Consider the following 108,095-nt stretch of genomic DNA (forward strand, 5'->3'; position numbering starts at 1 on the left):
ATCTCATAAAAATAGTGCGTGAAAGAAACCAGACACAAGGGTATACAATTTCAAAAAGTAAGCGAAACTGGCAGGTCTGGGTGGCTCAGTCAGTTAATTCAAGGGATTTCTGCTCAGGTCGTGAGTTCTAATTCCTCATGGGGGCTCTGCACTGAGGGGGCGAGCCTGGTTGGGATTCTCTATCTCAAAAATAAACTTAAAAAATTTTTTTTAATAAACAAAACTAAAACACAGGAATGCACCCCCAGGAATAGAACAAAAAGCAAAGCAAGTAAACAATGACCATAAATACCAGGCTAGTAGTTACCTCCCGGTAGAGAGGAGATTCTTGTGAAGGGGGAAGGGTTCGGGAATATGGGGAGTCAATTTCCAGCGGTGGTTACATGGCTGTTCACTTTCTGATAAATCATTCCGCTGTGTACTTTTGTATACTTTTCTGCATATAGGTTATGTCACACAAATAAGATTTAGAAGAACATAACCGTCCAAGAGTAGCTAAAGAAGTTTTAAAGATAACAAGGGGGTATTATTATAAAGCTTTAATTGTTAAGAGGATTGTTATGGGTGGGGGGCACCTGGGTGGCTCAGTCCCTTAAGTCTCTGACTTCACAGTTCCTGGGCCCCATGTCCAGCTCTGTGCTGACAGCTCAGAGCCTGGAGCCTGCTTGGGATTTTGTGTCTCCCTGTCTCTCTGCCCCTCCCCCACTCGTGCGTGCACGCGCGCGCGCGCGCTCTCTCTCCTTCAAAAATAAACATTAAAAATGTAAAAAAAAAAAAAAAAAAAAAAAAGAGAGGATTGCTATGGATAAATGGAAAATAAAGAACATCCTCCCCACCCACCCACCCCCAAAACAAACAAACAAAAAACCAAGAATCTAGAATATCTTGGTGTATAATACAGGCAGCGTTTCTGTTTTTCATTGCAAAAAGCTTTATTGTTTCCATTGGGTCGACAGTTTGGGAGAGGGCTCCGTCGTGGTTAATAAAGCTGCTCAGACAAGCCCAGGCAGAAGCCCTGGCACTAAGGGGATGCCAGAGGGGCCCCTCCAAGGTTGCTGGGCTCCAGAGGCTGCTAGTCGAGCTTGAAGGTGAGCCTTTCGAAGAGATACTCGCCCAGCGCGGCCTGAGGGCCGGCCAGCCTGCGGAGGTTAGTCAGGTGGCTGCCCATCTGCTTGATGAGTTTCACCTCCTCGCCCAGGAAGTGGTTCTCCAGGAAGTCACAGAGATGAGCGTCGGCACGGGCAGAACCCAGGGCATGCAGATCCAAAATTGCCTCGTTCAGGTTCTTCTCCAGGACTAGAGCCGTTTCCATGGCGTCCAGGGCTTTACCCCACTCGTCGTGCGACGGCTTCTGCACGTCCTGGAAGAGCGCGCTGCCGCTCCGCTGGTTTTGCAACTTCAAGAGCCGCTGGGCACCCTCGCGCTTCTTCAGGGCTAACTCGCGGAAGAAGTGGCCCAAGCCCTGCAGAGCCACATCGCTGCTGTCGAAATAGAAGCCCAGAGAGAGGTAGGTGTTGGAGGCCCGCAGATGCATGTTGACCAGGCAGTTGACGGAGGCCTCCACCTCGGGGGAATAATTCTGACGCCCCTGAGAGCTCATGATTGGTCGGCAACAAGGCGCTAAGCTCAAAAAACGGTGTTGGTTGGCCCCAGGGGCAGAGGGTGGCTGAGAAGGTGGTTCCGGGGGTTGAGACTGTAAAGGCGGCTGGAGGGTGGTCTGAGGCTGGAATAAGGGGTGCCCCTGGGTCTGGTCAGTCCAAGCTCTGTTGAAGCACGAGGCAGATCCAGCAGACCGCCGGGCGCACTGCAGATGTGGCATTATAATCACCGGAGAACAAGAAGCGTAGAGAGGAGCATGTTGGGTGGAACCTGGGGAAAGCCAACAAGAAGCAACCTTGTAAGACTCTCCTGGGGTAAACGTTAAACTGACTCAAACGGAAAATAGGGACGCGCCCTTCGACGTTCCGTTGCCCGCTCGGGGCCGTTTCGGCTGTGATGACGCTTCTGGCCGCGAGGTGGCGCCTGGCGGGGCACGGGCGCCGGGAATGACGCGTGCGCAGCGCTCCTAGGTGTATCCGTAGGATAAACGCCCGCGCCGCGTTCACCGGTGCGCCCAGCGCTCGCGCACACGCACTTACGCGCCCGCCCGTAGTCGCGACGTCCCGTTTTTCCAATTTTTCTGGGAGCGGCCGAGCTGACCCCGGGGTCCGAGATGTCCGAGCTGCCCCCCGACAGCGGTGTCCGGCAGACGGACGCGGCGAATGGCCACCGCGACGCCCCGCGGGCGGAGGTAGGCGGCGGGAGGCGGGAGCCGGCCCCGGCGGGGCCTGCGGAGCCCGGGGAAGGTCCGGTGGCGGCGCCCGGGGAGGCCCGCGACGCACAGGTAGCCCGAGTGTTGGCGGAGCCAGCGGAGGAAGAGGGTGCGCAGGCCAGACCCCGATCCCGGCCCGGGAACGGCCCGGGGCTGGCTGCGTTGCCGTACCTCCGCCTCCGCCACCCACTTAGCGTTTTAGGAATCAATTACCAGCAGTTCCTGCGCCACTACCTGGAACACTACCCGATCGCTCCGGGCAGAATTCAGGAGCTGGGAGAACGCCGCAGGAGGTTTGTGGAGGCCTGCAGAGCCCGGGAAGCAGCGTTTGATGCCGAGTACCAGCGGAATCCCCAGAGGATGGATTTTGACATTTTGACATTTACGGTAGCCCTCACTGCGTCCGAGGTCATCAATCCTCTGATAGAGGAACTTGGTTGTGACAAGTACATAAGTAGAGAATAGTCTGGTGGCGAAACTACTGCAGAGGGGAGCCTCTGTTTTCAAGTCTCGCGCCAGTCCTGTCCCTCGATTTTAGAAGGTCAAAGTGTATGAGATAAGGCGAGGCAGAGTTGCGGGGGGAAGGGTGTTTATCGCGACAAAGCCTCAGAAAAGAAATTCAAAGCCTTGTGACTCCTGTAACTGTTGAGTTTGGGGTTGATACAGAGCCTTCTCCCTGTGTTGTGGAAATGACTTTCAAAATTGCTTCACCGAAAAGTGAAGGATAGTTTTCAGGACATTGAGACCCGATGAAGTACTGTGGCCAGTATCGGAGCCCGTGATGACTAAAGAAACTCTCAAATCGTGATGGGGAGGAATAAGGAGCCACGGCGGAGTTATCCCGTGGAGAGACTGGAAGCCTATGGCGAGAACTTGACATTGTCCGAATATGTGCTCTGTTCACGTCAGGTTCAACAGAAGGTTTTAGCACAAGATCGACTTTGTGTTTTGTGAAGCATTTCAAACGGCAAGCAGTGTAACTTGTTGTATATATTACCTGATAAACCTTGTATTCGAGAATATCTGAAGATTCTGGAATTTTTTTTCTTACATTTTTAATGTGTTTAAGCTTTTTTTTTTTTTTTTTTTTTGGTAAACGTATTCAGAAAACCCCCAAAATGTGAAATATACACCGAAAGTTCTTCCATCCCTGTCCCCTCCATCCAGTCCCCGCCACAACCCACATCTGCAAGGTGCCTCTCCTGTCGTTGCCTTGTGTACACACAAGCAAATGCAAATTTGGGTTTTTTTTTTTCATTTCTTCACAAAAGTGGGCATACTTACTGATGTACACGTTGCTTATTCAGTAAGAACGTACCTTGAAGATCCTTCCAAACCACTGCATTGCCTCGTTCTTTGTTCTTTTTCAGAGCTGCGTTCTGTTTCATTCTGTGGTTGATTATGTTGTAATTTACTTACCCAGGAACATATCGATGGGCATTCACGTTCTCCATCTTTGTCTTTAGGTTTTTTTATGTCAGAAATTCATCATTTATTTTAGAAGATAATTCTTAGTAAAATCTCATTTTTGATCCGACAAATTTTCCTTTTTTTTTTTTTTAACCTTTTATCGCTTCACCCATTTTCTGTTGGCAAAAAAAAAAAAACAAAAAAAAAAAACAAATGGCTGTGAAAGGTAACCTTGTATGCATATCACAGGGCCTGTGTGCAAAAGCTTTGATGGAAATGCCCTGGTCGTGTTTTGCCATCTGTGCAATGGGGCATAGCGTAACCTTTGATGGTGTAATACGGCATTTTTCCTTGGGGCATCTTCTAATCAGCAGCTTCTTAGATTCTTTGTTACGTGTAACATCCAGAGTGTGAATTTCCAGAAGTGAGAATTCTGGGCCAGGGTACTCATTGGAAATTGTATGTATATTCCCTTTTCTGTGAACCCTGTGTTCGTATCTTTTATCCATTTCTCTCCTGAAGAATTGTTGTTCTTTGTTGATTCCAGTGGCTGGCGATGTAATATGTGAGATAGGATAATAGCTTGTAATGTGAGTTATGGACGTCTTTCCCCAGTTAGTCATTTGTGTCTGGTTTTCCTGAAAGCCTTTGGGCAGGCAGGTTTTTGCTTTTGTTTTTGTTTGCTGTTTTCTTTTAAACCAGTAAGGTATCGGATCTCCAGATTTTCTTGGGGGCTGTGTGTGCGTGTGTGTCGTTTCTTTGTGCATATTTGAGTCTCTGAACACTTGGAATTTATCCTGATGTACAGTAAGAATTCAAAATTTATTTTTCAGGGGCTGCTGGTTGCCCCAGCACCAGTTACCAACTAGTCCTTCTTTTCCCTGCTCACTTTGTTTAAAGATGCCTCTTCGTCATATACCAAGCTGTGTTTTCGATTTTCTGGCTATGTAGTTTTAAATCTGGTAGTTTTTGATGTTTATTTGTTTTTGACAGAGCGCGTGAGCAGGGGAGGGGCAGAAAGAGGGAGACCCAAAGGCTCTGAGCTGTCAGCCCAGAGCCCCATGCGAGGCTCGAGCTCACAAACTGTGAAATCATGACCTGAGCCGAAGTTAGAAGTCAGATGCTTAACCGACGGAGCCCCCCAGGCGCCTCTCAAGCAAAGCTTTTTTTTTTTTTTTTTTTTTTAAGAATCACATGACAGTTAATTTATCATTAAGATACTGAGTCTTCCTATCCCAATGGTCTATTTTCCCTTTAAGAAAAAATTTTTTTAAGTAATCTCTACACCCAACATGGGGCTCAAACTCACAACCCTGAGATCAAGAGTCACGTGCTCTGCAGACTGAGCCAGCCAGGCACCCCTATTTTCCCATTTTTTAAAAGACTTCCCCCCCCCCCAAAAAAAATGCAGCACCCAGGTGGCTCAGTTGAGCACCCGACTCTTGATTTAGGCTCAGGTGGTGATCCCAGGGTCCTGGGATGAAGCCTCACGAGCCTGCTTGAGATATTCTCTCTCTCTCTCTCTCTCTCTCTCTCTCTCACTCTCTCACTCTCTCACTCTCTCACTCTCTCACTCTCAATTAAAAGAACAAACAAACTTCCTTTGTGTCCTTCAGAAGAGTGTTAGGAGCGCCTGGGTGGCTCAGTCGGTTCAGCGTCCCAACTTCAGCTCAGGTTATAATCTCCCGGTTCGTGAGTTCAAGCCCACATCCGGCTGGTGGCTGTCAGCACGGAGCCTGCTTCAGATCTGTCCCTTTCTCTCTCTCTGCTCCTTCCCTGCTGGTTCTCTCTCTCTCTCTCAAAACAAATAAGTAAACTTTAAAAACATAACCCTAGGATCACTGAAGATTCCGCAAAGGCCTTTGACAAAATTCAGTAATCATTCTTGATCAAACACCCACCGAGCAACAGACACATATGTGAAGAACTTACACAAAATCAGGAACAAGGCAAGGGTGCTTGACTATCATTCACATTGCTTTACAGGAGACAGAAGGCACCGGCTCAGGAATTAATAAGGAGAAAGAAATTCAAGGTAGAAAAGTTGTAAAGAGGCATTACTTTCACTGTTTGGTATGACCTGTTCTTCAACCTAAGAACCACAGGAAAAACTATAAACAAGAGAATTCAGTGTGTTAACAGGCTATCAAATAAATATGGACACATTACATTTTTTTTGAAATCAATTATCCTCTTTCTATTTGAGAGAGAGAGAGAGAGAGTGCTAGCAGGGGAGAGGGGCAGCGGGAGAAAGAGAATCCCAAGCAGTCTCCACGCCCGGGGCTGAGCCCGATCCCGCAACCCTGGGATCACCACCTGAGCCGATGTCAAGAGTTGGGCGCTCAACCGACTGAGCTACCCGGGTGCCTGGAAATGCATTATTTTCAAACACACAGGCAAACTTTTAGAAAAAATGTAACAGAAAGAATCCTCATTTATGTAGAAAAAACAGGAAAGATAAAGTAGCTAGGAATAAATAGATCTGCCAGAGATCTACTTTGGGAACATTCATTTAGGGGCAAACAATATTCTTTTGGTTTAAATATTTATTTTTTTGAGGGCGAGCACGCGCGAGCCGGCGTGAGCAGGGGAGGGGCCGAAGAGGGGGGTGGAGGTTTTGAAGTGGGCTCTGTGCTGACGCGAGACCAGGACCTGAGCGGAAGTTGGACCTTAACCCACTGAGCCACCCGGACGCCCTCCTACGGTTATTTTTATAGTCCCCACCATGATGAAGTAGTTACTGGTAATGCACGATCTTCGTGTGCCTCGAGTGATCCTTATTTACAAATGAGGTATAAGCCTTTTGATGTGCTTCTGGATGTCTGTCTTTTTTGTTTTTTCTTTCAGTAGGCTTCCCGCCCAGCACAGAGCCCACCTGAGCTGAGGAGTGGCCGGGTGGCTCCATCAGGGTCCCAGCTGCTGATTTCAGATCAGGTCATGATCCCAGGGTTGTGGGATCGAGCCCCACATCGGGCTCTGAGCTGAGCAAGGAGTCTGCTTGGGATTTTCTCTCTCTCTTCCCGCCTCCACCCCCTCCTCAGCCTCTCACCCTCTTCAAAACAAATAAACAAACTTAAAAAAAAAAAAAAAAAAAAAGGCCTGAGCTGAGACGCAAGTCTGACACTTAACTGACTGAACCACTCAGGCGCCGCCCCACCGCCGGCTTTTATTTAAGGTTGTTCGTATAAGTGTTCCCTAAGTGTCATTTTCTTGTGCACTGTTTGTTAGTTTTAGAGTTTAATTTTTTTTTTCTTTATGTTTATTTTTGAGAGAGAGAGACAGAGCGTCAGCAGGGGAGGGGCAGAGAGAGGGAGACACAGAATCCGAAGCAGGCTCCAGGCTCTGAGCTGTCAGAGCCCAACTCGGGACTTGAACTCACGAACTGGGAGATCACAACCTGAGCCAAAGTCGGACGCTTAACCGACTGAGCCACCCAGGCGGCCCTGTTACTTTTAAATTTTAATGTTATTATAACATCATTTAAATAATTTGGAAGTTTTTCCTTTCCTAAGTTCTGGGACACCTTAAAATCCACTGGAATTGTCCTGGTAAGGTTTGATAGCATTTCCTTTGGGACTGTCCAGGCTGGCGATTGGGGACAGTGAGGGTGAGAGTCCTGATGTCCCTTTCCCTACTTTCCCCGGTGGTAAGAGCGGTAGATTTTGAGGTACTTAGAATTACAAAAGTGTCCACACTGAGTCAGAATGTAGCATTTTTCCTGACTTTATTTTAATGTAAGTTTTTTTTCTTTTTTTTTAATGATCATTTATTTATTTTGAGAGAGGGCTCGTGCCAGGGGAGGGGCAGAGAGAATCCCAAGCAGGCTCCACACCATCAGCGCAGAGCCCAACAAGGGGCTCGATCCCACGAGTGGTGAGATCATGACCTGAGCCGAAACCAAGAGTCGGATGCTTAACGGACTGAGCCACCCAGGGGCCCCTTTCCTGACCTTGATTAAATACACTCAGTGGTAACAGAGGGGAGTTGCTGAACTTGGAGAGTGGTGTGCAGTAAACAGAAGCACGTGACCTGTGAAACTGCAAACTAGTCTTCGAGAAGCATGGTTTTCACTTTCTCTGATGTGGTGGGATCGCAAGGTCGGAACCGTCGCTCTGGGTTCGGGAAGTCAGCCTGGAGTTTCTGCTTATCAGGTTACCCACAGAGGCTGCTTATTCTCCCGAGTTCTTCCAGGGTCTGGCCTGAGACAGAAATTGCAGGTTTCTGCCCCGCAGGGAAGCTGGACTGGGGCTTAGAGAAAAACGAGGTTTGTTGCCCACACGGTAAGCGTTGTGATAACGCAGGCTTCCACAGTTCTAAGCTGCTTCGTCAGACGTTGTGTCCCTTAGTTTGCCCAGAAAAGGACGCTGAGGCTTAGAAGGTCAGATTGTTTTCCCAGATCCATCTGACTCCAAATCGCACCAAGGGGCAGTGACCTAACCGGGCGTTAGCCTCTCAGGAGGGCAGGGAGTGGGACCGGGGGCAGGAGGGTGAACATGAAGAGCATCAGTCGTGGTGCCAGGTGTCTTGGGGTCAAATTCCGATTTTGACCTCCATCTGTGAGGCCCCAGGCTCATTACTCAATGCCCGGTTTCCCGTAAGTTTATGCCACCCTGTTCCTTCTACATCTTTCTGACTGATGGAATCTTATAATAGAGGTGAAATATATAAGCTTTCGGAATTTCTGAGGAGGGGAACACAAGAATCTAGAGTCTTAGACCAACGCACATCCTTAGAATATGTAAATATTGTCATGGAAACCAAATTAAGATTTTTTTTAATGAGAATCTGAATACATGGGGTGCCTGGCTGGGTCAGTCGGAACAGCATGGGACTCTTGATCTCAGGGTCATGAGTGCAAGCCCCATGTTGGGTGTAGAGATCACTAAAAAGAAATAAACCTAAAGAGGCGCCTGGGTGGCTCAGTCGGTTGAGCAACTGACTTCGGCTCAGGTCATGATCTCGCGGTCTGTGAGTTCAAGCCCCGCGTCGGGCTCTGTGCTGACAGCTCGGAGCCTGGAACCTGCTTCGGATTCTGTGTCCCCCTCTCTCTCTGCCCCTCCCCAGCACTCTCTCTCTCTCTCTCTCTCTCACTCACTCTCTCTTTCTCAAAGGTAAATAAACATTAAAAAAATTTGAATTAAAAAAAAAAAAAGCTTAGAACTTTCAGCCCCACCCCCAACCTCTGGGGAAGAGGGACGGGCTGGAGGGTGTTAATCACCCAAGGCAGGCGATTTGATCAGTCATGTCTACATAATGAAACCTCCATAAAACCCCTAAACAACAGTTTGGGGAGAGTCCAAGTTGGTGAGCACATTGAGTTACTGAGAGCGGTGCACCCAGCGAGAGCGGGGACGTGGCGCCCCCCTTCCCGGGCTGGGCCCTATGTCTCTCTCCCATGTGGCTGTTCTTGTGTCTTTAATAATAAACCAGTAATGGTAAAGTGCTTTCCTGGGTTCTGAGAGTCATTCTAATGAATTCGCAAACTCGAAGAGGGGGCTGCGAGAACCCCTGAGTTGATAGCTCCTTGGTCAGAAGCGCGGCGACAACCGGGGATTTTGAGTGGCATCTGAGGTGGAGGCAGGTCTCGCGGGGCTGAGCCCTTACTTGTGGGAGCTGACGCTAACTCCAGGGCAGAGTGGCAACACTGAATTGTAGGACAGCCACCCAGTGTCCGGGGAGTTGGTTACTGGTGTAGATAAAACCCACACATTTGTTGTCAGGCTCATTCAGGATTGTCTTCAGTTTGATTCATTGAAAGCCCGTGCAAAATCCTTTTTTGTCATTTAATGTGACGTAGCCATGGGAGTGCTACCCCATCACATTCACATGTCCCACCCACACTCAAGGGAAGGGGGATCATATGAACGTGTGGGTCATTGGGGGTCACCTTAGAATTCTACCTACCATAAAAAGTAAATAATTTTAAGTAGTTACTACCTTATTATGCTTTATCATATTATGACATAGTTAAAAAAAAAAAAACAAAAACGTTAAAGCCTCTGGGTCACTCACTGCTCTCACCCACTCACTCATCACATCCTCCCAATCCTGGGGTATTTGTTATGATTTGGGTTTGACGGCACATGACGGAGACCCAAGATAACAGCATCTTAAACAGGGAAGCTTGCTTTTCCCTCCTGTCCATTTCTGGCAGTTCTACCGAAGGACCCCAGCCCCCTTCCCTATTGTTGCCCCATCCTCCCTACTCAACCCGCACGGAATCATTCTGTCTCGTACCAAGATGGCGCACCATCAAATCCCACTTCCCGACACCAGGATGGACGGCACAACCCCCCAAACTGCAGGCGTCACTTTCGCTCACGTCCTATCGGCCATATCTAGCGGCCAAGGAGCCTGGGAAATGTAGTCTTCAGCTGGGGACTGTCATGAAGTAGTGCCTCTGCCCCAGCGGCCAAGCCTGTGTCTTCATTTTGCAGATGGAGACACCAAGCTCAGAGTGCCGACGTCACCAGAAGGCGATGGATAAATCAAGGGCGGAAAGAGGCGAGGAGAACCTCCTTGTATCATAGCCCAAGACCAGGGCTTTTACCAGCTCCCAAGAGCTGATATCTCATCACTGATGCGGTAAGAGGCATTTAATGAAGGTGGGGAGATGCATACATTTGACGGACCAGTGCTGGGGGGGATCTGGCGTCCGGGTGTGAGATTGTGGACGGCGTGAGAAAATACCGAAGCACCAATCCTGAACCCTGCCTTCCTCCCGTGCCCCTGCCCGGGCCCCGCGGTGTGGCGGGGAAACTGGGGCTCTGCAGACAGACCGCGCCTGGATTCTCTGGTTCAAAGTAGAAATAGCCTCGGCGACGTAATGAGATATTGGGTCCTTGCACGGCTTCCATTCCAGCGAGCAGATGTGCCCTAAGAGGTTTAACGTTCACGCAGCTCCTGGGCTATGAAAGCCCTCTCCCGAGACTCTCACAGATTTCACTTCTTTACTCTTTTCAGCAGCCCCGAGTGAAGTGCTATTACGTTCCGCATGTTACAGAGGGAGCAACTGAGGCACAGAGCGGTAGAGTGACTTGCCAGAGCTGGGAAGTGGCAAAACCGGGAGTGGAATCCCGGCAGGGATTTGGCTCCAGGCTCTGCGCTCTCAGTCGGTAGGTTCTAGGGTCTGCCCCGTTATCTGCACCTGCTCCTCGTCGTCAGGAACAGAAAGAGAGTCCAGGCTCTTGGCAAACGTGCAGAGCTTGGCTTTGGAAGCCCGGGCAGCGTGTCTGATCTCGCTCTCCAACGATCACGTAGCACCCACTGTGCCACCTGCACGATACCCATCACCTCTTCTTCCGCTGAGCCCAACACGAGCCCTCGTCCTCCCCACCTCGACCCCCGACATCCCCTCCCCAGGAGGAAGACAGATCCACCCAGGCTGCAGGGGAGTTTGAAGCGTTTGTGAATGGACAGCTGGTCCGTTTGAAGAAGGTGCTGGGACCCTGGGGGTGGGGTGGGGAGACCGACAGACAGACAGACAGACTGTGCCCAGAAAGGTGACGGCTTTGTGGGTGAGGCCAGGCTGCAGAAAACTGTGAGCATCATCGGCGAGGAGAGCAGGTAACAGGCAGCGGGCCGGCGAGCTGGAGGCGAGGTGAAGGGGGTGGGGGGGGGGGGGGGGGCAGGGGGCAGGGCGCAGGCTTGGCATCACAGCGGAAGACAGGGTAGAGGCTGCCAGGAAAATCTTGCCTCCCTAGCAAAAAGAGAGAGACCCAGCAGGCAGGTCCTTCCTCACGGAACCCTCTTCCGCCTGCAATAAGGACTCCAGGGGTGGAGGCGCAACAATGAAACGGCGTGTGTTAACCATGGCAGGAAAGCAATACGGGAAAAACTCGGGTCTCCCCCAGGTTACTGACACCCGCCTCCCGACACTGCGAGTCTAAATTTTGTTTTTAATGTTTCTTTTTGAGAGAGGGAGAGAGCAAGCGAGCAGGGGAGGGGCAGAGAGAGAGGGAGACACAATTCGAAGCAGGCTCCAGGCGCCGAGCTGTCAGCACGGAGCCCGTCGTGAGGCTGGAACCCACAAACCGTGAGATCATGACCTGAGCTGAGGTCGGACGCTCAACCGACTGAGCCACCCAGGCGCCCCCCCAACACTGGGATTCTAGGACCTGTGGGTTTAGAAAGTGGTGTAATGAAATTTGGGTTGTCAAGGGTTGGAGACTTGCCACAGTCCATATTTCCGTCCCACCCCCTAAAACTGCCAATAAAACGAGAAACTGTCAAAACGTATCCTGGGGCACCCGGGTGGCTCAGTTGGTTGAGCAACCAACTCTTGATTTCGGCTCAGGTCATGATCTCACTGTTATGAGATCAGGCCCTGCATTGGGTTCCATGCTGAGCCTGCTTGGGATTCTCTCTCTCTCTCTCTCTCTCTCTCTCTCTCTCTCTCGCTCTGCCCCCCTCCCTCACACTCTCTCTAAAAATTAAATTTTTAAATTGAAAAAAAAAAAAAAGTATCCCAAACCAGGGCATAGGAAATGAAGATGCCACAAAAGAAAGAAAGAAAGTGGGGCACCTGAGTGGCTCAGTCTGTTAAGCGTCCAACGTCAGCTCAGGTCATGACCTCGCAGTTTGTGGGTTCGAGCCCTGCGTTGGGCTCTGTGCTGACAGCTCAGAGTCTGGAGCCTGCTTTGGATTCTGTGTCTCCCTCTCTCTCTGCCCCTCCCCCACTCCTGCTCTGTCTCTCAGTCTCTAAAAAATAAACAAACATTAAAAAGAAAGTGACTCAACAGCACCAGGAATTGAGGCTAGCCAACCAGGAGCAAACCTGGGGAGCAACAGGAAAACAGGACTAGGCTTCTCTTCAAGAGTGTTCTTCTTTTTTTAATGTTTATTTTTGAGACAGGGAGCGAGACAGTGGGTGAGCAGGGGAGGGACAGAGAGAGAGGGAGACACAGAATTCGAAGCAGGCTCCAGGCTCCGAGCTGTCAGCACAGAGCCCCATGCGGGGCTCGAACCCACGGACCGCGAGATCAGGACCTGAGCCGAAGCTGGACACTTGAACTGACTGGGCCACCCTGGTGCCCAGGATTAGCCTTCTCTTCAAACCTGCCCTTCCTTCCCCTCCCCACCGCCTCCCCTCTCACCTCAGGAGACAGTGTGGCAACATTAGACGAGGTCAGGCCAGAACAGAGAGGCAGATTGTATTTATTTCCGTTTTCACCCCTCCCTGACTCGCCCCAGCCCCAGCTACCATCAGAAAAGGACCTGACTTGGCAACATTTCAGCCCTTCTCGGCATCCTGCTGAGGCTCCTGAAATGGAGAGGAGAGAGAAAATACTTTAAAACATCAAAAACGGTGACAACAACACTATAAAAATAATAGCATTTATACAGTGTTTACTATGTGTCAGGCACCATCCCAACGCTCCCCACTCTAGTCTCCTTGCCATTTCTCAAACACGCCAGACACATTCCTACCCCAGGGCCTTTGCACTTGCTGCTCCCTCTGCCGGCTATATTTTCCATAGATAACCCCAGATATCCGCACGACTCAACCCCTTCCTTCTTTCAACTGTTTACTTAGCATCTTCCCAATAAGGTCTTCTCCGACCACTCAAGTTAGGATTGCAAAAAACTCCCAGCACTACCCACCCCCACTCCTTTCCTGCTTTATTTTCTTCTCAGCACTTATTTCCACCTTCTATTTGCCTATGTGTCTTGTTCTTGTCCGTCCCCACCACTAGAATGTCAGCTTCACCAGGGCAGGAGTTCGCATCTGTTTTGTTCATGGCCATATCATCCCCAGGACCCAGAACAGTATCCAACACAGAGTAAGTACTCAGCAAATATTTGTTGGATAAAGTGAAATCCAAGGAGGTAACGGCGATCATGGTTTCTGCTTGACAGAAGAGAAGACCAAGGCAGAGAGAGGTGAAGGCATTTGCCTGAAGTCACACAGCCAGTAAAATAGGGATTTGAAGCCAGACAATACTGACGTAACTATTGTCTATCCTTCCGTTTTTTAATACAGTTGATTGTCGTTCTTGTCCACCCAAAGCTCTCTCCCCATCATCCCTCCCTATGGGCTTAAGGAGAACAACTCCATTCCAAGTTGGAATGGCCACATGACTCAAGACTGGCCAATGAGAGCTCTGTGTTCCCTTGGGCCTCAGTGATTGGTTCAGGGATGAACATGTGACCTAATCCAGGCCAATAGGAATTTATGCCACCAAGATAGGAAGCCTCTCTGAGAATAAAGTTAGCCCAGGGAAAAAGCAGAACACAGAGTAAGGGAGGGTCAGATTCTCAATGACAACATTTTGCTGCCTGGATCAAGCCATTCCTGAAGCTAATTAGCCCCTAGACTTTTATTCTCATGAGCCAACTTTTTTGTTGTTGTTAAGCCAATTTGAACTGGGTTCTCTGCTGCAATAAGAACATTCATGACTTATTCCAATAACAACTGCTGTTCACTTACTGAAGAAGGGTTTTGACAAGCTCTTAATTCACATCTAACATCACCAGCTTCAGCCTTGTGTGGCTGGCTGGTGGATCCAGGATTTGAACCGAAGTTCCCGTGACCCTGGAAGCTGCCTGCATAACTACTCTGGTATTCTGCGTATTGGCAGGTGTGGGAAACAGACGTCTCCTCTGCCTCCCCTGCCCCATTCCCCAGCATGGCTGCTTGAAAACAGACCTACTAAGTGCCTGGCACATAGCAGGCATTCCAAAAATACTGTCTGTAATTTTTTCAAAACAACTAATATAACGTGGACATTGTCTGGATCCTAATTCCCAACCTACCTCTAAAAAGATATTTTTGAGACACTTGAGTAGATCTTAGATGCCATTAAGACATTTTAAAATTTTTGTCGGGGGTGGGGGCGCCTGATGGCTCAGGTGATGCAGCATGCAACTCTTGGTCTCAGGATTGTGAATTCAAGCCCCACATTGGGTGTGAGCCTACTTAAAAAAAAAAAAAAATCAATAAAATAAAATTTTTGTTGGGGGTGAAAATGCTCTTGTACTTCTTTTAAAAACTTAATTTGTTGGGGCACCTGGGTGGCTCAGTCAGTTAAGCATCCAACTCTTGATTTCAGCTCAGGTCATGATGCCACTGTTTGTGAGTTCAAGCCCCATGTCAGGCTCTAGGCTGGCAGTGTGGAGGCTGCTTGGGATTCTCTCTCTCCCCCTCTCTCTCTGCCCCTCCCATGCTGTCTCTCTCAAAATAAACTTTAAAAATAAAATAAGAGATGCCTGTGTGGCTCAGGTCATGATCTCACAGTTTGTGAGTTCGAGCCCCGCATCGGGCTCTGTGCTGTCAGCTCGGAGCCTGGAGCCTGTTTCAGATTCTGTGTCTCCCTCTCTCTGCCCCTCCCCCGCTTACACTTTCTCCCTCTTTCTCTCAAAACTAAACATTAAAATTTTTTTTTAAATAAAATAAAAACTTATTTATTAGAGACGCATACTGAAGTATTTACAGGTGCAATAACGTGAGGTCTGGAATGTACCTTCAAACGCTCACATGCCAAAAAAAAAAAAAAAGTGGAGAGGAAAATAGATGGACTAGGAGAAAGTCGGTAATATTAGTTGACCTGGTTGACGAGCACATGGGGCTCACTGTACGGGCTCGCAACTAGTGTGCGTGTCTAAAGTTTTCCACCAAACAAGCGTGAAAAAAATCATAGCTTCCATTTATGTAAACGTCTAGAAAGTGCAAACTAATCTAGGAGGACAGAAAGCAGATGAGGGGTGGCCGGGGACAGGGCAGAGGGCAGGAGAAATTGCTGAAGGCGCCCTCTCAGTGGTCTTAAAAATCCAGGGGCACCTGGCGGGCTCAATCAGAAGAGCACGTGACTCTTGAGCTCGGGGTTGTAAGTTCGAGCCCCACGCTGGGTGTGGGGATGACATAAACACATTCACGAAATGAAAATGCAAACTAAGGGGCGCCTGGGTGGCTCAGTCTGTTAAACGGCCGATTCTTGGTTTCGGCTCAGGTTGTGATCTCGAGGTTCTCATGGGATCGGTCCCGAGTCACGCTCTGTGCTCCAAGCACGGTCCTCCCTGATCTTAACGAGGAGGACTCACTGAGCTAGGCAGGACTGGGAGTAGGATGTTTCTGACTCCAAGCACAGAGCCTGCTTGGGATTCTCTCTCTTTCTCTCTCTCTCTCCTCTCTCGGCCCTTCCCTCTCTCTCTCTCTCTCTCTCTCTCAAATTAAGTAAATATTTAAAAAATTAAAAATCCAGGGGCTCCTGGGCAGCTCAGTTAGTTGAGTGGTTGACTCTTGACTTCAGCTCAGGTCATGATCCCGTGGGACCGAGCATCCAGGCGGGCTCCGTGCTGAGCACGGAGTCTGCTTGAGATTCATTCTCTCTCTCCCTCTGCCCCTCTTCCCCACTCACCCTCTCTCTTCTCTCTAAAAAAATAAATAAAAAGAAAAGAAATAAAAAAACAAGAATCCAGTATCGGTGGCCAATAAATGGTTGTGCATATGCTTTAATACCTTAAGACAACGTTAGCAATGGAACTTTCTGCAGTAACGGGTTCTATGTCCTACATCTGCACTGCTCAACATGTGGCTATAGAGCTCTTGAAATGTGGCCAGTGTAGCTAACAAGTGAATTTTTATTCTATTTAATTTTAATGAACTTACCGTAGGTTGAAACCATAGGCTGTTATTGGGTGGCACAGCTTTACAACTGAAAGTGAAAGGAAGGAAGGGAGGGAGGGAGGAAGAAATTTAAAGCTCTTTTGAAAAAAATTTCATTGACATACACTGAGCCCTTCTTTGAGCCATGTACATTTACTACCTTAGATGAGGCATCTCCTGGAATCATCTCAACAACCCCATTTTACAGATGAGAAAACTGAGGTTCAGAAAAGGGTGTGGGTGACCTGTCCCGATCTTAACAGGGAGGACTGGCTGAGCTAGGTTGTGAGTAGGTTGTTTCTGACTCCTAGACAGAAACTCCCTTCGTGCTGCCCACCCTCAGCCCCGCCTCCGCCCCGCCCACCTCGCCTCCCTCACCTCACCTTCCGCCGGTCGCCTGCTACCTTTTCCTAATTTCCTCATCGATAATGCTCACAATCTTCTGCAGCCTGGCCTCATCCACAAAGCCATCGCCTTTCTGGGCACAGAGGGTAAAGAGCAGGGACATGTATGTCTCCCACGCCCCTCCATCACCGCCCCCCCAACCCAGCACCGCCCTCCCTCCCGGTCCCGGACACACAATCACAATCACCTTCTTTGAATGGACCAGTTTTCCATCCACAAACACTTCAAACTCCCCTGTAGCCTGGGCAGATCTTTCCTCCTCCTGGGGAGGGAATGTTGGGGGTGGAGGGGAAGGTGAGAGCTCCTCTCCAAGCCCCTGGGGTCTCGGGATCCTAACTACCCCCCCCCCCCCCCACTCCTCCAGGCCACCGGCACACTCACAAAGCGTAGACAATTTGGAAATTGCAGCTCCAGACTCTTTCTCAGTAGAATGTACTGCAGGGAGGAGATGGGATCATGGGTTCACAGGATCAGAGGGTCATGGGGTCAGGGGAGGGGAAACAGGACCTCCTTCCAGACTTCCTGTCCAGCGCTCCCCCCACCTCCAAAGTCAAAACTACTCACCCGAAGGCTGTAGCTTCAGAGGCCGCTGGACGCCGAGGGAAAGAGAAGGGACACAAGAGAGAGATGGAGAGAAGATACTGAATCAGTATCTCCCCAGGCCCAGAGGGAGCCTGTGAACACCGGACTCCGATTCCATCCCATACTGCTAGCTCACCCAAGGCAAAAAAAACCACAACAGTCCTCTGTATGGTCCACAAGCCCCCACGGTATCTGCCCCGTTGCCTCCATTCGTTCCCTGGCCCACTGCTCCAGCAAAGGAGGGAGGGAGGAAGTTCTTTTGAAAAAAATTTCATTGACATACAATGAGCCCTTCTTTGAGCCATGTACATTTATTACCTTAGATGAGGCATCTCCTGGAATCATCTCAACAACCCCATTTTACAGATGAGAAAACTGAGGTTGAGAAAAGGGTGTGGGTGACCTGTCCCGATCTTAATGGGGAGGACTGTCTGAGCTAGGACTGGGACTACCCTCAGCCCCGCCTCCACCCCTCCTACCTCGGAACTCCTCCTCCAACACTGCATGCCTCACCACAGGGCCTTTGCACTGGCTGTTCCCTCTGCAGAATGCTCTTATCTACATGGTTCCCTCTCTCCCCTCCTTCAGGTCTTTACTCATATATCACCTTCTCAAGGAGCCCTTTCTGACTACCCCATAAAATTGTGAACCCCCCCCCCATTCCTTCTGCCGTTGGCACTGATCGCCTTTTTTTTCTTTAGTTTACTTATTTGAGAGAGAGAGAGAACACAAGCGGGGGAGAGTCAGAGAGAAGGAGAGACAGAATCCCAAGCAGGCTCTGCACCATTAGTGCAGAGCCCAATGTGGGGCTGGAACCCACAAACTGCAAGATCATGACCCGAGCCAAGATCAAGAGTCGGAAGCCTAAACGACTGCACCACCCAGGTGTTCCAGCACTGATCACCTTCTACGATGCGAGATAATGTACTGTGTGCCATATTTATTGTTCATTCCAGCCCCCTCCACACCAGAACGTGAGTGCCACAAGGGACAGAGATCTCTGTCTTACGCACTCCTGTGTCCCTGGTGCCAAGGACAGGGCCTGGCACAAGGTAGGTGCTTAATAAATAGTGGTTGAATGAATGAATTAATGAATCCATGGAGTCAAAGAAAGCTAGAAAGGAGGAGAAGGGCAGAGAAAGAGGGGAAGATGAGGAAGTGGGGAGAAGGGGAGAGAGGCATTTACATCGGGAAAGGAAAAGAGACAGTGAGTTGGGGAGAGAGACAGAGCAGGAGAGACCACCTGGGCAGAAAAAATGGGGGGTGGGGGGATTGAGACTGGGAGAGATAAGGGGGAGAGAATGTTCTAAAGCAGGAGAGAGACATGGGGATTGGGGGAGGTCCCTGCTGTTACTGTTGTCGTGGACCCAGAAGACCCAGCTCTGGGACCACCCAAGAGAACGGAAGCCAGCCTCCTTCCGCCTCTGCCCTTGCGGTTCCTCCTCCCCTTGCCACCTCGATTGCCCTCCCAACACCCAGCTCTTCACGTGGAGGCCCCCTTCTCAACACCGCCTGAGAGAGGCCATCCCTGACCACCCAGTCTGGCATTCCCCCACCCCTCCCGGGCCGGGCTTTGGGTCTGCATGGCCCAGCCTGGCCTGGCGAGAAAAGCAGGTGGCGCTGTTCAGCACTCCATCCATCCTCAGAGCAGGCCTGGCCCTCGGGGGGCAGCACACTCCAAAATGAGTAAATGAGACTGAATGAATGAAGCTCAGAGCAGAGATCTGAAGCCAACAGTTCCCCAGCCCCAGAGAAAATGATAGGTGGAGCCAAGTTTCCAACTGGGAGTGGGGACTCCCTCCCCTCACCCTATCTTCAAATCCCGGAACCCCAGCGCCCACCCCCTCTGGGCTTTCCCCAAGGGGAGGAAGGCAGGTGTGGGCGGGGACGCCCCTCACCAGTAGATCACTCGAATCAGGATCTTGCTGTCCTCCGGTAAGTTCTCGAAGGTGGAGGTGAAAGCGGTGGCGAAGGAGTCGGTCTCCAGGATGGGCGCCGGAATAGAATCGGGAGTGGACTCCATCAACTTGGTGGCTGATGAGTCTGCCCTCGAGGTTGACCCAAGGGTGGGCCCCAGGAAATCAGCGGCCGTTGGAGTGAGGGCAGGAAGGGACCCTTGGGTGATAGAGCCGAATCCATTGGCGACTGATGGGAAGTGCTTCACACTGGGTGTCGGTGAAAGATCCCTGTCCGGCCACACAGGGGGCTCCGGAGCAGATTCTGAGGGTGGATCCAAAGGTGGGGCTGAGTTCCCTAAGGATTCCGACGCAGGGGCAACGGCCGTGATCGGGACCCCGACTGGGAATGAGGCTGGGGCTGGGATCCGGGCCAGAGTCGGGGTCCTGATCGGAGTGGGCGTCCGGACCCGGGTCGGGATCTGTACCGGAGTCAGGGTCCGGACCCGGGTCGGGATCTGTACCGGAGTCAGGGTCTGGACCCGGGTCGGAGTCCCGACGGCAGTCGGGGTCTGGACAGGAGTCTCAGTCCAGACTGGGGTTGGAGTTTGGACCGGAGTCGGGGTCTGGACGAGAGTGGGGGTCCAGGCTGAGGCCGGGGTCTGGACAGGAGTCGGGGTCTCAGCAGGACTCTGGGCCCGGGCCGGGGCCGAGATCCGGACGGGATTCGGGGCCCGGCCCGGGGTCGAGGTCTGGGGGGGATCTGGGGTCCGGGCCGGGATCTGGACGGGACGCGGGGCCCGGACCAGGGTCTGGGCGGGATTCGGGGCACGGGCCGAGATCTGGACGGGACTCGGGGCCCGGACCGGGGTCTGGGTGGGATTCCGGGTGCGGGCTGGGGTCGAGGCCCGGGCAGGAGTTGGGATGCGGACCGGGATCGAGGACCTGACCGGGGTCGAAGCCCGGACCAAGGCCAAGACCCGGGCCGGGGAGGGGTTTGGGGCCCGCGCCTGGTTGTTCATGGGCAGCAGGGGGCCGGGAGCGGGGGGGGGGCGGCGGGGTTGGGATCCCGCCCGGTCCTCCTTCCTTGGGGCGGGGAGAGCCTCACTCACACCAGGGTTCTAAAATGGGAGAAACCACAAGGGGGCACTGTTACATGGTGTTCCACGCTGTACACAGGTTCCACTGCGCTGGGCCTCCAGCGCCCTGATCAGCAAACCCCTGGTCCAGTGATCAGGTTCCCTGTCCAGTGGGGGAAACAGCCATCACCAACCAACAACCGCCCAGTGTGGCCGGGGCTGGAGTAGGGAAGGCACAGGCAGAGGGGTCAGAGACAAGGCGAGAGAGGCACAGGAGCCTGCAGAATCCCAAAAGGTGCTAGAACCAGCCTGGGGCGGAGGGGGCTCCCTGAAAAAATAACTGGGTGGTCAGGAGAAAACTAAAAATAATAACTAGCAAAAATAACAAGAGTTTGCAGTTACACAGTGCTAAGTGCTACACATATAAATAACCACAGCTAGTAAGTGGCACAGCCAGGATTCAAATGGAAACTGTCAGGCTCCAGAATGCTGGTACTTAACCACTCTGCAAATGGCCCCATCGCACTGTGAGCTCCTGGGGGGGCGGGACTTACTTGCCTCCTTCACTGCTGAGTCCCCTGCTCCCAGAATAAGAGCTGGCATGTTCATGGGAGGTCCACAGGTGTTTCATAAATATTTACCTTTTTAAAAACAAGTTTTAACACTCACATGAAATTGGAAAAACAGTGTATAGAATCCTGTAGGGGTCTCTGGGTGGCTCAGTCGGTTAAGCATCTGACTCTTCATTTCGGCTCAGGTCACAATCTCGTGGTTCGTGAGAGCCTGCATTGCGCTCTCGAGTGGAACCTACTTTGGACTCTCTCTCTCTGCCCCTGCCCTGCTCTCTCTCTCTCTCTCAAAAAATAAGTAAGCTATAAAAAAATTTTTTTTTTTTTAAGAATCCTGTATTAACTTCCATCCAGCTTTCCCCAATAATAGCATCACATGTAACTACAGTCCCTTGTCAAAACCAGGACTCTGACATTGGTCCAATACTATTAGGTCAGGTACAGACCTTATGTTGAATCATGGAAGAGTTTTAAAAGGAGAGTCATGGGGCACCTGGGTGGCTCAGTCGGTTGTGTGTCCAACTCTTGATTTTGGCTCTGTTCATAACGCCAGGGTCCTGGGATAAAGCCCCATGCTCAGCAGAGCCCCTTGGAATTCTCTCTCTCTCTCCCCCTGCCCTTCTCCCCTGCTCACCCTCTCTCTCCCTCTCTCAAAATTAAAAGTTTTTTAAATTTTAAATAGGAAAATCTTGAGAGACATCGAATTTTTTGTGTGACTCTATCTAAGCAAGTTTCTACCCCTCTCTGGGCTTCAGTTTGCCTCCCTGTGAAAAGGGCTTTCCTCTTACCACATAATATTGAGAACTAACACTGAGCATCTATTATCTGACAGCCTCTGATACAAAATGCTTTGTACATATTTAAAATGTGTCTCCAAGTCGCCATTCATTTTTCATTTCTTTCCCTCTCTAGTTCAAGACTCTTGAAGCTTGTGAATTCTTTCTTCTGACAATTCAAATCTACTATTGAGCTCTTCTGGAGGATTTTTCATTTTAGATAGCCTCCTTTTCGGCCCCAGAATTTCCATTTCTTTTTTATTTTTTTTTAACATTTATTTATTTTTGAGACAGAGAGAGAGCATGAACAGGGGAGGGTCAGAGAAAGAGGGAGACACAGAATCTGAAACAGGCTCCAGGCTCTGTGCTAACAGCTCAGAGCTCAGCTCTGTTAGCACAGAGCCCGACACGGGGCTCGAACCCACAGACCGCGAGATCATGACCTGAGCCGAAGTTGGACACTTAAGCAACTGAGCCACCCAGGCGCCCCTCCATTTCTTTTTAAAATAACTTCTTTCTCTGTTGATAGTCTCTATTTGGTGCCACATGGTTTATTGCTTTTAGTTTTTTTTTTTTTTAAGCTTTATTTATTTTTGAGAGAGAGAGAGAGTGCAAGCAGGGAAGGGGCAGAGAGATGGGGACAGAACATCCCAAGCGGGCTCTGTGCTGACAGCAGGGAGCCCGATGCAAGGCTGGAACTCAGAAGTCTTGAGATCATGACCTGAGCCAAAGTCGGATGCTCAACCGACTGAACCACCCAGGCGCCCCTGCTTTTACTTCTTTAATCACAGTTGCCTTTTGCTCTCCAAACATATTTGTAATGGCTGCTTTGAAGGCTTTGTTCATTCCAACATGTGGTCACTCTCCCCAGGGTGGGCAGTTTCTCTTGCCTCCCTCCCCCTCCAGTATGCCGTTCTTACTTCCACACCTATCTCGTATTTTTTTGTTGGGAACCGGACATTTCAGATAGCACATTATGGCAACTCTGGGCACTGACCCCGACTCCCTGGGGTTTGTTTCCCCGGTTAGTGACTGGCTAGGTGATTTAAGTCTATTCTCCTTTCTCCAGCAAGTGTAGAGCAGGGGGGGGTGGATGGGGACACAAACTCAGATATGCCCAGTCATCCGGGGCTGGTGGGTTTGGGCAGGTTCTCTGGGTCTTTCTGACTGTGCCGGGCAGGTAAGCTCCACCAACTGTCAGATGTTTGCTCTACAGTCCTCATTGTTTTCAACACCATGGGGGCATCAACTTTTTCAGAGACAGATCCAATCAAATTAGGGATCCTTTGAATGGTTAGCTCCCGGAGTCAGTTTGAGATTTCTGACCCCAGGAAGGCTCCTCCCAGCTGTCTCTTTCCTTGGCTCTCCAGCAAACTAGCCAGAACCTACCCATCTCCTTCCATCGCTTTCCAGCACAACTTCCGCTGTTTTTGAGGCACCTTTAGGCTTGAACTCCACACTGTTGTGAACAGTCTGTTCCTTTGAGAAAAGACTTGGGGGCTCTCTGTTCTGCAGCCTGCCTTCCCAACAGACAAAATCTCTGAGCCACAGCTCTGATACTGGGGAGGGGGACAATGGTAGGCTTGGCTCAGAGTAACCCCACTTTAGGAGCGGAGTCCTCAGCGGGGTGAGGCGGCAGCCCCAGGTCTCTTAGCTTGCCCTCTGGATGTGAACCCCCTGCCCCAGGAGCCAGGGAGGGACAGTCAGGGCTCCGGCATTCTTGGCCACAACACATCGAACACAGAGTCCCCCAAGTACGGGCTGGGCTGGAGAAGGGAGCCCCCACCTCTCGGTGGTGCTCCCCCAGAACTCAGCCTCAGCAACAAGTAGCTGGTGGCAGGATGAGAGAGACTGACGCTCTGCCCCTCCCCTGAGGACAGCCTCCAGCTTGGAGCTGGGGGCGGGGAGGGAGCCCAGGCAGGAATGGAGGAGGGGGGTGTTACTGGAGCAGGGGGGGAGGGGGTGGGGGGGGAGGGTATTGGTTTACTTGTTACTGATTCTCCCTGTTCTCACCAAACGTTTAGATTTTCTCGAATGAACGGTTATTAATTTGCTATGTGCCTTCAGGATCATTCCCAGAGGCTTTAAACAGTTGATCTGTCATTTTGTTTTTATAATTTGCACCAGTTTGCCGGCAAGCGGGTCTGCCGAGCTCCTCCTGAGGTGAATGCCAGGTGAACTCCATACAGTCCATTTTTAAAACACAAATGGCAGCACCCTATACATTCCTTTGCACCTTGTCCCTTCCCCCCCAGTCTTGCACAAAATGCATAGATGGTAATTTCATATTAGCACATCGATATCTGCCTCATCCTTTTAACAATTGTGTAATATCCTGTTTATAAATGGCCCCTAATTAATGTAACCAGTCCCCTCTCATCAGACACTTAGGGTGTTCACAGCCTTTCCCTATTATAAACAACCACTGCAGGGGCGCCTGGGTGGTTCAGTCGGTTAAGCATCCAACTTCGGCCCAGGTCATGATCTCACAGTTTATGGGTTTGATCCCCACATCAGGCTGTGAGCTGTCAGCACAGAGCCTGGAGCCTGCTTCAGATTCTGTGTCTCCCTCTCTCTGTGCCCCTTCCCCGCTCGTGCTCTCTCTCTCTAAAATAAATAAAAACACTACAAACAACCACTGCAATACAGACACCTTTGTGCACAAGTGAAAGTTTACGTGTAATTCGTATCCTAGACACGAAACCACCAAATTGAAGGGAATGTGAATTTTTCATTTCATTCTTTTAATGTCACATATTTATTTTAAGGGAGAAAGAGAGAGGAAACAAGCAGGGGAGGGGCAGGGGTAGAGGGAGAGAAAGAATCCCAAGCAGGCTCCACGCTGTCCGCACAGAGCCTGACACCGGGCTCGAACTCATGAACCGAACCATGAGAGCACAACCTGAGCCGAAATCCTGAGTTGGAAGCTTCAGTGACTGAGCCACACAGGCGCCCGTGAATTTTTCATTTTAGAAATTATATTAAATTACCCTTCTGATGTTTTGTGTGATGCCTCATAAACATCAGGGTGTTGAGGCAGCCGACACAGCTGCATTTTTGGTGTTTAGAAACAAGGCAGCACAACCACGTCCACACAAACCCTACCGCTCTTCAGCACCGAGGCGTCAGGAAGGACAGCTGCATCCCAAACCCCGCACTCGCCGGCTCTGTCTCCGCAGTAGTTACTTCCCTCTTTGAGCCTCAACTTTCTCTTCTATAAAATGGATCCCTTCTCCTCTCACTGACTGGTTCTGTTGTGTTAAAAAAGAAAGCGCGGGGGGGGGGGGGGGGGGGGGCGCTGGGTGGCTCAGTCGGTTAAGTGTCCAACTTCGGCTCAGGCCATGATCTCATGGTTTGTGAGTTTGAGTCCTGCGTGGGGCTCTGTGCTGACAGCTCAGAGCCTGGAGCCTGCTTTGGATTCTGTGCGTCCCCCCTCTCTCTCTCTGCCCTCCCCTGCTTGCACTCTCTTTCTCAAAAATGTAAAAAATTAAAATTAAAAAAAGAAAAAGAAAAGAAAGCACAGGCTGGAGGGGGCGGGTGCTGGCTGGCTCAGTAGATGGAGTGTATGACTTATGATCTCAGGGCCGTGAGTTAGAGCCCCACGTTGGGTGTAGAGATTACTTAAAAATAAAATCTTAAAAAAAAAAAAAAAAGTACAGGCTCAAAATGACATCACTTGGGCCAAGTCACCAAACTGGGGCTTAATACCCAACCAATTTGCAGTTTCAACTCCGCCGAAAAAAATGTAAGTCTTAACAGGTCAGTCAGGAATTTTCTGGTCAGCACCCGTAAGGTGATCAGTCACATGGACCCCCTCCATCCCCCAAAGCAAGCTGAGGTTAAGTCCCCAATAAGACCCCCTGCCTTTCCCCTAGAGGAAGGTGACAGTGCCTGGAACAATCCTTTCTTTGATAACTTCCTTGCCCCCCTCTCCTTCCTATAAAAACCTTCCACTTTGTGCAACTCCTCGGAGCGTCCCTCTACTCACCAGACAGGAGGCTGCCCAACTCACGAATCCCTTCATAAAGCCAATTAGCTCTTCAAACTTACTCAGCTGTTTTGCCTGCCTGATACAATACTCTCAGGTCTAGTAACAAACCCCGATTTGAGGCAGAGGGAGGGACACTGGTCTAGCCACAGTTTCCACCTGATTTGGACAGCCTGACTTACTTCACTTCCCGCCGCACGCTAGACAAATAACCAGGACTGACCAATCACAATAAAACACACTGGGGGGGGGGGGGGGGGGGGGGAGGCAAGGCCACGTGACACGCCAGAGCCAATGAAAGCCCGTTTGCAAATGAAGTCGTTCCCAGACACAACTGGGGGGGGGGGGGTGGGACGGGGACTCCCGGTCCTGAATCCAGCTCTGCTGAAACTACACCCACTACAAGATTCATTTTTATGAACTAATACATTCTCCTCCTTATTTAAGCCACTTTGAGTTGTTTCTGATCCCTCCAGCAGAGTCGTAACTGGTATGCTTCCCAGGAGACACGATCTCTCCCCTCAGTCCCAACACGGAGTACAAAGCACTTAGCCCAGTGAGCCAAAGCTGATCAAAGTAAGAGCCTTTATAGAGGTCTCTGGAGAGATGGAGAGAGGAGAAAATAGGATATAAATAACCATTATGTACAACTCCCAACAGTAAAATTCTCCCAGCCACCCCCTCCAGCTCCAAAGTGTCTAAGGCAGAACATTGGGCACCACCAAGTAAATACAAAAATATCCGGGTTCTGTCTCCAGGCGCTGATGGAGAAGGGGCAGGTCAGGCCTAGAAATGAAATGAGTAGGTGGCATTAGAAAGGGCTGCCCCTCTGCCTCCTCTCCCTCTCCCCAGGGAGGGGAAAACAGTGAAGCTCTGGCTGAGGCTCCCACTGTGACCTCACGAAGGCCACAGGTCTGCCAAAGAGAAGATGGCAAATAGCTCCAAACGACAGCAAAAGGGCTACAAACTGGAATTAAATTAAGCCGTAACTGAGGGGTGGCTTAAGGACCTTCCAGAGACTCTACCCTCCTCAGCTTACAGATAGGGTAAAGGAGGGCTACGGGAAATGCAGGGGCTGCCTCCGCCCAGCGTGCCCAAAGTGCGCGGAGCGGGTAGAGGTGGGTAGCTACCTCCCGGGCATAGACGGAAGGCGCAGATATGACGTAAATCGCACGAGAGTCTCCATCTTCGGGGTGACTCCAGTCCGCGGGCTGGCTGCGGGAGGAAAAGAATAAGATCTCGACCCTTCAAATTCTCAGTTCTTGCTTCCCCCACCCACCATGGAGAGAACCCAAGGCCAACTAAGGGGGCTAAGGAACCTCCCAATCAAAGAGGCCTCGGGCAGGTAAGAGGAAGGAACCAATCAAGAAGGTGTATCGAGGAATCAAGCCAATTGCACTATGGAGGCTGAGGTAAGCAGCCAGGAGAGACAAGGCGAACGTCTGCGGTCCCTCACCTCGGGCCATCCTCGGAACCCTCCTGCGTTCTCCGGTTGTTGAGTGCGTCTGGTAGCGCATGCACCGATGGCTCCGGGGTCCCCGCCAGCAAGCGAGACCCAGTATCCCGGACAGGACCACGGCGTCGCACGTGGACCAGCAAGAGCGCAGTGCCGGCCAAGCCCGCGGCCACCAGCAGTCCCAAAGCCGGGGGCAAAAGGAAGCGCTGGGGATCCCCCTGCCTCAGGCCTGGTAGGGCCGCGGGTAACGCGCCTGTGCCGTCGTCCACGCCGACGGGGTGAACCGGAAACTCGCAGCGCGCGCCCATGTAGCCGGGCGCGCAGGCGCAGACGAGGCCGGAGAAGTGGGCGTAGCAGCGGCCGCCGTGGGCGCAGGGGCGCGCGGCACACGGGTCGGCGCGCTCGCGGCAGTCACGGCCGCCGAAGCCCAGTGCGCAGGAACAGCGTCGCGCGCCACCACCCTCCAGGCACGTGCCGCCGTTGGCGCAGGCGCGGCCGGTGCAGTCGTCCAGGTCGTGCTCGCAGCGCGGCCCCGCGAAGCCGGCGCGGCAGCGGCAGCGCAGGGCGTGGCCCAGGTCCAGGCAGAGCCCGCCTGTGGGGAAGGGGCGTCAGCAGCAAGGCCCGGACGTCTGCTCCTCGGCTCTGTAACCCCTGCCCGCCCTTTCCTCTGGGTCCCCACTCCCTCCATCTAACTCTAGGGCCAGCCTCTGGAAAAGCAAGTCTGCTTTTCTCCCGGTGAAGTCTTGGATTAAGTCGGCCTCGCCTCTTCGGCGCCCTGTGTCCCTGTATCTTTCTCTCGGCTTCAACAATACTCAAATGGCAGTTGCAGAACATGTTTTAGCCAGCTGGCCTTTGCCGGTGCCTTCTGCCTAGGATGCCCTTTCCCTTTTCACTTCCTCCTTTCCTCCCATTCTTTTCACCTCTTCTCTTCCTGAGCTCACCCTTCAGGTCTCTGCTGTCTCCTCCAGGAAGCCTTCCCTGACTCCATCCCAGCCCTGCGCTCCCCCATCACAACCCTGACAACTCTGGACTCCGAGGACAAGTGTGCCCTCCCCCACTGGACTGGTACCCCCATGAGGGCGGGGCCCAGAGCTGCTCTGGTCACTGCCACGTCCCTAGTACCACTCAGCCCAGAGTGAACACTCAGGGTTTTGGAGAGTTTTTACACTCATGATCTTCTAACACCTATATCAGATCAGGTCTCTCCACTGCTCAGAAGACTCCTGTGGCTCCATCTCCCGCGGGGAAAACCAAAACTCCTCATCATAGCCCATGAAGTCCCACCGGGTCTGTCACCTCCCTGACCTCATCTCTCACCACTCTCCCTGCTCCTTCTGCATCAGCTTCCCTGGGACCCTTAACCAGCCAGGTACATTCCGACCTCAGGGCCTCTGCACTTCCTGTTCCCTCTACCTGGAACATACTCTTCCCCCAGATCCCCGCATGGCTCCCTCCACTACCTTCAGCAAGCTTTTCCCTAACCACTTTGGCTCAAGTGTCAACCTTCCAGCTCATACACACCCCCCTCTGACTTTATTTTTCTTCTTAGTTTTTATCACCATCTAACGTCCCATATAATTTATTTATTTATTTTGTTTATCAGCTCTATGAGGGTAGGGATTTTTGTCTATCTCATTCCCTGCTGTTTCCCTAGTGCCTAGAACAGGACCTGGAACACTGTAGATACTCATTTTTTTTTTTTTTAAGTACTCTCTACACCCAAAATGGGGCTTGAACTTACAACCCCGAGATCGAAAGTTACATGCTCCACCGACTGAGCCAGCCAGGTGCCCCCTACTCCAATATTTTTGAGACAGGAATACCACCTTGTGCATTTTACAGAACAAACAGGCTGGGCAGAGGGGGAGGGTCACTTCCCCAGGCCACAAGCTAGAGAGAGCAGAGCTAGGATTCCCACCCAGGACTGTCTGAGCCAAGCCCTGCTTTTGCCCACTGACCATGCAGGGGACCCCCCCCATATCCCCCCCACACACCATCCCTCACCATCTGTCCTCCCACCTCACCGTTCCGGCACGGTTTCAGGCTGCACCGGTCCACTCTCTTCTCACAGTTGGAGCCTTGGAAACCGGGTGGACAGTGGCAGACGTAGGCAGAGTCAGGGTCTGCGCCTCCCACACACAAGCCGCCATTGAAGCAAGGTCCATCCGCACACGTCACCCCGCTCACCTCACACCGCAATCCGTAGAACCCGCGGGGACAGGCGCATTCGAAGGATCCTGATGTCTCCTGGGTAGCAGCAAGAGGGCTTCAGAACGGGGTCTCCTGGGAGCAAAATCCCATCCCCCCTCCTACCTCGAACATGGGGGGCTGCTCATTGTCCCGTCCTGCCTCACCTGGGAAGTCCCCCATGAAACAATCCCTCGCTGCACTCCATGTTTCTGGATCCGCCCATCCAAGCCCACAGAGGGGAGGCTCTGGAGGCCCGGAGAGCCCCCATTCCCACTTCTACACCTTCACCTACAAATGCTGCCAGCCTGGTCTGCCCTCCCGATTTTGTCCGCAGAGCCAAATCCCACTTCCAGGTCCTAGCCCTAAGACCACCTCCCCCGTGAAGCCTTCTCTGATCTCCCCTTCTCAGGCCCTCCCCCTACCTTGAACCCTGACTGTTCTCACCGTCCGTTGGTGGCACCGTTCAGGTGGCCCACGCTGGGCTCCACTTTATCCCAGTACACCCCAGCTTCATGCCCACTGCCACATGTTTGCTTTCCCCAGGCCACCCAGCTGGTCTACCCACTCCACTGCCCCTCAGCCAAATTGGACGTCAGAAGCCCCCAGCCCTGGGCCCATCTCTAGGAAGCCTTCTCTAATGCTCCCTCATCCTAAATTCCCAACTCGCCTGGCCCCACTGCTGCCCACTTTGAGCCCCCAGGTTGTTCTCTACTCTGGGGGTGGGGGGAAAGTTGGTAGCCCCATAGGACTCATCATCCACGTGCCTGCACCTTTAGGTGCCACCCACTGGGCCTGTTCTTCCCAATCCTATTCCCATCACCTAATTCCACCTCGTGGCCCCAGATGCAGGTTGGACAGCCCCAGGAAGCCCTCCCCTGACAGCTACCCCCAGCCCTTCCCGGGGTGTGATCTCAAACAGCCCCAGATGGGGGTAAAGTACGGATCAGGATGACGTAGGAGGGGGTGATACTGACACTGCAGCTGCCCCCGTTGGCACATGGGTTCCCATCACAGGGCCCAGGCCTGGGTACAAGGCATCCAGTGGCAGCAGAGGATGGGCCCCTGGGAGTGAGGCAGCTGCTGGAGACGGGGATGGTGCAGAGGGGCCCAGTCCAGCCCTCCAGGCATCGACATTCATTGGGCTGCTCACAGAAGCCGTGGTCTGGACTGCAGCCGGCCCGACATGCCGCTACGGGGGAAGAAGAGGCAGAGGGAAGAGTAACATTGATGAGAGCAGGGTCAGGAAGATAGGAATCGGACAAGTGTCTGGGCGCTCTGTGTGCACCACCCCGTTTCATCCTTGTGACAGACAACCCTCTGGGCTATATGGTATTGTAACTTCCCCCTCGGTTCCCAAACAGGGAAACTGAGGCCCAGAAAGGAAGACAGGAAGTACCAGACAGAGAATGTGAACCCAGGCCACTGAGCTCCAGAGTCTGTGTTCTCAGAAGGAGAATGGAGTGGGGGCTCCAGGGTCTGAGCCTGGAGAGAGGAGAGTGAGAGAAGGGGCTTGGGGCTTGGGGAAGGGCCCCTGGCCTTTCAGGGGGAATTGGGAAGGTCTTGAATTTGGGCAGGTCTGGGAGAATCTGGATAAGCCTGGGAGTCCTACGGGCTTCCGTGGGGCTCAGACGTTTGGGGAGGGGGTCTGAGAGTACCCATAATGGAAGTCAGGGATCCAAGCTTTAGAAAGCAATGGTATCTGGCCCGCAATTGCAAGGAGAGAGGATAAAGAATCCTTTAATGAGGGGGTTGTGGGAAACTGCGAGGAGTTTCCAAAGCTCCTGGGTGGGGGTAAGAAGGGCCCCAAGCGTTAGAAGAGTTTAGAGGGTCCTAGCATCCGGAAAGGGGTGTGGCATGGGTTAGAGGTGGAACCGGGCGTGGGTACCGGCATGGGAAATGGGTGTGGGTTCCTATTAGGGAAGACAAAAGCGTTAGGAAGAGAGAAGCGGGTGGAGTGCCCAGGCGGGGCTAGAGAGAAGTCTAGGGTCCTCAGTTTCCCCGAAGGTGGTAGCTGGATCGTGGGGAGGGGGCTGAACCGCGAGTGGGGCTGGAGCGGGCCGTGGGTACTTGGCCAGCGGTCCGCAGCATTCCCTAGTTTCCTGGAGAGGGATGTCTGCGGTCCCCGGGCTGAGCTCTTGGGTCCCCAGTTCCCTGAAGACGGTAAGGAGGTTGTGCAAGGGGCCTGGGGGCCGCGAGTGCAGCTAAGGAAGGGCCGGGGATGGGGTGGGGTGGAACGCAGGACTCACGCGCTGCCTCGCACTCGTCCTCGACCGGCGCGCAGGGGCGCAATTCTGGGCCGCACCGCGAGGGGGCGCTGCGCGAGCGGCAGAGGCGCGCGCATGCGGCCCCGACGGCGGGCGGCTCGCAGCGCGCGCGGTAGGAGAAACGTAGTTCCCAGGCGCCTGCGCGCTGCACATCCCGCGCCCACGGGCCCCCGGCCGCTAGGCGGCGCCGGCCGGCCACGCGCGCCAGAAGGCTCCAGGCGGGCCCTGCGGGAAGAAGGGAGCCACGTTGGGGTGGGGGGCCGGGCCGGAGCCGACCCGACTCAGTCTCGCAGTACAGATGGAGCTTGCACTCTCCTGGCTTGTACTCTCCCTGCCCCTCTTAGCGAGGCCCAAACACCACTTTGAGAGCCCTGAGAATGGCGGTTCAACCCTTAGCAAGGCTGTAAACTCCTATAATGTGCCCTGGGACCTTTGATGTCACGATCCCGTTAGTACCCTATGACCATCATGATGAGAACAGTTCTCCCACAGAAGCCGAAATAACCCTATATTTTGCACCAGAATCTGTGTATATTAAGGCAGTAATGAGACCTCTTAACACCCTGTGACATCTGCTATCTCTATATGGCCAAGGGGCAACGGCAGGTCTTTTGAAGTCGTAACACCCCCAAATTGTGTCTCAGGATCTTCCTAGAGCAAAATGGTGACAGAGATCCCAATTACTAGACCATAAATGACCCTCATTGCCTGAAGCCTTGGGATACCGAGACAGTGGCATTTTCTCCCCAGCAAAACTGTCACCCCCCCCAACATTGTGCCACAGCTTTCTATATCTACACGGTGACAGCACACCCCCACTGTGGGCCTTACATGGTACCCAAATCCCCCTCAAATTAAGGATAAAATACCATATCCCTCCCTGAAACCTTTGCTCAATATTCTCTCTGGTGAAACTGTGACATCCCGTTAGGGCTCCTGGGACCTCTATAGGGACACCATGACAGAACAGGAAGTAACCCATATTGAACCCTGGGGTTATCATATTCAGATGGCGATAGAGCAGAACTGTGAGATGCTATATCCTGCTCTGGTGGCTTCGATTCTAAGATAGTACGAGAGCTTCCCTCTGGCATACTTCACCTGGGATCCGGCCAGAGACTCCTACATCCAGAACCAGGACATTTCTACACTGACATGCCATGAGCCCCGGGGCTACTAACACCCAGCACCACACTCTGGGAGCTGTGGGGACCTCCTGGGTCCGGCGATCCCGTGAACGCTCCTACGGATAGCCCCGTGTCACTATCTTGGAACTTACATCAGGCCCAATTCCCTGGAGCCCCCACACTCTACACTTCAGTCTGATGACTAAAGACACTCACCGCCAATCTGTTCTAACTCTTCTCTCCAGGTTTCGATGATGAGAGAGAAGGTGCCCTGGTTGGGTGGAGGAAGGAGGAAAGGATGGAAGACAGTGGTCAGGGTGGGGGGGAGGGTACTTGATGAAGGCCAGATTTTAGGGGTGATGGTCATTCCAGGGACCAAGCAGACAAGGGACAATTCTGAGAGGGACTGGCCCAGGGAAGGAATGACAGTTTGGGCTTCCTTTATTGAGCCCTTACTGCAGATAAAAACTATACTGGAAATACCTGGTTGAATCCCTCAAAAGGGACCCCTGTGAGGTATCATGATGATCCCATTTTATAGATGAGGAAACTGAGGCTGGAAAAGGGAAAGTCACCTTGCCCAAAAGGCCAAGGGGTCTAGAATTCATACACAGGTCTGTTCACCTCTCCACTTTTGGGGCTGTGGGATGGGAGATAGGATTTTGAAGGTAAAATTCATGCATATGGGCCCCAACCGGAATATCTGAGAAGGGATAAAGTGAGAGGAGATTGGGGTCCCAAAGACAGGGTATGGGAAGGTCCCAAGTGCATGGAGATTTGGAGATAAAGGTAAGGAGTCAAGTGTTTAGGGATCCCCAAGGAAGAGAGGTAGTATTCTGTGAATTGAAGATTTACAGAAGTAAGTTTGGGGTTCTGGGAATTTGGGGTCTCAAGCATGCAGGGCGGGGGTCAGAACATTTGGGATCTCCATAGGGGAAGTTGGAGTCAGAAGTTTCTGGTACCTTGTGAGTAGGATTTACGGGTCTAAGAATGTGGGATTCCAGATGATAGTTACTGGTCTGGAAATCTGGGGTCCCTAGGTGGCAAGGTTGGGGTCTTGGAAGTTGGCGGGCAGAAGGCCTCCAAGCACGGGGGGGGGGGGTGCCCTGGGGCGGGTTCTCACCGGCCAGGCTTCCCGGAAGGGCACGCGCATGAAGCCGTCGGGCAGCGGCAGGTCAGGTGCCTGCGCTCCAGGCTGCTGGGTATAGACCGGTCCGCGCGCACTCAGCGCCGCGCCTAGGGCGCACGGAGATTCGCCGGCCTCTTCGGAGACCCCTGGCTTCAGGCAGACCCTAAAGAAGAGGCGGCACGGGCCCTGGGCGCTGCAGGGGGACCGCGGGGCCCCCGGGCCTGGTCCCGGCCCAAAAGAGTGGATCTGCAGCTCGAAGACGCCTGCCGGCCCTGCCTGGGGCCGGAAAGGAGTACCGGGTGAGGGGGCGTGGGGGCCCAGGCGTCCCGTCTGTCCCGCGCCCCCGCCGCACGACTGCTGCGTCCCACCCCTTCCCATCCCACCCCTTTCTATTCCTGCTCTGACCTGGGGAAGGAAAAGAAGCGCCAGGATCACCGTCCGGGACAGGAGCTGGGCCATCTGCGGGCTGACCATGGCCTTTCGGGGGTGCCGGGAGCCGCAGCTGCTGGCTCCCGAGCCTTATATCTGAGGGGACGGCTCCGCCCCTTCAGGCAGCAGCCCGGCTCCAGGAGACCCCAGGGGAGGAGATCGCAGGGGAAAGGGAGCTTGCTGGAGCAACCGTGAGATTGTAATATGGGCAGAAGCAATGTAGTGAGCGTGTGATCTTGTGTGTGGCTGAAGATGAGGTGGGGTTAGGTGCAGCCAGTGTGTAAAGTTATATACGATTTTAAATTCTGTGCCTGTGTGGTGTGATCAAGAGTTACCGGATGGAGGCTGCACGTGACTGTGTGCCTAAAATTGTATATGGTGAAGACAGGTTGTGAGGTTGTAATTCTAAGATTCTGTGGGGTGTGTGTGTGTGTGTGTGTGTGTACGCGTGTGCACCAGCGTGGGAAAACAGGGGTGTACCTGATTATCCTGTGTACTTCTTGAGATTGGCTGTTGTGGATGTGCGTATCATTGCGTAAATGTTAGATCCTGAACACTGTGTGTAGCCATATGAACCTTTAAATCTCTGCTCTGTGCAGGCACCTCTGGGTGGCCGCGTGGGGGGGGAGGGTCTGCGTAAGCCGCGAATAACCGAGCGTCCCTGTGTGAAAGAGGTTAGGTGTGGGAAGTCCGTGGCCGTAGCCCTGCGTGGACGCGACGAAGATCCAGGGTTCTTTGTGGACCCCCACGTGCGTGCACACGCGCGGTGTGTGCTCCCCTCCCGAAGACAAAGCCACCCTTCCAACCCCCGCTTCGCGGACGCACCAGACGCCGGGGTGAGGAGCCCCCGCCCGAGAGGGGGCTCCAGCTGTATGTAAATGCCGCCATCTGCCGGACGGCCGCGCCCCTCCCCCTTTGGGCCGCAGCTGGGCCGCCCGTTTGGCCTCCGGAAGGTGTGAGGAGCAAATGGGCAGGAAATTCCGTCTTCACAAATCAGGGGCCCGCTCCCTCACAGTGGGGGGGAGGGGGCACCCCCGGGCCCTCCAGAAGCCCCTTAGTGTTCCCGGACCACGGCAAGGGAAGCCCAGTGAGGAGCAGATGCTCCGGCTTCTCTGGCCGTAATCGTTCCGTGCCAGGTGCCGAGTGAAGCGCTTAGATGACGTGAACTCCCCGCAAATAAGACGTTTTAATAGTTGGAGGCTAATAATTATGGGGGGGGGGGGCGGGCAGAATACAGGTTCCATTTACAAATTTTTCTTTTGGAGAAGACAGAATGATCAACAAAGCATAGTCCAGCAGAACGGGGCACACACAAGCGCGCAGCAATTTTTAATGAAGGAGAGTTCAACGGAGTAGTTTGTTCTTAGGGGCGCCTGGCTGGCTCAGTCGGTGGCGCGATTGGCTCCTGAGCTCAGGGTGGTGAGCTCGAGCCCCACGTTGGGTGGAGATAGAGATTAAAAATAAAATCTGAATTTTTTTTTTTTTTTTTTTTTTTTTTCCTGAGGCCTGGGGTCTTAGAAGGATTGTGAGCAAGGGGAGCCGTGGTCACTGTGCACACTACCCAGATTCCTTTGTACAGGTCTTCCCTCTAGTTGTGTCTTTTCCACTCCCTCCTCTATTTCATTGTCCTCACCAGATTTCCCCTCCTGCAGGCCTTCCCTCACATCCACCAAGGTGGCCAGGCACCTCCTCTGAGCCCCAGAGCCCCCTGATTACTCTCTCCCAGCTGTGACCACTCTGGCTCGGGGGGCCTAAGCACAAATCTGACCCGTGTCCCTCTCCTGCAGGCTCTTGCATGGCTCTCCTGTGCCTTCAAAACACAGAGACTCTAAGGTTGACACCTGAGGCCCTCCTTCCACATACCCTCCCCCTACTCAGACTGGCTCTGTAGCCCTAAACACAGAGCCAGACCTCATGGACTGATTACCAGGAGGCAAATTAGACCCTTTACTGGGGCAGGTGGAGGAGTGAGCTTCCCATCAAAGGAGACATTCAAATGGAATTTGGACAGTCCTTAAAAACTGCTGTGGGAAAAGGCAGATTCCTATCCTGGATAATAACTTGGGAAGATAACAGATTCCAGGTCTGAGATATCTCATTTTGAAGATCATAAAAAAAACCAGACTTTATTGAAGGCTTGTGCCAGACAGGATAGTGTTTCAGGTGAATTCTGTCATGTCTGTGTGTAAAGTATACTTTAAGAGATTTCCATGAGTCTCTTTGGCTATTCAGAACTTTTCCTTATTTGCCAACCTTAGGGCCCACAGGTCATGCTGAGGTGACATCCAAGCAAAGACATAAGGTGGGGGGGGGGGGATAAGTAGGGGGAAGAGAGGGAAGTGATAAGGATCCTGGGGAAATATTCCTGGCAGAGGATACAGCAAGCGCAAAGGTCCTGAGGTGACTGCACCTGACACACCCAGATGTCCCCATGGCTTTTCTCATTTCATTATGGTCTGTCAAATATACCTTCCCAGGAGGCCTTCCTTGACTGTTCCATTCAATCCAAAACAGCACCTCAGGGGCACCTGGGTCGCTCGATTGGTTAAGTACCCAACTTCAGCTCAGGTCATCATCTCACAGTTCATAAGTTCGAGCCCTGCATCAGACTCTGCGCTGACAGCTTGGAGCCTTGAGCATGCTTTGGATTCTGTCTCCCTCTCTCTCTCTCTCTCTCTCTGCCCCTCCCCCATTTGTGCTCATTCTCTCAAAAATAAGCATTAAAAACAAAAATAGAGGCACCTGGGTGGTTCAGTCGGTTAAGCATCTGACTTTGGCTCAGGTCCTGATCTCACGGTTTGTGGGTTTGAGCGCCACCCTGGGCTCTGCGCTGACAGTGTGGAGCCTGCTTGGGATTCTCTCTCTCCTCTGCTCATGCACTCGCACACGCTCTCTCAAAAACAGATAAACATTAAAAAAAAATAATAATAAAACAGCACCTCAAGTCTCCAAACCGCTCTATCTCCTTAGTATACCCACTCCCCTTATTTTTCTTTATGCATTTATTGAGAAATATCTGACCATTATCTCCTCCGTAAGAACATGTCTGAGAACATGAGAGCTCTAGGTCTAATTTGCTCACTGATGCACCCTAGTGTCTAGAACAAGGCTGGGCAGTCAGCACTTAGGAAACACTTGCTGAGTAAGTGAATGAATGAGGGAAGTACTACTATTAACCTCCTATGAATGAGTAAACCAAGACCCCTGAGACTTTGCTGGGGTTACAGATACTACACCTTGGGGCTGGGGGGGGTCATGAAAAGTTTAATACTTCTTCGTAGACATCTGTGAGCCTTTAAAAAAAACCTATAGTTCAGGGGTTCAATCTGGCCCACACAGTTACATTTTAATTACTGTAACACCAGCAGACGTCTTTTGAAAATATCGAACTGGTACTAGCACTAAATGCTGGCTGGAGGAAAGGCTGGGACAGCCGGGGCTGGGCGCCACCAAATCAGCCCAGGACACTTTCACCTGTGAAGAGTCAGTATGGGCACCTGGTAAGAAGCACCACAGGAATACAGATGCAGCCTGAGCACGGCCTGTCCTGTTTACGCCTCCCAGCTGCTCTAAGACAGCTCCTACCGTCACCCCCATCCGAGAGATGAGAAAGTGGAGGCACAAAGATGCCTTGCCCAAGGGACACAGCTACCATCTGGGCGCCTCCGGGGAGCGTCTCGCTCAGCCCTCAAGCCCCGCCGACAACGAGGTAGGTACCGTGATCTTTACAGATGGAGAAACGGAGGCATGCGAGGTGAAGTAACTTGCCTGAGACCACACAAGGCAGGAAGTGGTAAAGCTGGGATGTGAACTTGGGACAGACAGTCTGGGACTTACACCGTGGAATGATACACAACCGCACTGTCCGCTGCAGGAGCCAGGAGCCACGTGTGGCTGCTTGAATTCAAATTAAAATGAAACAAGGAGAAACTCCATTCCTCAGTCACTGTCATCACAATTCAGGGAATCCATAGCTCCATATGGCCACTGGCTGCTGTGCTGGCCAGTGCAGATCCGGAGCACAGAATAAACATCACAGAAAGCCCCACGGCAGAGAAGCACTACATAGTCTGCCTGTCCTAGTTAGGGGCCCACATTTAAGAACTGGGAGATTTGGGGGCGCCTGGGTGGTTCAGTCCATTAAGCATTGGACTCCCGATTTCGGCTCAGGTCATGATCTCACGGTTCATGAGTTTGAGCCCCATGTGGGGCTCCACACAGACAGTGTGGGAGCCTGCTTGGGCTTCTCTCTCTCCCCCTCTCTCTCTACCCCTCCCCTGCTCGTGTGCGCTCACACTGTGTGCTCGCTCTCTCAAACAAACATTAAAAAGAAAAAAATCCCAATTTCTGGCTAATTCTTTTTTTTTTTTTTTTTTTTTTTTTTTTTGGAGAGAGAGTGCAAGTGTGCAAGCAGAAGAGAGGCAGAGGGAGAGAATCTTAAGCAGGTTTCAAGCCCAACGTAGGGCTTGATTTCATCACCCTAAGATCATGACTTGAGCTGACGTCATGACAAGAGTCAGATCCTTAATTGACTGAACCACCCAGGCACCCAACTTCTGGCTTCTATTGAGAAAGCAGTTCAAGCAACTCCAGGCCCACCTTCCCCGAGGGCCACAGCTGGCAGAGGGAACACCAGCTGCCCTCCTGAGACAGGAGGGTCTCCGGGCTCCCAGAGCCCCACTGAGCCCACACTCGGCACATACACACAGCAGCCTGGCATCGACCTGTCTCTAAAAGCCCCAGTGCCGCCCTCTCTTCCCTTTTCCACAGATGAGGAATCTGAGGTCAAAGAGGCAGATGCTCTTTTTGTGGGTCACACAGCACATAGGAAGACATGGCCAGAGGGACCCAAGTTTTCAGATTCCCAGGCCAGGATTCAAAACCAGTCCTGATCCACCAGAGAACCTACTCCGTGCTCTGCAGCCGATCAGCCCCCATGGGACGATGACCCAAGAGTCCCGGACCTCACCCTGATGCCCCCATCTGAAGACTCTCCGGACACAGGACTGTGGCATCTGGGATGGACTTTATTGGATGTGGCTGCCCGAGCCATGGTCTGGGAGCACTGGGGCCTAGGGCCCAGGACCTAGGCAGTGAGTCTGCAGAGGCTCAGAAGTCAGGGCTGTTTGGAGCGAGGCCATAAGCGGTTGGTCAGAGAGCCAAAGAAAAGGTTCTGCTTGCTGGACTTGGAGAGCTCGGCCAGGCGCTGCTGTTCCTCCTGGGGTGAGGGACAGAGAGCAAGGTCAGCCTGGGGCCGGCAGTCTCGTCCCAGGCTCCGCCAGCCGAGAGGCCACCTTCCTTAAATCTCTACCCAGCCCAAACCCCTTCCCCAACCCCCTAGAACACCCAGCCCAGACTCAAATCGCAGGGATTGTCATGATCCCCTTCCCCAGGTCCCAGGAAGCCCCTCCCTTGAACCCTGCGAACCTATCCCAGATCCTATTTATCCTAACCTGGATGCTGCCGAGACCCTAGGCCCTTCACCAGACTGCACCGTCCTGCTCCCCAGGCCCCCAGTGCCCAGCCCTCAGCTGTACGAGCCCTGCCTGGATGCTGAAGGATCCCAGGCCCGAATCTCCAGGGCCTTGTCCTTTGGACACTCAGGAGCTCCAGCCCTACTCCCGGGCACTCAACCCGAAATCTGGTCAACTTCCATCTAGACCCCTGAGAATCTCTTTCCCAAACTCCATCCGTATTCTTAGCCTCACTTCCAAACTACCAGGATCACATCAAGACCACCAGAACGCCTTGCCCCATCCCTTCCACCAAGTGTCCGGGGATCCCTCTCCCCAGGCTTGACTCAAACCCTCTGTCCACACCAAACCTGGGCCCTCAGATCTGCTCAAAGCTATCACAAACTACCCTTCTCCAAGACCCACGCTTGGCATTTCCTGCCTCCTGTTCTCAAGCAGGCTGTGGAATCTACCAGCCCCTCCCCCATGACAAGAGCCCTCCCAGACAGGTTGTGTGGAAGACAAGGTCCACACTCAAGGTCTTACAGCCAGAGACAGGCTGCTCCACGGCTCCTCCCCTGGGAGCTTCGGGAACTGACGTGATGCCCCCCTCCCCCACCCGCAACTGCAGATCTGAGCACCCACCTGCTCTAGCCGGCTCTGCCGCTGTTTGAAAGCCTCCAGTGGGTCATCCTCCAGGGCGTAATGCTCTAGCACAGTCCGGACATCTTCTACGCGGTTCAGTGCAATGGCTGTGGGCACAGAAGGCAGGGGTCAGCCAGGCAGAAAGGCCGCAGGGAAGGATAAAGATCAGAGCTACCTGGAACATCTCTCAACACTCTAAAAGGGCTCCCTTGAACACCCCCTAAGTACCCCAGAGCACCTCTAAACCTTCTCAGAAGCTTCTAAAGACTGCAAGATGCTTGCGAACCTCCACACCTCAAATATATCCAATTTTACATGGAAAAGTAAATAAATAAAAGCCAGAATTAAGCATCTATCAGTTCTCTTGAGAGTCATGGGCTCCAGGGTCAGAGGCCAGGAGGTCAGGGGTCAGCCTCACTCTTGAGGAAGGCAGACAGGTCCAATAAGACCCGGTCATCAGAGTTGCCATCCCAGGGCCGCAGAGCAACGCCATTGTAGGGCTGCAGGCGGAAGGCTTCCTTCTTGCAGTCCACGACTACTACGCGGGCAGGGTCCCGATTCAAACACGAAATGTCCTGGAAATACAAACGAGGCTGAGTCTCATATAATATAATGGTTACAATTACACAGTCCCCAAAACACTCACTTCTGAATACAGAGACAAGAGATGGCTTCCAAACCTTATATCCATGCACTACCCCCAACTGTCTTCTTTGGAGAGGTCCTATCTACCCCCACTCCCATTCCCAGATTCAGGCAGAAGGGAGAAGAGCCTAGAGGCCCAGCCTGTGCTGGGGGAAAGCTGAAGTCCTGTCAGAACCAGACCTGGGGCCGAAGCAGGATTGAGGCTGGGGTCAGAGCTCTCTCCCTCAGGAAGTGCCAGCCCCCTACCAAGTCCCAGAAGACTGCCCACAGCCCCCACATGGCACCTTGACATGGTGCCCATCCATGTATCTTGTGGCATCCCGGAACAGGCGGTAGGAGATGAAGCCATGAGGGTCCACGCTGTCGATGAGTGGGAATGCAGTCTAGGGGTGGGGATGGGAGGGAGAACAAGGTCAGGCTGAGCCCTGACCCTCCCCATCTCCCACCTCACTGACCATCCCTCCCCTGTCCTGAGGCCTTACCATGCCAGTCTCTGACGTAAAGATGACGATTTCATACAAAGGGGCGAGCTGCTGGAATAAGGTCTCGATGCCCGGACGCTTCTTAAACCTCCAGCCAGTGGCCAGCTGGGGAGGCAGTGAGGACAGTGAAACCCCAAGACCCAGAAGCCCCCAACAGGATAAAGCTCCAGCCTGGGGGGGATTCCCAGAACTGGAGGGCTCTTCCCCATCTCTGTAGTTCTTGGGGGCTCAGGAGTACATGGCTGTGACCGAGGGTCTGGGTCCCAGAGTAACAGCACACTCCTCCGTAGCACACACTGGGTGCCGAGGCACACTTACAACAACCTACAGGGTGGGGAGTCTCGCAGTTGAGAAAAGCGAGGCAATGAGAGTGACACCTTCTTCCCTGGTGACAGTGGAGCTGGTTGCGGAGTCTCCGCTCCTGACCACGTCATCACAACGCAGCCACCCATGTCTATCTAGTGTCCCCAGCCCGCTGCCTTCCCCGGGACACACCGACCACTCAGGGTGCAGGAGGACGCCAGTTAGCTCCAAGACCAGTGTGTAGGGTGGCTGGTAATATGGCTCCTTCAGAGGGTCAGGGAGGAGACAGGGACTGGTGGGCTCAATGATCATCTGTGGAAGAAGGACAGAATGGGAACACTCAGACAAGGAGGCAGGAGCCGGTGCCGGAGGGATGGGGACCGGGCTCAGGACTCCCGCTCACCTGTCTATAGTCTTTGAAATATTTGTAAGTCCGGCGCAACTGCTGTATCAGAATTGGATCTAGGAGGACACCGGGGCACAAAGGGATTCCAAGATGAGCCACTGCTCAACCTCCTGGACACACCAGAGCTTTATTTCCCTACCAGACACAAACAGGTCTACATACCCACCTGGTATGAATGAGTTCATTTCTAAGTCCGAAGGTAGAAGGCAATGACGTGACCGCCAGGCAGGAACAAATACATTTATTCACCTGCCCAGTTTCAACGTGAATACTTATCCCCACACACCACCCCAAATAAAAAACAGAATGTTTATACATCTGCCCGCTTAAAACTCACAAATGGGGCACCTGGGTGGCTCAGTCTGTAAAGCATCCAACTCTTGGTTTCAAGTCAGGTCACGATCTCACGGTTCATGAGTCTGAGCCCTGCATCGGGCTCCATGCCGACAGTGCTTGGGATTCTCTCTTGCTCTCTCTCTGTCCCTCCCCTGCTCACTGTCTCTCTCTCTCAAAATAAATAAACTTAAAAAAAAAAAAAATTACTCCTTTTAGGAAAAAAAAAAAAAAAAACCCACATACAACTGTGCTGACGTTACGCCGTCATGTGTTTAGCTCATTTTGAACCACTAGGTTTCCAGGTATGCCTGCTTTTAGTGAGTATGCTGAGCCTATCTAAACTACACTAAGTATATACATACAGCTATACATATTAACTAATGGTTTTCAACTTGGAGCCATCTCGTCTGCCACTTTCCAGGAAACTCTGGCAATGTCTGAAGACCTGTGTGCTTGTCAACATACTGACATCCAGTGGACAGAGGCCCAGGATGATGCTAAACATCCTTCAATGCACAGGGGACTCCCCCACAACAAAGAACTACCTGCTCCAAAGTACCAATAAAAAAAATCCTGGTTTGTTTTTTTATTATTATTTTTTCAAACTTTTGTTTATTTAAGTAATCTCTGCACCCAACACGGGGCTTGAACTCACGACACCGGGATCAAGAGCTGCATGCTCTTCTGACTGAGCCAGCCAGGTGCCCCAAAAAACCCTGGTTCAAATGAATATACTGAATCCGGTTTAAAGCAGGAAACTTACATGACTGCCTGCTTTATTACAGCATTTTTACTCTAATTAAACACTATCTATGGACCTGCCTTTTCAAAACCAAAATACCGGGGTGCCTGGGTGGCTTAGTCAGTTGAGCATCCAATTTCAGCTCAGGTCATCATCTCAGGGATTCTGGGTATGAGCCCTGCATCAGGCTCACTGTTGTCAGCCCAGAGCCTGCTTCGGATCCTCCGTCCCCCTACTCTCTCTGCCCCTCCCCCACTTGTGCGCACACATGTGCACGCTCTCTCTCTCTCAAACATTAAAAAAAACACAAAAAAACATGGGGCGCCTGGGTGGCTCAGTCGGTTGGGCGTCCGACTTTGGCTCGGGTCACGATCTCGCGGTTCGTGAGTTCGAGCCCCGCGTCAGGCTCTGTGCTGATGGCTCGGAGCCTGGAGCCTGTTTTGGATTCTGTGTCTCCCTCTCTCTCTGACCCTCCCCCGTTCATGCTCTGTCTCTCTCTGTCTCAAAAATAAACAAACAAACAAAAAAAAAATTAAAAAAAAAAAACACAAAAAAACAAAAATACTGAAACCAGTTATGTTAATAAACACACACAATGCATGTTCACCTGCTCAATTTAAATCAGTACGCTAATCTGTTTAATCCAGGAAGACTACCCACTTAAAATTTCATACTTACCCACCTGCCCAGCTTAAATAATCAATGTGTTAACATGTGGGTTTGCAAACTTCCCCAGCACAAACAGGTGGCTTTCTGGACCTACCAATTCTATTTTTCTCCGGGGAAGGGCCAAGTGTGACAGAACTGACAACTACTCTCTACTATCCAATTTGTTAGAAACTCTCCACTGAAAGCTGGTTAACTAAAAGAGGGAGGGAGGAAAGAGACATTGTTTTGGAAATGAGGAGCCTGATGGGGTGGGGGACTGGGAGGAACAAGAGGCTGTCATAAAGAGGAAGGGATTAAGGGTGCAGACACTCAGATCTAAGGCACAGGAAGCCATGTGTTTGGTGGCAGACAGGCCCCTCTTCCCAAGCATTCCCACCATGGACTCCCCTCCCCCATCTGTCCCTGACCATCTGCTCCTGGGCCAGCCAAGAGGACTGGGGCTTTGTAATGCCCCTCCCCCCAAAGCCATCCAGCTGCTGACTCCCCTACCCCCCAATGGAAGGAGGTGGAGCAGGAGGGCACCAGATGGGAAGGGCAACATCCCTATAAATGGCAGAGTAGAAAGGTTCAGGGGACCTCAGAATCTGTGCTTTTACTCACCATTGTCGAATTCATCGGGAATCTGGAAGGTAGAGACAAAAATGTAGCATTTGGGATGGCAAGGGCAGAACCCCATCAAACCCAAAAAAAGGAATCTCCGGGACCTTGGGAGTAGGCAAAGGTCCCTGGGAGGGAGAGGCTCACCCCTAGACAAGAAATGAGCCCGAACAGACCAAAGGGGAGAGGACACACAGGATGGGACCCCTGGCAAAGCCTCTGGGTCTCTCTCCCTCTCACCTTGGCGCCAGTTTCATCCACAGAGTTGTTTCCTGCAAGGAAGACAGGGAGGAATGAGTGAAATCAGGGCTCAGTCTCCTGGGTCTTGAGGGAGGAAGAGGGCAGGGGGCCTAGACTCCTGGGTCTGAGGAAAGAAGAAAGAGGCATGGTCTCTTAAGATCAAGAGAGAAAGGGGGCTGGTAGTCAGGATTCTGGGTTCCTGAGAGAAGAGGGACTGGGGCAGGGCCTCCTAAGTCTTTGAAGGAAGAAGGGACCAGAGGGAGGGCTGGAGTTTTGGGTGCTAAAGGAACAGGTTGCTTGGAGGCTGGTCCAGTCCTCTCCTTCTCATCTTTCCCTCTTCCAACTGACTCTCTATATCCTAGTGCAGAACTAAGAGTAGAACCTTCAGCAGAGTGGGTAGAAGGAGAAGAAAGGTCACTTCTCCCATTTCCAAGGTAGATGATGTTCTAGTTGGCTGCCTTATGCAGGGAGGAGCCAGGGGATGAAGGTGGGTGAAACCCTCAGGGGAAAGAGGTTCTACAGAAAAGAGGGCCAAGGGAACAAAATTAGGGAACAGGCATATGCCCCTCACCGAAGATATAGATGACGCTCACAGTCCCACCGGCCCCAAGCAGCCCAGCAAGCCAGAGTGCGACTTTTTTGGCGTAGCTGGGACCCTCTGTGCCTCGCTGCTGCTGTGGACCCTGAGCCTGGGCCTTAGTGCCCGTGCGGCTCCCAATCTCTGTGGCCTGCAATTGAGAAAGAGGTAGGTTAGCTGAAAGAGAAGAAAGGTCAGGATGATTGGGGCACCCTGGTTGGAGAAGAATCAAGGTCGGAAGCCAGGAAGCAGACAACCACACAGCCTCGGGGTGTGGTGTCTCTGGAGGCGCAACCAGGAGCCTGGATCTCTTAGAATAGTCAAAAACTAGACTGCCCCGGACCAGGCCCCAGGGATTCAAGAGTTGATAGGCCGGGTGTCCAGGATCCTGTAGGGCAGGGAAACGAGATCAGGGAGTCTGGCAAGACACTGGGCTTCCAGGAGCAAGGCAACAGAGGGCACAAAAAGGGATAGGACGGGTAGGTATGGCATTTGGATGCCCGGGGCTCACAGCAGTAGGGTACAGAAGGGAAGGGATGAAAGCGAGGGCAGAGGGGCCATCGGAGTTGTAAGGGCACGAAGTGATCAGCCTGGAGGTCAGAATGGCTGGATCTCTGTCAGTGCAGAGGCAGGTTGAATCAAAAGAGCAAACATCACCCCCACCACCACCAGCGCGGGGAAAATACCCCCAAGGCCGCAGTGGCACCCCAGCATCCCGGGCCCCTCCCCCTCAAGCATTACCTGGGCGGTCACTGAAACAGGGAACAGGTGACCTCCCCTCCCCTGGCGCCCACGTGGGGTCCAGAGGAGGTGGTGTTCGGGGGCGCAAGCGTTGCCCACCCCGGGAGGCAGGAAACTCCCCAAAACGCGGGCGGCGTTCCATTCAGCACCCTGAGGTGCTGCGTCCCGGAACCCCCGTGCGGCGGCGGTCCGCCCAGAACTCCACCAAAGGGCTCCCGGACTCGGGGCCCACCTCCGTCCGGCTCACCTGGTCCGGGGTCCGAGGGGGCGGCGTCGCTAGCCTCGCGCACAGCCCCCGCGCGCCGAGCCGCAGCTCGCTCCACAAGCGCAGGAACAGCGCCGCCGAGGCCGCCATCTTGCGCTGACGCCACGCGGCCCCGCCCACTCGCTCCCTCCTCTCCCGTCCCCGGCTGGGGCCGCGGCCAATGGGGGCGCGGGGGACGGACGGGCGGACGGGAGCCCGAGAGAGACAAAGGCCTGCGGGCGGGGAGCCGCGGGCGTGCTACCTGGGGCCCGCAGGGCACGCCAACCGGGAGGCGGTCCGCGGTCCTCCCTGAGTCTCCCTCGGGCCTTGGGGCGCTCCCCCGCCTCTGCAGCAGCACGGAGCGGGGCACCCAGTGCCCGGGGGGTAAAGCTGAGGCCACCGTGAAGGAACCTTGAAGCCGCGAGCTAGACGGTCTCGCCTCGAGAGGGTCCGCCCAGAAAGCGGGCTGCCCGCCAGCCCTCCCGGACTCTCCCTCCCCTCACGTGGAGCCAGGAGGCCGAATCTGCCTTCTCTCCCGTCCTCAGAGTCCTTTCTTGCTCCTCCTCTGGTGACCTTCTAAGGAAGCGCCTGGAACGCCAGCCATTTCACCGAGGGCTCAGCCAAAGGAATGGCGGCCGGCTCTCTGGGGTCAGGCTTATTGGGACAGAAATCAATGAATAAGGGGCTACGGGTGAAGTAAAAGAGTCCATGGGGCGTCTGGGTGGCCCAGTCAGTTGAACGCCCGACTTCAGCTCAGGTCAGAATCTCAGGGTTCAAGCCCTACCTCAGGCTCACTGTGGTCAGCCCAGAGCCTGCTTCGTATCCTCTGTCCCCCATTCTGTCCTTTCCCTCGCTTTCTTCCTCCCTCCCTAGTGCTTTCTCAAAAATAAAATTTTTAAAAATCTCTTTAAAACGAGGGGAAGATGTCTATGTAAGCTTATGTAAGCTTTCAAAATGTGGAGAACGACCTTGTAACGTTTAGGGATAAATACTAAGGTAGTAAAAGTACAAAAGACTCGGAATCCAGGATTATGGTCACCTTTGGAGGGGAATGGTCTGGGGCTGCTGCTTAAAGTGGGTCCTATTTGGTACATACTGTTCCCGAAGCTGGGTGCTGGGGACATGGGCGTTCAGGGTGTCCTAAGACCTTTTTGAACATGGGTAACATTTTAGAATACATTTCATAACACATTTATTACAAAAAAGACGTATCAAATGAAGAAGGTGAAAGAAGGTCAAGGTACCAAGCCCCCTTCTCTCTCCCCCTCTCCACCCCCAAGCCACCAGACAAGCCACAGCAATTCTGGGGTCATTGCTCTGTGGGCTCAAGAGAAAGGACCATCAACAGCTATATCCCGCACCACAGGAGGAATTTAGGTTTTCCAGGCGGTTTACAGATTTTCACTTCACATAACTCGAGCAACAGTACAACGTGACTAATCACGTGGCAGGCTCTGTTCTAATAATCTTGTGTCTTCTCATACATTCATCCCGAGAACCCTCCGTCTGGAATAGACAGCATCATTTTCCAGATGGGGGATTGGAGGCTTAGGTATCATCCAGTTATTTGCCCAGGAAGTAGGTGGGGTCTGCAAATGACCCCAGCTTAGAAAACACAGACACACACACTTTTGACCAAACAGCTTTTTATTGAAAGACCGTAACACAAAAGCAAGCTGGGGAAGAGAGGGTACAAGAAGGTGGGGACCCTCCCCCAGACTCTACTCTGATTCCCATGAACATCAGGGAGGGAAATAGGAACCCAGAAAGGAAAATAAAGGAAATCCTGAACAATCAGATTAGCCCTGCTCCAGGCCCCAAACCTGGCCCAGACCTGTCAGAGCCAAGGGCCAGAGAAGGAAAGAGGACACTCTCCATCTGCCAGATATCTGCCAAAGTCCACCCGCCCTGCGTTCCTTAGGCCTCCAGGAGCTTCCCCAGGAAGCGGAGGTTGAGGATCTTGAGCTGCTCATCAAGATCCATGCGGACGATGCCATCCTCACCATCGATGCTCAACAGGACGCCTGTGGCTTCCCGATCCTCACCCAGGATCACCTTCACCTGGGAGGGGGGGGCACAGGGTCAGGGTCTGTGTCAGCAGCCCAAGGCTCCCACGTCCCCTTGGCCCCCCTTACCTTGTTGTTCTTGGTGGGGGTGATGGGCTCCAGGTGCTCACTGGAGATGCTGACAACCTTCTCACTGTCCTTCAGGTACACAGAGCACATGCCGCCCTGTGGGTAGGGACAGCCTGGTCAGCCTGGCCAGTTTCCAATATAGGACTGAGGCCCGCACTCAAGGACCATAGGCTCAGGGCTCATTCTAAAAAATCACCTTCCCAAGGTGACACAGGGGCAGGAAAGGCCAAAAGCTGGGCCTAGTTCCTGGGCCTGTGGTGTGTGGGAATAGGGTGATCAGATCAGCATGGGAAACATTAGAATGAAGCCAACTTAGGCCAAAAGAGAGACCGCTGCTCAGACACTTGACCCTTCATGTCCCAAGTGGGCCTCATCATCTTTCTCACACTTGCTCCTCCTCCTAGGCCCGCCCAGATCTGAGGGATGGCCCCACAGCCCCCAGGCCCCGGCCAGAGCTCTGACCTCAGGTTGGCCAGCTCTTTCACTGAAAATCTCCAGCTCTGAGGTGTGTTCACTGGCCTCCCGAGAGTCTCTGCCACCTCCCCCCCTCTCCTCTCTTCCCTACAGCCTTATAGTGAAGCCTGACCTCCCCTAGGCTCCCAGCCCCCAGTCTCCCCACCTTAATCCATCCCTGCTAGAGCAACATAGTGAATTAATCCCAAACCACAGACCTGATGCCACCACCACCCTGCCTGCTCAGATTCCTTAGGACATAGTCCAAGTTCCCCAGGCAGCCATGTGACCTGGCCCAGCCACTTCTCTTGCCTTGTCACTCACCCTCCCCCCTGGCTCTTTGTGTTCCAGCCACAATGAACATACTTCATCTCCCCAGATGTGCCAGCCTTTTCCTCACCCCCAGGCCTTTGCAAGTCCCCTCTTTCTGGAACACACTTAACCCTTTCCCCAACCATTTCTCTTGGCTTACTCCTATTCATTCTTTAGAACTTGGTGCAGATACCTCCTTCTCCAGGAAGCACCCCCCTGAACCCTCCTCCAAAGTTGAGTAAGACGCCTCCTCTAGGTTCCCAGAGCTCCTCTTGCCCTTGGGACTTCCTGTACCCCAGCTCTGGCCACTCAGGCTGTTCCTGTCTGGGGACATGTCTGCCTCCCTCACTAGAATGCGAGATCTGTGAAGGCAGGGCCGGGAGCTGTTTTGGTCTCTGGTATTTTCAAGTAATGTTTACTACAAGGCCAACAAGGTGCTGGTCCCTCATCTAGGGACTAGGGCTACTTAGGAAGGAAATACAGGCTTAGTAATCAAAGGATCACACCAGAATAAACTTTAAGCTTTTAGACACCAGGTAGGTAACATGAAAAAAAGTTACATGGGCTTACAAGAGACAGATCTGAGACAGCTTAGGTGTTTCCCTGTAGGATGAATAGCAGTTTACTAGACAAAGGATGGAAGGAAGAGAATCCTAGAAAAAGGAAAGCGATGAGCAAAGGTCCAGAGGCTGGAGGGAACTTGGTGACCGTGAAGAACAGAGAGGCTGGTAATGCTGGAACAGGGGGAGCACTAAGGGTAGTGGTGCCCGGCACTAAGCCGAAGCTTGGCACAGAGGAGCGCTCAGTCCATGTCACTGAACTGATCTCAGAGGAGTATATTAAAATGTAACCAGCTCCTGGGTACCAGTCACTGCTCCAGGCCAGGGGCCCCAGCCATGCACAGGACAGGCAGAGCCTACAGGCCACACCTTCTGTACCTGCTTTTCTGGGGACAAACAGGCACTGGAAAATGTGGTTAGACGGTTAAAAAGAAAAAAACCAGTAACAACAGAGAGACTGGGGACCCCAAAGGAGAGGATGCCTGCCCACCCACCAGCCTGGGCTCCACTTACCGTGACGCTGCGGATGACTCCCGTCTGCCCCACCACCTGTGTATCCAGGTAGGTGTCCCGCACCTTCACCTGGATGTCAGTGGTTACCCAGTCGCTAGAGTTCTGCTCAATTCCTGAGCCTGGTGTGTGCGGGTTATAGCCACCAGGGGAGGGGGCTCCAGGTGTCATCGGACTGTAGCCAACAGGACTCGGGCTGGGGCTGGCCTGTAAGTGAAAGAGAGTGTTGTTGGAAACACGTCATCAAGCTTGGCTGTCCCTATAGACCCAAGGCCCATTCTAGCCCACCGCCCTTAAGGGCATGCAAGCTCACCAATACCTGATAGGCCATGGGGGAGGGTGTGGGGTGGTAGCTGGCTGGAGAGTGGGTGTTCTGGTAGCCCGCTGGGCTTGGCGCCACCTGGTGGTAGCTTTGGGGGCTGGGGCTGGGCTGGTAGGAGCCTTGCGGGGAGGGGGCGGCATAGGGGGAGAACTGGTCTGTGTTGTACCTGCAGAGTCAAAGACAGAAAGGAGCACTTGCTGGGGATGATGGAGAAGAGGAGAAGGTAGTGGCAGTGGAGAAGGTCTGGGCAAGGGTTGATCAGGGCTGGCCACAGTGGACTCACATGGCTGGCGTCCCTGGCGTCTGTGGGTTGTACTGCGGGTTGACCTGTGGGGATGAGGGATCGGGATAGCCAGGTGTCTGGGGATTGGGGGTGCCCCCATAGGCCTGTGGGGACGGGGTGGGCTCGTCGTCGAAAGCATACTCGTATTCTTCCTCAGCCCTGTTGGACAGAGAAGTCTGTTAAGAACAACTCTGTGGTAATCACAACAACGTAACAAATGCTTCCCGAGCTACACTGAACACCTCACAACAGCCCCATCAGAGACCTCCATTTCACAGTTGAGACTGGGAGGCAGAGATGAGGCTGCCTGCCCAAGGTCACACACTTGTCATATGACCTAGATCACAAAAATCTGTCTCTGAGCCCAGGTCTTTTCTTTCTCTTTTTTTTTTTTAAAGTTTATCTTGAGAGAGTGTGCATGCGTGCACCACTCCCCCCCCCTCGCCCCCCCCCCCACGGGAGCAGGGAGGGAAAGAGAGAGAATCCCAAGCAGGTTCCCCACTGAGCCTGACTCAGGGCTCAATTTCACAACTGTGAGATCATGACCTGAATTGAAATCAACTATCAGATGCCAAACTGACTTGAGTCACCCAAGCGCCTCTCCAAGCCCAAGTCTTAACCACAGCCTACTACTATGGTGGGGACTGGAGAGACCATTTTATCGCCAGCCCAGCCCCACCTGCCCTTGGCACGTGACCAGCCTGGGGCTAGGAGCAGAGAATTCAGGGAGGGCCACACAGACCCCTCTATCCCGCAGACACCCAGCATAACCACCCATACATGCAGACTCAGGGAACCCTGTCCTCCACCCCAGTTCTCACCGTGATGGCGTGTTAGGGTTGTTGGGGTCCCAAGCACCACTCTGAGCAGGAGTGCGGCTGCCGTCATGCAAAGGTGTCTGGGAACCATAATGCGGGGTACGGCTGCCTGAAATGGGAGAGTAGGAGAGGTGTGTCTGTCTGTTAGCTCTGTCCTGTCAGCTCTGTCCTATCTGCAGCTCCCCCACATCGCCCCTCATCCCTGTCCCCTGGCACACTCACCATCCTGGAGAGGTGTCTGAGAGCCATACATGGGTGTGCGGGAGCCAGAGCCATACATGGGCGTCTGGGAGCCATACATGGGTGTCCGCCCATAGGTTGAGGTCATGCCACCTGGGCGCCGTGAGCCCCTGTGGACGCAGAGAACTAGATGGGTGAGAAGGACCCTCTCACCACCCAACAACCCCCCTCCTGCCCCAGCCCAACCCGTACACCGTAGTGAGCCGCTGACGGTCCACAGAGATGGTCTGGCAGGTGGAGTGCAGCTCCACGCGGGCCGTGGACTCCGTGGCATCCTTCACCACACCGATGTAGCCTGGTGAGGAGGCAGGAGGTCAGGCTGGGTAGGGTTCTCTACCATGCCCCTCCCCAGGCCTCCAAATGGCCTCAAAGCTCACCTTTGTAGGGCCCTTGGGAGATGCGCACAGTCTGGCCTATGAGTTCGTTGTCTCTCCGCCCTCGGCCCCTGCTCATGCCGCCGCTGCCGCCACCAGGGCTGCCAAAGCCACCACGCTGACCTGGGGAGAAAGGAGAAGATCACCAGTCCCCAGGGCCATGCCCTCCCCTCCCATGCTGCGTCCACAGACAGAGCAACCTCAAGCCCCTTCTTCACCTGCTTGACTCCCCCACACACCCACACTGGTTTAGAAGCTTCCTCTGGGTGGCCTGCACCAGAGCTCGGGCACAGCTGTGACCACTGCCGGCTGCCACCAGGAGCAGTGACGGGGGAGGGTCCTGGTCTTCATGGGCTCGGAGCCCCATCAGGGCCAGGCCAGCCGAGCAGGCACTCAGGAAGTATGGGCTGAATAACCTCCCTCCTCCATCCCCCAGACACATCCCCGCCCAACTTCCCCTCACCTCCGGCGCTGGGGTGCATGGGGCTGCTGATCCGGGGACTCATAGGGGCAAAGCCACCCACTGTGAAGTTGGTCACATCTCGGGGCTAGGAAAGGGACAGGATGTCAATCAGCAGGCAGGGCCTGGAGGACCGGCTCCTGGCCCCCATGCCACTGCCTGCCTCCATTTGGGAACAGTTCCTGCCTGAACTGGCCTAGCAGCTATCCCTCTCTCCTTCTGGTGACAATGCCTCCACTTCCCTTTGAGAAAACTGTCACCCCAACACCACTGTGGGCCTGTCAATCAAGAGGCCTGGTCCTCTCCTGGCCAGGACTTTATAACCCTGCATAGCTGGGAGAATTCATCACCCCCACCTTCAGGACCATAAGGAAATCACCTCCTGGTCCCAGCTACCCAGATCCTGGGCCCGATTTCCCTTCTGATACGTGGTTCTATACAGCTTTCCTACAAGTCCTAGGACCTCTGCGTCTGCTGTTCCCTTGAGCTAGTCACAGAGCTCTGCGTTCCTTCATTCAGGTCTCTGCTCAAGTGTCACCTCAAGGAAACCTTTCCTTAACCTTCTCCATCTAAATCAGCAGCTCCCATTATTCTCTATTTCCCAGTCCTGTTTTACTTTTTTTTCGTAGTGCCTTTTTTCATAGTGTCACTTCACACTGTGCTGTGTTTATCTGTCTGTCTTCTAGCAGCTCTAGGACAGAAATTTGCATCTTGCTCGCTGTCGTACCTCCAGTGTCAGAGACCCAACAGGTGCACAATAAAACCAAGTGGGTGAATGATTTGGTGAAAAGCTCTGAATCCCAATAAACTCTGGCAAGGACCCGACACTGACATCCGCCATCCTAATCCTCCATGAGCCCACTGTTGGCGCTCCCAGGGCCAGGGAAGGCCGGGGAGCTGAGCCAGGGCGCCACCACACCCACCTCACCTTCGAGCCCCCCGCCAGGACGAGGTGGCGGGTCTTGCAGACAAACATGCCCCCATTCTCCACCAGTTTCTTGCAATGCAGGAAGGCGAAGCTGCGGAAGAGATGGCGAATTTCGCCCTCCCGGCCCTGGATGAGGAAAGGATGATCACTCTTGTGGCCAGGCCGCACCCCGGCAATTTCAGGCGTGGCCGATGGGCAGGAGCTTATACTCACTGAGTGGGGGCCGTCAATGACCTTCACGATGTCTTTCACGTGGATGTTATTCTGTTCTGAGTCCAGGGCCACGGCAAAGCGGTTGTCCTTCTTCCGGGTCACAGCCTGGTGCCTGACAGTCACCACCTTCCCATACATGTTCAGTACCTATGGAGGGAGGGGAGGGATGCTGAGGGGTGAGAGTAGAAAGGGGTGACGTGGAGCAGGACTTTCCTAAAGTGGGACGATCCTTCCTTGTGGGAGGTTGTCCCAAGTTCTGCAGGAAGTCTAGATTCCCCGGCCCCGGGGCACGCAGTCTCAGGGCACCACCCTGTAGGCACTGGATCAAACAAAAATGTTCCCAATCATTCCAAAACACCCTTCAGGAGGAGACTCCATCCTGACTGAGGAACCTGAGGAATGCGTAGAGTAGATATTAACATAATAGCTGATGTCTACCCATCATTCTGTGCCAGGCTCCATGCTAAATTCTTCACACAAGATTTCACTGAAGCCTCAAAACTTCCCTCTGAGATGAATGCTGTCATGATTCCCATTTTACACAAAGGGAATCTCAGGCCCAGAGAGGGCAAGTCACTAGCCCAGGGTCACACGGCATGGAATAACAGGGCCAAGATATAATTCCAGAGTCCAGGGTCCTAAGCATTAGGCTCTGACTCTCCCATCACCAGGTAGGGGTGAAGGCGAGGAGGGCACCCGCCGCACCCAGCCCCTGAGCAAGCACCTGGGTCTATATATTTGATCTCAGGGCTTCAATCACAATTATTAAAGTAGATGCTACCATTATCTCCATCTTAGAGGACACAAAATAGGCACAGACAGGGTAAACAATAGGTCACTTGTCCAACACCACACAGCCAACCATGGCTCACAGAGCCAGATCTGCCACCCAGAGCAGTCTGGGTTCTTAGCCACCTCCCAGGATGAGGAGCTCGAGGGAGAGCAAGACCCCTACACGGAAGCCCCGCCACACACACACCTGGAAGGTCTCCCGCTCCAGCCGCACGATGACACCCACGGTCTGGGGGTCTAGCTGCACCAGCTCCCCCCATTCATGCTGGCCCCCCACATCCACACCCGATGCCGTCTCTGAGCAGAGCTGCAGGTCCCGGGGGAGCACCTTCAGCTGTGGGAAATGGAAAGCAGGTGAAGCAGGGTCCTGGTGGCTCATCGGCCTGGGTCTCTGTTCTGGCATGCTCCCCCCCTCCCCCCCACCACCTACCTCATGCATGGTGAGGTCAGAGAACAGAATAACAAAGTTCTCCTCCACTCGCACAATGAGGCCTGTGTCACCCTCAAATCGGCCAGCAATCACCTTCACGTGGTCCCCCATCTTAAAGTACTTCCGAAGTTCCTGGGCCGGGAACTCCAACATGTCCTGGGGATTGGGTGTGGGGACACTGAGCACGGGAAGGGAAGCCACCACAACCCACCTGCTTCCCCATCTCCAGAAGCCACTCACGTCCTCAGAAAAGACTCCTGCCAAAACCCACCCAGGCTCACACCACCCAACCACAGATCCTTTAGGCCACCTGCCCTGGAGACAGCTGACCTCAGACTCAAGGTATTAGTCAGGATACCCCTTTACTCCACACACACAAAGCCTGTCCCCAAGACGTAGAATGCCAGACTAGACACTCTTCCTCAGACCTAGCTGGAGACAGCCTCACCCCAGACACATCATGGTAGCCTGGACAAACCCTCAGACAGACGTACACGCCCTTAAAGCAAACGAAAACCAGGTAGCCATCTTAGATTATCCACAAGTATGGGCAGTACGGTACCCACCTTGAGGTCCTCGTGCTTGGGCATGATGGTGATCTTGTTGCCATCCACGCTGAGGATCTTGCCCTGCAGGTTGATGAGCTCGCCCTCACACACCTCCACATTGTCCCCAGGCTGGAAGTTGTGTTCCCGCTCCTTCCCTACAGGGACAGATGCAGGGCTGACTTGGGAGCTGCCTGCCAAGAGCCACCCCCTCTTCTTTGGGCTGAGTTACTGACAGGGACCAAATACCTGTGCTCTCAGTCACCACCTCAAGGTCAATGCCCTCCGGCTGGTCCTCAAACTTCTCCAGCTCAGAGAGTGTGGGCTTCACACCCTCCGTGATCTGAGACAAGGAGAGAGGAGAAAGGTCAGTGTCACAGCCCAGCTCAACGGGCTGGAGAGGTAGAGTGACTGCCCTGGGGATACTCCTGATTTGGAAGGCAATCCAGCACAGATCCAGATAACCCACCACTCTGGGGCCTGGACTGAAGGAGGGAGAGAAAGCTTGCCCTCCCTGCTCCCCACCGTCATAAGCAAGAGGCCCTCCAGGACCCTCACCACAGCAGACATGGCAAAGCTCTTGAACAGAAAGCCCTTCCGGCTGTAACGGTTCCCCTCGAAGATGAGGAAGTCACCATCAGAGGCAACATCGCCGCCCAGGGACCTGGGATTTTGGGGGAAAGAGAAGATTAGAAGGGGGATGAAGAAGAGAGTCTCAGTGAATCTCAGGCTCCTCTGCTGGCGACGGGGGAAGAGGATCACAAGACGACTGACCCGTCCCGTTCCGCCGCGCCCTGCTGTTCAAGCAACCCATCCGAAGCTGAAAGGCTCTTCCCTGCACTCTGCTGCTCTCTCTCCCCTGCTTTATTGTTCGCCACAGCCCACATCACCCTCTGAAAATGAGCCACCGTTTGATCCGTCTCCCTGACCAATGGCAACTCCCAAAGAGCAGTTTTTCACTCACTGCTATGTCCCCTAGAGCAGCGAGCATCTCGCACCCCAGAGGCACGCGGTGAACATTAGCTGGACAAAGTGTTGAACCACGCCAAACCTTCACATGCACGGAGGCCTGGTCTGCACCTGCCCTGGCCACACACCTCCACAACTCCTCCCCAAAGCCTAGGACATCACTAATATGACCTATGTTTCCTAGCGAAGTGAGGGAGTGAGGCTCGCATGAGCACATCTCCGAGGTAGAGTGGTCTGAGTCAGGACTCAAATGTGGGGGGTGGTGGGACTCCCAAACCTGTGCCTTAACTCTACTGGCCCTGCCTGTGGGGCAGGAGAACACTCTGTCCCTGCCCACGCTTCTAGAGAGAGGAGGGAAAGCCCACCCCACTCTCAAAAAAGGGAGCATAGGCGAGCAGGCTGAGCTCCCCCTGCCACTCACTCAATCCTCTTCTCACTCAAGTGCTGAGTTTGGTGGAGGCCCAAACAAGCTCTACAGGCCGGGTCAGGGCACTCAGTAAAAGGAGGTCCAGTCAAGTGGACAGCAGTGGGATGAGTGGGTCCAATCTAGGCATGTGAAGTATTAGCCAAGTCCTGGGATGCAGTTCAAAAGGAGTTCTGTAATCCCCCTTTAACAGAACTGAAAACAGGCTGGCGGCTCACAGTGGGTTCTAGAACAGGACCAGTGGCAAAGGGTCACTGCACCTCTTGTTTCTCCCCCTCCTCTCCTGCCTTTCCCATCAGGAGCCCTCTGGCTAGCCCTGAAATGCTGGGGTTACTGGGCAGAGCTCCAGAGCTCCCTCCAGCTGGGGAGGGTGAGGGACACATCCTAATGGGAAGGGCTCTGTACTCCCACCTCAGGTGCCCAGGCACCAGAAGATCAGTGAAAGAGACCTTGTAAGGCCTGACATGTCGAGAACTCCCATTTCAGCGTGTGATACCACTAATCACACTTACTAGGAGTCAAGTGCTATTCTAGGTCCACACGCTTATTAAGTCATTTGATTCTCCCTACAGTCCCAGCAGGCAGGTGTTGTTCTTTACAGCACAGGAAACAGAGGTCCAGGGATGTTAAGTAACTTGGCTGAGGCACTGCTGGCAGGCTAACCACTCATAAAGTAGACCATGGATGGGTCGGGGGACCCACTCCTATGGGGGGAACCTGCAGAAGGCACTCTACATCACAGCTGTGGGGACCCAGCCCAGCCAGTCCCCAAGGACATGCACCTGATCTTCTCAGCATCAAACAGCCTCTGTGGAGGTCGCTTAAACTTCTTCCTTTTGGCAAACCAGTCTTTCTGTGGAGGAAAGGTGGCACGGGTGGGAAGGGTGAAGGAGGAGGGCCCAGCTACCCGCAAGGATCAAAGGATCAGGCATCCGCCCACCCGTGAGTAGCGGCGTGCCCCCTCGTACCAAGCTCATACGGGCCTTGATGCGGTCATAGTCGATGCGTGGGATCATCTTCAAGGAGATGGTGTTTTGGCTGGGCTCCACATAATCCACCTGAGGAGATGGGAGTGGTCAGGAGGGCCCTGGCCCTCCCTCTCTAACCCCAGACACAGGAAGGGCATGGAGGTGGCAGGGACAGGGGGTGATGGGAAAGAAATCACACTGATGACAATCCCCCAAGTTCTCTCTGTCCTGTTTCCCCTCAACCCCGAAGCAGACTGTCCATCTCTCCTCGGATGTCTAAAAGGCCCCTCAAACCTAGTGCAACCACAACTAACCTTAGTCACCCCCCCACACCTGCTCCCTGCCAGCCTTCTCCTACTCCATCATTCCTTCTGGTCTGGCACACGAACTGGCAATTGTTCTGGACTCCCTCCCTACTCTTCCGCCCATCTCCGGTGTGTTAGCAACTCCCATGGGCTCTGCCTTCTAAACCCCTCGTCCCCCCTCTGACCTCGTCCCCCTCCTCTCTCCTACAACCCTGGGCAACCCAGGACTATGGTGGCACAGTCCCCTCGCTGGTCTCTGTAGCCCCATCTGGTCCAGTCTGGGGTTCGGCAGCCAGGTCCTTCTTTGTTGTGGGGGGCTGTCCCCTACACTGTAGGGTGCTAGCAGCATCCCCGGCCTCTATCCACTAGATGCTAGAGCAACTCCCCGCTCAGTTGACAGAACCAAGAAAAGGGACCACACTGTCCCTGCTTGAGAACGAGGAGTCTATCCTCGATGAAGCTCCCAGAGTAATCCTATTAAAATCCACATCACACCGTGTCCCTCCACCTCACTCCGGAAGAAGCCAAAGCCTTACGACAGGCCACAGGTGCAGTCCCCTCCCTAAGCCCACTCCCGGCCACTCTCACCCTCACACACTCTGCTTCAGCCGGGGCAGCCCTGTTCACATGCTGTTCCTTCCACTGCAACACTCTTCCCTAAGATTTCCACAAAGCCCCCTCGCTCACCGCCTTCAGATCTTTACTGTGTTTTGAACTCTCACAGGAGATGCTCATCCATTCCCCTGGATGTGGGCTCCCAACAAAATCTAGGCTCTGCATCACCTAATCTGCCCTCTGCACTAGGAAAGGGCTGGGAATGACAAAAGGAAAAGGGAAGAGGACAGAACAGGGGAGCAGGGGCGTGAACACAGGCCCTGGCCCCTCAGCCACCCTGCCATATCCCCACCCCCGGCACCTGGGCGATGTCGTCCTTATAGATGCCCCTCTTGAGGCGGACCCAGGACTTCGGCTTCAGGTTGGCCACCTCCTTTACGACTTTGAGCACATCTGTCATTTCCTTGATGGGCACCATCTGCTGGTTCCAGTAGCCAAGCCGCAGGTTGCCCACGCCCTCGATGGCCTGCTTCACGTGCGTCTGCTTATAGGCCTCCACGTAGATGTAGCCCTTCACGTGCTCTGGTGCCACCACTGACTTAATCTGCAGGGGCTGTGGGGCCACGCCAGCAGAGGGAAACAGTGAGACGCGACTGCAACTAATGGCAATGGCCGCCACTACAGTGCTCTCTCTTCTAGGAATTCATCCCACAGTGTGTGCAACGACCCCAGGGATAAGGATGTCCACTGCAGGGTTATTGATTACAGCAAAAAACAAGACTGCAAATTTGTAAATGCCCCCAAAAGGGATTTGTTGTGTCACAAATGTTCTGTGAAATATAGTGTACCGCTTAAAAAGGAATGAATCTCTATGTAGTGACACAGACAGGTAGCCAACACGCACTATGTGTAAAAAGCAACAAGAGTTGGGGCGCCTGGGTGGCTCAGTCGGTTAAGCGTCCGACTTCGGCTCAGGTCACGATCTCGCGGTCCGTGAGTTCGAGCCCCGCGTCGGGCTCTGGGCTGATGGCTCAGAGTCTGGAGCCTGCTTCCGATTCTGTGTCTCCCTCTCTCTCTGCCCCTCCCCCGTTCATGCTCGGTCTCTCTCTGTCTCAAAAATAAATAAAACGTTATAAAAAAAAAAAAAAAAAAAGCAACAAGAGTGAAGAGAAATGGAACAATGACACTAAAAGCAAACAGAACGCGCTTTAAGACAAAACCTGTCACTGGAGACAAACAAGGGCATCCTAGAATGCTAAAAGGGTCAATCATTCAAGATGTCAGAATTACAGACATACATGAATGTAACAACAGAACCTCAAGGTACACGAGGCAAAACCCAACAGAAGAAACTAGAAAAGGAAAGAAAACTACACACAAAACAAGCAGAAGGAAAGAAATAATAAAGATCAGAATGGAAACAAGTAAAAGAGGGAGAATAGAGAAGTCCATCAAAACAAAAGCTCGTTCTTTGAAAAGATTAACAAATTTGACAAACCTATAGCTAGACTGACCCAGAAAAAGACAAAAGACTCAAGTTGCTAAAGACTCAAAAAGAAAGGACATTGCTACCAATCTTACAGGGTTACAAAACAATACTACAAATAAGTGCACACCGACAGATAAGATCACCTCAAAGAAATGAACATTTCCCGTAGAAAAACAGAAACTACCAAAACTGACTCAAAAAGAAATACAACACCTGAATGGACCTACAAGAAGATATTGAATTAGTAATGGAAAAATACCCGCCCCCCCACACACACACAGTGTCAGGACTAGACAGTCTCACTGGTGAATTCTACCCAACATCTTACACCCAGCACGGAGCCCAACATGGGGCTTGAACTCACAACCCTGAAATCAAGACCTGAGTTGATGCTTAACCGACTGAACCACCCAGGCACCTCACTATCCAACATTTTAACAACACTGATCCTTCACAAACTCTTTTTAGAAGAGGAGGTAACATTTTCCATCTCATTCTGTAGATCCAGTATTAACCTGACACTAAAAACAGACATCTTTAAGAAACTACAGTTCAATATTGCTTGTGAACACAGATGTAAGTACAGTATCTCCAATTAAATAGAACTGGATCCAGCAACATATCGGAAGGATCATACACCATGACCTTGAATTTTATGTTATGTGAGTTATATCTCAGTTAAAAAAAAAAAAAACTACTCATTTGTTTCAGCATTGCCTGTGATACCAAAAAATGGAAACAATCTTGTATTTACTGGGCATGGAAAGATAATTAAGGTCTTGGCAAAAAGCTCACTGCAGAATAACACATGTACGGCATAACGCCATTTTGTTTTAAAAACAGGGCAAAGTTTTCAACGTGCAGACGATGATCTGGAAAGACATAAACCAACAAGAATTCCTTCTGAAAAATGGGACTTAGGAGAAGTCCCATTTGGGAAATTTGGGCTTCTACAATACACATGTACTATTCTGGTCATTAAAAATAATAATCAGTCATAACTCAAGTGATCACCAGAATTTTGCCCAGGACACATGACTGAGGTCTGAGTACACTTGAAATGATTTGCAAATCCAACTGTCCACTTGGGCCCACTGACATACACCCACTGCTTCAGCAGGTACAAGCAATGTACTCAGCCCGACACGGACTATATTAAGTAAGAACATTACCGGCTAGCACAGAGTCAGCCGTAGCCCCATGTTTCATGAATTTTGAGCGTACCTTTCATTGGGTTTGCCCTTGTTCCAAAACTGACAATTATACCTCTGACAATAACTATATTTACTGAACACAAGCCGCAGGCCAAGTCCCAGATGAAAGCTGGACATGTCCAAAGCTACTTAATCCTAGCAATGCTGAGGAGCAAGCAAGGCACCCAGAAAGGGGAAGCAGCCTGAACAAGGTCAGAGGTAGGAAGCAGCAGGGACAGGATTCAAACTCCAGCTGTCTAAAGAAATATCTGTGAACTTAATGTTTATTTTTAAGAGAGACAAACGGGGAGGAGGATCAGAGAGAGGAGACACAGAATCGGAAGCAGGCTCCAGGCTCTGAGCTGTCAGCACAGAGCCTGACGTGGGGCTCAATCTCACGAAATGTGAGATCATGACCTGAGCAGAAGTCAGCCACTTAACCCACTGAGCCTACCCAGGTGCCCCAAGAAAGATCTGTGAACTTAAAGCAGCACCTTCATGCTTTGTGTGTTGTGAGTGAGCCCTGAAGGGACAGGACCAGCCCTGGCATAGTCACTGCTGTATCCTCAGCATCTCCCAGTGCAGAGACCTGACCACGGGAAGGGTTCAGCAGATGTGTGAAAACTGCACGGAAGAAGGAAGGAAGGAATTCTCCCCCTGACAGGCCTGTCCCCTGACACACTCAGCCACACTGTCCTATCCCAGGACTCCTCCCAAACAGTAAAAGGGGGACAGCTGCCCAACAGGGCTGGTGAACAGGCAAAACTCACTCAGGCAGAAAAGGTTCAGGAAGCTAAAGGCTGGGGTGCCTGGGTGGCTCAGTCGGTTAAGCGTCCAACTTCCACTCAGGTCATGATCACATGGTCTGTGAGTTCAAGCCCTGCTTCAGGCTCTGTGCTGACAGCTCAGAGCCTGGAGCCTGCTTCAGATTCTATGTCTCTTTCTCTCTCTGGGCCCCTCCCCCACTTCCCCCCCCCCCCCCATAAACATGATCAAAAAAAAAAAAGATGTTTAAAACAAACAAAAAAGGAAGCTAAAGGCTGACTTCTGGAGGGCTACAGGGGGCTGCTGAACCCTGTTAGGAATGCAGAAAGAACGAAGACAATACCTCTGTCAGGCACAGAAGAATGCTTCAATCCAGGGAGTGGTTGTTTTCTAGCTAAAGCAGCTCACGTAACGGACAATGCTGTTGACCGTAAGAAGCACCTGGTACCCTTGAACCTATACTGTCCCTCCCTCTGGGCTTTTGCTCTGTTATCTCATTTCCCAGGTGCCTGCCTATCCGACTTACCGTGTCTGTGAACTGGTAGGCAATGAACTTGCGCATCAAGGAAATGGCCGTGGCCCGTTCCTCCCCAATCTGGAAGAGAGACAGACTTCAGATGGAGATGACAAGGTGAAGGATGGACACAGATAAGGGGACAGAAGACAACAGCAATGCAGAGTAATCAGGCAAGAAAGATAAAATGGAAGAGAGAGAGGAACAAAAAAGATGGACAGATACAGAGAAAGAGGAATGGACGGTAAGAAAGACAAAGGTAGGAGACAGTGAATTAAGTGACGGAGGAGTGAGGAGGGGCCAGGGGCCGGGGGATGAAGAAGCAGAGACAGGACTAAGAGACTGGTATGCCAAGGAGACCCAGGACAGAAAGCTGGGAGCTCTCTCTGACAAGGTCATTTCCCCCATTCCCCTGCATCCTGGAGCACACACCTTACATTTGACAGTCCACAGATTTGGATCCCTAGATAGGAGAAGAAAAGGAAACCCTTCAGGGAAATGGCCTCATCACGAAAGACCCGAATCCCCACACCCATCTTTTTTGCTCTCCCTCCACACCCTCTCCTCCTCCATCCCTCCTTCCAGAAGCAGAAGAGGGCAAGCGCCAACATGCCACCTGTTCCCACTATCCACCACTCTGTGTCTGCATAGGCACATCACCCCAATACAAGATTCCCCCATCTCAGCCCGTCCATCCCAACCCCCTTACTTGACTCCCGGAAGCAGCTGCTGCTGAGTGATGTCATCAGAGAGCTCATCAGATCCTCCATACACCCTGGAGAGAGGAGAGCAATTGGGAAGGAGGGGTGATGCTCTGTCAGAAGCCTGACCCTTCCCGAGAAGGGACCACCTGCCCCCACCCCATGCCCTTACGTCTCTCCCACAGACGACTTGGCATATTTCTTCATGTAGTACTCGCCCAGTTCTTCCTCTCGCTGGTCCCTGGGGTGTGAAGGGGAAAGTAAACGTGAATGAAAGGCTGTGGAGAGGAGGGTGGGCTGACTTGCTCCCAAGTCCCCCCCTGGAAGCCAGTCTCACCCTTTCACCCACCCCCACCCCCGCCGCTTACCTCCAGAGGTTTTGTAGGCGGCGAGCCCCAGAACGGTCTTCATCCAGGACGACATTATCGATGTTGGAGGCTGCGAAAAAATGAGCAGATGGGGTAAGTAAGGGGAGGTGAAGGGCAAGGGCGTGGAGGAAGTGATGGGGACTGAGAGGGCCGGAGCTGGGCCCTGGGGCAGGAGACACCTCACTGAGGAACCCCCAACCCTCACCCTCTACTCTGTCCTGCTCAGCATCTTGCTTCTCATAAAGAAGACTTGGGGACAGGGTCCAACAGGTGGGGACATCCAGCCGTTCCCCATCTCACAGCCGTTAAGTATGCCCTGAACTCCACCCCCCACCACTTATCCCTGCTGCCACAACGCTCACACGCATACATAAACACACACGCTTCCCCAGGCCGACGGCTGGATACCTGGCCTCAGAACCCCCTGAACTCTGGACCCTATGTGAGTCAGAGCCCCCAGGGCCAGACAGGGGTCAGGGGTGGAAGGAGGGTACTGTGGGCAGGAAGGAGATGTCAGGATATGGGAGGAAGGTCGGGAAATCACAGTTTTCAGATTCTTACCTTCAATCTCTTCTACTTGGAGGAAGAGGAGGTGGTGGTGGTGGTGGTGGTGGTGGTGGTGGGCGAGGGCAGACAAAGTATGAGCCAAATTATAGCAGCGAAATCAACCAATGGGTTGGGGGAAGGGGAAGGGAGGGACACAGGAAGGTTGAAAATCAAAAGTAAAGGCCAGGCACCAGGTGGTTGGGGGAGAAGCCGAAATGTATGAGGCGCACAAAACGGAAAATAACAGGGAAGTGGGGGCACTGGCCCAGGAAGTGGGGGGTTATCTTGGGACAGAGCCCACCCACCCTACAACCCCCATAAGGGATTCACGGGGGCCCCTGGGACCCCAGAGTCCTCTTCCCACAACCCCCACCACCCACAACCCCCACCCCCCAACTCATGGGCCTAAAAGGAAAAGGGTACAGAGCTGGTCTCTCTGGCAACGACAGAAAGAAGCGAGGTGAGGAGGGTGGGAGTTGGGGTGGTGCAGGGCATGGGGGTTGGGGATGGGCTCTCAAGACCCAAGACCCCAAAGTGGGCTTGCAGAGGTGGGGCCCACACACACCTTTCTCTAAAATGTCCTCTGCTCCGTCCTCCCACTGGTCCTCATCCTCATACTCATCGTCCACATCTGCAACAAGAAAGCCACGTGGTCAGGGAGGCAGCTGCAGCAAAGGTGACTTCGCGACAGTGGTTCCCAGGAAACATCTCTGGGGGGACAGGCACTACGAATATCCACCCTGCAGATCAGGACTCAGGGCTAGACAGGCAAGGCTCTCACCTGCTGCCCTGGAGCTGTTCCGAGCCGCAGGATCGAGTCTCCTCGCTGCCACCTGGCTCTAAAAGCCATCCCTCCCCTAACCCCATCCAGGAGCCCATTTCAAAAATCAGATCAGGGGCGCCTGGCTGGCTCAGTGAGTAGAACACGTAACTCCTGATCTTGGAGTCGTGAGTTCAATCCCCATGCTGGGCGTAAAAATAAAAAATAAACTTGAAAAAAAAAAATCAGATGGGGTGCTGGGTGGCTCAGTCGGTTAAGCATCCAACTCTTGATTTTGGCTTAGGTCATGATCTCACAGTTCGTGGGTTCGAGCCCCGTGTCAGGCTCTATGCTGGGATTTTCTCTCCCTCTCTTTGTCCTTCCCTCGTACTCACTCGCACACATTCACACACTCTCTCTCTCAAAAGAAAAAAGATCAGATCAAATTAAGCAAGCAGAAAAGTTCCCTCCAAACTATCAAAACCAATATATAGTTTAAAAAAATTTTTTTTAACATTTATTTTTGAGAGAGACACACACAGCATGAGCAGGGGAGGGGCAGAGAGAGAAGGAAACACAGAATCCAAAGCAGGCTCCAGGCTCTGAGCTGTCAGCACAGAGCCAGATGTGGGGCCCCAACTCGTGAACAGCGAGATCACCAACTAAGCTGAAGTCAGACACTCAACCAACCGAGACAGCCAGAGCCCCATTAAAGACACAATTCGTGATCTGTTGGTTTTGTTTATTGTTCCCTTCGGTTTATAACACTATTGCTTACCGAGTGTACCGTATGCCCTGCTCTGTTGTGAGTTCTTGCCACAGATTCCTCATTAATCCTCCTGGTGACCCTGAAGGAGGTAACACCACCGTTCTGATTTTACAGTGAGGGCTCTGAGGCCCAGAGAGGTGACTTCACTGGCCCAGACTCTCAGCTAGTACCTGACAAACAATCTGGCTTCGGGGTCCATGCACCTAATCTCTTCACTACATTACATACCCTCTTTTGTATGTAGCCAATGTTACACTAAAAACTGAAAAGTGGTATCTGTACGTGATGAAAAATGCAAAGTGTTCAGAGGATGTATGGGTACAGGTAAGTCTCCCTCCCATTTCTAACCCTAGCTCAGTCCCCTTTACCAATGGCAACTCTATGACCAGTTTCTTGTCTAGAAATAATCTGTACTTAAAGAAGAAATGCATATAACCTCCCCACTACCTGCCCCATTTTTTTTTTTTTGCAATGCAACTTTTTAGCACACTGTTCTGTACCTTCTGCTTTTTCTAAGCAATGATACTACCTTGGAACTCTTTCATAGCAGCACATGCTTCATTTACTATTATCCGACTATCTGCCTCATAACTCATTTTACCAGGCTATTACCATCAACGGACATTTAGATCACCGAACACTTACAACTGCAAACAGGACTGCAGCAACTATCTTTGGCCTCATATCTTTATGCACCTATTCGAGTTTAACTGTCAGATGAACTCCTAAAAAAGAACTGCTGGATCAAAGGGTCCCTGCATGTTAAATACCAATGGGCCCTGCCACATAGCCTTGCCACAGGCAGTGCCCAATGACACCCCAGAAGACACATGGCTGTCCCCAGCAGTCCACGTCCATGTCACACGGCATGTTATCCATTCTCTTGATCTGGGCACTTCTGCTACCTAAGATCTTTTCTCTAAGAAAGGACTCGCTTCCCTCAGCTGTTAGGAAAAGGGCCAAAGCTCTCCAAGAACAGGAGTGTTCTGAGCATTTCCTGCCCCTCCGCTCCCTGGTTTTCCCTCAGGTAAGAGGGTCCTAAGAAAGGGAGGATGGCATTCCAAGTAGCTCTCCCTTACATGCATGTGGGGAACAGGCACTGTTGAGTATGGCTGGAGGGAGTATCTGGTATGATCTTTTCAGGGGCCAGTATTCGGCCACAGACATCAAAAGGCTTTCAAATCATACACATTCCCTTTGCCCAGTAATATGACCTATACGGATTTGCCACATAAAAAATCTTCAGGGTCCATGTCAGATAAAATACCACATCTTCGGGGCACCTGGGTGGCTCAGTTGGTTAAGCGTCCAACTTTGGCTCAGGTCATGATCTCACGGTTCATGAGTTTGAGCCCCACGTCAGGCTCTGTGCTGATAGCTCAGAGCCCACTTTGGATCCTCTGTCCCCCTCTCTCTGCCCCTCCCCCACTCATCCTTCTTTCTCTCTCCCCCTCAAAATAAAAAAACTTAAAAATATTACATCTTCATTTTCACTAATCTCTAACTGAAATTTAGTATTTACATCAATTACGAACGATGGAAGCAAATCACGGCAATGTTAGCAGTGAACTCTGATATTTTCATGGCACGTTATACAGCTGAAGATATCTCAAAATATCATTTGCACTCATTGCTACTTCAAAATTAGATTCTTATCAGACCCTCCACTAAATCTTGTTATTTCAGCGCATTCCTAACGAAACACACATGTTCTTTGAGTATTTAGGTACCGTGTTTCAGTATAATTGTTCTCTCTGGAATCCTATATATTTTTTCCTTAAGCACTTCAGAACACAGTTCTAAGAAGGGGCCCACAGACTTCACCAGACACCAAAGAAGCCACAGCACAAAAAAGGTTAAGAACCCCTGGTCTAGGCAATACCTTGTGTCTATGAGTCTAAACACGTATGAGAGTGTTCCCAGCAGTGCTGCTTGTAATAATGAAAAACGCGAACTCCAATGTCCAACAAGAGATTGGTTACATAAAACAGATTATGGAAAAAATACTATGCGGCCATTGGGAAACAAACGGGTGTTTCAAGGATGAGGATGATGACAGCATGAGCACTTAAGTGCCATACGTTGCTGAGAAAACTTTCTTTGAGAAACCAAACAGCAACTCACCCAGGGCCGCATGGAGAAGAGAGCAGAGCCAGGCCACAAGGGACCCAGGCCAACAGGCCTCCACCACCCTGTCCTGCCTACATCGAGGTCGTCTCAGCTTCCCACGAGAAGCACAGACTTCAGTTTTTTAAAGGATGATAATACTACTGTAACTGTTTTAAAAGGATTGATGTTTGGGGAATATACAAAGAAATATTTGGGGGTAAAATCATGTATTTGGGATTTGCCACATCATCCAATAGTGGGCAGGAATGAAGAGGAAGAAGCAAAACGATCGGTACTAAGGTGTTAAGTGTTGACACGAGGTGACGGGACATGGAGGTTCCATACACTATCCTCCTACCGTGTGTGTTCGACATTTACCAAAAAAAAAAAAAAAAAACTTTTTGGAAAAACTCATTCAAGAAATAGAACCGAAGGTACAAGTCCGGCCAACGCTCAGCACCTGCCAGCCCTGTGACATACCAGCCTCGTCCAGAATGAAGCCGCCATGGCGGGGTTTCTTGGGAGGCCTGTCATCATCTTCCTCTTCCTCTTCTTCATCGTATTCTTCCTCCTCTTCCTCCTCCTCTTCTTCCTCAGGCTCTTCCTCCTTCTCGCTGCCTGCCACACTCCGCCGCTCTTCTTCTACCTGCAGGGTTACAAAAGGTTGGGGCACCAGGGTTCTGTACCCCAAAATCCAGATACCAAGCTCCCCAACCCCAGGTCTGACCTTAATTCTGGCTGGCTAGTCATAAGCCCCTCTGCTCTGCATGCCCTCCCTTCCACCCCAGCCTCTCTGGGAGCCATCCTACCTCAGTGATAGCACTGCCACCCAGTCAACCAATACCTGGGAGCTGACCCACACTCCCTGCTCCACTAGACCTCCTTGCTAGCCTCCACCTGGCCCGTAAATGTTGTAGCTCCATGAGGGCGGTCCTTGGCCCTCATCTCTTTCCACTCTACAACTCCCCAGGCCGCCTCATCCACTCCCTCAGCTGGTGGGCCTCTCTGTGACTATGATTCCTAGATCTCCGGTTCCAGTCTACACTGCTCCCCAAGGTCATCGCCTGCCTCTTGTTGCTAATTCCGAGGACAATCTTCAGTTGTTACGTACGAGACACTTCACACCACTGCCTACTCCCTCCCTAAAGAAATGCTCTTCCCTTGATATCTGTCACATCACATTCTCCCGGCTTTTCTCCAACTTCTCTGGCTGCCCCTCTGCAGTCCCCTCTTCCTCTCTCACCCCTCAAGTGCTGGCTTCAGTCCCCAGGGTTCAGCCAGGGGCCCGCTCTGCTTCTCCCTGCATACACTCTCCCACTGGGCCACTTTACCTTCCAGTCCCAGTTCCTGTCTCTGCAGGTGATACCTCATCTGTCTCCAGCTCCCCACTTTCTTCCAGAACTAGAGGCCCCCCATATGTCAGCAGCCTCCACAGATGCCTCCCTTAGTTGTCTTCTGAACCCTTCACGCCCACCGTGTCCCACACTGACCTCAACGTCTTCCCCTAGACCTGTGCTGGCTCCCTCTAGCTCTCATCGGGCACCAAACTCTTGACATTTCTGCTTTTGGAACATTGTCCCTCCAAGCTGTCCCTTCTCCCCCATCCCTACAGCCCTAGCCTAGGCCAGATCACTGCCCTCTAAAACCTAGCCCCTTGCCCAGCCTCCTTTCTGGTCTCTTGGCCTCCAAACCAGTCACAAAAGGAAATGACCCAGACAAAACAGTATTCCCCAAACTTCAATCTTTTCCGCACTAACTTCACGTCTTCTTGCCAAGTTCACATCAGTTCAACCTGTTTATTTGGTATTTTAAATTCACTCATGTTTTTATTTAACTTAACAAAGAAACTTTTCCAAACTTTGGAATATTTCAGAAACAAAAACATTTTTAAAGTTAGCTTGCTACAAGTAAAAAGTAACCATAAAGATAAAAGCAAAACAGGGGCGCCTGGGTGGCTCAGTTGGTTAAGCGTCTGACTTCGGCTCAGGTCATGATCGCACGGTTCACAAGTTTGAGCCCCGTGTCGGGCTCTGTGCTGACAGCTCAGAGCCTGGAGCCTGCTTCGGATTCTGTGTCTCCCTCTCTCTCTGCCCCTCCCCACCTCTCAAAAATAAATAAAAACATCCAAAAATTATGATCTAAAATATGAAACTGATCATTTGGTCCCCTGCTTAAAACAGGGCCAGGGCTCCCCACTCCCCCAGGTAAAGAACCAGCTGCTTAACAGCTTAGACAAGAAGCACACACTCTGCTACTGCCTCTCCTTCTTATCCTGCCTCTTCGGGCTCCCCCTCCCAAGTGCTAGGTCCCAGCCACACTGAACCACTCGTTCCATGCTCTCTCAGTGCTAGTATCATCCGTGCTGGTCCTCTGCAAAAAAACCCAAAAACGTTCTTTTGCCTCTCACTCATACTTCAATCAAAATACTCCCCCTTCTAGGAAGTCATGCCTACCCCCTGCCCCAGCAAAGTCAGGCACATCCTCTGAGCTTCCTCCATCACAGCCCCGACCACCGTGAGCTCTCTCAGGCTATCTCAGGCATTGCTGGGTCCCCAACATTACCCAGTTCAGGGATGGGAACAGAAGACAACTTAAACATTTGTTTAGTACATACTCCTGACTCATCCACAATGTCCCGCCTTTTAACAACTCAAACTACTCTGAGTAGCCTGATTTCAAGGAACCCTGTCTTCATTCCCCTGGCTCAGTCCCAGCAAAGCCTTCTTTCCAAACCTGGCTCCCTGATCCCTGAGGAAAAGAGCTCCCATTACTATTTGTGTTATCTTGGGGCTGGAACGTGCTCTTACACTGTCTGTCCTCAGCATCCCCTGAAGTAACCGCTGGTTTATAAAACTATCTCCCCTCCAGGACAGAGAGCTCCATGAAGGAGTCTGTGATCCCAGCCTGATAGGAACACTTGCTGAATGAATGAATGAATGAATGTGGAGGTTACTGTGGCTGAGAATGGGGAAACCGCTGACTCCCCCAACAGTGGCTCATCATCTGCCATCCCAACCTTGTATCCACAGGACCTGGTCCTTCAAGGACCATGCTAACCTTTGGCTATCCAAAAAGCCTATCCAGTCCTATCTCTAGCTGGCCTCTCACTGTCCTCCTGCCTCATCTAGTGACGGGAGACAAGTGAGCAGGCGAGTCAAGAGCCTGGTGTGGTGTTGGGGAAGTGAGATTTGCACAGAGCAAACCAGATGTCCCAGCCAGGAAAAGGACCCAGGGATCCTGGCCTCATTACCACCAGGCTTTAAGCACAAGCAAAGTGCCTTGAAGCCATGAGTCAGGGAGACCAAGAACCCAGTACTGCTGCTCGAAAAACCCTTCCTAGCATCCTCCCATTTGCCTCACCCCCACCATGGCTTCCTGACTCTTCCAACTCTTCACTGGAAGCTGAGGACTCCCCACAGGGCACAAGGATTGACAATCAAATGCCTACCGAGGGCAAGCAGAGAACAAAAATAAATGGGGCAGCTCAAAGGAAACCCATGGCACTCTCCATCTACCTGATGTTTCCTAGGACACAAGTAAAGGAAAACTTCCTTTTACCTAAATCTTCTGCCACAAGGCAGGCATCATGATAAATGGCAACTGATATATCCCAGGAATTGGAGAAAATTCCCCATTTTAAAGCAGGCTGCCACTTCTTGAGCAAAGAGCTGCTTGCTGGCTCCTCTAATTTTCCCAGAAAAGCAGAAAAATCATGATTTTTACATGAAATCGCCCTTGCAAGTGTTGGCAACTACCTTTAAAAAAACTGATTTATGTTTCTGTAGGTTAAAGGAGACATCTATAATCATCCAGTCATCTCTGTTAGTTTGTAACTGTTGCCTACTAAGTGTAAACTCCCTGAAAGCAAAAATTTGCCTTGTTCTATTCTCTCCAACACCTAGGAAGAACCTGGAACAAAGTTATAGATGCTCAAACATTCATTTGCTCAATAAATAAGTTAGAAATAAATAGACAAGGAAAATAGCTAAAAGGAGACTATTTAAAGTCAGTTATGTCCCAGGAAATGTTTATTTGATTCCTGAAACAGTGATCCTTTTAAAGCATTAGATCACATCCCTTCTTTGCTCAAAACCTCAAGACTCTGTCGCACTCAATCAGGACAAATTCCTCACCAGAGTCTTCAAGATCCTATATGATCTGGCTCCCGTCACTTTCTTGTGGCGCTCACTCTGATCCAGCCAAACTTGACTCCTTGTTACTTTTTGAACACGCAGACATGCTCCCAACTTGGCACTTGCTGTTCCCCCCTTACTGGAACACTTTTCTCCCACACATGACTCACCTTCTCACCTCCAACACATCTTTTTTTCAAATATCACTCTCTCAGACTCACCCTATTTAAAACTGACCCGAGGCTCCCTATTCCCCTTCCCTGCTCTTCTCCAAAGTACTTTCTGCTTTACTAAATGATACACACATCAGTCACGTTTGTTTATGTTCACAGGGGCAAAGACTTTCAAAATGTTTTACTAGTGCAGCCCAAGGGCAAAAAAGTGTGCCTAGTACACAGTAGGCACTAAAAATATATTTCTGAAATGACCGTGCATACTCCAAAATAAAAACTAACAGTGGGTGCTTCCTACATGCCAGGTCCTTTAAACATATCACCTGTCGGGCTCCTGGTTTGCTCAGTCGGTTAAGCCTCTGATTTCTGCGCATGTCATGATCCGATGGTTCATGAGTTTGAGCCCCGCGACAGGCTCTGTGCTGACAGCCCGGAGCCGGAGCCTGCTTCAGATTGTGTGTCTCCCTCTTTCTGCCCCTCCCTAGCTCATGCTCGCTCTCTCTCTCTCTCTCTTAAAAATGAATAAACATTTAAAAAATTAAACACATCACGTGTTATTTCACTGTATTTGGAGCATCCCTGGCCTCTCGCACCTGTCCTTCTGCTTGACTTAGGCTTGCCTACTTCTCTGTCACTACCAACAATCTGGAGGCTCCCAGAGGCCAGAGCTCGTTCTGATACCCTCCGAGCTCCCACAGGGGCCTTTCTGTCCCGGTCCTGTCCCCAGGCTCAATGCCTCCCCACAACGTCCCAGCCACACACCTCGGCCTCCTCGCCGTCACTGCTGCGCTCGCTGTCCTCCTCCTCGGAGAAGTTGCTGTCCTCACTGTCCGACATCTTCTGCTCTTGCAGGAAAAGACGGCCTCAGTGCGTCCCCCAAACAGCAGCCCCACCCCTGCCTCGGTTTCCCCGCCGGTTCCCGGAGAGAAAAAAAAAAATCCCTCAGCGCACTTCCGGCAGCCTGGTTCTGGCAAGGGTGAACCCGAAAGGCTACCCCTTAAGCTATCTGCTACACCTTCCGTGTCCCGGAATCCGGTCTCTAAAGCCTCCCTATGCCCCGGCGACCCCCGGTCCTGCCACCACGGCGTCCTACCCACCCCTCACCGCTCCGGTTCCACCTCAACCTTCGGTACCAGCAGCTGTTCACACGACGCCTGGCAGGGACTGATGTGCCCTCTCGCGAGAACCTACGCGTCGACCTCGCATAACGCGAGATTTCCGGGGCTTGTCCCCGGCGACGCACTTCCAGGACGCCATCTTGAAAGTGGCAGATCCGGCTCAATGTAGAGCATGGAGTCGACATCTTGGGAGGGTCAAAGAGGAAGGATGGTTACTCCCCTTCTAGACGGCACTTCCAACCGGGAATTCGTGTTTGAATTTAATAGTGTGGTGTGCCAAGCCGTGAAGAGGCAGGGAATGACCAAATAACAATGAGTTAGCAAATAAATCAGACTTTATCTCCTACCTCCAAAACATTCCTCGGAGGTAAGTACCCCCATTTTGCTGACAAGGAAACTGAAGCTCAGAAAATAAACTGGACAGGGGCAGACCTGAGACTCCTTCCCCCAAGTTTGAGTGACTCTTAAAACTCTTGTTTTCCTTTACAAATCCCAAAGTTTAAATCAATGTGAATTTACATATTAGTAATTATTTGTCAGACAGATGGCAAAGAGGACCAGGCATGATGAGACAAGGGTAAGAAAAATTCACTTGATGAAGAGGGAAAAAATGAGAAACTTTTTTAAAAAGTGTTTTTATTTATTTTTGACAGAGAGAGCGCGAGCGAGCATGAGTGGGGGAGGGGCAGGGAGAGGGAGACACAAAATGTGAAGCAGGCTCCAGGCCCTGAGCTGTCAGCACAGAGCCGGATGCAGGGCTCGAACTCACCGACCAGGAGATCATGACCTGAGCCAAAGTTGGACGCTCAACCGACTGAGCCACCCAGGCACTGAACCCCACCCCCCCGCCCAAATCAGAAACTTTTAAAACACATTGCTAAAATTTCTTGCATAAGCATTGAGACACCTGGATTCAGTTTACAGAAATTTAATATGCACCTGGTTACAGAGTAAGATGGTGTGGTCAGGCCAACAGTGGGCTCACAAGACGCTATCAGGGAACGAATACACCACAGGTGTGTCTGTGTGAGCACACACTCCTTGATCCAACAATCTCAGCCTGAACTCAAGACAGACGGGAGGGGCTGGTCATTCTATAAAAATGTTTTCCCTTCTATGAGCTTGGTCCCCACATGTTTATACATACTTAATAATTAGGCTTCATGCGTCTAGTGGAGCCCAATGCAGGGCTTGAACTCGTGACCCTGAGATCAACAGTTGGACGTGCAACTGACTGAGCCACCCAGGTGCCCCCAGGTTTGATTCTTTTACACACCAGCTCTTTAAAATAGGATCCCACATGTAAAATGCCTATTGACACTGCTGCAGAAAGCTATTTACTCCAGGAAAGTGAGGGAGCAGTAATTTTCTCCTCATAGAAGGTTCTTCCTTGGTGTCTCAGTGGTTCTCAACCCTACCACTATGTAAGGATATGTAAGAAGATAGAAGAGAGATGTGCGATAGCCCCAAAGTGGAAACAACCCGATGTCCACCATGAGGAGAATGGATAAACCAATTCGGGTGTGTTCATACCATGGAATAGTAACAAACTGCTGATACGCACGTGAGTGAATCTCAAAAACATCATGCTGAGTGAAAGAAGCCAGACACTAGAATATGTATAGTATGATTCCGTTCATATGAATCTCTAGAGGCGGCAAAGCTAATTCTATACGGACAGGAAGCAGATTAATGGATGTCTACGACTGGACGTGAAGACTGGGAAGGCGCATAAGGGATGATGCTTTGGGGTGATGGAAATGTGGCTGTGTGTATATATTTGTCAGAACTCATTGAAATGCACGTTTAAAACGTATGCTTTTTACTGTATACAAATTACATACACATCAATAAAGTTATATTTTCAATAAAGTCGATTTTCAAACTATAGCTGTTCAGGATGCACCAGAGACCAATTATCAACATCTAGCCTAACCATCAGTGTCACCCGAAAGCTCTCCAGATGGTAATTATTTGCAGCCAGGGACATGAGGCACAAGACTCTCCCTGTCCTGTAGGGGTGGGGTGAGGTTGGAAGACACCTGTGCAATGCTTTGTCCCTTCCTGGAAGAGGAGAGAGGAGGGAGTACCTCAGATGGAGAAGAGGGGCAGGTGGGGGCCAATTTACCTAACCCCCTACCCCTGTAGGTCAGAGACTTCAGGCTTCAGATTTTCCTCCTTCTCTCTTCCCCTTGGTTCCATGGGCTCCAGATGGGGGCCTCTGGCCCAGAAGGAGAAGGCTTTGGATTGGCAGCTGGGGCTGGAGACCAAGTGCCCTCTGTCTCACACCTCCCAGGCCCTCCAGCAGTACTAGGGCGTCTGTGTCCTCCCAGGCTCATGCTGAGGGCAGGTGTCTAGCACAAGCCCCCTGTAATAACTCCAAGAGCTTGGCCAGAAAGAGGGGGACGGGTCTCTGGGGATGTCCTTCACAGGGTGGACAAGGACCCTGGCCAGTCACCCACAGCCGGGACCCCAATGCATCCAGCAGACGCTGTAGCCGGAACACAGCAATCCCCATGGATCGGCCCTCTTCGAACTGGATCACAGAAAGCTCCAGCCGGAAGCATCCCAGAGTCTCAGCAGGACAAACCTGTGGGGACAGAGTGACTTGGTGTCTCTGGGCAAGGGTCTGATCCCAAATCCCCAAACCCAGGGTTTCTGAATTACGTCCTGGCATAAGCCCCTTCACCTCTTTGGGCCTCAGTTTCCTCATCTGTAAAACAGAACTCTGAATAATCCCTATCTTCCGGGATGATGCTAGCCTATACTGTCTGTGCCTGTGTAAATTAGAAAATGACACTTCTTGGGGCACATGGGTGGCTCAGTCAGTTAAGCATTCAACTTCGGCTCAGGTCCATGACCTTGTGGTCCGTGAGTTCGAGCCCTGCCTTAGGCTCTATGCTGACTGCTCAGAGCCTGGAGCCTGCTTCAGATTCTGTGTGTCTCTTTCTCTGCCCCTCCCCCACTCGTGCTCTGTCTCTCAAGAAAGAATAAACGTTAAAAAAAATTAAAAACAATAAATTAAAAAAAAATAAAACAGTACTCCTTAAAGCATTTCCAAGTGCTGATTTTGTCGGAACAAGATATTTCATTGCCATCAACCAGAAATTGACAAAAATATCCAGGATGTGGATGCTGACCTTGTCGTGGGATTCTTGTGCAGTGTACATCCTTCACATCCATACATGGTGGCCGTATCTACATCATAGGGTCAGGTCAGTGTGAAGACTAAGTAAGCTAATATAGTTAAAGCATTTAGACCAGTACCTGGCAGAGTGAGCACTATTAAAAATGTCGCTATCATCATCAGTATCTGTTGTTAGGTGCCAGCTGCTGTTCTCGGGGTGGGAGACAGCAGTGAACAAAATGTATTTGTGATGGCCGGGAGCTGGGTCAGCAGCTGGACAGCCAGAACACCAGCCTGCTGCCTCCTGCCCCAAACATACATGTGTTCTCAGCCTAGTGGAATTTCCCTAAATTTCCAACTCCAAGTAAAAAGCTAATGAAATACTCACCGAGAGATCATCAGGGGTGTAGAGAGTGCCATCATTTTTGTTTCCCTACAATTGGGGGCAGGGAACAGAATCAGATCTTGGAAGGGAGAGCCTGACCTTTCCTCAAACGTGCCCCACACCCTACCGCCTCCCTGCCTGTCTGCTGGCTCTCCCCTCCGTCTTCCTCACCAGCATCTTCATGATGGCAACAAGGAAGTAGAAAGGCTCCCGAGGGCAGAGGGGTGATCCTAGGCCTCCCAAGGGCCATACCAGCAGAAGGATGGTCCAGAGAGGCCACATGGGCACCCTGCCCACCCCCCAGGCCTTTTCTGGTCCCAGCCCAGGGTCCTGGAAGCAAGAAGTACAGGAACACTTGAGTGGCTCTGTCGGTTAAGTGTCCGGCTCTCGGTTTTGGCTCAGGTCATGATCTCACAGTTCACGGAACAGAGCCAGTGTTGGGTTGTATGCTGACAAGCTCGGAACCTGCTTGGGATTCTCTCTCTCTCCCTCTCCCTCTGCCCCTCCCCCACCACGCACGTGCGCACAGGCAGTCTCTCTCAAAATAAATAAACTTAAAAAAAAAAAAGTACAGAGAGATAAAGAAAGCTGGAAGACTGAAGTGTCCTGTCCCCTTCGTGTCCATCTCCACTCAACCCACAGATACTCAGGGAATGTTCTTCAAGAGGCCAGGGAAGATGGTGACCCTAGAGTAGGCCCCAGGTCACAGGCCTCCCTGACACCTCTCCCCCACCCCCCACAGGAAGATATAAGACTGAGTAAGGGTGTGAGGATCAGCCTAGAGAAATTGGAGGGTTGGGAAGTCCCATCCCTACCCTCCCCACCGCCCCAAGAGATCTATCAGGCAGTACGGCGTGTGAGTGCGTGTGAATCCTGTGGCCTGTCTTCTCAGTGGGAAACACCTATGCTAGGCTTTAGACATATTTGCAGGTGTATATTTGGGGGGGGGGGGTCCTTGCTCTCTTTTCTACTTCTAGTTCTTTTTTCTTTTTTAAATAAATGTTTATTCATTTTTGGGAGAGAGGAGAGAGAATGAGAGGGGGAGGGGCAGAGAGAAAGAGGGGGGGACAGAGAATCTGAAGCGGGTTCTGTGCTGACAGCCACAAGCCTGATGGAGGGCTCAAACGCAGGAACCGTGAGATCATGACCTGAGCTGAAGTCAGACACTCAACCAACTGAGCCACCCAGTGCCCCTCTACTTCTATTTCTGTATCAAGTACTGTATTTCTGTATTTCAAATATCTTGAAATCTCCATGCTTGTCTGTACCTGTCTGTCTTCTTTCTCCGAGGACTGGTCTCTCTGCCTCCGAATCGCCGTCACTTGTGTTTTCTGGATCCATCTGTAATTGATCTTCTGTCTGTCCTCTTTCTCCTCTTCTCCATCGGCCCCTTCTTTGTCTTTCTCCTTCATGTGTGCCCGTCTCTCTCTTGTGCTGTGTATCTGCGTGTGTGTCCTCCCAGGTCAGCCTCTGGATGCTCCCTTCCTTCACCTCTCCCCTCTCCCACCCTTTTGGAGCTGGACTCTGGGCTGGAGGATCCTCCCTCCTGCCACAGACCCACCTACCAATCTCCACCCTGTCTCCATTTTCCAGGCACCAGGTAAGCGACCACACCCCTTTGAACCTTGAACCTCGGATTCTGCTGCCAGGGACACTGAAGAAGCTGTGGGCTCTCTGCAGCCCTGATAAAGAACCCATTTGACTGGGAAAGGAGTATCCTGTGTGTGGGGGAGCCAAGGGGAACCCAATCCTGAGATTCCTCAGATGGGATTGGGGGGACTGGGGATGGAGAATACTATGGGGAAGGAGCCTGGAGAGTTGGGTGATTTGGGGGAGTGAAGAGATGATTTGAAGGACCCCAGAGAAAGAGGGATTTTAGGGTAGAGACCTTGAAGAGGGGGAATCTGGAGGGAGGGTCTCTAAGAAGTGGAGAATTCTGGGAGAGGGAAATTCCAGGGGAGGCAGTTGCTGGTTAGAGGACGCTCTGAAGGAAACGGAATTCTTAGGAAAGGTAGATTCTGAAGGAGGGAGCTCTGAAAGAGAGAGAAAACTTGTGAAAAGAGATTCTGGCGGGGACGTTCTGGGAAAAGTGGACTGCGGGCAGTGGGAGATTCTGGGGCCCTTGAGTGAAGGAAGATTCAGAGAAAGAGGGGGGGGTCTCGTTGAGGGCTCTGAAGAGGAGAGTTCTGGGGGGCGGAAACTAAAAACGGAAGGAAATTCTGGTGAAAGGCAGATTCTGGGGGAAGGGCTCTAAAAGGATTAAAAACATTCTGGGAGAGAATTCTCGAAGGAGGTGGGTTCTGAATCCTGAATCTGGGAATCCTGGCTGATTTCCTGCTGTGGGTTCCGTAGGTGAGATTCCGATGGAGGAGGATTTGGGGAGAAGAGTGTCTAGAGGGCAGGATGGAGTGTACAGGGGAGGATGATTGCTAGAGATGAGGGGCTAAGAAGGGCCCTTTCCAGAGGGTGAAAAGCGACATTTTGGGTGGAGGAAGGGGAGGGAGAGTATTAAAGAGCCGAAATGCAAATGAACCGGCCGCTACCAATGAGGACCGAGAATAGGAAGAACAGCCTCTCCTCGCTCTACTTCCGCGACTGCACGCGGCACATTTCAGGCCCCGCCCCTTCCACTCACGGGTCCCTCCTCCTCCGCTCGGGGGCCCACCTTCCCGCCGCGAATCCGAAGTCCCGCCCCTGGCTACAATAGGAGCCGTAAAGCTCTCTCCCGTCGCGACGCAGCACCCAGAGCGCCTGCGCAGACCCTGAAAAGCGGCCCGGGTGGCCCCGCACTTTCCTTTTCCGGTTGCGGCGCCGCGCGGTGAGGATCTCTTGTCTACGTTTGCAGCCATGCCGTCCAAGGGTCCTTTGCAGTCTGTGCAGGTTTTCGGCCGCAAGGTGGGCCGGGCGCCCGATGGGAGGGGCGGAGGGAGGCCGGGGTCTGCAGAGGTCTGTGGGCAGGGTTCTGGGGTCCACATGGGAGCCGGGGGCCGAAGCTCACGTGGTTCCGCCGTTTCTCCCTCGCTTTCCACAGAAGACGGCTACAGCCGTGGCGCATTGCAAACGGGGCAACGGCCTCATCAAGGTGAATGGACGGCCCTTGGAGATGATCGAGCCGCGCACGCTGCAATACAAGGTGCTGGGATTGAGGGTGGGCGTTTGGGTTGAGTAGGGGGGCTCTGGAGAGAGATATTTAAGTGGATTCCTGGAAGTGATCTTGGGAGGCTGAGGGATCTGGTATCAACAACGGGTTGTATAGAAGGGGGAGTTGGGGGCAGAGAAAATGGGGCATTTGGAGATGGAGCTGTTTTCGGAGGTTTCAGATATTGTGCTAAAAGCTTGAGTTGAGAGTGAAAACGTGGATGTTGCAGATTAAGAGGATGGTTTCAAAAGTGGGATATGGAAGCTCAGTGACACCTGGGGACCCAATGGCAAGAGGAGTTTGTGTGGCAAGTTGATGGGGTCGTGTATCCTGTATACAGTGTAACGTTTGTTTTAACTGGTAGAGCGTGTATACATTTTTTGAGAACAGTAATTAGTTTGTTAAAAGATACGGCCTATAGATAGGGTTTAGACATTGTAGGCGCTTAAAAGGCATTGGGAGAACAGGACCAGAATTTCTGTTTGTTGTGCTTTGCTGTGAAAGGGGTTCCTTGCCTGCTTGTTTCTGTTTTGGCCTCGGTTTTTTCAGCTCAGAATGGAACGAGTGGAGTCTGTTTTTTGCCTCTCTTACCTGTGTTGTTAATTTGAGGCATGTAATCTCGGTTATTTTTTTTCCCTTGGGTCATCCATAAAATGGGGATCATTTCTCCCTTGAAGGGTTGTTGTGAGGGTAAGTTAGATTGTCCGGGTAAACTTCTTGGCATGTATGAGAATGCATTTGTTTCTTCTTTAAATTTTGTTGCTTTGTATTTCATTTTTATTTTAATTTTTTTTTGATGTTTTATTTATTTTTGAGAGTGCAGGAGGGGGAGGGGCAGAGAGGGGGACAGAAGATCTGAAGCAGGTTCTGCCCTGACAGGAGAGAGCACGATGTGGGACTCCAACTCAGCAACTGTGAGATCATGACCTGAGCCAAAGTCTGACACAACCGACTGAGCCACTCAGGCACCCTCTAATTTAATTTGTTAAATTTTAGTGTAGTTGACACGCAATGATATGTTTCTGGTGTACAACGTAGTGATAAGAGTGTCACTTTTAAACGTGAAGGATGATATGTGTTCCAGGCTTAGTTAGAATGTCATATGATAGTGTCTGAGATCTTTCTGTATAGCAGATATCAAGTGCTGTGGTTTGCTCTTCTCGATTGTCAGTTTTATGAAGGTTTTGTTGTGTAACCGGTGTTGGGGACCCAGCAGTGACCCAGGTGACCCCAGGCCCTGCCCTTATAAAGCTCCGAGTCTAGTGGAGGAGGCAGACTGGTCCCAGTATCAGACCCTGCTCCAGGGTAGTCAGGGCTAGGATGGGGGAGCCCAGAGAAGGCATCTGGCTCGAACCTGGGTGGGAGGATAAGTACAGGCTTCGGGGGGGGGGGGGGAGGGGGTCGGAGGGACGGGCAGGGGGAGGTGGAGATGGGAATCTGTGAGCTGAGAGCTAAGACCTAAAGTATAGGTAAAATAAAAGCTTCTGGGCACGTGCAAAAGGTGTAGAGCTGGCAAGGGGAGAGCAGAGCACACAGGTAGTGTAGTTGTAATTTGGAAATGTGAGGCTCAAAGGGCTGGGTGGAGAGCCCAAGGGAGGGAAATCCAGAGAAAGCACCTGACATGGCCCAGGAGTGGTTTTTCACTGTTCCAGGCAGGTATGGTGGCTGTAGGGGTTTTCCTTATTGAGCTAAAGTGCCAGAACTGGTCCTGGAGATGGGGACTCTGAGGCCCAGAGGGACACAGATGGGAGGGCCCAGCTCGGGTTCCCTTCAGCAGTCTGTCATCTGTCTTCAAATCGTCCCTGCTTTCCTAGCCCTGCAGAGAGGTCAGCGATGGCAGAAGCTACTTGGAGAGAAGTAGGGTGCTCAGTGCGGTGGCTCAGCTGCCCAGCCTGTGATCTAAAATCCTGTCATGTCCCTTGTTCCTCCAGCTACTGGAACCTGTTCTGCTTCTGGGCAAGGAGCGGTTTGCTGGGGTGGACATCCGAGTCCGAGTGAAGGGTGGCGGTCACGTAGCCCAGATTTATGGTGAGTCGCTGGAACGGGGCATACGGTAGGAGGTGGCTCTGAGAGCAAAGCCCTACTCTCGGGGCTTCCCAAAGCTGATACGTCCTTTTGTGTGTCTTCTTCACAGCAATTCGCCAGTCCATCTCCAAAGCCCTGGTGGCCTATTACCAGAAATGTGAGTAAGAATGGCTCCTTCCCATCGGGTGGGTGGCAGGCAAGTGGAGGACCAGCCCCGCATTTAGCCCCAGAGACCAGGAGGGTGCTTCCAGGGTTGTCTCAATCTTCACTCTCCTCTCATCCCCAGATGTGGATGAGGCTTCCAAGAAGGAGATCAAAGACATCCTCATCCAGTACGACCGGACCCTGCTGGTAGCTGATCCCCGGCGCTGCGAATCTAAAAAGTTTGGTGGTCCTGGTGCCCGTGCTCGTTACCAGAAATCCTACCGATAAGCCGATTGTGAGGATTAGGGTTCACCTTTATAATAAACAATTGTCATGGGACTTGAGGTTTCAAGGACTGTGCTGTGGTCGTTTTGTGGTGGGTCTTTGACTAAAAGAAATGCGAGAAACAGCCCGGCTCACTGCAGGTCTGGATTGTAAGGCTTTCCAGCGTTTTCAGAAGACACCACGCCTGGGTTAGTGTGGGTGGGTGGGGAGGCGGGGGGGCAAGCTTGAGACCCAGTCTCCCCGCGCTTCTAGTAGAGTCCAGCGTGCGGGCACCATGGAGGCGGGGTGGTTCTAGGCCATTGGTTGTGTGGGGTGTCCTCTTCAGTTGTTTTTTTTTAGTCATTTTGCTGCTATTGTGATGGCGTGTCCGGGAATAGCGGGGGAAATGTGTAAGATCAGTAAACATTAATAGAAACTTGGGTGCAGCCTGAAGTCAACTAGTAGGGCCGTAATTGGATTGGGAAGGGATCTTTCCTAATGCCAGTCTGTAGGTAGATAGACTGGAGATGTGGGAGGGGTGGGGTGGGATCCTTCTGACTGGCTTCATCCTTCAGGATGTCAAAACTACCTCCCGGGAAGGACCCCCTGTGGCCTCTTGAAAGCAGGTCCCGATTACACTCATTGCAGCAACTGTCTTTACTGGGCTCAGAATGTGGGTCTGAGGACTTGTTCATCTGTTGTGCCTGCCACGTAGTAAGAGCCAACATATTGTAGGCTCTCCATTGCTACCACTGGGCTACACGGTATTTCCATTGTCGAAAGTTCTGTGGACAGCACTGGTGTATGTTTAAGGAAGCAAAATGTTGCTTGTGGATTCAGTTACTTTTGGTTTTCCCTCCCCATTTTTACAGTGAAGCTAATGAGCTTCATTGGGTGGGAAGGGCATCTCTGCCCCATCAGCCCTTGCAGCCAGCCTGGACACCTCCGCCATCTGTCCCCAGGCAGGGTCCCACAGGCTCCCCCTGCTGGGGGCACTGGCGAGAACAGCGTATGGCATCTGGACATTGATGGAGAGGGGAAAATTCTAACAGAATTTTTTCATGAAAGAAGGAACTTGAAATTTATTGACCGGTTGTCTTTTCGGTATGTGCCCCACTCCCTCTAGTAGTCACGTGCAGCTGGCAGACTGGGCAGCGCAGATGAGAGAACGTTGCCGTCGTTGAGGAAAGTTGGACTGGACACGGCACTGATGTGTGGGGAGCGTATGCAAATAGCGTTTCTTACAGATGGACGGTGGGGTTGATTGGTACCAACCACGCGCCAGGCTAAGCATTGTTAGGTATACTTGACGATGTTCCTCGTGAGGTGGCTGACAGGCTGGTGTCTAAATGTTAGGTAAGAAGATTAGCCTAGTGGCCATGTAACTGCAGCTCAAGTTTAAATTGCAGCTGTAGTTAACGGGTTTGGATGGCATTAACCTAAATGTCCCGGAGAGGGCAGGAGGCCACTACCCTTGCACTTAGAGCCTGATCGGTAGCTCTGAAGACGGCTGGGCTTGCAGTGGACGAGCAAGGAAGGTGTTCCTGAGGAGGTGTCGGAGCTGGGGCTGTGAAGCAGGTAGGAGTCAGGCAGGTGGGAGTAATGGAGTGGGGGGGGGGGAGGGTCAGGGGTCAGGTGGGGCTTAAGCAAGCCTGGTGTCCCTGGTTTCCTACAGGGTTCAGAGACCCCCTTACAAGACTCCTGGCTCCCTGCCAGAGGCACAGCTGGGATGCATCTTGCATCTGAAAATGCTAAGGGGGCTCGCCTCTTTCCCCTCTTCAGGCTTTGGAGGAGACGGCCCCTTTCTCCCTCCCTGCCGCCTCCTCAAATACCGGGAATTCCGGCGCCACTGGGAGCCCAGGCCAGGCTGAGAACTTTCCTTCAGCTGGGAATGTGCAGCTGGGGGTGGAGGAGGGGAGGGCCGCAGTCCTGACCCTGGCGAGGCTGCAGTGCAGTAGGCCCAGGCCACTCAGCCCAGGCCCTAGTGTATGGCCCAGTAACCATCTATTAAATACCAGAAGCCAGCAGCTAATACTGAGCCAGGCTTTGTTTGGGATACTTTACTCTGCCAAGAATCACCTAGAGCCCCTGGTGCACTAGGCTGCAAGCCCTGTTCTGGTAGGGAAGGGTTTTCTTGAACCAGGCCTGGCACAGGATAGACACTCAACAGCTCAGAGCATGGACTCGGGCTACGTGGTGTGGATTTGAGTTCCAACTCTGTCCCTTAGCAATGTGACTGAGCAAATCCCTTATTCTCTATGCCTCTGTTTCCTCATCTCCACAATGAGGATCAGAAACCATCCTTGTGGCACACGGGCAGCTCACTTGGTTAAGCATGTGACTCCTGATCTCAGCTCAGGTCATGATCTGGTTCGTGGGTTCGAGACCCGCGTCGGGGTCCGCATTGACAGTGCGGAACCGGCTTGGGACTCTGACGCTCCTCTGCTCTCTCTCAAAATAAAAAAATATATATAAAAACTTCAAGAAACCATCCTCATGTGCCTTTTAGAGATGAGGATTCAGAGTGAATGAGTTCACATAAAGTGACTAATGCCTGAGCTATGCAGTTAGCACTCCTTAAGTTTCCACTTTTTTTGTTAGCTGATTGTTAAAACTTCCGATTCCTAGGCTCCTGCCCTGGAGGTTCTGATTCCATAGGTTGGGACTATTGGGGGATCTGTTAATTTGAACAATGCCCCGATGAGTCAGGCTCAGATACATCTGGGAAATGAGGATATGCTCACTGTATCTTTCCAATGATCTTACAAGGCAGGTACTGTTGTCCTCGTACAATTGAGAAAACCCAGACTCCCAAGGGAGGTTATACACCAACTAGAAAAGTCAGGACTTGGAACTCAGCTAGGACACTGAAGCCGTAGGGAATTCCAGGAAAAAATAAATAAGACAATGTGCTAAAAGCACAAGAGGTTTAGCATTCAATGAACAAAGCTAGTATTCCAAAGAAACTGCTTAACTTAGGCAGCTCGCTGGGCATGCCATTGCTGGGAGGGGGCCGAAGGATTCTAACATAAAAGTCTTTTGTCTCTGACCTGAATTTCTTTTTTGGGGGGCGTGGGGGCACGCCGGGGCACTCTAGAGGCCCCAAACTAGAGCGAGGGGGTGAAGAGACCCAGTGTGTGTAGGTGGGCACAAGAATTGGAACATTCATGACGTCGGGGAGTGGTTGTCCAGAGAACTCAGAGGTGGAACAGACTTCCAGAATCCCAAACACATTCATTCTGGTGTCCGCATGGACTGGTCTCTGAAATTCTGTAGTCCCAAGACCCAGTATGATCTAAGGAGGGATGGGCTGGCGATAGAGAACGTTGGATGGCTGCCCTGCCGGATTAGATGGTTGGGTGAATGAGACGTAGGAGCGGCTGGAGGTGACATTGGGAAGGGACAGATGGATGGAGAGGGCTGGTTGGAGAAAACAGGTGGGATAATGGAGGAATGGATTGGTGTTAGAAAGGATACTAGATGGGGTAAGGGTAGGGTGATGATGGATGCATCGGATAGAGATGGCTAAATAAAGCATGCTGTATGGATTGGGAGATGGACAGGCAGACGGGAGGAGAGGGCTGGGGAGACAACCGGATGGATAGGCCCAGGGATAGCTGAGCAGAAGAGATGACAACACATGAACTGGATAAATCGCGGAGGGAACGGACTTCCACGTCTGCCTGGGACAGAGCTGCTTAACTTGGCTTTCCTGGATGGCATCAAGCCGTTCATAAACTCTGAAACAGCACACACCAAAACTCTAATGGGTGGTTGTCAGCAATGCTCAAAGAAGTTGGAGATTCCCCCCCCACCCCGTACTGAGCCACGGATTCGTGCTGTGTCAGCCCTTCCCATTCGTCGTCTGGTCCTCCCCCACTGCCTCCGGAATGGGAAAAGATACAGAACTTCAAAATATGAATGAACAAAATATTAATGACAGCCCCTTCCCCCATCCCTGTTGAGTTAATCAAGGTAAGGAGAGCCATTTGCCAAAGCAGATCCCAGTTGCTGGAAAGCTGCAGCAATTTTTACACCTTTGTTCAGTGTCTGGACATCTGGGTGAAGTTCTGAGGGTCTGTGGTGTCTGGTTGAAGTCCTTGCTTTTCAAGAAGTCTGATATCCTGGCTCACATGTGGAAAGGGGCATCAGGAGCTCCCTGGGCCCTACGAAGGCCCACAGATTCCTGGGTGGGGGCCAAGAGAGCAGGATGGTTTAACCTGACCTGGGCCTTGGCTGGCCGTAGCCGCCCACCGCCCCCGACATGGATGTTGACCGTGGTGGCATAGCTGAGCCTCCTGGCTGGGGGTGGTGGGGGCTGAGGCTGGGGTGGTGGTGAAGGTGCCCGCGATGCCGGGGCAGAGGAGGACCAGGGACCCCGGGAGGCTGGGGGAACTTCTCCCCCAGGCCCTTGTCTCCGAGCGAGACTTTGGCTGATGTAGGACGCTGCCAGGTATCTTGAGAGGGCAGCTGCACTGGGACCCAGGAGCTGACGGGTTGGAGGAGGGGGACTGTGGGGTGGGGTCAACTCTGAAGACTCTGACCGGGCGACATGAGACACCGGGTGGCCTCCTGGTTTGGAGAAAACCATGGTGGTTGGAACCGGGATGGGTAACAGGCCCTGACTGTCCCGAGAGCCTTCCTGCTCAGGCAAAGCGGTCGCAGCTGGAACATGAGTGTCCGTGAGGCTCTTCTGCTCCAACAAAGGTGTAACTTTTTGGACGTGGAGGTCTGTGAAGCTTTGTTCCTGAAGCAGAGGTGCAGCAGATAGCCCCTGGATGTCTGGGAGGCCTCCCTGCTTGGGCAAAGGCGGGAGGGCTTGGAGGGCTTGGGCCTGGGTGTCCGTGAGGCCTTGTTGCCGGGGCAAAGGTGCGGCAGCTGGGACGTTCGGGTTCTGGGGCAAGGACAGTGGGGCGTCGGCTGGGATCTGACGGTCTAGGCAGCTTCCGTGTGCAGGCACAGGTGAGGTACCCGGAACCTGAATGTCTGAGAGGTCTTGGGGCAGAGGCAGCGGGGCATTGGCTGGGGTCTGGTGGCTTAGGCGGCCTCCGTACGCAGGCCCAGGTGAAGTACCTGGGACCTGAACGTCTGGGAGGTCACGCTGCAAGGGCAGTGGAGTGTTGCCTGGGAGCTGACGGTCCGGGCTGCTTCCGGGCGTAAGCAAAGTGTTGACGGCTTGCTCACAAACAGCAGCTGGGAACTGAACATCCCCGGAACCGCCTTGCTTCGTTGACAGGGTGGTGGTTGGGCTCTGGCTCTGTAGGTGGCCTTCTTTCTTGAGCACAGGAGTGGTGGCTAAACCCATGGCATCAGAACCACGTCCCTGCTTGGGTACAGCTGGGCTGGTTGGAACCTCGATGTCCACGTGGCCTCTGTGCTCAGGCAAAGGCGTGGTAGCTGGAACTTGGGTTTCCAGGTGGCCTTCTTGATCAGGTAAAGTTGTAGCTGGAACCTGATCGCGTGGGGGGTCTTCTTGCTCGGGCAAGGGTGTGGGGGCTCCAGCCACACTCTGTATATTCCAGAGGCCTCCTTGCCCAGGCAAAGGGGTAGCAGCTGGAACCTGGATGCTCAGACGGTCTTGCTCAGGCAAATTTGAAACATTTAGACCCTGGCCACCCAGGCAGCCTCCCTGCTTAGACAAAGGTGTGGCAGCTTGAACCCGGGTGGCAGGACCCAGAGGGACAGATTCCTGGGCACACGTCAGCGGGAAGGCCAGCTCACATACCAGCACGTGTCCAAAGGCAGGCAGGGGCCCTGTGTGCACAGCAAGAACGGAGTCAGGACCGCGATCTCAGTGTGGGCCGTCTCTGCTGACCACACACCCGGACCTCACCTGGCTCGGCCTGCTCACGGGGCAGGGAGGGGGACAGCTGCGGCTGGGCCAGAGCACGGGGCCGGCGGCGGGGCGCGTTGGCCGACGCCCGGGTCTCCGCCCGCTGCATCTGCTGGATCCGCTCGCTGTAAAGCCGGGCCAGCTCTCGCACTCGGGAAGCTGTCCTCTCCGAACTCGGGGCTCCTGCCTTCCCACTCCCGCCACCTCCACCCAGATCCGAGTCTTCCAGGATGAGCAGTGGCTCTGGGAAACCGGGCCGGGTCAGCTGCCCCTGCTCCAGTGCCTGCCAGGCGCTCCGGATTTCTGAACAAGAGCGGAATCCCAGCTCATCTGAGAATCCCTGGTCTCGGGTGACCTCCTGGGACTGGAAATCTGGGAAGGATTCCCCTTCCTCAGGATCCTGCTGCCCTACCCTGCCCCCAGAGGACCGCTCTCCTTTGGTGGAACTGCTTCCAGGAAACAGTTCTCTCCTCGTGGCTAGAGCCTCATCGGGCTCCCGCAGAGCTCCCTGAAGCCAGGAATCACAGGGAAGGGCGGGAGTGCTGGGAAGGCTAGGAATGTCAGGGACACTAGGGATGGATGGAAGGCAGGGCATTTCAAAAACATTGGAGATGTCAGGGAGGCTGGGAAGGTGGGGAATCTTGGGAATTTCAGACAGGCTGGGAATTTCAGGGAGGTTGGGTACGTCTGGACTTTTGGTACGGCTGGGAACGTCGGGAATTTCAGCCGCACTGGAACTTTCGAGCCCTTCTAGCACATGGAGTGGGGAAGGCTCCCGTTCATCCAACTCCAGCTCTTCCTCCTCCTCCTCTTCTGAAGAGTCCCGGCTGGGAAGGGCTTGGAATGTGAGGGCTTCACTGTCGCCTGGCACCTGCGAGTCTCCAGGGAACGCGGTGATGTCGTGGGGGGGCGGCTGTAGTGGGCACTGGGGAAGAGGCCAAAGATACCATGGTGGGCTGGCCCTCCGGCCCCCCGGACTGTGCCAAGGACGCCCTGATGTGACACCCAGCTCACCCCTGGATCCCGGAGGCCTCTTTGGCTCAGCAGCTCCAGGATCTCCTCCGTGATCGAGGTCCCGGAGGGTTCCAGCGTGGGGGGGCCAGGGTCCTCTAGGTCCTCAGGGGGTCCGGAAGCTGGAACTGGTGGCTGAGGCTCCAAGGGGGGGTAGAGCTCCCCCTCACTGCCAGCATGCTGTGAGCAAGGAAGGAGGACGGAGGGCAAGAGTCGAGGGCCGCCCATCTCTTCCTCCCAGACTCAGGAGTCCGGGTCCCCAGACCCTGTGCTAGGGTATTTCTTACCTTGAGTCTAGGCTTAGCTGCGATGGAGAGATGAGAAAGAGAAGAGTGAGATGCAGAATCTGGATGATTCCTTACAGCCGATCCGCTGCCCCTATCAGCCCTCCCCCACGCACACGGGGCATCTCTCGGGAAGAGATCGACAGAGAGGCATGGACCCGGCCGGGCTAGGGTGGCCACTTACCATTCTGTGCAAACATAACATACGGGTCCTTTACTGGCTCTGGGGAGAGGACACAGGGACGTCAGGGGCCCAGCTCCCCCCGCGTTCTCTCGTCAACTTTCAGGTGGAGGACACTCACCAGACTGTCTGCGGCCACGGCGGGTAGCAGAGGGTCCTGGAGACGGAGCTGTGGGAGAGGCAGAGGAGAACCCCACGATGAGCCCAGCCCCAGGCTGGAGGGGACAGGCCGGGGGTACAATTCCTGGGGGAGAAGCGGGGGAACCTCAGGGTTTCATCTTCTTTACCTGTGTTCCTTCGTCCAGGGGTGAAATTTCTAGCATCCCGAGGTCGGGGAGACCCAAGAGGGGGCGTCGGGGGCTCTGGGATGGGCTTACTTTTAGGAGCACCTGCGGGGAGACATCGGGAACCCCGTGATCTACTTTTCCTTGGAAGTCATCCTCCTACTTCCACATCCTCCCAACCCAAGGCCCCAACTCACCGTGCAGGCTGTTTTCAAGGAGAACTTGTTTTGCCTGAAAGAGACCAGGGTGAGGGGCTGCGTCGCCGGGGGGCTGCCTCCGAGCGCCCCAGTCACAGTCCTATTAACGGGTGCTACTCTGTATGAGGCACGTCACACGACTGGTGATTATTAGTAGTCACCACAGGTGTGCGAACTCGGTGCTCTGACTCCTCCAGGTGAGGAAACCGAGGCCAGAAAGGTAGCGTCCCTTGCCCAAAGTCACACAGCAGCGATGTGGTGGAGCTGGGATTCAAACCCAGGCAGGAATTTATTTTTATCTACTTGTTTTTTTAAAGAGTTGGCATCGTCTTACTTATTTTTTTAACGTTTTATTTATTTTTGAGAGAGGGGCGCCTGGGTGGCTCAGTCGGTTGAGCAACCGACTTCCGGCTCAGGTCACGATCGCACGGTTTGTGAGTTCGAGCCCCGCGTCGGGCTCTGTGCTGACAGCTCGGAGCCTGGAGCCCGCTTCGGATGCTGTGTCTCCCTCGCTCTCTGCCCCTCCCCCACTCATGCTCTGTCTCAGAAATAAGTGAACGTTAAAAAAAAATACTTTTGAGAGAGTGCAAGTGGGGGAGGGGCAGAGAGACGGGGACAGAGGATCCCGTGAAGGCTCTGTCTTGACTGCAGCGAGCTCAATGTGGGGCTCACACTCATGAACCGGGAGAGCTGAAGTCAGATGCTTAACCGACTGAGCCACCCAGGTGCCCCCCTCCTTTTCTTTTTAAAATGCAACTTATTGATCACGGTCTAAGCGAGCCCCCTACTCTCAGGGTCTCGTAGCACTACGGGAGGGGGGTGGTCCTCCAGCATTCCGAAGCCCCTTGGATATGGCAGGAGCTGTACCTTGGCGGGGATGGAGGCGGGGTGGTTCTCAAAGAAAAGGCGCTGGAGACAGTGAATCCACAGCCTCTTCTCTTCTTGGTTCTTGGCCTGGGGGTGGGATAGGGAGTCGGGAGCCAGGTGGAAGGTCTGGGGGCTGAGGGGAACCCTGACCGCCCAGCCCCACCTTGCACTCACCTGGAGCAGGTGCCTGTGTTTGGGAATGGTCAGGTCGGACACCTTGAACCCTAGAGGATCTCGAGGACTCTCGCTCACACTCAGGTTGCAGCACTGGGTAAGGGGGACAGAACGGGGCAGGGAGCTCAGAGCCCCGAGACTCAGTGTGTATCTGGGTTCCTACCTCCTAGAAAGATGTGCCCCATGAGGTTGTGTGGCGGGTCCCCTTACCCCCGGTGGAGCCCCCCCTCCCCCACCGGGCTGGGCTCTGCTCTCCCTCACCAGTCCCTCGCCCTCATCTGGGTCCAGATGTGCTCCCCTCAGGAAGATGCTTGCCTGGTGGGCGAATCCAGCCCCTCCACCGGCCCTCACCTGTATCCTGAGGCCCTCACCCTTCATTAAACTTCACCCCCATCCTTGGACTCAAGAAAATACGGCCCTCAGATTGAGGCTGGGTTGTTCCTCCTTTGCAGACCCCGCCTGCCCCCAGCTATCCCGCAGGTACACAGGTGTAGGTATCCAGAATACACCTTGCAGGTGACACCCTGGTCCTGCCCCCAACCCTGAACTCACGAAGATATGGCCCTTGTAGGTGTACTCCGGACCCCGGCGTTTGGCCACGAGCAGCATCCGTGAGAAGAGAAAGAGCAGCCTCTCGCCCCCTCGAAGTCGGGGGCCGCCCCCTCCGCCACCTCGGAACGCGCCCTCTAGCACCAGCTCCCCGAAAGCACTGAGCTCCGGGCCAGTCCAGCCGCCAAGCCGCCGCTGCACTTCCTGCCGGGCCCGCCAGGTGCGCAGGGCACAGGGGCGCGCACACACACCAAGACCAGGAGGTTAGCAACAAGGCTGCACTACCCCAGCCCGTCCTCCGAGGCCACCCCCGCCAAAGGCCCTCGTGCCCACTGCCCCCATCCAGCAGCCCCAGCCCACCCTGGGGTCACCTGGAGGCGCGCAGCATGCTCCTGCTTGCGTTTCATGTCATTGATGTACCAGGCGACCGCTGTCATGGACACAATGGCCTCCTCCACCATCTCACGGCCCCCGGCGCCCGGGCCCTCTGCCCAGTGCTTGCCTAGCTCCTGCCAGGCAGGCACCCAGGGAGGGAACAGAGACAAGAGAAAAGGATGGTAATGATAGGAGACAGACAGATACCAAGGCAGCGACAGAGGTGGCGACCCAGAGGAGGACAGAGACAAACAGGCAGAGACACAAAGAGGAATCAGCTGGAGCCAGTCCCCACTGGTGGCAAGAACTTGCCCCCGACTGCTGGCCCAGTTTCTAGGGACTTGTCCTGGGTCCACCCTGCAGCTGTACCACCAGGCGGTCAACGGCCAGGACCTTGCCCTCCCCGAGCAGCACCCCCAGGGCCACGCCTGACCTGCAACAGCAGATGGTACTTGAGGATGCGCTGAACAGGCTTCAGCAGGAAGCTCTGCAGGGGCAGCGAGTGGCGGAGCTGGGCCTGGCGCTCCTGCAGCCACAGGGCTGCGGGCGGGGACAGCGACAGCTCCCGGAGCAGGGCTAGGGAGCTGGGGGCGGGGCACAGGTCAGGGGGCTGGCAGCCCCCAGCGGGGAGGGCGCGGCGGGGCGTGGTCAGGGTTTCAGGGGCTGGCAGGGGTCAGGGGCAGCTTAGGGAGAGCTCGGTTAAGGTCATAGGCTGGCAGGGGCTGGAGCTGGATGGGTCGAGGTGGAGGGAGGTTGGCTGGCACATCAACTCAGCGGGCAAAGGCCTGGGGCCCAGCGGGGGCTCCTCACTCCTCACCCCTCACCTCGGGTAGTTCATGCAGTACAATGTGTAGATGTCAAAATCCTCACTCTGTGGGTGACACAGCAGTTAGGGAGACCTGAGGTCCCAACTCCCCGGGACCCCCCCCGCCTTACCCCAGCCCCATCCCGGACTGAGAGCCCCCACCCTGACTCACCCTTTGCACGAAGCACTCGGCAATGCCCCCTGCGCTGCTGCTGCCCTCCAGGTCCTCCAGGAGCTCACTGTGGGGGAGAGGGCGAGGTCAGGGACTGCCCTGTCCCCACAGCCCCCCGTGGGACGACTCCAGGAGGCTGGGGACTTGGTGGCTGCCAGGATCTCTCAAGGGGCTATCGTATCCGAAGGGAGTCTTCTGATTGCTACGTGGGGAGATCACAACCCCGCTCAGACTTTGTCCATGGACAGCGTCCCGTTCCTCAGCCCCAAATCTTGTCACAGCTGCCATGAGCCTAGGGATCTCGTGATATGACCCAGGGAGAGGGGTGTCATGGCCCTCAAAGCTGGGATCGTCTTAAGAGGCTGCTGTGATCCCGACATCTTGTCATGTCATCTCAGAGCTCCTGCAATAACGTTGAGATCGATCTCATCAAGGCACTCAGAGGGGTCAGGATCCTCGGACGCCAGCATCTTCCTCACTGGGTCCAGGCCAACCATCTGATTTGTCTGGGACCGAGGGGCTTCTCGGGACGACGTGGTCACGCGAATGCTCACGCTACCATGATCTTTAGGCCCCCCACCTGAGCCGTGGGTTCACCGTGATCTCAGACCTGACCTAGTGCTGAGACCCATCCCCGTACTTAGATCTCATCTGGGTCCTCGGGCTCCTATCCAACTCCGCCTCCACCACTCTGGTTCCTTCACTCCCCATCATGATCCCTGCCCAGTGTCACTACCTCCCCAGGTACCAGCCTGGAGAGGGGGTCATGGGACTCCAAGGTTTAGGTTAGGATACAGCCCGCCTCCCCTAGCCCTACCAGCTGGTGCCCCTGCCCGTCCCTCCCGCCTCTGACCTGCTGAACTCGTAGATGTCCTCGATGTTGGCAAATAGTATGCCCACCTGCTCCGTGCTCAGCCCTAAGACCCCGCCATCCAGCAGAGGACCCAGGTAGTCCTGTGGGGATGACTGGGGTTATGGGGGGCGGTAGAGGGCTGGCCCGGGTCCCCACTGTGCTCGGGTACCCGCCTGCCTCACCTCCACAATGCTGCGAAGGTCCCGGACATAGGCCCGCTCTGTCTCCACGATCTCGCGAGCCACTCGCTCTAGCCTCGAGGGTTTGGCGGAACCCGGAGTCCCCACCGGTGACAGATGCAGGCGGATGGGGGGTCCTGGAAGGGGCTCTGGCCTAGAGGCCGAGCAGGCTGGGGCGGGCCCTGGAGCCGGGTCCCCCTCGGAGCCCACCGTGCTCAGGGATGTGGAGCTCCCAGAACCTCGGGGGGAGGCCATGGCAGGGGTTGCAGGGGCTGCCAGGGGTGAGAAGCAGGAGGTCAGGCCGTCTCCCCAGCTGAATGAGTGCAGCCCTACACTCACCCACCCCAGGTCAGCATCTGCCCCTCCCCTCCTCCCGGGGCTCCCTTCGCCTCTTGCCACTGCACTGTCTTGGTCCTGTCCTGTTCTCTCCCATCAGGATCTTCTCTGGGCTTCGACCTCCACTTTTCTAATCCACCTCCGTGTGTCAGCCTGGGCGATCTTTATTAATTTGCCCGTTTGACCCTGTCACTTTAAGTATAACCCCTTCATGCCCTCAGGAGAAAGTCCAAACTCCTCAGATCCACACTGCCCTACGCAACGTGGCCACCAGAGACTTTTCCAGTCTGTTCTCTTCCCACAGACACACCACTTCTCACACTCCAGACTCCAGTCGTATTCGGCTGCCTTCAGTTACTTAAAAACACAGCCTTCTCTCACCTCTACGCATACTTTTCCCTCTGTGTGGAATACTCTTCCTTGCTTTTCCCAACTCATTGCTCCTTATCTTTTAATTCTATTATGTCTCCTCCTCCAGGAAGCCTCCATTGAGTTCCCATACTGGGCTCCCACAGGGAGAGGAAAGGGCAATCACCCCCACCCCCACCCCCGCCCAGGCTTGACCGCTGGACTCTGGGTGTCCGCCTCCGGACTGTCACCATCTAGGGATGGTTCCATCTGCCCCACCAGACTTGGGAACTCTGTGTAGGCAGAGCTGGGACTGTCTTGGTCACCCTATGTGGCCAGCACTGGGCCAGCCAGTGTCTTGAATGAAGGAACAAACGCCCAGCAAGCTCCACCCTCCCTTGGACTCTCACCTGTCTGGGTCTCACACACAGCTGCGCAGTCACACACTTCACCTGTGGGGCCACCGCCAAGGCTAGGGCTGGGTTTGGACAGGCTCGGTCCGCGGGCTCCCTCGGGCATGGCTGAGTGGCTCAGCGGCTTCTGCGGAAAGACCCCCTTCTCGGATATCAGGACCCCATCGGCTTCCCCGCCGCCCACACTCACAGATTAGGCCAGAGAATTAGGAGTGTGATCTAAGTCCAGGAGGCACGGAGAGTAAATAATGGGGCAGACAGAGGCATAGTGATAGAAAGAGGGGCACCAGGAGAGATAACGCAGAGAAAAAGATGGAAAGGTTGAGACAAAGAAGAGTGAAGCTAGGAGTCTGGTCTGTCTGGGGCCGGAGGCTCAGGGATCCTGGGAACGTTTGGGCTCTGGCTGGAGCCGAGGGCGAGGGGCAGGGCTGGGAAAAGCCGTGGGCGGGAGGCCGGGAGGTCCCTGGGGAGGGCGGAGGAGGCTGGGGGACCGGATGCCAGGGTCCTGCAGACGGCTCCCTCCCCCGCCCAGGGCTGCGAGTTGGGGCGCTGGCCCTGAGCCCTCGACCCACTCCCCTCTCCAGCCAGTCCCTCCGCGATCCGCTTACTGTCCCCACCGCCTCAGCGAGGGTCCCCAGCGCCTTCCCACACCCTTTCAGACCCAAACTCCCGCCGGCGCCTCCGCTCGCCCCCCGCCGGCACGCCCCCTCATTGTTCAGCGGCAGCGGCGCCGCCCCCTCCCCCAGCCCGTCGGGGCCCCTCGCCTCCCCCCTCACCTCCCAGGGAGTCTCCAGCCCCGAGCCGAGGCTGCCGGATTCCTATTCAACCCTAGCACGGTCCCCGGGGAGACGCAAAGCCGGACTCCTGGGTCTCTGCAAGTCAGGGGCGTGAACTTCGGGCTCTCAGCCTCCGGGAACCAGAATCCGAGGTCTCTCGGAGAGTGGGATGCAGCGGTCCGAATTTCCTGGTCCTCTCAATGGGGGATGCTGGAGTCTCGACTCTTGGGTCTCAGATGGGGTGCTGGGGACCCAAGTTCCTGAGTCTTCTAGATAGGGCCGTGGGGCGACCGGATTCCTGAATTCCCCTAACTCTAGGAGCAGGGATTAAACCATCTCCAGGCGGGAGCGCAGGGGAGTCCCCAGTTCCTGAGTCCCCTGGAAGGAGTGGGCGTTTCAGCACCAAACAGACTGGCCGGGGCGCTGGGAGTCCGTGTGCCAAGTTCGGATGCTGGGCTCGGATATCTGGGAACCGTTGGAGGTAATCACCGATCTGGGATCCTAAGTTCTTTAAAACGGGGTGCAGAAAGCTCGGCCTCCAGGAACGCGCGGGGCTGACGTCCCGGACTCCCGGCTCCTCCAGGAGGGGGCGCTGGGCACCTGGATATCTGGGGTCCTTTAGCCTGGACGCGGGGTCCCGGGCTTCGGGGTCTCTCACGGAGCGGTGCACAGACGCGCGACGCCAGAGTCCACGACTTTGGACCCTTCGGGTTCTGGGATGAGTACCACGGGGCTCCGGCAGCGGCAGCGCCACATCTGTAGCGGGAGAGTCCGGTCCCAGCTGTGAGGCGGGGGGCGGTCGCCTAGGGCTTCCCCTCCCCCCCGAGCCGCCCCGGCGCACATCCTGTTCCCGCCCGCGGGGGGGAGGGGCTGCCTTCCGGCCAGCCAGCCGGTAAAGGGTTAAGACCCCTCCCCCCTGATTCTGAATATTCATGAGAAGGCGAGTCCCAGAAAGGCTACACCCCCACATTCCAAAAGCTTCTGACTTTTCCCTTTTACAGCAAGGGCCTTCAGGGCGTGAGAATCCGGAACTGGTAACGCACTTTCTCCCATTGGTCAACCGAACAATTCTTATTTGCATATGCAGTAAAGGCGGAGCTGTCCAGCGGGGAGGGTCACGTGTCCAAAAGCGACTGAAGGACCTCGCGGCGCGAGGGTGCGGCCGGAGCTCCAGTGGCGCAATCGGTTAGCGCGCGGTACTTATACGACAGTGCGAGCGGAGCGATGCCGAGGTTGTGAGTTCGATCCTCACCTGGAGCACCTTTTTTTCTGTTACCAGCATTTTACAAATGTACACGTCTCGTAAGTGAACTGAAACATCTACATCACCACTGAGGGGAGCGAGCATTCGATCTTCGGAGTTTTTGGGTTAGAAAGACTCCTGGAACTAAGGCAGCTACCCGGGAGTGTTCTGTACTGTGGGGAGGTGCCCTTTCCATCCTGGCCGCCAGAGGGTGGTATCGTCTCTTATATGCCTGCGAATTCAATTGGGTCTGCAAATCTCAGTTTAAGACTTCTGTAGATGTGTCGGGTTCTCCTCCGCAAACTGTCCAAGGCATTGCTTTTTTTTTCTCCATCTTCTCTCTCTCTTTTTTTCCCAGTTTCATGGAGATGTAATTGCCATATAACATTGTATTAGTCCAAAGTGTACATGATTCGGTATATGTATAAATCGAGAAAAAGAGTTTAGCTGACATCAGTCACGTCACATATTTTTTTTCTCCTGTGTCTTGGATTTTTCACTTTCCCTTTTCCTCCCTTTTTCTGAGTTGGTTTGTTCCTTTCAACAAATACTAAACATGCACTATGTGACCGACTCCTGTTTAGGGTTTAGGTGTGAGTGATAGCGCAGTGAACAAGACAAAGTCCCTGCCGTTGAGGATTTGACATTCTTAGCTGGAGAGACACGTTTCTATAAACATGAAAACTAAGTATATTTTATATGTTAGGTGGTGGTGAATGTCATGGAGAAAGCAGAGCATATGAGAAAGAGGATGGGGTGTTGGAGGTTCGGTGTGGGCTGCAGTAATAGTCAAACACCATCTCACTGAGAAGGCATTTGAGCAGGAACCTAATGGAGGGGAGTAAGCCATAGGGATAACTGGGGAATATTTCAGGTAGCCATAGCAGCCTGTGCAAAGGCCCTGTGGCTGAAGCAGGTCAGGTATAACGGTGGAGCAGCCAGGAAGCCAGTGTGACTAGAGCAAGAGTAGCCAAAGGTAAGAGTCAGGCCACGTAGGCTGGTGAGGTCTTAGGACTTTGCCTTTTATGTGATGGGACTCTGACTCAGGTGTCAGGACAAGTTCCCTGTGGTTGTTTTGCTGGGGAGTGGGGAGAGACTGAGGGCAGGTCCTGGGCCAGGAAAGCGGGAAGGGACTGCTATGAAAGTTCAGGTGGGAGATGATGCTGGATAGGACCACGGTGGGGGCCACAGGAGGAGGCAGGTAGATCTATTTAGAAGGTGAATCAGAGAGAATTGCTGTTGGACTGGGGTGTGAGTGTGACAAGGAAGAGTCAAGGGGACTCCCAGGTGTTTGGTACCGGTAGCCGCTGGTAGGGACCATTTTCTCAAATGAGGTTCGCTTTTGTTTTTACCAGCAGAGACTGTTTTTGCTAAGGCAGGGGCCAGAGATGTCAGTTTCTTGTACCTCAAGTGTCTGTAAATGTCTCCTCATGGCTTGTTCTTGCTCTCTGCCTCCCCACTGTCTTTGGGTCTCCGCATTTCTACAACCCTCTTCTAAGTTTGGGGATCTGAGCCCTTTCCCAAAACTGAGGCGGGGGGGGGGGGGGCAGCTTCCTGGAAGAGGAGATCAATGGCCAGGGCCTGCAAGTGTGCAAGGAGAGCGAGCCAAAGAGGAGGGCAGGAGGAGGGGAGGGGAGAAGGCAGAGGAGGGGAAGCGTCTGGAGAGGGAGAACCCCGACAGGAGACAGCAGAGGGGTGGGGAGGATAGGTGGAACCGAGGCGACAAGGAGTGAGAGGCAGGGGGGGAAAGGGTGGAGAGGGCAGGAAGAGGGGAGAAGGGAGAGGAAGAGAACCGAAGGAAAGAGAAAAGGGGGTAAGGGACAGGGGGTGGGGGCTGGAAGGGGAACACAATAAAAAGGGGAGAGGAAGAGTTGGAGAGGGTGAGGGGGGAAGGGTGGCGCAGGAGGGTAAGGGAGGAGGAACTGACGGGGGGAGGGCGGGAGAGGAGAGGGAAGTGGGGATGGGGAGAGGAAAGCGGGGGGGCGGGGGGAAGGGGTAGGGGGGGCGGAGGCGGCGGCGGAAGGGGGGCGGGGCGCCGGCGCTGACGCGGGGCGGCTTCCGGGCTCGGGGCGGCCGGCTCCCCCGCCCCAGGGTGGTTCCCGCCGCCTGTTGCCTTGTATGGTCCGAGGACGCCGCTGTCCTCGGGGCCCCGCCCGACGCGGCCGCGACCCACACTCTTGGCCCGGCGAGCCCGACCCCCGGCTCGGCCCCGCCTGGAGCGCGGAACCTCGAGCTTCCGAGGACCCCCAAATGCCGAGATCCCGCAATACCGAACTTTTCGGGCCCCGCCGGGCCAAGACTCTGCAATTCCGAGGACCTGGGGGCCCGGAAAGCCAGAATGCTGCATTCTGGGATCCCGGAAAGTTTTCTGAGACACCCAAGGGCCTCGAATTCTAAGTCGCCTAGACTACCTCTGAGATTCTGGAATCCTGAAGCTTTCAAGCTCCCTCCCCCAGGGGGTTCCGAAAGGCTGAGTCCCCCAGGCTCTCACGTCCTGGAACGCCGGGGAGTGGGCTCCCAGGACGCCCCGACTTTCGGGACGCCCCCTCCCCCACTCGCCGCGCCCGGCCGCCCCCGTCCGCCCTGGGCTCGCGCCCCGGCACATTCCGTCCTCTCCGCCCCGCCCCGCCCTCCTCCCTCGGCCCCGTGGGGACGGAAACATGCCCTCCCCGCCCGCGCCCGGCCGAGAGCTGGGTCGAGGAGCCCGGCTAGACGGGAACGCCTGCACCCCCGCGCCCCGGGAACTGGCTCTCCGAGTTCTTGAGGTGACCTCACCTGGCCCCGCCCTCTCAGGTGGACGGCCGGGCCAGGTGACGTCACTTCCTGCCAGGTAAGCGCCCCTGGCTGCTCGGTCGGCCGGGGTTTCGGTTGACCCTGTCTATCCCTAAAAAAGGTGCCCCGCCACCCTCCCCGCCCCTCTTACTGCTTCGAGACCGCACAAAATCCAGGATTCAGGTTTACACACAGATTCCTTTTATTTAAAAATTCCAAAAAACACAAAAATAAACTTTTAACAATATATATTACTTAATATATTATAGTATACTTATAACAATAATTATTCCATCTTTTCCAATATTACAAAAATGAAGAAGAAAAACACAAGGGAAGCAGACGACCCAATATATATAAATACTATAAAATCTATTAGAATAAATAAAGTCGTCATAAATAAAGGGCCCAATGGCTGGGGGGATGGGGCAGGGTGGGTGTTTGGCAATGGCTTTGGCAACTTGCTTTTGGAGGGAAATTTTGAGCACCAGGATTCCCCCTCAGGGGGAGGCTCCAGTCACCACCAGACACTGGAACCTCAGGGTCTAGGAGAAATGGGGAGGGGGGGGCAGTAGGAGCCTATTATTCACAGCATTGGGAAAGAGGGGCGGGTAGAGGGCTCACTACCTTCCTCAAATCTGCTACATTTTTTTTTTACAGGACCCCAGAAAACACTCCTGCCCCCAACACCATGAACACCGAGCTTGCACACTGGGGACCTGCCCCAGCGTGGGGTCAGGGGAGTGGGTTAATGCACTTTGGACGTTGGGGGAGGGGGGAGGCTACTTGACTGAGTCCCCCAGTTCCCCACAGCCCCAGGGCCCCTGTGGAGCCCACAGCAAAACAGAAATGGCCCCCTTGAGATCCAGCTGATCTGTACCGGGCAGGCACTTATCACTCAGAAACAGAGATTCGATTGAAGATGGGGAGGCGCCGGGGGGCTGCAGGTGGCTGAGGTGGCCCAAAAACCCCAGCCTCGAAGACGGGCGAGTCGGATCCCCCCAGGCTGCTGCCACTGCTGGCATATTCATCAGGATCAGATCCCAGGGAGTGTGCAGAGGGGCTCCGAGCCAGGCCACCCAAGGGCCCCCAGACGCTACCCGGCGTAGCCCTTCGGCAGGAGGGGCAACAGGCTGGGGTGGGGTCCCTTCGGGCCACAGGGGTCCCAGGGGCAGCAGAGAAAGCAGAGGGTGAAAGCGGAAGGTCCCCAGGCGGTGGTGGTGGGGAGCTGGAGGGAGAGAAGGAGCATGAGGACAGGGAAGGGCCTGCCAGGCCCGCTGGTGGTGGTGATGGTCTGCGGCCGGAGGGCAGGCCTGAGAAGCTGATGCTCTGGCGAAGCACATGGGGGTGGCCTGGGACAGCCAGATCCTCGCTGGGGTTGTGGATGAAGTGGCAGCGTGAGCCGTAGGGGCAGCGGCCCTGGAGGTAGAACTTGTGGCAGAGTTCTGTCTTGTACTTGGGGTGGCGACTGGCCTGGCGCAGCTCGCCCAGACCGTGGGCAAACTGGCACTTAGCCCCATAGCGGCAGCGCCCGCTCTCTGAGAAGGTCCGACATAGCTCAGTCTTGTAGCGGGATGAGGTGGTGGGGGTCGCAGTAGGTGAGGTGGGTGAGGGTGACAGTTCAGGGCCTGGGCGGGGAGCCAGGGGTGCGAAGCCTGGGGGTGGCGGGACCCAGCCACAGCTTCGACCCTCCACCAGGCTGGTGGAGCGGCCAGGCAGACGGGCACCGACCCCAGCCGGGCTGTTGTCGGGCGAGCTGAGGCTCCAGAGCCCGGAGGAGGCCCAGCCTGGGCTGGACTCAGTCTCTCCGTGGTCAGATGGCAGGTCAGGGCTCAGCGACAGGAGGCTCTGTGGGAACAGGGACCGGTTAAGACACCGAAAATGCTGGGTGACGCCCCACCACAGCTGCAGGGCACCTAAGAGCTTGCCAGTCCGGTTTGTGGGCTCCCGGCCCGAGCCCCACCTGCCCACGTTAAAACATGGGCTCCCGATTTGGAGGTTCTGAGTTTACTCGCGACGGAAGCCCGTCCCGAGGCACCCAGGCACTCCGGCTCCCCCGGCTGGATCGAGAGGAGACCCCAGCCTTCCCGAAGAGGACAGGCACGCCACTGTCCTCTCAGTTTTGAGCCTCTGGGCCTCTCGGGATCTGACCCCCGCGCCTCGGGTTCTCCAGTTTCACAACTGGAGGAGCAGGCAAACTTCACCCAGGCAGGGGCCGGGATCTCGTCGCTTTTCGAGTTCCCAGAGTTCCCCGCTGGGTCAAGGGGTGGAGAGACAGAAGTCGGCTTCCCCTCACCCCGAGACTCCAGCCCCAGAAACGCCTCCGCGCAAAACCGCGCCCTCAGCAACTACTAAGGGGGTGAAACCAGGTGTGGGGCCATTTCCGCCTCCAGACAGCCCTAGTCTGAGAAAAGTCTTCCACTTTTCCACCTCCAAGGGCCACCCCACCAATGTCTGGGCCGAGACCCGAAAGTCGCAGGCTCCATTTCACCTCTAGAGGATCGCACAGGTCGGAGAAGGGAGGCAGGGCCCCCGGGCTGGAGTGTGAGGCTCCATGGAGCTCCAGTTTGAGAAAGGAGCCGGAGGTCCCGGGCCAGAGTTTTCGGCGCTGGAGAGCCCTAGCTTAAGAAGGGGGTCAGGCATGCGGACACCGGGGGTGCCGGTCGGCGGGGGCTCACCTCGTAGATGGCGGCGAGATCCATGGCGGCGCGAACGGCCGATGGGCTGAGAACTCGGCCAAAAGTGGGAGCGCTGAAGTCAGGCTGCGGTTGGCTGCTGGAGTCGGTGTTTTTATAGAGACGAAGTGAGGAGGCGGGGCCAGCGGGGCCCGCCCGGGTGGGTGGGGCCAGGAGGGGCGCTTCCCGGACGCGCGCCCCCAGCAAGGCCCGCCCGGCACCCCGCCGGGACGCGCGGGGAGGCGGGCCCGCGACCGGGCGGGGAGTGCCCACGGTGGGGGGCGGGGGGAGGGGTGTCGGCCCAGTTTTCAAGGCTGGAGACTGAGGCGCGGAGAATCGAACCGAGCCGTGGTGGGGGCAGGGCTCCTGGGGGAATTGACCTGGGCAGGGGCCAAGAGGGCGTGCGCGGGAGAGACGGCCGGGGGGGGGGGGGGGGGGGAGGCGAAGAGAGACGCAGAGCGAGAAAGAGACAGAAATGGAGAGACCCGAAGAGAAAAACAGAGACAGGGAGGGAGAGACACACACTGGGAGACGGACACTGACAGGGTGAAACAGGGCAGGGAGAGGAGGATAAGTTGGGAGACAGAAAAGACATGGTAGAGCGTCCCAAAGAGACAAACTCAAGGAGACAAGCGAGAGGGAGGGTCACAAAATAGAAAAAGAGGGAGAAAAACAAGCAGAAACAAACACCTACATACAGAAATCCGTAGGGAACGGAGAGGGGACCAACAGGCCAGGTGGGGGATTCTGAGACCTGCCCGACTGGTTCGGTCTCCCTCCCAAACAGCCCAGATTCAGAGAGCTTGATCGCCGTCCCCTCCACCTCGACTCGCGGGGGCGAGGGTCCCGGATACCTGGCGAGGCAGGAAAGGAGCCTCTCCTGCTCCCGCAGAGCATGGCACTTCCGATCGTTTCCTCTGGGCTAAGCACCGTTCTATGAAAGTGCTTTACAGACGGCAACTCAAGAAGGTTATACACCCGTTTTGCACACGAGGAAACCCAGGCACAGAGAGGCCAAGTTACTGTCCCAAGTGCGTGTTAGTAAGTGGCAACAGTCTAACATCAGGGGCTGGAATTATGTAAAGAGTGTGCCGCCTGAGAAGACTCCAGATTGGAAAGGAGGAGGTCTTTTATTGTGGTGGAGGGTTGCCTCGACGGAAAGGAAAGCTGTTTTGAGGTGGAAGAAACGGGTCATCCCCCAACTGATGGTCGGATGGGTCTCTTTTGAATGGGTGTGCCTTGAGAGAATTCTTAATTTGCGAGGATTCCTCCCCACATTGGCAAGTGTTTGATGGTCAGGAGGGTGCCCTGAGTGACAATCAGTTAAGACCTGGGAAGAAAACTTATTCTTAAAGGGGGTCTTGGTGAGCTGGCCGCCCTGAGTGAAAACAAGGGGGTAGAAATCATAGCCATAGCGTGCAGTCATGAGGGTGGCAAGCTCATTGTTGCAGGCTGTGGCCGCGGGCTTGTGTTGAGGTGGGAAGAGTCTGCCCGGCACACCGACTTGCCTCGTCGGACCCAGCTCGGGGGAATCCCTGGTGCGGCGCTTTCTGGGGCTGAGGGGCCTTCCCGGCCAGTCCCGTGAGCCGGGCGGCTGCGGGCGGCTTTGGCACGGTTGCAGCCTCCCGCTTGCCCGTGACTCACTCGCAAGGGGCGGGGGAGGGGGGCTTCCTGGAAGCCGTGACGAGGAGGCTCGACCCGGACGCCCGGGTTCCTCTCTCGTAACCAGGGCTTCTGTCGCCTGTAAACACAGCCTGGAGGACAACGGGGAAAAGGGAAAGGGGAGGTGCCTGGCACCCACCTCCCCGCTGGGCTCCAAATCCCAGTGCCGCTAGTAGGACGGAGGCGGCGGGAAAACGGGAGGTGGGGGATACCCTGGGGTCCCCGGAGTCTGGCTCGGCTCTGGCCGCGATCCTGGAGGAGTTTCGATTCCCTGGAGACAGGGAGCATTTCCCATCCCTGAGTCAGACGGACCCCCCTCCGCTCCCCTATCTGCTGAGTCATCGGCCCCGAGAGCCAGGACGCTAGGGATTGGAAGACGCTCAAAGAGGCCGGAGAGGGGGCTTTGCGCGGGGAAGGGCCGACCATCCACCGAAACACGGACGGGTGGGAGCCAAGGGATCGGGCCTCGGCCCCTCCTTTTTCAGATTTAGGGGTCCGGGTCTCCGAACCACCTCTTCGCTCAGATCCAGACCAGGCCCCCAGGCCCTCCTACAACAGACCCACAAGTTCGGGCGCCTAGCCCTCCGTTCTCTCAAGCCTGAGTCTGAGCCCCCAGCCCCTCCTTCCTCCCATTTGGGAGTCTGGCTCCCATCCCCCTTTCCACCCCGTCCAGGCCCCAGTCGCCCCAGATGCCCCAGCCCGGGAGGAAGTTCAGGGCAGGCCTCCTCCCAGCTCCCCACGTAGCCAACGGGAAAATCCGTGGCCCCAGCGGCGGCCGGGAATCCCCTCTGGAATGACGGTGGGGAAGGGGATGGCCGGGGTCCCCCGCGGGGTGCAGGGGGGCAGGTCCTGGGCGGGCAGAGGGAGGAGGGAAGGGGCGGAAACCAGCGAGGCTAAAAATACGGCGAGCACTTCCGGCCTAGGGGGAGGGGAACGGAGAGCAGAGTTTCCAGAAAAACAAGCGGGGACGGGAAACGCGGGGGTGTGAGAGCCGGTGCGAGTGCGCGGGCGAGCAGGGGTGCGTGTACCCGCGGCACGTGTGCGCGCCTGGTGTGACTGGGCGTGAGCGGGGCGGCCGGTGGGCGGACCGTGGCCGTCGCAGCGTGACGGTGTGTGCACTGCGGGCGCGAACGTGCGTGCCCTGATGTGCCCGGGGACGCAATTAGAAGTAGGTGTGGGACACGAGAGTGTGCGCCTTTTCCTGTGTGAGGGCTGTGTACTTACGGCTCCGCCTGCCACGGCTGTGTGTATAAAGGTGCGAAACCACCCGTGCCTTTGTGGTCGACGACGCTGTTGACTTTAACGGCCTCTGGCTCTAGGGAGTGTGTACTCCGCTGCGGCCGTCCTCGAGGTGCATTCGCAAGAACGTGTGACCCACACACCCACCTGCATATCTGTATGTCGTCGCTCTGAACCACAGCGGGGTCTGGAGTCACCAAGGGTGTGTAACCCCTTGAGGAGTGCACCTGAAAGCCGTGTGTGTGTGTGTGTGTGTGTGTGTGTGTGTAAGCCACCTGTGTGTCACCGTAGGTGGCCGTGGCTGTGTGCCAGCTCCCTGTAGCTCTTTTGTGTAGTGGATGGTGTTCCCAGGTGTCTGTGTCCTTTTTTGGGGGTGAGGCTGAGAACAGGGGAGGCCAGAATCTGGATGAGGTTCCTCTGAGGCCCAGTCACAAGGCAGTGGCGCTGGTGAACTTTGGTTCCTGACGTCTGTATCGCACATCATGGGGAGGGTGGCTGGTCACTGTTTGCCACATCCGGGGGCACAGCAGACACACACACACACACAGACACACACACACACACCCCTTCTCTACCTGAGAAGCATGATCTATCCCCAGCTAAGGCTGCTTTTGATAATATTGAGCTAAGTGTAGGGCTGACTCAGCCTGTGATGGGCAAAGTCTGCGATGGGGTGAAAGATAGTGGGTTAAGTGGTGATTAGAGAGTTGTTTATATATTCATGTGGTTGGATTGTTCCTTTAGAGTGTGTTTGTGGGAGTGTCACTGGGTCGGAGAGCCTGGGGACACTATGATTGTAGGATGGTGGGTTTTGCTGTTCTCTGCTCTGGAGGAGGGGCGTCATGTGCACCCGTGTCCCCACGGTCTGTTTTGCTCTGTGTGGCTGTGCATCTCACGTACACCCTTCCCTGGAGTGTGTGGTTGTGCACCAGCCTCTATAATCTCCCTTTGGGTCTAATAATCTGGTAAAAATCTCCATGAAGGTCCTTCGTGACCTGCCTCAACTTCTGTCCGTGCCCTGTGGTCAAGGCCTCCACATTGTTCCATAAACACATCAGCACATTCCTGCCTCATGGCCTTTGCACTTGCCGTTCTTCTCCTGGTGCTGCTCTCTCCAAATGCCCACATGCCTATTCCCTCTCCTTCAAGTCCGCTCCAATACCACCTTCTCAGCGAGGCCTTCGTGAGCTCTGTCAAGGACTTTTTAAGTAAGTCTATCATCTATTTAACAAATAATACATATAACATCTATTTATAGGCTATAATAATGATGAGTACCCATGACCCACCACCCAATCTAAGCTCTAATGTCTTACTAATGTCTTTTAGTAAAGTAACATAATTCTCCATATGCAAATCTTGCATTTGTGTTAGATTTATTCCTGTAGATAGCATCATCAACTAGTGCCCAAGACCTACACTGCCCTTCCTGAGGGTCAGCCCGACATGCCAGGCACTTCAAGAAAGGAACTTTCTAGGATGTGTTCACTCACACTCACACACACACACACACACACACACACACACACACAGGGCTGGCCATTTCCCAGGACTCTAGTGTGGGGACTTGGGCTCTGGGTGAATCACAGGTCTTCACAGTCCCAGGGTTTCCTTGCAGATGTGGGGTCTAGGACACATCTGGGCAGTGACACAAGAACCAGGGCACAGAAGGTGTTGGGTGGGGCAGTCCCACAACCCGGCTGACTCACTTGAGCCTTTCACACCCCAACAGCTGAGCTTGGGCTTGCCCAGGCCTGAAAGCCATGGCTGAGCTCTTGAAGCTCTCGTTCTTGGGGAAGTGGAGAGCCTGGTGGGTTCCTCCCTCCCTGAAGCCCCCTCCCCAAGGCCTGCTTCCCGGAGCTGGGGCCCAGGCGCCTGGGTTCTTCCCCAGGACTGATGATTCACCCCTACTGGGCCCTTTTCACTTCTCCTTTGGGGCTAAAAATACAAGGACCCAGGCATCCAGCTGGACCAGGCTTCACCACGGATTGCACAACGCCCCTAGTTTGAGTGCTGCTGACGCAGGCTCCAGGTTCGGGTGGGGGAGTGAGTTGCTCCCAGACCAGGCATGCTGAGGTCAGGGCCTAGAACCCTTTCACTTCCCCTTTCCTTGGCTGAGGACCCTGGGGGCTGGGTTGACACTGGAAGTGTTGGGGATCCCTGGACTTGGTTGTGGCCCCTGGAAATGAAACTGCTTCCCCTAGCCCCAGTTAACCTAGGGCTCCCAGAATCTGGCCTCCTTCATAATAGACAGA

The 108,095-nt window shown here is 53.7% G+C and overlaps 10 protein-coding genes and 1 non-coding gene across 29 annotated transcripts; 3 read left to right on the forward strand and 8 right to left on the reverse strand.

Moving 5' to 3' along the window:
- Positions 1–910: 910 nt before the first annotated feature.
- LOC102969141 (ferritin light chain-like) lies at positions 911–1,973 on the reverse strand. The gene has a single exon (XM_042969595.1). The coding sequence runs from the start codon at positions 1,817–1,819 to the stop codon at positions 1,073–1,075; it is 747 nt and encodes a 248-aa protein (XP_042825529.1). The 5' UTR covers positions 1,820–1,973; the 3' UTR covers positions 911–1,072.
- A 23-nt stretch (positions 1,974–1,996) lies between these two features.
- On the forward strand, positions 1,997–3,331 carry LOC122234158 (EP300-interacting inhibitor of differentiation 2-like). Its single transcript, XM_042969596.1, has one exon. The coding sequence runs from the start codon at positions 2,213–2,215 to the stop codon at positions 2,774–2,776; it is 564 nt and encodes a 187-aa protein (XP_042825530.1). The 5' UTR covers positions 1,997–2,212; the 3' UTR covers positions 2,777–3,331.
- A 9,529-nt stretch (positions 3,332–12,860) lies between these two features.
- Positions 12,861–20,251, reverse strand: SELENOV (selenoprotein V). Of its 3 annotated transcripts, none has more exons than XM_042969592.1 (7): positions 19,211–20,251; positions 17,295–17,319; positions 17,112–17,165; positions 16,918–16,992; positions 16,709–16,803; positions 16,329–16,374; positions 12,861–12,983 (listed from the first exon to the last, which is right to left on the reverse strand). In XM_042969592.1, exons 1-5 carry the CDS (start codon positions 20,227–20,229, stop codon positions 16,726–16,728), a joined length of 1,251 nt encoding a protein of 416 aa, XP_042825526.1. In that variant the 5' UTR covers positions 20,230–20,251; the 3' UTR covers positions 12,861–12,983; positions 16,329–16,374; positions 16,709–16,725. The 3 variants fall into 3 exon arrangements, with proteins under 3 accessions (XP_042825526.1, XP_042825527.1, XP_042825528.1); XM_042969593.1 differs by having other exon boundaries at positions 16,704–16,803; XM_042969594.1 differs by lacking the exon at positions 12,861–12,983 and adding an exon at positions 14,600–14,635.
- A 5,936-nt stretch (positions 20,252–26,187) lies between these two features.
- DLL3 (delta like canonical Notch ligand 3) lies at positions 26,188–34,263 on the reverse strand. The gene is made up of 9 exons (XM_042969170.1): positions 34,191–34,263; positions 33,780–34,061; positions 32,873–32,927; positions 31,512–31,754; positions 30,240–30,454; positions 29,100–29,322; positions 27,076–27,667; positions 26,750–26,834; positions 26,188–26,405 (listed from the first exon to the last, which is right to left on the reverse strand). Exons 1-9 carry the CDS (start codon positions 34,257–34,259, stop codon positions 26,400–26,402), a joined length of 1,770 nt encoding a protein of 589 aa, XP_042825104.1. The 5' UTR covers positions 34,260–34,263; the 3' UTR covers positions 26,188–26,399.
- A 4,958-nt stretch (positions 34,264–39,221) lies between these two features.
- TIMM50 (translocase of inner mitochondrial membrane 50) lies at positions 39,222–46,440 on the reverse strand. Of its 2 annotated transcripts, XM_007096992.2 has the most exons (11): positions 46,298–46,440; positions 45,304–45,460; positions 44,733–44,764; positions 44,496–44,517; positions 42,146–42,204; positions 41,935–42,054; positions 41,440–41,544; positions 41,242–41,340; positions 40,731–40,887; positions 40,313–40,419; positions 39,222–39,432 (listed from the first exon to the last, which is right to left on the reverse strand). In XM_007096992.2, exons 1-11 carry the CDS (start codon positions 46,403–46,405, stop codon positions 39,331–39,333), a joined length of 1,068 nt encoding a protein of 355 aa, XP_007097054.2. In that variant the 5' UTR covers positions 46,406–46,440; the 3' UTR covers positions 39,222–39,330. The 2 variants fall into 2 exon arrangements, with proteins under 2 accessions (XP_007097054.2, XP_042826038.1); XM_042970104.1 differs by lacking the exons at positions 42,146–42,204; positions 46,298–46,440 and having other exon boundaries at positions 45,304–45,391.
- Positions 46,441–47,923: 1,483 nt separating this feature from the next.
- On the reverse strand, positions 47,924–73,594 carry SUPT5H (SPT5 homolog, DSIF elongation factor subunit). Of its 3 annotated transcripts, none has more exons than XM_007096902.2 (30): positions 73,508–73,594; positions 73,173–73,250; positions 68,585–68,750; positions 65,032–65,097; positions 64,482–64,493; positions 63,921–63,990; positions 63,725–63,793; positions 63,561–63,626; positions 63,284–63,314; positions 62,864–62,932; positions 59,252–59,503; positions 58,031–58,120; positions 57,845–57,915; positions 56,228–56,333; positions 55,919–56,012; positions 55,691–55,827; positions 55,125–55,280; positions 54,882–55,028; positions 53,903–54,049; positions 53,690–53,815; positions 52,765–52,849; positions 52,305–52,424; positions 52,120–52,222; positions 51,910–52,037; positions 51,691–51,796; positions 50,870–51,028; positions 50,584–50,752; positions 50,268–50,471; positions 48,430–48,525; positions 47,924–48,355 (listed from the first exon to the last, which is right to left on the reverse strand). In XM_007096902.2, the coding sequence occupies exons 2-30, from the start codon at positions 73,245–73,247 to the stop codon at positions 48,212–48,214; spliced, it is 3,264 nt and encodes a 1,087-aa protein (XP_007096964.1). In that variant the 5' UTR covers positions 73,248–73,250; positions 73,508–73,594; the 3' UTR covers positions 47,924–48,211. The 3 variants fall into 3 exon arrangements, with proteins under 3 accessions (XP_007096964.1, XP_007096965.1, XP_042824620.1); XM_007096903.2 differs by having other exon boundaries at positions 73,515–73,579; XM_042968686.1 differs by lacking the exon at positions 64,482–64,493 and having other exon boundaries at positions 73,508–73,543.
- Positions 73,595–74,425: 831 nt separating this feature from the next.
- On the reverse strand, positions 74,426–79,719 carry LOC107181055. 9 transcript variants are annotated; one of them, XM_042969667.1, is made up of 6 exons: positions 78,606–79,644; positions 78,309–78,482; positions 77,212–77,370; positions 77,044–77,088; positions 75,991–76,118; positions 74,426–75,592 (listed from the first exon to the last, which is right to left on the reverse strand). In XM_042969667.1, exons 1-6 carry the CDS (start codon positions 78,624–78,626, stop codon positions 75,499–75,501), a joined length of 621 nt encoding a protein of 206 aa, XP_042825601.1. In that variant the 5' UTR covers positions 78,627–79,644; the 3' UTR covers positions 74,426–75,498. The 9 variants fall into 9 exon arrangements, with proteins under 9 accessions (XP_042825601.1, XP_042825599.1, XP_042825600.1 ...); XM_042969665.1 differs by having other exon boundaries at positions 75,987–76,118; XM_042969666.1 differs by lacking the exon at positions 75,991–76,118 and adding an exon at positions 76,669–76,726.
- A 105-nt stretch (positions 79,720–79,824) lies between these two features.
- RPS16 (ribosomal protein S16) lies at positions 79,825–82,700 on the forward strand. The gene is made up of 5 exons (XM_007096901.2): positions 79,825–79,935; positions 80,072–80,173; positions 82,111–82,207; positions 82,314–82,361; positions 82,491–82,700. Exons 1-5 carry the CDS (start codon positions 79,888–79,890, stop codon positions 82,634–82,636), a joined length of 441 nt encoding a protein of 146 aa, XP_007096963.1. The 5' UTR covers positions 79,825–79,887; the 3' UTR covers positions 82,637–82,700.
- A 3,828-nt stretch (positions 82,701–86,528) lies between these two features.
- Positions 86,529–99,836, reverse strand: PLEKHG2 (pleckstrin homology and RhoGEF domain containing G2). 6 transcript variants are annotated; one of them, XM_042969435.1, is made up of 19 exons: positions 96,250–97,198; positions 95,513–95,600; positions 94,380–94,648; positions 94,198–94,298; positions 93,345–93,411; positions 93,192–93,238; positions 92,801–92,951; positions 92,364–92,501; positions 91,996–92,196; positions 91,444–91,536; positions 91,270–91,356; positions 90,403–90,436; positions 90,209–90,310; positions 90,043–90,090; positions 89,925–89,963; positions 89,744–89,760; positions 89,460–89,636; positions 88,446–89,370; positions 86,529–88,366 (listed from the first exon to the last, which is right to left on the reverse strand). In XM_042969435.1, the coding sequence occupies exons 2-19, from the start codon at positions 95,577–95,579 to the stop codon at positions 86,742–86,744; spliced, it is 4,188 nt and encodes a 1,395-aa protein (XP_042825369.1). In that variant the 5' UTR covers positions 95,580–95,600; positions 96,250–97,198; the 3' UTR covers positions 86,529–86,741. The 6 variants fall into 6 exon arrangements, with proteins under 6 accessions (XP_042825369.1, XP_042825368.1, XP_042825367.1 ...); XM_042969434.1 differs by having other exon boundaries at positions 95,471–95,600; XM_042969433.1 differs by lacking the exon at positions 96,250–97,198 and adding an exon at positions 99,768–99,836 and having other exon boundaries at positions 91,270–91,536; positions 95,471–95,600.
- TRNAI-UAU lies at positions 97,417–97,509 on the forward strand. The gene is given in 2 exon segments: positions 97,417–97,454; positions 97,474–97,509. It is a non-coding gene; the product is annotated as a tRNA-Ile (tRNA).
- A 711-nt stretch (positions 99,837–100,547) lies between the features above and the next one.
- ZFP36 (ZFP36 ring finger protein) lies at positions 100,548–103,025 on the reverse strand. Its single transcript, XM_007096900.2, has 2 exons — positions 102,943–103,025; positions 100,548–102,112 (listed from the first exon to the last, which is right to left on the reverse strand). Exons 1-2 carry the CDS (start codon positions 102,964–102,966, stop codon positions 101,159–101,161), a joined length of 978 nt encoding a protein of 325 aa, XP_007096962.2. The 5' UTR covers positions 102,967–103,025; the 3' UTR covers positions 100,548–101,158.
- Between the last annotated feature and the right edge of the window lie 5,070 nt (positions 103,026–108,095).

The sequence above is a fragment of the Panthera tigris genome, chromosome E2, assembly GCF_018350195.1.
Source record: "Panthera tigris isolate Pti1 chromosome E2, P.tigris_Pti1_mat1.1, whole genome shotgun sequence".
NCBI classification, from domain to species: domain Eukaryota; kingdom Metazoa; phylum Chordata; class Mammalia; order Carnivora; family Felidae; genus Panthera; species Panthera tigris.

Bases quoted from the DNA above. Each gene is read 5' to 3' on its own strand.
- LOC102969141 (XM_042969595.1), bottom strand. From the start codon at position 1,819: ATGCCACATCTGCAGTGCGCCCGGCGGTCTGCTGGATCTGCCTCGTGC.
- LOC122234158 (XM_042969596.1), top strand. From the start codon at position 2,213: ATGTCCGAGCTGCCCCCCGACAGCGGTGTCCGGCAGACGGACGCGGCG.
- DLL3 (XM_042969170.1), bottom strand. From the start codon at position 34,259: ATGGTCAGCCCGCAGATGGCCCAGCTCCTGTCCCGGACGGTGATCCTG. The intron at 32,928-33,779 runs GTGAGAACCCGC...CCACCCAACCAG, and splicing joins CCTTCCGGGAAGCCTGGCCG to GGCACCTTCTCTCTCATCAT. The intron at 30,455-31,511 runs GTGAGTCCTGCG...CTTCCCCCGTAG, and splicing joins GGACGAGTGCGAGGCAGCGC to CGGCATGTCGGGCCGGCTGC.
- TIMM50 (XM_007096992.2), bottom strand. From the start codon at position 46,405: ATGGCGGCCTCGGCGGCGCTGTTCCTGCGCTTGTGGAGCGAGCTGCGG. The intron at 42,205-44,495 runs GTGAGTAAAAGC...GTGTCCTCCTAG, and splicing joins TCCCGATGAATTCGACAATG to ATCCAATTCTGATACAGCAG. The intron at 41,545-41,934 runs GTGTGTCCCGGG...CTGCCTCCCCAG, and splicing joins TCCTGCACCCTGAGTGGTCG to CTGGCCACTGGCTGGAGGTT.
- SUPT5H (XM_007096902.2), bottom strand. From the start codon at position 73,247: ATGTCGGACAGTGAGGACAGCAACTTCTCCGAGGAGGAGGACAGCGAG. The intron at 63,627-63,724 runs GTAAGGGCATGG...TCCTCTCTCCAG, and splicing joins AAGTCGTCTGTGGGAGAGAC to GGTGTATGGAGGATCTGATG. The intron at 55,828-55,918 runs GTATTTGGTCCC...CTGTCCCTGTAG, and splicing joins GGTGGTGACTGAGAGCACAG to GGAAGGAGCGGGAACACAAC.
- LOC107181055 (XM_042969663.1), bottom strand. From the start codon at position 78,626: ATGGAGACAGGGTGGAGATTG. The intron at 77,371-78,308 runs GTACAGACAAGC...TCTTGCTTCCAG, and splicing joins CGGAGAAAGAAGACAGACAG to GACCCTGGGCTGGGACCAGA. The intron at 77,089-77,211 runs GTGAGGAAGACG...CCCCAATTGTAG, and splicing joins TTGCCATCATGAAGATGCTG to GGAAACAAAAATGATGGCAC.
- RPS16 (XM_007096901.2), top strand. From the start codon at position 79,888: ATGCCGTCCAAGGGTCCTTTGCAGTCTGTGCAGGTTTTCGGCCGCAAG. The intron at 79,936-80,071 runs GTGGGCCGGGCG...CGCTTTCCACAG, and splicing joins TGCAGGTTTTCGGCCGCAAG to AAGACGGCTACAGCCGTGGC. The intron at 82,208-82,313 runs GTGAGTCGCTGG...TCTTCTTCACAG, and splicing joins TCACGTAGCCCAGATTTATG to CAATTCGCCAGTCCATCTCC.
- PLEKHG2 (XM_042969433.1), bottom strand. From the start codon at position 95,579: ATGCCCGAGGGAGCCCGCGGACCGAGCCTGTCCAAACCCAGCCCTAGC. The intron at 91,537-91,995 runs GTGAGTTCAGGG...CCCCTTACCCAG, and splicing joins CCTACAAGGGCCATATCTTC to TGCTGCAACCTGAGTGTGAG. The intron at 90,091-90,208 runs GTAAAGAAGATG...CCTCTCCCACAG, and splicing joins CCCTGGACGAAGGAACACAG to CTCCGTCTCCAGGACCCTCT.
- ZFP36 (XM_007096900.2), bottom strand. From the start codon at position 102,966: ATGGATCTCGCCGCCATCTACGAG. The intron at 102,113-102,942 runs GTGAGCCCCCGC...CTGTTCCCACAG, and splicing joins ATCTCGCCGCCATCTACGAG to AGCCTCCTGTCGCTGAGCCC.